The sequence below is a fragment of the Phragmites australis genome, chromosome 24, assembly GCF_958298935.1.
Source record: "Phragmites australis chromosome 24, lpPhrAust1.1, whole genome shotgun sequence".
Taxonomy (NCBI): Eukaryota; Viridiplantae; Streptophyta; class Magnoliopsida; order Poales; family Poaceae; genus Phragmites; species Phragmites australis.
In genome coordinates this window covers 5,912,466-6,055,766 of record NC_084944.1, presented here as the reverse complement: position 1 = coordinate 6,055,766, position 143,301 = coordinate 5,912,466, and the positions used below count along the sequence as shown (strand labels likewise).

Genomic DNA, 143,301 nt, shown 5'->3' with positions numbered 1-143,301 from the left:
TTTCAATGTAAATAATAATCTTGATAGCTCATTCGTTCACAAGGACCAGTGGATTTTTTCCTTCATTGAAAACAGGTTACTTGTTAGTTACTCTCAAAAAGAGGGTGAAAGACACTATGTAAAAAACAAAAAAGGAGATATATTATTAGTGATGGTTGATCAGCACGCGTCACTAACGTACTATTAATAGCGGGTTCAGTGACAACCCGTTACTAATGTGTAGTCTGAGCTAGGACTCGACTAAGATACTCACTAATGATATTAGTGACACATCACTTCAAACCCCGTCACTAATGATAGAGTTATTAGTAATGGGTAGAAAAGGCATACGCCAATAGATGTAGCTTCGGACGGTTCACTGACGGGGCCACTCATTAGTGATGGGTTGTGATGAGACTTATCACTAATTGCTCACTCATTTGTGGCGGGTGTCCTTATCACCCGTCACTAATAAGTGATATTTACTGTTATTTTCTATGATAAGCAGCTTGATTAGACAATGTCTATCCGTCGGCTGCTCAGCACAGGGATGATTTTTTGGCGATTATGTTCAAGACCAACCAATTTTTGGTGATTTGAAGTTGGGATTATCCCTTAGCCTTTGAAGGTTTGTCTCCCTCTTCCCTCCTCCTATTGTTTATATGTGGTGGATTCTAGGGTTTGAGTTGTAATCAATAATTTTGCTTATTCTCCCAAATCTTGATATATGTGGATTATCCACCTTGGCCTTTGAAGATTTGCATCCCACCTTTTCTCCTCCTCTTGGTCCTATTTGATAGATTCTAGGGTTTGAGTTGGACTTCACAATTTCATCTTCTCCAAAATCTTGATATTTATATAGCGTAATTTTGTTAATTATATTCGTAAAAGTGAATTTAGTTTGTGTAACATATGTCTCCCATTCAAGAGTGTTTGATTATAAATATAATTTACCAACTCATCATATTTATAAGAATACGCTTCTAAATTGTCCATGAACTGTGGACAGTTCTAGGATATTTAGCCCAAGTACTAGGTGTGTTGTTTTATGATTCTAGAGAGAATTTCGGTAGCATCTCTATGTTGTTCTCCAGATACACACTCTCTTGGCTCGTTGTGAGACATGTATTTGGAGAATAGTGAAGTGGTGCTACCGAAATTTTCTCTAGAACCGTACAAGAACATAGAAATCCACTCGAGTCATATATCCTTGAATGTGATTATGACCCATCTTTGCTTGTAGAAATTAGCTAGGATCCTTTGCCTTAGATAAGAAATTGGCCAAATGATGCATGCATCAATGTAACCTCAAATTTGTAATATTTATAATATTCAATTTAGTTTGAATTTCATACGGATTGAAACCCTAAGTTTGAATCTATGACACATGTTAGTATCTTGGTATCATATTGTGATGAATTTAGATTACTTGTGATGAATTTTCATGAATTCTTATGATTTTTCATGAATTTTTATGATTTTTGAGGAATTTTTATGAATTTTCACAAATTAAATAGTGCATAATTGTAATTTTGCAATTGTAAATAAATTCACAAAGAAAATAATTAAATCAAAAGGAAAAAAGAAACTTCATTTTTAAAGAAAAATATATGAAAACCCTTCTGAAAGTCATTAGTGACGGGTTATAGCTATGACCCGTCACTAATGACTTTTAGACCACACGTCCCAACCACACATTTCGACTAGTTATCCCAGTGCTTGAGATTCCGACAAGTTATCCTCATATAAGTGCTCGAGATCTGACCAGTCATTAGTGACGGATGATATACTCATTAGAGACGTGTGAACTATTTTCTCCATCACTAATGTAAAGGTCATTAGTGACGGGTTAAAGCTACGACCCGTCACTAATGACCTGCTGTACAAAATGGGGTCGGAACCCTAGCCCCAGTATTTGTCTAAGTCCCAACGTAACCTCCAACCTTCTCGCTATCGTGCCCCCTCCTCCTTCTCGCCGCCCCCGCCCCTCCTCCTCAACACCTCCACGCCGAGGCCCTGCGCCCTCGTTCCCAAGCCACCCCCTCCTTCTCCCAACTATCCACCATCCCCATCCCCCTCCCCCTCCTGACGTTGTCATCCCCTGCGCTCTTGTCCACCATGACACCCCGACGGTAAGGAGCCTACAACCTCTTCCCCGACGCTAAGGAACCCACATCACCGTCATCGAGGATAACTACCCCGATGCTGAGGAGCCCATGCCGCCATCACCGATGACCACCACCCTGACACCGAGGAGCTCGCGCCGCCATCATATGCCTCCCGGCTCCTCCTCCCTGATGTTTTCTGCATGTACTGAATTTCTGTAGATTGTGCTAATCTGTTTGTCGCGCATTTAGGGCTTCTTATCTGCCTTAAAAAATATATTAGACATTTATATGAGTTGTAGAGGGTTTGCAGAGCTTTCTAGAGCTGCAAATAATACCTCAAATGGATTTCAGGCTCGTAATTCTGTGCAGTATCTGTTCATCAGAGTTTTTGACAATCTTAACAACAGAATTAGACTTTTGGATCTCCTAAAATGTTGTAGACAATTTCTTAAGTGTTCCATTTTGGTAAAGTGTGTCTTCATGTGCAAACTAGGGCTCCATTTATAGCGGTTTTAGTAAGAATATTCAGCAGAGTCTGTCAGATTGTTAGATTAAGGTTCCTCTCTAGTTCAGTGCATCTTAATGATTTTTCCTCTAGTTCGAGATCACTGGTGTCGGACTATTGAGTAAGGGGGCATCCTAGTAAATGGTCACCATGAGGGATATGACGACCGATGGGGGATATTTCTTGAACCCTGGCCCATCAAACGACCAACCTCCTTGCGATATAATATGGGTCATGTGACTAGTCCTTGCTGGTCACGCGACGCCTCATACCTAACCCGTCTAATCGTGTTTATTGATATCTACCACCGAAGCACCTCCTCTAGTGAATAAAGTCGTGACCAGCGTAGATGGGCAATGCCCCATCCCGTAGCATTAATTTCTATGAAGTGGGGTGTTGTGGATCAACTTTCGCCACACGATAGATGAGACATGATCTGTTGAACAAACAAGCAAGTTGATGATTTTGCAGGTAGACTCGGAGCGCAGGGACGAGACAGCTTGGCAGACGAACTTGCAGTGCACGATGATGGGATAGGGCGGGCGACCGGGGGAGGCAGGTGCGGTGATGTTCCATGGATGGGATGAGCATGTAGAGCTCTCAAAGTAAGTTGGGTTCGCCCAGTTCTCTATGATGATCCAAGAGTAGAATATCTGGCCAGGCATGGGTCTGCTAAGCAGGATCCACTTGTAAGTTCTCATTCTCTCTAGTATATAAAGAGAGGGGAATCTGGTTTGTAAGGATAGAGAAGGAGTCGTGAAAACTCATTTGTAACCATTTCACAAACTCTAATAACAAAATACATAGGACGTAGAGTTGTTATCCTTAAGGAGACCTGAATCTGGATAATCCCTATGTTCTTGAGTTCATTACAAACACACGCACACCGCAAGCATTGTTTACGTGTCCATCGACCGGTACACTCCAGAATCATTGTTAAGAACTAACTCTCGACAACTGAAAAGTTGTAGGTTTTGAAGTTTTCTTTAACATGGCACAAGATGGAAATTTTTAGCCATCATGATTAAGAGTTATTGTTATTTCGATGCATCTCCATCAGATTAGTGCAGTTTGTCTTCATCAATAGATTAGGCCATCTTAATGACATGATAACCTTGTAGGTTCTTCACGTAAGTTATAGATATTTTTCTCTAATTTCCAGAAAGGTATATTTTTGCTACTATTGCTATTGGAAGCAAAAAAGATATGAAAAAAAGTTGTAGACAGTTTCTTAAGTATTCCATTATTCTTGTTTATTTGTTGTTATATATTCTTGTTTATATGTATGCATATTTCACAATAAGTTCATGATGGCTAAAATTAAATTTGTAAGAATATCTTAAAAGTGAACCCAATTTCACCTTAGCCTCGAGATGAGCCCGCTGTATCGCCTTTGCCCACTCCGTCATCTCCAGCTAGGAAACCTAAGGGAAGCCTAGAGAAGAATAAGAAGTCCAAGTTAGGATATAAGAAGCAGTTGTCGAAAAAGTTCAAGTCATCTGGTAAGGACTCAAGCACCGAGAAGCGCAAGATAGGAGCAACTTGGAGTAAGGCTAACTGAAAATTCCAGCTTGAGAAGCCCTTTCTACCGGTAGATCCACTTCGGAGGGCGGAACAACATTGTGTCAAGTTGCATAATTACTACCTGCAAGGTTGTAGAGCAAATAAAACTTCCATTGTTGTCCAGTACCAATATCGTCACTTCTTAAATAGGGATGACTACTTCATTGTGAGATTCAACGACTTATACATTCATTAATTAGTACCATTAATTCGCTAATCTAACTAATTTCTTATCTGTATACCCTTAATGAAATAACGAGGAAGAAGGAACCCTTCTGACTCCTTGACCCTCAAATTATGGCGATTTATGTGATGTAACAAGAAAGAGAATTTGTTGTGGGATATGTGGCTAGGGCAACGAGTCCCTTTTAGAAGAATGACTAACTGATAGCCGCCCACAACACAAGTGGTCATTGGATCTTACTGGTTATTACCCTAAGTGGAACTTGGTGTGTTACCTCAATTCATCAAGACCAATAGTAGGACGTAACGACAAACAGGAAGAACATGACTATACTTTGGTCTAACAAATACTCGACGAGTAAGTTCTTCATGACTTAAGTTACATATTGAATTTTTCAAACTTTTTCTAAATGTTGACTAATGGATCCCTCTTTGCATGTAGAGCTTTTGACATGTATATGCACTATGATCCAAAGTACGATCCGAATGAGCCCCACACATTGACACATAAGACAGTCTTCACGGTAAGTGCCAGCAGACATATTTGCAAATACTCTACAACTACTTTTTTTCTTTCGAATTGATGATTTTTTTTCCCTCTCCAGTGTCACCAACAACCACCGAGCAACGCATTTGACTTCTACATTGCGCGTCACATGGTGCTAACCATGGCAGCAAAGGATATGAAATTCCTGTAAGATAATTGCATAGTCTTTTCATACTTACTTTCATTCATTACTAATATCTAATGATAAAATGATTTTGTTCATGCCAATTGCATGATTTTTTCATAACTACTTTCATTCAGTAGGAATTCAACTTACCAGACCGCAACGACGAGGAGTCTATAGTCTTCGACATTCAAGGATGTATCATCTCGTTCATATTGACTGAAGTCGTCTCTTCAAAAGACGAGTTCTATTGTTGGAAGATAGCATACTAACTTATGTAATTTGTGGTTGTATTTTTTACTTATGTAATTTGTAGTTCTATTCTTGATGTGGATTTATGTCGTGGTACGTTTTGATTATGTATATGTGGATATTTTATTACTTTGGTCCCTACAATGTGGATATATTGAAATTAGTGGTGATTATGGCATGAATGTTATGAGTGATCTCGATGTGTATATATGAATGTGTACTACTTTGTTTGCAGGAGAAGACGGCTGCCAAATCTTGATATTGCTTCAGGATGCAGCCAGAAAATAGGTAAAGCCATTCGGGAGATGAGCATATTAGTGACGGATAAAAACATCACATGTCACTAAAGAGTGTCATCAGTGATGGGATGTAACTTCACAGGTCACTGATGACTCGATTATTATTGACTGGTGCATTTAACATCCATCACTAATGATCGAGTCCCAGTGACGAGGTGCGGTTATCACCGTCACTAAGGACTGGGTGAAAGCTACCCATCACTAATGATCAAGTTATTAATGACGGGAGGAAAGCTACCTGTTATTAAGACTCAGTCATTAGTGATGGGTGGTAAATCTACTCATCACTAATGATGGTCACCAATGACAGATAATAGACCTTTATAGGTCATAGGAGACACACGTTAGTGACACGTTAGTGACACATCTTAACTATGATATGTCACTAATGACTATCATTAGTGACAGATCGGCATCTGTTACTAAGATGTCATTGTTAATAATTCGTTCAGAGTGATAGATACGAGACTCGTCACTAATATATTGTTACGTCGTAGTGAGGAGCAAGGAGCTTAGCTAGGCACTGCTTCAATTTGTCGGGCTGGGTTTGCTGGCTAATCACCCTGCTGGTCCTCACTGTCCTCTCGTCAATCCCGTGAAATGCTTTGTTACAGTTTTCCGTCAATATAAATATATGATTTTTAAAATTTACTTGTATTATTTTATAGTTCCTATATTACAAGCATGGACAAGCTAGGGCTGGCTTGAATCTTTTGTACTTGCGTATGTTTGGATCTCTGGCCTAGCCTTGTATGGTCTTGCTGGACAAGTATATGGCCTAGCCTTGTATGGTCTTGCTGGACAAGTACGTGTTTGATAGTAGCACTAAAAACTTACTTTGTTAGGCAAGCTTGCTCTCTGGGCTTGCTCACTGGGTAAAAGAACCAAACGGTAAGCTTGATCTATAGACAAAATAATCAAACAACATCATCTCTCCTTCCAAGCTGTGTAAGGTTAGGTAATCCTTGTCTAGCTAGCATATGGAGACAAAGGAACCAAATAACCCCTTAGTTTTCCACATCTTTTCTCGTGTGGTCAAACGAACCAACCGTAGCAAAAACTGCAGTAGAAGTAACTGACGTCTGAATAAATGTAAAGAGAAAGCTTGACGTGTCAAACATGTGACAGCAGCCAAACACTTGGCAAGGCCAGTCAAACCTACGATAAAAATTGTGGGCATACACAAAACGGACCTGAATTTTTTAGGTAGCTTTTTGTTTTGACGCTATTTGATAAACGAAAATGTTTGACGTACAACCATTTGAGAAGAACTAATCCTCAATATATTATTAGACCATACGTATCAGTGACTAAAATAAACATATATATCATAGTCACACAATAACATATTATAAATTTATGAGTTTTAACGATAATAATATATAAAGGATTGCTCCTAGGACTAAAAGTCCGCTCATTGGCACCAGCCAGCAAATCCAGCATGCACCATGTGTCCTGTAGTTTCATACCACTGATTCCAGCGCAACCATATTTTGCCAATTTAAAATTCCAAGTCAAAGCAGTTGTACAGTGTACACTCCTACCATCACACAGTGGTCCGAGCACAGGGGGTGGGATTCGGATCCGGCTTCTCTACGTGCTGAAGATAGGCGAAGGATGGAAAGTGACTATAAACAGTATTCTATATAAACAGTAATTTTGTAGTGGACTACTAGTGTACATGGGACGACTGTTTTTGGCTGCTTATGCACTGCACACCGAACTGTTCATATACTGTAGCAGAGGGGAGTTATGTTACTGTTTATCACGCCTTTAGACCCTGTTCACTCAAAATCGAAAATATTAAACTAACCGAAAAATGTTATATTAAAAATTAAAAAAATATTAAACTAGTTATAAAACTAAAAAATATTATATAACTAATTAGAAAATATTAAATTTTAATAAAATTGAAATTCAATCTTAAATGATAACTATAGATGGAATGTCTCGTAAATGCATTTCAAGAAATTTCTTTCATGAACGAGAATTCTTTCGTGAAACGATTTTCGTTCTCATTAGTGATCCAACAGCTTTTTTCACGGTTCTTATTACGAAGGGATTTATAAAGTCATTTGCTCTAGAATGAGATTATCTTATTTTACTTCATGAATTCTTTCGAAGAAAAGTTATTAAAGGTAAGAGAAAATAAAATAAATAAAACTGATAGCAGAATATAAAGGAAATAAAATGAAGGATATATGAATGGAACGGTCTAAAGTGAAATCACGCCGTGACTGCGTCGAGGTGAAGTGAGATGATCATCATCCCACCGCTGCCCCTTCCCCGTTCATTCCGCTCCCCAACCAGCCCCACCACATGTGCTGCTAGTCAACCCAATCCATTGGCCGCCGCGCCGCAAGCCACTGCGACTCTGCGCCAGCCGCGCGCTGAACAGACCACCTCGCGCGCTCCCCACCGCCAGCGCACGCACTCTGCCGCCCGCCAATGCCGACGCCACGCGCCCCCGCCGACGCCCTCCTCCGACTCTTCCTCCTCCCTCTACTCGCCTTCGTCGCCAATGCGGCGACGACGCCGTCGCAGGCCGACGCGCTGCTCGCGTGGAAGTCCAGCCTGGGCGACCCGGCGGCGCTGTCTACCTGGACGAACGCCACCGTGGTGTGCGCCACCTGGCGCGGGGTGGCCTGCGACGCGTCCGGCCGCGTCGCGTCGCTCCGGCTCCGTGGCCTCGGCCTCACCGGCGGGCTCGGCGCGCTGGACCCGGCCGCATTCCCGGGCCTGGCAGACCTCGACCTCAACGGTAACAACCTGTTCGGCGCCATCCCGGCGTCCATCTCGCGGCTCCGGTCCCTCGCCACGCTCGACCTGGGCAGCAACGGGTTCAACGGCAGCATCCCGCCGCAGCTCGGGGACCTCTCGGGCCTCATCGAGCTGCGGCTCTACAATAACAACCTCGCCGGCGCCATCCCGCACCAGCTGAGCCGGCTCCCCAGGATCGTCCACTTCGACCTGGGGTCCAACTACCTGACCAACCCGGACTACGCCAGGTTCTCGCCGATGCCCACCGTCGCGTTCCTCTCGCTCTATCTCAACTACCTCAACGGCAGCTTCCCGGAGTTCGTGCTCAGGAGTGGCAACGTCACCTACCTCGACCTGTCGCAGAACGCGATCTCCGGACCGATACCGGACACCCTGCCGGAGAAGCTGCCCAACCTGAGGTACCTCAACCTGTCCATCAACGCGTTCTCCGGCCGGATCCCGGCGTCCCTCGCGAGGGTGACGAAGCTCCAGGACCTGCGCATCGGCACCAACAACCTCACCGGCGGCGTCCCGGAGTTCCTCGGGTCCATGTCTCAGCTCAGAGTTCTTGAGCTTGGCGGCTGCCCACTCGGCGGACCGCTCCCGCCGGTTCTTGGCCGGCTCAGGTTGCTGCAGCGGCTCGACGTAAAGAACGCCAAGCTGGTGTCCACTCTACCGTCGGAGCTCGGCAGCCTTAGCAGCCTCGATTTCGTGGACCTTTCCGGCAACCATCTCTCCGGGAGCTTGCCGGCGTCGTTTGCCGGGATGCGGAGGATGCGGGAGTTCGGCATGTCATCGAACAACCTCACCGGAGATATCCCGGGGAGGCTGTTCGCGAGCTGGCCGGAGCTCATATCGTTCCAAGTGCAGATCAACTCGTTTACAGGCAAGATTCCGCCGGAGCTCGGCAAGGCTACGAAGCTGAAAATCTTGTACCTCTTCAGCAACAACCTCACCGGCTCCATCCCGCCGGAGCTCGGCGGGTTGGCGAACCTGCAGGAGCTTGATTTGTCGGTGAACTCGCTCACCGGACCGATCCCCAGCTCGTTCGGCAACCTCAAGCAGCTCACTAGGCTGGCGCTCTTCTTCAACAGGCTCACCGGCGCGATCCCGCCGGAGATCGGCAACATGACGGCGTTGCAAACCTTTGACGTCAACACCAACCACTTGGAAGGCGAGCTGCCCGCCACCATCTCATCACTGCGGAACCTCCAGTACCTCGCCTTGTTCGACAACAACTTGAGCGGCACCGTCCCGCAAGACCTCGGCGAGGGGCTGGCCTTTGCCGACGTGAGCTTCGCGAACAACAGCTTCTCCGGCGAGCTGCCGCGGAGCCTCTGCGATGGCTTCGCGCTGCAGAACTTCACGGCGAACCACAACAACTTCAGCGGCAAGCTGCCGCCGTGCCTGAAGAATTGCACTGAGCTGCACCGGGTGCGGCTGGAGTGGAACCACTTCACCGGCGACATCTCGGAGGCGTTCGGGGCCCACCCCAGCTTGTACTACCTGGACCTCTCCTGGAACAAGCTGACCGGCCGGCTGTCGGATGATTGGGGGCAATGCACCAAGATCACGCGCCTGCACATGGACGGCAACCGCATATCGGGCGGCATTCCGGTGGCGTTCGGGAGTATGACAAACTTGCAGGACCTCAGCTTGGCTGAGAACAACTTGACAGGAGTTATCCCGCCTGAGCTGGGTGATCTCAGCATCTTGTTCAACCTCAATCTGAGCCATAACTCCTTTTCGGGGCCAATTCCGGTAAATTTGGGCAACAATTCCAACCTGCAGAAAGTTGATTTGTCGGGGAACATGCTTACCGGGACAATACCAGTGAGCATTGGCACACTTGGTTCACTAACCTTTCTTGATTTGAGCAAGAACAAGTTGTCGGGGCAGATACCAAGTGAACTCGGTAACCTGATTCAGCTGCAGATCCTGCTTGATCTGAGCAGCAACTCACTATCTGGTGCTATCCCCTCAAATCTGGTGAAGCTGATGAATCTGGAAAAACTGAATTTGTCACGCAATGAGCTCAGCGGTTCAATCCCAGCAGGTTTCTCCCGCATGTCGAGCCTGGAGACGGTTGATTTCTCTTACAATCAGCTCACCGGTGAGATACCGTTAGGCAATGCTTTCCAGAACACTTCAGCTGAGGCTTACATCGGGAACCTGGGGCTGTGTGGTAATGTGCAAGGCATACCGCCTTGCGACGGCCGTGCCTCTTCAGGGCATCACAAGAGAACCGTCATTGAAATAGTTTTCTCAGTAATTGGAGCAGTGTTGCTTGCAGCCATTGTTGCTTGCCTCATCCTAGCATGCAGAAGGAGACCCAGAGAGCAGAAAGTGCTGGAGGCTAACACAAATGATCCTTACGAGTCTATGATCTGGGAAAAGGAGGGCAAGTTCACGTTCCTTGACATCGTGAACGCCACGGACAGCTTCAATGAATCCTTCTGCATTGGGAAAGGCGGGTTCGGGAGCGTGTACAAGGCCGAGCTCCCCAGTGGACAGGTCGTGGCTGTGAAGCGCTTCCATGCTGCTGAGACAGGAGACATATCGGAAGCGAGCAAGAAGAGCTTCGAGAACGAGATCAAGGCACTGACAGAGGTCCGCCACCGGAACATCGTCAAGCTCCATGGCTTCTGCACGAGTGGAGACTACATGTACCTGGTGTATGAGTACTTGGAGAGGGGCAGCTTGGGGAAGACGTTGTACGGCGAGGAAGGCAAGAAGAAGCTGGACTGGGGCATGAGGGTCAAGGTGGTCCAAGGGGTAGCCCATGCCCTGGCATACCTTCACCATGACTGCAACCCAGCCATTGTTCACCGCGACATCACCGTGAACAACATCCTGCTTGGGGCGGAAGTCGAGCCGCGGTTGTCTGATTTTGGCACGGCGAAGCTGCTCGGCTCTGCTTCCACAAACTGGACTTCTGTAGCAGGATCATATGGCTACATGGCTCCAGGTTAAACTTGCATCTCTTTATTATTCATGAAGCATACAATTTTGCAGATATCAAACCTGATTTGGACTATTAAGCACTTCAGTAGTAATAAGATCCTTGAAGTGCTGAAGATATTGAGTGGGGGGCACCGCCTTCAGGAGTTGCAAAAACTCTTAAGATTTTTTAGTGTAAAATACAAAAGTTTAGATAATATGCCCCCACTCACCAAAACATAGGTCAGCCCCTGGAAAAAATTAGTGTCATACTATGAAAAGCAATATTTTTGGTATCTTCATTCTCATTCAGACACTTTGCTTGATAATGTTTTGTGACACAGTATACTAACTTGTGGCAGATCCGATTGTACTCTTGCAGAGTTGGCATACACAATGAGGGTCACGGAGAAATGCGATGTCTACAGCTTTGGAGTTGTTGCTCTGGAGGTGATGATGGGGAAGCATCCTGGTGACCTCTTAACCTCCCTGCCGGCTATCTCCTCTTCAAAAGAAGATGATCTGTTACTCAAGGACATACTAGACCAGCGATTGGATCCTCCAACGGGTGATCTTGCAGAAGAAGTTGTGTTCGTCGTGAGAATTGCGCTTGCTTGCACCCGTGCAAATCCTGAGTCGCGGCCATCCATGCGATCAGTGGCTCAAGAGATCTCAGCGCATACTCAGGCATACCTTTCTGAATCATTCCGACTAATCACAGTGAGCAAGCTAACAGACTACCAGAAGTGATGTTTGCCTGTACAATGGTGTGAAGCTCAACAAGTGAAATTAGTAGTTTCCAATTTTGTACAATGCAGTTTGAGAGGAATAATTTTCTCTCAGTTTTCATGCCAAAGACAAAAATTAGAAAAGCATGTTGGTATAGCTGGTTGGTAGACAATGAACTGTTCTGAAGATGGTCAGAAATCTGTCTGTAATCAAACTTAGCCCTTCTTAATTCATTGTACTGTTGGTCTTGTTCCCCCCCCCCCCCCCACCCCCCTGAAGGGCTAAACATGTAACTATAAGATAGATAGATAGTAGAAAAACAACAAATTGTAAGAGAAGTGTCCTTAAGCCACTTCTTTCTTTTTTCTTTCTCTAGATTGGATGAGAAGAGTTTTCTCTGAATGTAAAACGGATATATCTGTGTCCCTACTTGAATAATTTCATGTACATGTTGCAACAACAATTCCATTGAAGTTAGCAGAAGTGCTGCTGGCTGCAGCAACCAGACAACTGCAAACAAATAGTAGCAGGAATAGATCATGAAGAATTGAAGATTATAGTAAGTACAATCATGTTCGTTTCAGCTAAAAAGGTATCGCAAAGGTGCATAAATAACGGCCTATTCTTTTATTCGCATTGTACAGTCTGAATTTTTTTAGAGCTTCATGATCCAGAGGCCCATCAGGCCCAGCTTAATTTTTCGTGGTGCCAACTCGGCCCAGGCTTTCCAGAGGGGCTAAGGGCAGGCCCATTATGCTTCTGGCGCCTTCAAGGTCATCTTGGTAAATACTATTGGTAGCAGCGTACACTACTGCTGACTACAGAGCGCAGTGAATGGCTTCAATGTAGATGTGCAAAGAGAGCTGGGGGCAAAGGACATGTACGTACCAAGAGGTAGACGGCGGAGCCGGCGACGAATGTCCAGTAGCGGCCGAGGTAGGCACCGGCGACGAAGGCCCCGAGGAAGACGGCGTCGGATCAGTTGGCGACGTTGTTGGCGGCCTCGACGGTGCCTGGCGGAGCCACTCCGTCAGGTACATCACCAGGTTTGACGCCACATCATAGCATGCCATCCGCTTCAGACTGGCTAAGAACTTCAGGCGCTTCAAAAAGGAAATTAGCAGTTCCTTTGATATGGAGATCATTACTCTTATGTGGTGGAGCATTTGGTCGCTTCAATGATGCCATCCTTCCATTCATGCAATATGGAGCTTCTTTAAAAAGGAATTTTTCTTGGTTATCCATCGTGTAAAATCTTCTCATGTGTTATCCATCGTGTAAAATCTTCTCATGTGGACTCAATATATCAATGGCTTATGGCTTGCCTCTTTAAATAACTTGTTTAGATTTTTTTTATTTTCGTTATTTGTTTGTAATTCTTCCCTTGTATTTCTTTTTTATTTCTATTAATATATAATTAGTAGAAGACGATCCTATTATTTCGTAAACAATCTGTCATAATTAAATGGGAGGCAACCCTAAGATTTTTGCACCACTAAGGAGGCAACCCTAAGATTTTTGCACTGTACCATGGGACAAGAGGCTCAACAATTTAGAACAGGGTTTTATTTCACATAGTACCACGCCATCTGAACTGTGTTTCCAAGTATGCTAAGTCGTTTAGGGTACTTGTGGTGAAATATGCTCACCCGATTTCAAGTCCCAAACTCGACAAGGGTGCTCCAATTTATAAAATGGCTATATATATCCTTTGTTTTGACGTCTTGTTAGTATAGCGGACAGAAGTAGTACTTTCTCCATTTAGAAAAAGAGAACTAAAAGTTCCAAAACTAGGCAAAGGCAAGTGCAATGCTAGCTTGGAAAATGAGCACGATATAGACATGTTAAAATAGGTTGTTTAACATTTGATATGATGGATTCCAAAAAACTGACATCAGTTGGCCCATTGTGATTGGGAGCACCCCAGCTTTAGCCCAGTTCTGACTTGACCCAACCTAAGCTCACACGACCCGTATAGGATAAACAGCTCGTTCCTCTCATCAACAAGACATCTGGGATGAGACGCGATCGCGATCTATATTAGCGGCCCATCCGCGGAAACGCAACGTGGATTCAGTTTTTGCGCCTGAATTGCCGAAACAAACGCAGGGGATGCTCCTGCTGACGCTGGCGGTCACCATGCCGGCGCTGAAACCGACCAGTTCGACGACTCCCACCCGGCGGAGCGGCTGCGGAAGCTCTCCTTCTTCAGCTGGTGGATGTTCAACGTCTTGCTCGGCATCCTCTTCTGCACCACCGTGCTCGTTACCTCAAGGGCAGCGTCAGCTGGTCCGTAGGGTACGGCGTGCATGCCCACGCTCGCGAATCGCCGGCACGCCACTGTACCGCCACAGGCGGCCGCAGGGCAGCCCGCTGTACAGGATGGGGAAGGTGGTTGCCGCGGCCGTGTGGAGTGGAAGTGGGAGCTACACGAGCTGGAGCCAGAGTATTACACTTAGTCTGTTCAGTAAGTTTTTAGTGTAGCTTTCTGATTGAAATTAGGAGAACTCTGTTATAGTAGTTTTTAGTTTTTAATTTTCTGAGTGAAATTCGTGAGGATGATTCTTTGAAATGAACTAGAACCTAACAAGTTGAAAAAATAGTTTCACTTAATTCACTTTCTACACAAAATTATTTTCTATATGTATTTTATTTTAGAGAATCACTTTCATCTATAAAATCACTTTATCAAAAAAATCACTTTCTACAAAGAATTTAAATAAATAAGCTCTAACAAATAGTCTCTTACACCAGCAAAAGGATATTCCGCTGCTTTATTCGGTCGCCTAGTTCATTTTTCAGCTTCTCAGCTTTTAGTTCAAAATAACTTCCCCTGATTCATTTATCACACAAAATCACTTGCTCTATATATATTTTAAAGAATCACTAGATAATCACTTTCAACTATAGGATCGTTTTCTTCAGAGAATCACTCCTCACAAAAAAAATTAAATTAAGTAGAGCTCTAATAAACAGTCCCTTATACCAAGAGGATGTTCCGTTGCCTTATTTGGCCGCCTAGTTCATTTTTCAAACCAACCAAGGCTGAATCCTTGGTCCGCCAAATTGGTGGCTCTGATTTTGGCATACCACATTTTTTACCTCGCTTTGAGCACAATCCAAACCGGTCAATGCTGTGACGATGCCCGGCAAAATCGGCCAGCTACTACAGTACATTGGGATTGCTTTCTCGTGCAGATGCCACTGCCTTAGCGGCACATATACTGTATTGCGACCCTTGTTGTCGCATCCGGCCAGGCCCATGCGTTTGCTGCGTGCTTATTTTCAAACAAGTTGGGCGTTGCATTTCGTTGTAGTGTTGGGAGTGTCGTGTCGTCTTCCTTGGGGATGATGAGGACTACATCTTTGACCCAAACAGCTGACCACTGAAGTGCAGGTGTCGATCACCTATCATTTCTCATCAAAGCAGCTACAAGTAAGGGTATATATTAAGTAGAGCTCTTTTTAATCTAAATTTTATAGTGGGAGTGATTCTTTGAAAGTGATTTTTAAAAATAAATTTTATAGAGAAAGTGATTTTATGAGGAAATGAATTAATAAAAATTACTTCTTTCAACTCTCAATATCTAATTCATTTAAAAAAAATTACTCTAAAAAATAAAAATTACTATTTATCAAAGCTCCTCTAATTCTACTAAAAATGGCTCTAAGAGCTAAAGCGGACCTTAGACGTCGTGGTACCGTACAAAAAGATGCACTCCAGCTCTCAAGTGCAGCAGCTAGCCAAAACGATTGAAGCAGCGGCCAACGCCTACAAGACAATATTCATTACACAGTCAAAGTTTCCCGTTTCTCTCTTCTCGCCAGAAACGCTGTCTGTCACGCTGACGTACGTACACGGCCATGCCCATGCAGGCTGCAGGCATATCTGAATATCTGATCCAGCGTTAGTGCCTACCGTACAAAAAAGCACGGTAGATCGCCCGGGTTGTACTTGTACATGCAGTGTACGTACGTACGTACGTGCGTGCGTGCGTGATCTACAGTAGGCTACACGTACGTTGTGCGCAGCAAATGTGGTCAGGGGCGGATGGATCCACCTTTTCGCATGATGCGGTTAAATTTTCATTTTTGAGAGATTCATCCTAACATCTTTTAACCATCAAACTAGCAGGTCAACCTCTGATATCGATCATTTTTATTCTAAATTCATAGACCCCTTAAGTCGCCACTAATAAAGCGATCCTGTGGTAGCCCAAGACTTAATAGGGCACCGGTGCATGGAAGCAAATTCTATAATAACCTTTTCAGAAATACTTTCAGAGACTTTATCTATGTTATATATTCTATAATCTAATAATTAGATTAAAAAGAAGAGAAAGAAAAAATAAACACATGTTATCGTAAAAAAAAAGTTTCGTAAGATCGAATTTTATAAAATTTGTTCTTCCGGTGCATCCAGCGCTCCGTGGTCAGATGCTCAGATGGCGCATCGGCGCCACCGATCATCGATTCATCCATCTAGAAACGGCATCTCTTTTGTGTGCCTCTCGACGGAGAGGCGGGTATGGATGCGCGGTGTTGGCTTCCGGCCAGCGATGACGTGCGGCGGCCACGAGCCTTCTGTGAAGTGCACCGGCGACTCCCGAGCCCAATGGTTAATCGTCAAGTGCACATACGCATCTATCAGTTGGAACGAGCTGTCTTGTCCTAGCTTACTATTCTCTTCTCTTGATTGCTGCCGTTGTCATTGTCATTGACTCATCGCTCCGTGATCCCATGGCGGGGAAAACTGTCTTCGATCGTTCCTTCAACAATCGGCACTGCCGGCCGTTTCAAGTAACCTTACACGGAGGCTAGTGCAAGATCTTAGACCACTTTTAATGACTTCTCTCTCTTTAGGAATAAAATTCTCACTGTGAAGGGATTTTCGTTTCTTTCAACGTTTTAACGGTTTCTCTTTGCGGTTTCCGTCATAAAGAGATTTCCAAAGTTATTACCTTAGGACGGGATTCTTTTTCCTTTTTCTTTACGATTTCTTTCGAAGGGTAACTGTTAGAGATAAGAGAAAATAAAAAGAATAAAAATGAGAATGAAAATCGAAAAGAAACGAAATAAAAAAAATATAGTCTAAGATAGTCTTAGTCAGGTAAGAGATTCGACGGCGCGGGATTGAGTGAGCCAGTGAATATTGGAACGAACGTTGAGCCCAGATATATGCAAGTAGTAACGATCAACTGAACTCAGCATGTAGCGCATGTACATTCCGTGCCTGCATGAACAACTACGCCGGATGAACTGACGGAGACACTCAGCTAGCTAAGCATTAATTCTAGAACCGATCGAGCAAAAGCGTGAGAATCTCTGCTCGGACAGGAACAGCTCGTGCGAAGAAGAAGACCGATGAAGCTTTGCACGCGCGTTGCCAAACGTGCGTGCCAATTGTCAAAAAGTTTTTGAGTTTACACGCGCCCTTTGGGACCTGAGATCTGAAGCAACCATCAGGACTTTGTACATCGGACATCGGGCGAAAATGTCGTTGCCTTGCGTCGTACTATCACATCCAATTATTGATGAGTTCCTTATCGGCGTCACATCCAGGCCCATGAATCTGATTATTTTTCAAACAAGTTGCGCGTGGATCTACGCCGTCGGCGTCCTGATCTACAGGTCTGGCCGCGGGGATCGTGATGCCGCGCTGCTGCTTGGCTCTGCGCGGTGGGTCGTGGTGGGGGAGGTGCCCCTGCATCATCAACGGCGCTGGCGTGACCCAGTGCCTGGCCTTGTAGGGCTGGCCTGGGCCCTGAGGTGGTGCCTTCTTCGTTGTGGCTTGTCTCTTAGTGACCATTTAAGTTTGATGATGCAGATCTAGGCGTCGTGCAGATTTTGGATGTTGTTGCCCGTGCAGCGAAAGCGCTGTGCCCGATAGATCCGGATCCTATGTACGGAAGGAGTCACTGTAGATGATCTACAACGATAAGAAACATCAGCCGTCCGATCCGTGGTGAACACTCCGGATTAACTGCTACAGTAAAATGCTGCAGAATGAAAGTCCTTGTACAGTAAGTTGAACCACTATGGGTACAGTAAAAATAATTAATTAATGTATAGTACTATAGCATAAGACACATTTCACTGTGTAAACAGTGTTCTCTGCCTTAAACCTGGCTTAATGCAGAGGATTTGGATCCGTGCCCGATGCGCGGGGAGGTGTCCACCTACACACAGTCCGATGAGGCTTCGTGGGTCATATGACATGACGTGGGCCTAACAGTAGGAGTATGAAGTGGACTATGATGCGGAAGTCGTGTAACAAAAGTATTGCGCTCGATGTGCGAGGTGTTTAAATTCCACATGGCATTACAAAGGTCTTCGTCGACCTCATATTGGTAAAATCATGGTGCGGTTTGGTGAGGTTCCGTGTGGCTTCTGGATTGTTGGGGCTCTTTTGTAGTGAAGCTTTTGGAGTAAATATTCTCAACTGATGCTCATGGGTTGGCGGATTGAGTCACCTTGCTATCGAAGCTTGCACTTTGTGTTTGCGAGCATTGAGGTCACCATTCGGCGGTGACAGCCAACTCCACAGAGAGGCCATCACACTGTTGTGGTTGGCACGAATGTTGTCCTAGTCGCGTCAAGTGGTCCGTTCGGTGGTGGCAATCGGTCAGGTGTGGCTTTGCGAAGAGGGTTATGAATAGCTTTAGTTACCTATGCTTGCACTTTGTGTTTGCGGGCATCGAGGTCACCATTCGGCGGTGACAGCCAACTCCACGGAGAGGCCATCACACTGTTGTGGTTGGCACGGATGCTGTCCTAGTCACGTCAAGTGGTTCGTTCGGTGGTGGCAATTGGTCAGGTGTGTCTTTGCGAAGAGAGTTATGAATAGCTTTAGCTACCTATGTTCTTCACCTTCTATTTGCAGACGGACATCAAAATCTAGGTTGCCTTCGAGATCCTCTTAATACGTGGTGAGAAAGCAATGGATAGTGTGCCAAGTAGATATTTTATGGTCTTGTTTGGAGATTTAGATTTGCTTTTGTGCATCCCAAGTCTCAATATTTTCTCCTTTATTTTTTTCATTATTTTTTTATTGGTTACGTGTACCCGTTTGGTGTAGATGACGAAACATTATTTTATATACTGAAATAAAACTTCCTCGGTCTAAAAAACAAGTTGCGCGTCTCATTGCACGTTATAGTATTGTACCATCGATCGATCCGTGTGGGACCGGGTGTGGATTGATCTCCCGTTCCCATGCATGCGCGCAAAAGTATGGGCTTCCCTGCTGACGCCTACATCTTTGACTCGATCCATGACTTAGCTACGATCAGCACCACTTGCTGCGTTTGACTTGCAGCATCTTTGACTCCATGTCTATACTTTTTAAGAGAAACATATTTGATTATTTATATATATTATTTTACTCTAATCTATTGTTGTATGTAAAGATATATTTGATTACCTGTTTAGATTTTTATAGAGCTACAGCGTATATTCTGGATGAGTAGACGTAGCTGAGCGGATACAATGATTTCAAAAATAAGAATGTTTAGTTGTCTGTATGAGTGTATATAATGCTCATGCACCTTCGGATGCAATGACCAAGTGAAAGTGTTTCAATATAGGCACATATTCGTTTGATTTTAGAAATTATAAAAGGATGTAGAGTGACATGCAAGGAAGCAGTGCTATTGTAATACTCCCTCTGTTATTTATGTTTGTACTAGTTTAGACTCGGGCACAATATTAGGAAGGGGCACAATATTAAGAAGAGAAAGTTATGTCTTTTCCTACCTCGTTCAATTGGTTTATTTTCTCAACGACATATTTTGGATCATGCATTAAATGAGATAGGGGCATGTAGCCAGGTCTCTTCTTGAAGTCTTGTAACTGCAAACAGAAAAATAAATAAATTTGAAGAGTTAAAACTGGAAACATAAAAGAACGGAGGGAGTACCTAGTTGTGCAAATAATGGATGCCCCCAGAATCATGCATCCAAATACATGTATCAAAAATCCCATCAACCAATTGAAAAAAAGGTACGTACGGATTGTTAACTAATTAATCGGTGACGAGCATGAGCAGATAGGTATGAATCGACGGCCTATAATGTGATACTAACTATCAACTTATAAAATGCTCTGCAGAACTTGAGCAATACAATCGGTCTACTGATAATTGCATTGCCTGATACTCCAGCTTGCAGAGCTACATATTCGATTATCCATCACTACCGTGGTTGAAAGTTCACTGGCTTGGTCAAAAGGTCATTGTCACGGATCATGTCACAAGAACCCGTCTTTGACTTGTAAGAAAATAATTTTGATAATGTGGATGTTTGCAGCACTATATGATTCAACTAATATGAGAATTTCTTCATAAAGTCTCAAAACCCACCTTGCTTCATGTTAGAACCTTACATGATGTCTTTCTTCTTCTCTTTGCATCGCCTTACAGAGAAATGAGTGATTCCAAAAAAAGAGAGAGTGGGTGTGCGCTGATGGAGTCGATACTTTCGTATGAACAATGGCATTTCATTTGATGGTCAACATAGATGGTAGACAACGTACGCACTTTATCACTTCGTACCTAGCTTAATTGAGATCGACTCGAGATGTGATGTACTAAACGAGGACTGACGAGAGGGTCAATGCATGCATCCCAATCAGCCCCCACACATCACACAAGTGGCAGATGCATGCGCCACCTGGACAATGATTCCGTTTCAAACACACAAGTATTTTAGCGGCAGCTTTGGACTCCCGCAGCTTTGAGTTGTTGAAGTCCGATTGGTTTTGTTAGCCCATCAGCCAGTTGATCTTGAGTAAGATAAACCGAATTTCCAATGCCTTATGTGCTACTCTCTCTTGAACGAAATGAAAATCTACCTTAATATTTTTCATCCTTGCATGAACACTGGTGGGTTTGCCGATAAGTATATATCACTAGATTATCATACCATAAGCATTGTGCTATCCCTTGAAAAATCCCTAGCTCATTCAACAATGATTGAACCCATATTATCTCAGTCATGGCATTAGCAAGCCCCTTGTACTCTGACTCGGTACTCGACCTTGAGACTGCGGCCTACTTCCTTGAACTCCATGAGATCAAATTTGATCCGAAGAACACAACAAAACCACTAGTTAATCTTCTGTCGTCAGACAATCCTATCCAATCAGCATATGAGAATGCGCTTGTCAAATTACAGTAGTTTGGCTTGCGTATCCTCAAGCCACATCTTGATGTGTGCTTAAGATATCACCAAACTCATTTTACTATTGTCCAATGTTGATCTATGGGTGTCTGAAGAAACTGGCAAACTTTACTCAGCACATAGGAAATATCTGGTTGGATCAATGTTAACTATTGTAGTGCTCCGACTATACTCCAATACTTAGTTGCTTCAGCTGCTGTGAGTTCTTTACCCTATGTTCTCGACAAATTTTTTGAAGTTGACATTAGCGTGCTAACTGGTTTGCACTTCTGCATCCCTGCACGTGCTAAGATATCATAAATATACTTTTCTATATAACTTCTCTTGTGACATTACAAGTCCTTCTCCATCTCTCGTGACTTCAATTCCTAGAAATTAATGAAGATTTCCAAGGTATTTCAATGCAAATTATGCTTGGAGTTTCTGAATAAGCTTACTCATGGCTTGACTTGAGGAGCCTGTCACAATGATATTATCGACATAGATTAGCGTATATATAATCCCTCCTATTATATACGAACAAGGACATGTCAGCTCGAGATGGAATAAACCCCAGCTCCTGCAACTTTGTACTTAAGCGAGAATACCATGGCCTGAGTGATTGTTTTAATCCATAAAGTGTTTTGCTCAGCTTACACAAATATCCTGGGAAACATGGATTCTCATAACCAGGAGGTTGCTTCATGAACACGTCCTCTTCCAGAACACCGTGAAGAAATGCGTTCAGTACATCCAACTGCTTTAATCCTCATCCTCGCGTGACTGCTAGAGACTATATGAGTCTGACAATGGTTGATTTCACCACAGGACTAAAAGTGCCCTCATAATATATCACATATCTCTGCTTAAACCATTTTGCAATGAGCCAAGCTTTATATCTATCAATTGAGCCATTTATCTTTTTCTTCAACTTGTATACCCACTTACAATCTATAATATCGATACTACGTTGTGGTGGCACCAAATGCCAAGTTTCATTCTTCATCAATGCCATATACTCTTGATCTAGTGTTGCTTTCCGATTCTTATTCTGTATAGCTTCAAGATGATTGGCCGGCTAGGTTATGGCAAGCAAAGCATGTTGTCGTTGGATTAATCATATCTTACAGTATCATCTGTGTATTATTTAGGCTTGACAATGTTGTCATGTAGACATGTTTGCATGTTGTGTCATCGAACCACAATTGGCTGATCACCAGCCACAATTGTTGGATTGATTTATGCCGACACCATAGTAGCATCTTGTGCATATGTTGCAATATTGATGTTGTCGACACCATCAATATAGGAGTAGAAATCTCTAAAATGGCAACAAGATCAGGAATATTAGTAGAAATATGTTCGTTGCTCATACGATCTCCCCTATCATCCACACAATCCATGCTCCTAGAGGGTTGCGATCGACATGGTCAAAGGTGGAAGAAGAATTTGATGAAGTAGAGATTGGTTAGCTCGTGACCTGTGCATCTCGACAAATGGAAACACAGTCTCATCAAACACTACATAGCTTGTTTCAGGATATAAACATCTATAGCCTTTGTGTACGCTGCCGTAGTGCAGAAACACACATCTCTTTGAACAAAATTGAAGTTTTCGATCATTATGTGGACAGAGGTTTGTCCAGAAAACACAACTAAATATTCTGAGAAAGGAATAGCCAGGTTTAGCATGAAACAATCATTCCAAAGGAGTGAAAGAATCGATGACTTTACTAGGTAGCCTATTAATTAGGAAACAAGCAGTTTGAAAATGTTCATCCCAAAAGGTGATCGGCATGGATGCTTGTGAGAGGAAAGAGAGACCAACTTTAATTATATGTCGATGCTTGCGCTCTGCCGAGCCATTGTTGGTGAGTGTGTGGACAAGAGACAAGATGAGAACTACCCGCATGATCAAAGAAAGAGTGTGATTTATGATATTCTCCTCCCAATCGAACTGAAATCAAATGATCTTTTTGTTTAATAATCATTCAACATGGGTTTGAAACCGAATTAAAAAAAATTCAACATCGACTTTATTCTTAAGAAAATAGATCTAAGTGAGCTTTCTAAAATCATCTATAAAACTAACATAATACTTGTTTCCACCAACTGAAGTGCATGCAATTCCCCAAACATCGGAGAACAAAAGTTCTAAGGGAGAGATGGGCACACTTTTCAGAACGTGAATACGGAAGCCGGTGACTCTCGCCCTACTGACATGCATTGCAGACAACAGCTTTATTTGACTGAGGAAGAAGGATGCCCTAGCCGATGATGGCACAACACTTGGCTTGACAATTGTCGGTGAATCAGGAACCAGGGGTCCCCGAGTCCCGAGGCCAGGCCAGCAGTTTGCCACGTGGCGCCCCTCGGCGGGGATCATCTCCGCCGGGTACGAAAAGACTAAGTCCCGGGAGGGGTGCTCAGGGCCATGAACAGTGGCCCCCGAGTGCCCGAGTTCCTCGATGATCTGCGAAGACCAAGTACCGGGAAGGGAGCAGGGTTAAAAAAACCATCGGTAACCGCCTAAAAATCGCGGTTACCGACCTTCTCGGTCCGGTCCGGTTTCAGAAACCGAACGGCAACCGAAATTTGAAGTCAAAAAATTCGAAAAAATAAAATAAAATTAAAACAAATTCAACAAAAATCTTAAAAATAACTAGACACAATTCTAAGACCTTCTGTGAAAACAAATTTCAAAAATAATGTCGTTTGCACCATATTCTATAGGGATAAAGTTTGAAAAAAATGAAAAAAATTAAAGCGTGCGGCTCAGTTATTAACTCACGTTAAGGAAAAGTGTAACATGCAAACAAATATTTTTATTCTATAAAAAGTATTTTAAGAGAATCTTTAAAATTGATTTCACTTTATTTAGAGTTTTATTAAATTCTCTATGATTTTTACAAAGTTCACAAGCATAAAGTGAATATGTTAAGAAACAGCACTGTAATTAACTTTTTCATGTCTACTATTATTTTTTTCTACATAAATCATAGTATAAATAAGCTAATGAAAGTGGTTTCACTAATTTTTGAGGTGTGATGGGTCAGTTATGAATTAATCTAGTCGCAACACATTTACACAATCATGCATGTTACAATAACTAATTCATGAGTTCATGTATTTTTAAAAAATATAGGATCATGTAAGAATACTAAAAAAATTAGTTTCATGATTTTTGGATTAGCAAATAGTAAACTATGCATTTAACTTGGTTTAACAAATAAAATTTCTCACAGAAAATTTTGAAATTTTTTATGAGTATAAATACTTTTATCATGTAGATCATGTTACAAGGAAGCCAACAAAATTTGTTTCACTTGATTTGAAACTCAGATGAATTAGTTATTGATTTTACAAGATTGAGCTCTTTTTTAATTTTTTGTTAAACTGCGCTGAAATTCGATAAAACCGCTCAATAAATCGAGAAAACTGAGCGGTTACCGACCCAAACCGATCGGTAACCGACCAAATCAAAAATGCGAGAAAATCACTCGGTAACTGACCCAAACCGCTCGGTAACCGACCAAAACCGAGCGGTTACCGAGAGGGCAAAAACACGATTTTTTCGCAAAAATTCAAATTTTGCCGAATGAATTTTCTCCGAATTTTTTTGAATTTTTGACCGGTAACCGCGGTTACCGCGAGATTTCGGTTACCGCCGGAGCTCGGTAACCGAGCTCCGGTCGGTAACGTGAACCCTGGAAGGGAGTGCTCGGGGCCGTGAACAAGTGGCCCCCGAGCACTCGAGTCCCCCGACGACCAGAAAAGCCGAGTACCGGGAAGGGGGTGCTCGGGGCTGCGAACAGCGGCCCCCGAGCGCCCGAGTACCCCCGAGTATCCAATGGAGTTAGTTCCGGAAGAGAGTGCTCGGGATCGTGAACAGCGGCCCCCGAGCACTCAGTTCCCCGAGGATCTGAACAGTCAGTCCGGGAGAGAGTGCTCGGGGCCGCGAACAGTGGCCCCCGAGCACTCGGTTCCCTGAGGACCAAGAAGGGGCATATCCGGGGGAAAGTGCTCGGGGATGCGAACAGTGACCCCCGAGCACTCGGTTCCCTGACGGCCTAAGAAGTCCTTCGCCGGTGGCCCCCACAGGGGTCCAACGGTGAGGTGTCAGCCAGTGAAAGGTCCGATGCCGCATTTAAGAGGGCGCGTGGCCTGTCACTTCCAACTGCTCCTGCCACGCTCGGTGCCAGTCCCTGCCACGTTCTGGCAGGAGGGCGTGGGGACATTTAATGCACGGGTCCCATCCCGCGTCATCCGGTGCGCCTCGGGATAGCATCGCAAGGCCCAAGCCGCCCCGCCTGCCGCCCTGCTGTGTCAGGCGTACAAGACCGGGCGGGCACGCCAGGCTGCTCTGTGGCTGCCCGGTGGGCCCTCTCCGCGGCGCCCATTGCAGAGCGCATCATGACGACCGAGACCGGGCGGGGGGCGCGTTTTCAACCCCCCCCCCCCCCCCCCCGTCACTTCGCGCAGCAGCCCATGATGGCTGCTTTTCCATTTATGACGTCTTGGAACTCGTGCCCTCCCTTTCGGGGCACGCTACCGCCGGCGAGTATTTAAGAGAGCCGGTGGGCACGAACAAGAACAGACTCTCAGACTCTCTCTCGCTCTCGGACGAAGATCCAAGAAAAAGGTTCAGTACAAGCACGGAAGCTGAGATCACCGAAGAACAAGGAGCCCGAAGCTGTAGGATAGACAAACATTCTTGTAACCAGCAACATTCCTGAGAGACATTCTCAGTGCATTTATAGCATCCACACAGGGGTAGGGTATTACGCTCAGTGCGGACCGAACCTGTCTGAAAACCTCCAAAGCATTTACTGCATTCTGCATCCGATCATTCCATTCCACCTGCCATCGAACTTACGCCCATTTATTTCTCCCGCAAACAGATTCAGAATCATCCCCCTGACCGAATCTCGAAGGGGTCCCTCCGGATCCCTGCTTTAGGAGTTCACCCTCCGACAACAATAGATAACACCCTTCTTGACACGGCCAATGTATCGGATGGTAGAATATAGAGACCATCCACATTAGGCGTGCGGAGTAGAGATCCTTAATGAAGAAATTGGATGAAATTCAAGAAAAACATCATTGCCAGAAGTAAGCCGATGTACTAAGAAAAGGTTTGTATGTTTTTAGAGCATGCAAAACATTTTTAAGGAGCAAAGATTGACGTGGAGTGTGCAATTTGGATTGACTGACATGAGTACTGACCATACCGACACCATTAGCTACATGTACTTATTCCTTGACGGTGTACTTCTCATGAACAAAGAGCTTATCCAACTCTCCTGTTATGCGGTCAGTGGCTCATATATCTGTGTATCAATGGAGTAGCCAGTAGAAGCAGCAAGTGCTCGGTTCCTCTCACCTTGAAAAGCATGGTCAAACCGATGCTAGAAATCTATGGCTTTGTGGTCAAAAACTAATTGGCACACCAGCTTGTTGTGAGTGCTCCTTTAGGTTTGCTGATCAAAAGGTTGTTGACGGCCACCATGGTCACCGTGGCCACGACTGCATCCATCGTGGCTGTCGTGACCTCCACGGTTTCCACGGCCATCATGCGAATCCACGTTTGTAGACGAACCACCAATTTGGTAGGCCGAGTTGTTCTGGTCTTGGCGTAACTAAAAGCTCAACAAGTGTGTGTATAGATCGGTGAGTCCAATCGGATCCATCCTTGTCATTACAACGGTGACAAGCGGATCATAGTTGGACTTTAGGTGTGTCAGCATGTAGATGATGATTCTGTCTTCCTTCAAGGGGTGTCTCGCGGCTGCCAACACATCCGCCAAGGACTTAACTTTGTTGAAGTAGTCCGCCATGTAGTGCTCCTTCTTTTGGATGGTGTCGAGCTTCTTCCATAGTTGCATGACCCTAGCACGAGACTAGGACGCAAACATATTCTCCAATGTCGTCCATACTTTAGTAGCAGACTTCATGAACAGAACTTGAGAAAGAACTTCAGTAGAGAGAGAGAGATGCAAGCAGAGTACTGAGAACCATATGGTCTTATTGTAGCCTGAAGTTGTACTCTGGATCGGAAACTTCAGTTTTGATGGAGTTGATGGTCTTCTTCACCATCTCGTTGGGTGCAATGCATGTGCCCTCAACAAAACCAAGTAATTGCTAGCCTCGAAGAAAAGGGATCTGAGCCTAGCTTAGAAGGTAATTGTCATGAGTCAACTTGACATTGAATAGGTGACCATAAGATGATACTAGTAGGAGTCCCTCTGATATCGAGGAGCTGGTGGCAGAGAAGGATGATGCCATGGTTGAGGATGTCGAGGATCGGATCATCATGGATGTGGGAAGAAGTAAAGCCCTGATACCATGTTAATTCAAATATTATGGAATTGGTCGCACATTCCTTAGTGTTGGCTTCACGTATATATAGCTGGCAGTAATTGTCCCAGACAGTTATTAGCAACCGATACTACTATAGAAAAGGGCTTCACTGCCGGCTCCGAAACCCCTTCATTGCTGGTTTTAGAACTGGTAGCGGGTAACAGGCAGTGATAGTTGGGGACTATCACTACCAGCCCTGAAACTAGTAGTGAAGGGTCATCATTACCGGCTGGTGGCTTCAACTAGCAGTGATTCTAGAGGCATCACTATCGGCCGGTGGCTTCAACCGGTAGTGTTGTCACTTTCTAGTCAGCCGAAAATCCACCTAAAATGATATTAAGAAATATATCTTTTTCACCTGAGGAAGTCCCGCAATTTTTCACGCGACTAGACACCCGACCAGGCACAAGTCAAACCATTTTTCACGCGTGTATGGTTCCAAAACTCGAACTCACGACCTCAGACTCGTGCGCGTGTGGTTCCCTCTAAGCATCTCAACTCTCATTCATTCTAGAGTATAATAGCAAAATCGATCATTTTAATCTCTTCTAATTAAACATTTGAATGGCTATTTGGACATCTAAATAATCTTAAATGAAAAGGTTTTCAACTACAAAATTGTAGATCTCATCAAGAGCTACAATGTTTATATAAATTTTGTCTCCATCCGACTCTGTATGAAAAAGTTTATGTCCAATCCGTGAAATGTTTAGTAAAACGGTCATAACTTTTACATACAGAGTTCAATTTCGACGTTCGACCTCTACTTTTGAAGTTAACGGAGAGCACATCACATGAGAAGAGTATTAGTGATTTTTTCATGATTTTTGGGAATTTATTTGAGATATTAAAAATTGCTAGAAGTTGTAAGAGTAGGTTTTTTTAGAATTTTAATTAAATATTGACTTAGACTTTTTGGATCAAACCAATTAAAATAGATTGATAGTGAGCTCTAATTTGCACATAAAATATTTAGAATTTTTAAGCCACTTTTATACTCTAGATAAAATTTCTCGTGCTCGTGTCGTGGTTAACCATGGTCAATCAGCCGATAATGATACTTGACGAATTATTATTGTCGATTCATGGTTAGAACTGGCAGTGATAGGTCGGAATATCACTATCGGTCGGTACCCTCCCCTAGCAGTGATACCCTAAAAGGGCATCACTTCCGATTCAAGCTATCAGTCAGCAGTGATATTCTTTATCACTGTCAGTTCATAAGTCACATGAGCTAATTCTTCTCACGTGATTTATGAACCGACAATGATGCTCTATCATTATCAACTCATTAGGTACAGACAGTGATGAACCATTATATATGACTAGTTTAGTAGTAGTGCGAGTTGGTTATAACATATAGGCTGTTATAATAGGGGTGAATTTAATGGAGGGGGGTATAAAAGAAAAAAAAAAGAGAATAGGAGGAGGAGAAAGAAGAAAAAAAAAAGAAGACGAAGAAGAAGAAGTTAAGCCTCTTGAAATTTAACTCTGGATTTGCCATTGGTTGTAGTGCGATTCAATATGAACTCGATCTATCTGCTAGCCTGCTATCGTATCTACAACAGATCGTATTAACAACAAACTCAAACATACTACTATTTGTTAACACCACTCCCTTGGAAATATCATTGGACACGATGCATATCGAACTCCAAACAGAGTAAAGTAGTAACTGGTAAAATTATGCCCGAGATGCCGACGCCCGTCCGTTACTACTGACAGCAGCACGCACAGAGCACGGGGAAATTCTCGTCGAAGCTGATTAGCTGAATATCATATGGTTCCTTGCCGGCTGGGTCAGATTCTTCGTCTCGATCCCGGAGAATCATCCCGGTCAAGCTCGTGCGTCGCGAAGTCCTCATCCTCCGGCCAACCCCAGTCGGAGGCTTGGCTGCAAGTGTGGGTAACTGAGCCTGCTTCTTACTTTGGACCTGTTTACTGTACTTGTTTACTCAAGCAAGGCGCAGCTGACTGCAACTGAAAAACATATCCGGCTAGTGGATAAAGGCCATGGCCCCAAAGGGTCAGCCGAGGCTAGGAGCCTTGCCGGACCTTGTCCCTTGTGCGCGGACGGCAAATCTACCGTCGTTGCGCTCCACAACTCGCTGGTCGCCGTGTCGTCGTCTCCCAGGCTGGCGCCGCGTTACGAAGGGATGAATCCACCGCACGCGCGGCGTCGGCGTGTGTGTGGTGGGGGCGGGGGGGGATGAACCCACCGCACGCGCGCGCGTCGGCGTGTGTGTGGTGGGGGGGGGGGGCGAGCGAGCATGCAGCCGCCGTCGCGCAGCCGCCTTGATGGAATGAGATCGTCTGGCTTCCTTTTCCGGTAAAGTCAGTGACTATAATGAGCTACGAACCGTTAATTTGAGATGAACGGATTAGATCTGATAGTACAGTACTGTAAATAGTAAAAATTGATACGGTAACGGATACATTTGCTACAATTCTGTTGCTACAGTACCACTATTGCGTTTTCACCGGAGCTACTGTTCATTAGAGGAACCGGATCCGCTTGTGACCGATTGTAATCGTGACTATATATTGGCACGTGGAATAAAAGGCCCTGCTAACATGTGTTTTTGCGCATGACAAGAAAGTCATATGTGTCTTCGTCTCACCCTCATATCTCATATGTGATAAAAGTTTACACGAGAAAAATTTAGTTTAAAAGTTTTTAAAAAAATTACTGAGAAAAATTTAGCTCAATTTTTTTTAAAAAAATTTGTCGAAAAAATTAGATAAGATTATCTTTACATGAGCCCACGCAACCCGAGCGCACGCGCAGAAAAAGAAATTTCGCGGAATAACCCGATTGTAGAAGCAGGGCTGTGCATGCATGTATGACAGTGCGTGCTGGCCTTTTGACAGGTCCACCTGTCATCGAAGACAGTTTTCTTCACTCCAAGCTGAGAGTGAGACGGACGCACCTATATAAATCTACTACTTCGTTTTCTTTTACTTGTTACTAGTTTTTTTTATTATAATAATTTTAACTTTATATTTTTTATGAAAATTTATAAATATTTAAAAGTATATAATATTAACGAAGTATGTTTCACGACGAATCTAATGATACGAAAGTTTTAGATATTTATAAATATTTCGTAGAAAAGAACATAAAGTTAAAATTACTACAATGAAAAACTGGTGACAAGTAAATAAAAACCGACGTAGTATTAGGACATTGACACGGTATTTAATACGACATTTTATATAAATTCATTAAGATTTCGATAGTCTCCAATATAATATTTTAGTAAATAATATCTATAAAAATATTATATATATATATATATATATATAATGATAATATTTTTCATGATAAATTTAGTAACATCAATATTATGCTGTCAACCTATATACTTTTTTTTTGCGTGGCAGTTGATAGGATCTCGTTGAGCCTTAACGGAGACTAATAAGACTGCGAATGACCATTTGGGCCTTAACGGAGACCTCAGCTCACCTGGACCAGCCACGTTGATGTAACGTCACGTGTGAGCGTGCGAGCCCTTTCGCTGTGTCCAAATCCTAACTACACAGCCTAATGATTTGGTCCCAAAGTAGCTGGTGAGAATCGGACTCTAACCTACGAAGTTAGTCACGAAAGAATTTTTCACGATTACTCTAGCTTCTCAAAACTCCTATGAAACTGATACAGTCCAAACAAGACTAGAATACATACAGCCAAATACAGCCGGATGCAACGTGTTAAATAATCCAATAAAGGGTTATTCTTCTCTTTCTCCTCGGGCACCTTATTTCCTTTTTCTTGATATAAAAAAAAATAAAAGCAGAGCTTAAGGGACTTACAGTGTGTCGTAAGACTATCCCTAATCATATTTTTTTTCGTTTCGTTTTTTTTATTCTTCTCTTCTCTTCGTTTTTGTTTTTTTATTTTATTTTTCTCTCATCTCCGACAGTTTTTCTTCAAAAAGATTTGTGAAGAAAAAAGAAAGATAATCTTATCATAGAATGAATGACTTTAAAAATACCTTCGTGACAATAAAAAACTATTGAAGTCCTAAAAGAAACGAAAATCTCTTTACAAAAATATTCTCATACGCGAAAGGACTCCTTTATAAATAGTCTAAAGGTGGGAGACCTGAGTCCCTCGTGCCCTACGGTAGATCCGCCCCTGATATTTACTGGGAAATCTTTGTTTCCGGTTCTGTGGTGTGCCCAGAAAAGCCCGGGTCCAAACGATTTGGCTCCCGAGTCCACTTGTTTGACACGGTGGAGGACCGGGCTTATAAATCTACAAGCAGCCAGAGCTCGCACAGCGGCCTGGAGCTGGAGCCGCAGTGCTTGTCACACCCATACCTCAGAAACAGAGAGCTCGGAGAGGCCTCGTGCCCATGGCGGAGGAGAGGCTGGAGGCCGCCGGCGACGAGTACACGCAGGACGGCACGGTGGACCTCCACGGCAACCCGGTGCTCCGGTCCAAGCGAGGAGGGTGGAAAGCCTGCTCCTTCGTTGTAGGTAAGGAAGCAGCTATCTTCAACTTACAATCTTCACGCGCGGTTTGCGTGTGCTGGCTAAATCCTCTGCTTCTCTTTTGTTTGATTAATTGGTGCTCAGAATTAGCGTGCTCAACTTTCTAACATTAATTCGGTTATCAATATACTTGGAAGTATACGTCGACTCGTCGAGATTAGATATATGAAAATCATATCATTAGATTTGTCGCAAAAAATACTTTCAGAACCAAGGGTAATGGCTGGATAAACAGGCTCATGTTTACTGATTAAGTAACAGCATAAGCTTGTAGTTTTCCCCTGATGGCCAGGCCACATTCATGCCTCTGACAGGGAAAAGAAATCAGGGAATAGTCTAGGATCGCATCGATGCTGGTGGCTGAACCAACCGTGAGGGACTCGTGGTCTAACGGCTTGGGAATCCGCCCGGCTTTGGATCATCTTCGCCGGAGCAACCTGGGCTCCATTCCAAGCTGTCTGCCGCTGAAACACCCATGCGATCAGCACATGCTTGATTGCCGTATCTTCTGTCCGAGCCAAATGCGTTCCTGCCACCGCCTCAACCACCTCCGATTTCAAGCGGCGCTGTCCTACGCAGTGCTTCGCTGAGACACCATGCGTCATAATTGGAGGGCACCTTGCTTGCACCGTTCACTGAAAGTCTGAAAGAAATAAAACCATAGTATTGTAGCAGTAGTTCTTGCAGCATGCATGGCTTTATGCATCAAATGGATTGATAGGTGTAGTACACTGTTTCTCTCTTGTCAGCGCTGACAAGCAGCAAGGCATGAGATTTTCTCAATCTTGGATGACAGTACAGTACAGCAGATCAAATCTACTGCTCAGCGAGGACGGTGTCTAGAACAGCAAAAGGTCACAAATTTCAGGATTCAGGACCACTGAATATATAGTGGAGTAGATGCATGATACACTCACTAGATCGTTGGTTGTTGTATATTGAAGGAGCTCAATAGAAGTGCAGGCTAGCTGCATAGATAATTAGATACTAGTGATGCCATACAAGGAGTTTTTCAGGCTTTTCCTAAAAAACAAAGAAGTGAAAAAGAGAGTGCTGTTTGAGTTCTTGTTTAGGACGGAAAAAAGAGATTCCTAGAGTATTTGAACGGCTTGTCCTTAGTAACGCCGTAACTCGTGTCTTCACATGTCCTATAGGCCGATTCTAAAATTCGCTGAGGAAAAGCACAAGCAATAGCAACAGGGATGGCTGTCTTGTCTTCTAGCAGTTGGGATAACCTGGTGTTAATCGAGGCTTAGGGACCCGCTGCCGACTATTCATTTGGAACGAGGCGTGCTTCCATCTGTACATTTGGACTTGGCCTTGTACTCCTCACTGTCTTCATGACAACGGAGGCACGTTCTGGTCTGTCTGTCCATTTCCTATTACTGTTTCAGACAGAGTTGACACATGTGTATGTATGCTTGTGTGTTCTCTGCCTGAAGCCGATGTTTAGGACCAACAAGATGTTGTTTTCAGAGCCAAAAACCAAGCGGCCTCTCTTCTTCTTCTTACTCCTCTACTTTTTCTCTCTTCTTTTTTTATAGATTCTTTCTCTTACATATAAAAAAATTGAAGGGGAAACTTGGGCTCTTAAGTACGCCCCGGGGATTGGGGCTTGAGCAGCAGCCCTCAAGTGGATCCGTCGCTGGTTAGAGATCTTGTCCTCGAACTTTTTTACAAGGACTTGTTCAGAGGTTCCTTTCTGATGGAGTACGAAAAGATTGCCCTGCTGGTTGTGTGATGGTTATGGTTTGGTAGGAAATGCTGAGCTCATGAGTCATGGACTCATGGGTGCTGGAAGAGATTTGCAAGGCTGAACACCAGATAATGGAAGAGAGAGCATCTTTTGCGTCATGGAAGCCGTCTCTTTTGGATGTGACATGCATGCACTTTTCCTAGCTGAGTAGATGGTCCCTTCTGATTCTCTCAAAATTAGGACACGTTTAGCATTATTTTTTCCCCGATTCCTGCGCGAACTGAGCTACTGCATGCAAATATTCTTATATTCATGCAATCCAACTGGAACTCAGATAAATTGCTAAATATCATGTGCAATCATCATCCAAGCTCGCTGATTGATAAGTCAACTCACACTGCATGATTTGGCAGTGTACGAGGTGTTTGAGAGGATGGCGTACTACGGCATCTCGTCGAACCTGGTGCTGTACCTGACGACGAAGCTGCACCAGGGCACGGTGCCGTCGGCGAACAACGTCACCAACTGGGTCGGCACCATCTGGATGACGCCCATCGTCGGCGCCTACATCGCAGACGCGCACCTTGGCCGCTACCGCACCTTCATAGTTGCCTCCGTCGTCTATCTCCTCGTAAGTCACACTCCCTTGCTCCGCGGTACCTATGTTGCTAGCATCAGATTTGCCTCAATCTCGGTGTCATTTTCTCTATGATACTACCTCCTTATTTTTTATTTGATTTTTTAAAACTAACAGGCAGCAAATCGAGGCAAATCTTATTATATTAAATAAGAAGGAAATATCGAGACCAATCATTATACAAACAAAAAATAAATATAGCAGCTACATCGGCTCAATGTGAGCGAGATGTTTTGCTCCCCTACTTGCCCAGATTCTAAACTCATTTTTTATACCGGCAATCGTCGCAGCCGCAATAGAAGCATTGTGGTTGAAAATTCACGTGTTTAGCTCATTCCATAGGATCCAGGTCACAAGCATCAAGATGGATTTCATAGCTTTTTTGGGTGCCAATGTACTCCGCGATGGCGGACCACCAAGTGTGAACCTACTCCGTCGGCGTCCAAGAGGTTGGGGCGATCCCCAGCATTGAAAGCCACTGAGCGATAGAGTCTCATACCCATCTGTTAAATCTGTATTCAGCGAAGATATGAAGCGTTCACGAGGTGCCAGTATAAGGGGCAGTAGGCGTTATTGGTCCATTATCGTCTGACGTCCGTAGGCGATTCTGAAGGGTAAGCCAGGTGGAGAACTTGCATGGGGGCAAGCTGACTAGACTAGCGTGTGGAAGTTGGTTTCTATCGATCCGATGAACTGCGCAATTATAGGTAGAGCTTGCCCCTTTGTCAGAGAGCTTTCAAACAATGGTATCTTGACAGTCCAGTTGCATTTGGACAACGTTCACCTACACCTATAGTTGCACCAGCTGCTGGAGGGCCTGAAGGCTAAGACGATGTGTCGGAATGTCACGTAGCCAGGATTCCTGATCCAGGGCATCCTTTACATATTTTTTTCCTATTCTTTGTGATGCTATAGACGTTGGGTGTAATGTCCTTTGGCATGCGGCCATGAAGCCAAGCTATGTGCCAAAAGTTAGTCTTGATCTCGTCCTTAAGGGTGATGGTGGTTGCCGTAGCAAAAAGGCGTCTATCGGTTTGGTCGCACAGGATGTTCATGCCCACCCATGGTTTGTTGTTGTCTTTCCATTCCTGCCACAGCCATCTAAGCTCGGCGCCAAGAGCCAGGCTCAGACTTCTCCATGGTCGAAGGCACAGCTCGATGTCGTGCCACTTGATCCGCCCTTGATTGAGTGCCGGCACACAGTGGGCACGGTGCGTGAACTTGATGAGGAAAGGTTTCGGCTAGTGCTGCATGATGGTGACGTCGTCACGGTAGAGATGTTGGTCGGCGACGATGGCATCTTCAACATCCCGTGCGGTGGTGCTTATAGGGGCGCTGATAGCCCATGGCACCAACGTGGTGCCTTCTCACTCGCGGAGCTCGCGGTCGAGGTCGAAGGACATGGGCACAAGGAAAATTTCCTCATTTGGTCTTGTTTCTGGGTCGCTAATGGCCATCTTCTTTGGAGCGTCGTGCAAGGCCCGTGCCTATGGAGCAGTGCTAGACCAGAGCATCGCGTGGATCTTGCAATTGCATTTCCTATAGCCTGACCTACGGCACCTGAGAAACTTGATTGGGTCACGACACGAGGAGGCACGGCGGTCTCTTGCCAAGCACCGGAAGCAGTGGCCAGACGTCTCCTTTTGAAAGCAGGCGAGGGAGTGGTAGCGTGGAGCGTTAGGTGCCGAAATTGAAAGTTTGCTTTAATGTTCGTCTTATAGTCTTGAAAGGAAGCGTCGCTGGTGAGAAGAAGGAGGCGTGCATCATCGTCCACACCGCGAATGAACCGGTGTCTAACCCGGCTCAGCAGTTGGCCCCAAAATGGGCAGTGTCAGGGCGCGCGGTGGATGCTCTGCCGAAGCAGCGGCAGAGGCTTCGAAGGTGCCGTAGGTAGACCTGGCAGATGAGTAAATGCCTTTTCCCATGTGAGGGGCGATGATGATGGATTGTAGCCTCATCGGTTGGTGAAGCATAGTAAAGGCGGGGGCACGGATGGCATTCGCATAGGAGTGTGGTGGATCGGGCTCTTCTGGAGTCATCAAGACAAAGTCAACGGAATTCGCACGAGGGACGCTAGATCTTGGAGGTGGTGGTGGCAATTCGGTGAAGAAAAAATCAGCTAAATCTGGCCGTGGGGGTAGATCGTTGGCTAGAGCCTGGCAGTGGGCCTCTAGGTTGTTCGTCCGGCTCAGATCGATGTAGGAGACACGGTTTTGAGGTGGGATTGAGGGGCGGTAGCGGCGAAGGCGAAAAGGTCCATGGTGGGGCCCTGGTGGTGGCGATGGAAGGCCGAAGGCGCGGTTGCGGGAGGGCTGCGCTGGCGGTGAGTCACCATAGTAGCGCCGTGAGACCATGTCACAGTAGAGTTGTTTTAGAATCTATACAGTCATTTTTTTAAAAAGTTTGCTCACTAATATATTTGAAGCTATCAAGATTGACTATCAGGGCAAGATTAGCCCTCAATTCTGATTTTTCCCCTTTTTTGGGCTGTGTTTCCACCCTGCCCTTAGCTTTTGTATCATCTTTTGTTTGCGTCAGTCTGGACCTTTTTTTTCCTACCCATCAGGCTGGTAGCTCCCTTGCCGGTTCCGTTTCTAAAAAGATTGACTACATAAAATTATATGATTAGATTTTTCTTAAAAAACTACCATAAAAATATAATTTTATTAATATATATTGATAAATATTATGAAAATTAGTGGCCAAAAGACACCTTAATCAATAAAAACAAATAAAAAAGAACGGAGATAATATATAGTAGTAATGACGCGACATCTACATGGCTTTTTGTTCGGTTCCTTTTGTTTTGTTGCTCTTGGTAGCAATGTCGTCGTAGCTGTTGTTTTCAGTGTGTTTGTCGAAATTTCAAAGAGACAAAAATGTTTTTTTGCCGTAAAGCTGAAGGGATGACTGTGATGGAACATACTGAAATAAGTGAAATCTCATTTGAGATTTCCCAGGAAAAGATTTAGATGGACGACAGTTCAAAGCCCACGACAATGGTTTCCATATGGGCCATAAATCTTATGACGAACTGAATTGAAACCCAGGACAGTGTGCTTCGTCCCCTCCTGAAATTGTTGTTCTTTCACGTGTACTGACGTTGTCTTCGCGTGCTGATTGCGCAGGGCATGATCCTGCTGACGCTGGCGGTGTCGCTGCCGGCGCTGCGGCCGCCTGAGTGCGGGGCCGGCACGGCGGATCCGAACTGCAAGCAGAAGGCGACGAGCGTGCAGCTGGGCGTGTTCTTCCTGGCCCTGTACATCCTCGCCGTGGGCACGGGCGGCACCAAGCCCAACATCTCCACCATCGGCGCCGACCAGTTCGACGACTCCCACCCGCGGGAGCGGCGGCACAAGCTCTCCTTCTTCAACTGGTGGATGTTCAGCATCTTCTTCGGCACGCTCTTCGCCAACACCGTGCTCGTCTACATCCAGGACAACGTCGGTTGGACCGTCGGCTACGTGCTCCCCACGGCCGGTCTCGCCATCTCCATCGCCATCTTCACTGCCGGCACGCGGTTCTACCGCCACAAGCCCACCTCCGAGAGCCCCTTCGCCAAGATGGCGAGGGTCATCGTCGCCGCGGCCCGGAAATGCGCCGTCGCCGCGCCCGTGGACCCGCGCGACCTTCACGAGCTCGACGCCGAGCACTACGCCAAGAAGAACGCCTCCCCGCTCCCCAACACGCCGAACCTGAGCGCGCTGAGCAAGGCAGCGGTGAAGACCGGGGGCACGTCGCGGTGGTCGCTGAGCACGGTGACGCAGGTGGAGGAGACGAAACAGATGCTCAAGATGCTCCCCGTGCTGGCCATCACGTTCGTGCCCAGCGCGATGTTGGCGCAGATCAACACGCTGTTCGTGAAGCAGGGCACGACGCTCGACCGGCACGTCGGCCCGCACTTCGAGATCCCGCCGGCGAGCCTGCAGGGGTTCGTGACCATCTCCATGCTGGTCGCTGTCGTGCTCTACGACCGCGCCTTCATGCCCTTCGCGCGGCGGCTGACGGGGAACCCGCGCGGCATCTCGCTGCTCCAGCGCATGGGCGTCGGGCTCGTCATCCACATCGTCATCATGAGCATCGCGTCGGTGACGGAGCGGCACCGCCTGGCCGTGGCGCGCGAGCACGGCGTGTACGACAGCAAGGGCACGACGATCCCGCTGACCATCTTCGTGCTGCTCCCGCAGTTCGTGCTCATGGGCGTCGCCGACGCGTTCCTGGAGGTGGCCAAGATCGAGTTCTTCTATGACCAGGCACCCGAGGGCATGAAGAGCCTCGGCACGTCGTACTCCATGACCAGCCTCGGCGTCGGCAACTTCCTCAGCAGCGCACTGCTCTCGACGGTGTCGCACATCACGCAGCGGCACGGACGGCGCGGGTGGATCCTCAACAACCTCAACGCCTCGAGGCTAGACAAGTACTACGGCTTCTTCGCCCTGCTCAACTGCGCCAACCTCCTCGTCTTCTTCGTCGTGTGCCGGCTCTACGTGTACAACGCTGAGGTCTCCCGAGTTGTCGACGGCGGCAGCGGCGGCGTAGGCAGCGGGGAGCAGAAGCGGGAGGTGGCGATGCAGCCGGCGGCCGTGAGCGCAGTGGAGGCCACCCTATAGTGACTGTTCGACTACGAATTCAGTTGCCATACGTGAGATGAAGCTCTGCATGTACACTGCGTAATCTCTGCATGTGCCTGCAGTGGATGTGATGAACATGAACTCTGAAGTTGCTTGGGGTTCTACCTACAGTCCTACACTAGCAACTTGAGTCATTTCCAGCAAGGGATGATTTGGAAGACCTCAATGACAACAACTTATATCATCGTCGAGCAACATGTCGTATTAGCCACTCCAATAGTTCTTGTTCTAAAGATAAAATTAAAGAGTGATTACTACAGAAGATAGAAAGATAACGAAAAAAAGGTTCACCATTATTAGATGTGCTAACAAGAGCAGTGACCGAGGTTAGTGGGGGCCAAAGTGGGCCATGCCCCCCCCCCCCCCTCCATCTTGAAAAATCATGGAACAAGCACTTAATTTTACTATTAAGTGTTAACAAATTGCTAACCTGACCCCTCTAATCTGAGCTCATGCTAGATTGCCCACCCCCTCCCTCTCTTTTTTGTTCAAGTTCCGTCACTGAACAAGGGTAACTGATGTGCTCATATTTTGACACCATTCCACAGGGGACATAACCATTGAAACCATTACCACTAATGACAAGAGGAATGTTGAACCACTTCTGTCTCTTGCTTGCTCAACCCCTTCTCCATGCATGTGAGACACCTTCATATTCCTCCCCGCCTCTATTAGCACCCGTCGCGAACCTCCTCACTTGCATAAGCCCGACGACCATTGTGTGTTAAGAGTGGATGGGTGAAGGCGGCAGTTTGTTGGGGTGGAAGTTTGAGGTGCACTATAACATAAGAGACAAACTGAACAACAATCTGATAGACAAATTGAGCTACCAGCTAATTTTAGAGAGAGAACCAACACCTATAAGAAGGTAGAAGAAATGTTCCTAAGTGTTGGATCTCAATTGTACAATCAAAATTATCGACTGAATTCTTTTATTTCAATCGTCTGAACAGGAATTAGACCCCATAAAAATAGGACAATTAAACTCACTACATACACCTAATCTGCTATTGATTTTTCATTCACGCCCTCTCAAAACTTTGAGTAGTAATGTCGTACTTCCTTTATGACCCCACAGGATCAAAGCCGAACACATGAGATAGCCTTGTGTCTGACCCATGAGGATTTGACAAGGACTAATGGTCGAATTGGATGAATTTGAATTTTTTTTTGGGAAACAAGAATATAAACTACAACCAAAACTAGAGGTATAGTACTTCACACATCTTATTCCTTAGCTTTATTCTCATCCAAGTCTCACATATTACAGTGAGTAATCATGTTTTCATAGGAATTGTTACATGTCCGGCAAAAAGGACACTACTACCCTAGGGTTCGCTAGGGTTCTCGTCCTCCGAAAGGAGATCATTGTCTTCGGGAGTATCAAATCTCTCATTCTTGAGAATTTGGATCGCGTGACTATGCCTCACTCCCTTCTTCATTCGGGACGATCAAGGGGTAAATTTTACTTTACTGCTCGTCCTTGGCGAACTAGGGTTGTGGGTTAGTTACATGATCTGAGGGTGGTTTCCATCAAGTGCGTAGACCGGTTGCTGGATCCATATGGGCTCCGATGATCATAAGTAGGAAGGAAAGAGGAGGGGCATTCATGGCCCTCGTCAGATCGATGTGCTCCTTGAGCGCTTAGATATGAGGGATAAGGAGGTGAATATAATTGTTCTTGAAGAGGATGTGGATGAACGTCAGACGGAGTCAAAGTGAATGGTGGTGGGATTGGTCTTCACTACAAAGATGTTCAGTCATGTTGCATTGTTCTACCAGACGATGTATGCATGGAGTCTCGCCAAGGACATAATGTTCAAGGCGATTGGGGAGAATCTCTTTGCCATGCAGTTTTTCTGCAAGGGAGATTGGGCTAAAGTTATTCAATCCCTATTTTTCAGTTTTTTGTTTAGGGTGTTGTAATCTTCCTTTTGTGTTTCTCCTTCCGATTGTAAATATTTTACTATGTTTATTCAGTGCCATCTTAATGCATAGACATTTCTCCTTCCTTCTTTTTTTAAAAAAAAAAGAGATCGGACTAAGGTGGTCGAGGAAGGACCATGGTTTTTTGGGGTAATGTTGTCCTGATCGAGGAATACGATGGGATCATGAGGCCATCCACTATCTCTTTTACTTAAATGGCTGTGTGGATTAGCATATATGACATGCTGCCGTGTTCATGATGAAGAGTGTGGGACGCCAGATGGCAAATTGCATCAGTAAGGTGTTGCATGTTGAACTGGATGCAGAAAGTCGTGGTTGGGGAAGTTATCTACGAATCCAAGTGAACATGGATGTGATGAAACCCCTTTTATGGGTGCTACGTGTTACCGTGAGGAACATAACAAGAGAGGAAATCACACAAATATTCATGGTGGAATATGAAAAACTCCTTGGGTTTTGTGCCTTTTGTGGCCTCGTAGATCATGGAGATACAAAATGTGGGGATGGGGATCACAATAATGTGTTCCAATACATGGATTTCTTGTTGGCTTCCCTGGATAGAAGACAAAGAGGAAAGAGTGGTTCGACTGGAGGTAAACACTCAAGTAGCACAGAAGGGAAAAGTGGTGGTTCTTCAGGTAGATGTTCACATAATTACTAAACGCACCACTGGGATTCACAGCAACAAGTTGATGATGAACGTGAGTATAATAGCATTCCACTGAAAAAGGAAGAAGGGACATATGACCAAATTTGAGCCTAGAGCTCGGAAAAGACTTTAAGAGGTCTGGAGGAAGACAACCTTGATGATTACAAGATCGACAGCTGTTGTAGACCCATCTCGAGAACATGGGGTCATAATCACAGATGATCTGACACATCATACAGGGTTGCATGATAACATTTCTTCGAAAGGAAGTTCTTAATGTGGAAGCAAGCGATGGTTTGGGTGATTCTACAAAAGGAGGAGATGAAGAGGAGCGGTAAGGTGCATAAGATCCTGATGCATTGAATGTCATCGGATACATCAGTTTGTATTGGACATGAAAGAGGAAAATCCCCAATGGCACGGATGTCTGGGTGTGACTCGACCAAGCACTTGCTAATGCGGAGTGGTGAAACATGTTTCTGTGGGCAACTTTACGCCACTTGACAGTAGTTGAGTAGGACCACGACCCAATTTTTACTCCAAACACTACATCAAGAAAAAAATTAAAATAAATGCACTGGAGGTAAACTCTTTCGATATGAAATGGTGTGAGAGCAGCATGATAGCCTGCCTTTTGTGGTGAAGGTGTGGACACATGAGGCAGACTAAGATGGAAGTTCACCTTAAACTGAATAAGATGGTAACATAGCTAATACAGTGGAGCATGGAATCTTTTGGTAGTGTTCGGAAGAAATTAAGGAAACTTTGAAAGAAGCTTGAGGTACTCATAGTGGATCATGCCCGTGTAGAGCTTTCTCAAGAGGGAAAAAAGTGGTCGGTCACATTATCAAGATAAACTATAAAGAGATCATGTGGAGACAACGCTCGAGAATTGCTTGGCTCGACGAGGGTGATAAGAACACATCATTCTTCAAATAGAAAGTAAATAGAAGAAGGAAGAAAAATAATACAAGCCGGCTATAGAAGCTAGATGGCTCTATGACTGAGGACAATGATGATATGAAGAACATGATAAAGCAGTTCTTTGCAAACTTGTACTCCTCGGAAGGTGTTCATAATATGGAAGCAGTTTTGAACCATGTCCAAGTGAAAGTAACTTCAAATGTGAATTCGATTCTACTGACACTATTTAGCAAAAAAGAAAAAGGAAATGAAGGAAGCACTCTTTCATATGTTTCTGATGAGAGCTCTAGGGCCAGACGGTTTTCTGGCACATTTCTTCCAGCGCAATTGGGAGTTATGTGATCTGGATATTACCCGTACAATGTTGTCAGTTCTAAATGGTGGTGATATCCCTCTAGAGGTAAACGATACATTCATTGTACTTATTAATAAGGTGGATAACCCTAATAGGATTAAGGTGGTTCTGTGAGATATCATCTCCGCCCCGCCTCGCACCATGCATCTCCGACTTGGCCCCTTTCTCAAACCAGTACCCTCCATTGCCCCCTCTTACTAGCACTGTCCATCGCCTTCCTACCTAGCCAAGGGCTCCGATGGTGCCACTGCCGTCTCGCTCTACTGTCAATCACTGCCGGTTTGACCCTCCCTCTAAGCCTAACCCCTAACCAAACCTTGAACTCTAACCCCTCTTGAATCATGAATCTCATCGACAAGGTGGATGCGATGACGCTGACAAATAGCAACATGACTCATACTTTCGGCATTTTGAGACGATTGGTATGGATAATTTTTGCAGTCGTAATTATTTTTCATGTGAGCAGAGAGAGAAATTTAGGAATTTAATAATGCAAATTAAGGAGTAAGTTAATGCTATGATCTACTTGGCTTATCTCTATCAGGGATGAGATAATTTCTTATATTTTGAGTTTAAATAGGGACCTGTGCTTCAAAGTTGATCTCGTGGATATGGAATAATCATAACTAGTTCCGGGATCACATGCCTCTTTTTAAAATAATTCTTTCTTGAGATGGAAAATGATTCCTTTAACTTGAGGTTGACTCACTGTCTCTAGACCTAGGATGAAAACAATTGCTCAAATGGGAAACAAATTAGGAGATTCACAATTCTTATCAAGATTAATGAGTGTTAAGTCTTTATTTTAGACCTTGGGAAAGTTTAAAATGTAAAATGACACTCAAATTATATTGTGGGAATATAAGTGGCTGGGGGAATAAATGAGCAATATCATTCTTTATACAGTATTATACATAAGAGAAGCTCCACTGATGTGAATGTCACTAACTCTAACCCTCTAAATATATCCTTTCCAAGGTCTTTAGAAGGAAATAATTTAGATGCATGAAATGATCTAGTAGCTAGAGTTGCTAGAATACAACTAAATATGCAACCATACATTTTTATATGGTCATTACATCACAACAAAGATTTTACTGTTCAATCTATGTATAAGTGTTCAATCTATGTATAAGACTGTTATTTATAGTGATATTTTACGTCATAATCATTATCTGTGGAACCTTAAGTTACCCTTCAAGATTAAAATTTTCTTATGGTATGAGGTGTAATTCTCACAAAAGACAATTTTCTGGAAAGGAAATGGAAAGATACTGAAAAATATTGTTTCTACAGTAATAAATAAAACCATTCAACACTATTTCTTACTGTCATTATGCTAGATTCATCTGGAGAGCTGTACACATAACTTCTGGCTTAAGACCCCAACTAGTATATCCAACTTATTTGATTCATAGTTAAATTGGTTTAGATTTTAGAAAATAAATTCTGGTGGGAGCAAATGTCCTTTGTTGGACAACATGCCTAAAAATGGAATGGTGATGTTTTGACAAAACAAAAGTTAATTCTTTTTATATAGGTGACCTTTAGAGTAATATACCAGACAATATATAGGCTTTGCTATAGAAAGTAAAAAACAAGACAACATACGTATGACCTGTACTATTAGAGACTATAACAATGAATATTTTCATCAAACATATGCAGAAATTTAATAATAAAATATATGTTTGAAGACTTTAAACCTATATATTGTGGGTTTACTTTGACCAATTGTTAGACCTGCTATTGTTGCATCTTATTTAAAACTTTGTAATAACAACTACATACATATTAGGATTTTCAAATTGCAAAGGTCTAGTGTCCATGTTCATACCAAATTCCAGCCGATAAAAAAACCCCTGACTCCAGAAGCCCCCCCGAAAACGCTCCGTCCCCGGTCCCCACCACGCGCCCGCCCTAAAATATCCCTAACCCAAACCACCCCGCCGCTCCAAATCCCCAATTCTCCCCAATTCCCCTCTCCCCCCCCCCCCCTCCTCCCGCAGCAGGCGAGCGCGAAGCCGGGGACCGGAGGCGGAGAGATGGAGTCGGACCAGGGCAAGCTCTTTATCGGCGGGATCTCGTGGGAGACGTCGGAGGAGAAGCTGAGCGAGCACTTCTCCGCCTACGGCGAGGTCACCCAGGCCGCCGTCATGCGCGACAAGCTCACCGGCCGCCCCCGCGGCTTCGGCTTCGTCGTCTTCGCCGACCCCGCCGTCGTTGACCGCGCGCTGCAAGACCCCCACTCCCTCGACGGCCGCACGGTACCCTAGACCCTCCTCATCTCTCCCACCCGCGAAACCCTAGCCGAATATTCGCAATTCCAAGCGGAATATTCGCTTCGGTAGCGCTCTGATCTACCCCCACCGTGCAAGCTGGCTGCAGGGGCGCGCCGAGGATTGTTCTCATGCGTGGCCGCCTCTCTTGTGTTGCTGTTGTCTCAGGTCGATGTGAAGCGGGCGCTGTCGCGGGAGGAGCAGCAGGCTTCCAAGGTGTCGAACCCTAGCGTCGGGAGGAACTCAGGTGGAGGTGGCGGAAGTGGTGGCGGTGGGGATGCGGGTGGTGTTCGGACGAAGAAGATCTTCGTGGGCGGGCTGCCCTCCACTCTGACGGAGGACGGGTTCCGGCAGTACTTCCAGACTTACGGGATCGTCACCGATGTTGTCGTCATGTATGACCAGAACACACAGCGCCCGCGGGGGTTTGGGTTCATCACCTTTGACTCGGAGGACGCTGTTGACCGCGTGCTGCACAAGACCTTCCACGACCTGGGCGGGAAGATGGTGGAGGTAAAGCGCGCGCTGCCCAGGGAGGCAAACCCTGGCTCTGGCGGTGGGCGTTCCATGGGAGGTGGGGGTTATCAGAGCAACAATGGCCATAACTCCAACTCTGGTAGCTATGACGGCAGAGGTGATGCTAGCAGATATGGGCAGGCACAGCAGGGGAGCGGTGGTTATCCGGGCTATGGTGCGGGAGGTTATGGTGCTGGTGCAGCTGGTTACGGATATGGCGCTAACCCTGGAGCTGGATATGGAAATTACGGGGCTGGAGGATACGGAGGTGTTCCTGCTGGGTATGGTGGACCTTACGGAAATCCAAGTGCTGCTGGTTCTGGTTACCAAGGTGGTCTTCCAGGCTCAAATAGAGGACCCTGGGGCAGTCAAGCTCCATCTGCTTATGGCGCTGGAAGTTATGGTGGCAATACAGGCTATGGTGCTTGGAACAACTCTTCTGTTGGTGGCAATGCGCCCACTAGTCAGGCCCCTGGTGCAGCTGTGGGCTATGGAAGTCAGGGCTACGGGTATGGTGGATATGGAGGAGATGGATCATATGCAAGTCATGGAGGATATGGGGCGTATGGAGCGCGTAGTGATGGTTCTGGCAATCCTGCTACTGGTGGAGCATCTGGATACGGTGCTGGGTATGGCAGTGGGAGTGGCAACTCCGGTTATCCAAATGCTTGGAGTGATCCTTCACAAGGTGGTGGGTTTGGTGGTTCAGTCAATGGAGGTTCTGAAGGACAATCAAATTATGGCAGTGGCTATGGCGCTGTGCAACCTAGGGTTGCTCAGTAAGAGAGGCGATTAGAGTATTTTGAATTGAACCAGCACATCTGGGCAGTCTATGTATTGTTGTGTTACTCTGGCCTCTCTGATCGCTCTCAGCCTCCTCAAGATCGCCCATCCGCTGGTGAAATCAGTATTTCTCCGGGTTGGAATGCTTGAACCTTTAGTGGCTTACTACTAGAACTTCTAGTCAATAAGTAGCTATAATGTGGAGTAGCAGTATCTTGCAGAATGCTTTATTATTTTTAAGTTTAGCTTTATCCATCTGTGTGCTTTGCCATGAGTGGAGTTTCAGGTTGCTTCATCTCTAGTTTAAAAGCTAGAGTAGCTTGACTGCTTATGGACAAGTTATCTAGTTGTACCTCTATTCTACAGATCATATGTTTGTGTTTGACAGTAGTATTTATGCTGGACCTTGCTCTACAGCTCAATTCTGGAATGTTCTATATTTGATGGTTGTGTTGACTTGTGGTGCTGTGCTTATCCATCTGGTTTAGCTCACGTTGGAGTTATGGTGTTGTGCCATATTGTTAACATTCATGGTTGTAACAGATGCAAACCCTGAAACTTTTATGCAGTGACAGTTGTATTATGCTGTAGCTGCTTCTAACAGTATGTTCAACTGTAGTGCAATTGTTTTTATGTAGCTGGAATGGTACATCCTTCAAGTATATCACCAAGCTATGAATTCCAGCCTTTTGGCCCTAGGTTTCGATATTTTCCAAGCAGAAGTAAGATTATTAGCAGCAAGATTGTAGCGCCAAGTTTGTAAGGTAGTACAGATAATATAGTTACCTATGAAGCTACTTGAATGATGTATGGGTAGAAACTGTAGAGTAGAACAGTCAAGGCATTTGGCAAGTAAAATAATTGTCCTTCCTCCTACCTTTCCTTTCTGTACAGGTTGAATGGGATGGCCGTTCTTTTTAGAGATGTCCAAGCAAGGGCTATTAAATCACCATCTGAAAAAGGCAGGTGAAAAACACTGATTTTGCATGATGAGTTGGTGGAAAGTTTCTATCGAGGAGCTGACAGAGTGCAAGATACCAGCTTCTAAGTGCTTCATTTTTCTGAACGGTCTTGTGCTGTGCTACAGGATGGGGGTATGTGGAAACAAAGGTTCACTAACTTCACATTTCGTTTGGCAAAATCTTTTTGTCTATGATACTTGTCTTAGTGAAGCTCTAGATGATTTCTAGCCTTTTTACATGTAGATTTAGTAAATCGTATACTCTGGTGACAGAAAAATTGACCATGAAACATTGCCAGTTTTGACCAACTATGTTGTTCTAGATATTTAGATTGACCACATAAACAATGAATTGGTATATTTCTCATGGAAAACAAAAAAAATCTGCAGCGCTATGTTTCTTTAGCTATTACGAACTTAGTAAAAATATTAGGTGAGAGTTTCATCACAAAGACTTTGAAAATAAAAAAAACCACCCTTGCACAGGAGCAGCAGTAGTATGATTTTGCATGGTCAGCTTTACTGGCTTATATATGAAGTAACCGTACTCTGAATCTTGTGTAAGATCAGGCTTAAACAGAATGGCTCGATGTCATAACTATTCCCCCTTTCCTCTCTGTTATGCTTTCTAGGCTGATGACCAGTTGACCACTATTTTAAGTTGCCCATGTATGAGGTGCATACTGTATACATATGATCTTCTAGTGCTAAAGGCTTCCTTTTGTTGTCATGATGCCTTTTATCACTTACCTCGTGCAATGGCATCATATAGTCAATATGTAGTTATGTCCTTTGATATGGAGCTTTGCTGTATTTGTATGTAGCATTTCTGGTTGCAGATGTTCTTGACTTGGCCAGTATGTAGCATTTCTGGTTGCAGATGTTCTTGACTTGGCCAGAATAATGTCAGACCGAGTGGTTGAAATTGTTGAAACAGCTTGGATGGAAGAGGCATAGGCTAGCTCAACGATTCGCATGAACACTGGGTCTTCGATAACTAGTGCAATGTTAAATCATGTTTCAGAAATATTGATTAGTGATACAGTACTTGTAACCAGAAGTCAGAGACGCTGCATAGCAAAAAATTGAGACAAACATAAACCATGCTCGTTGCTACAATCTGAATCAATGTATTTGCCATCACATCCAAAACTGTATTGTCTTATATTTCTGACACTAAGATGTATCATGCAACTCTTTTCCATAGCAGTAGTGATACGTCAGTTGCATTCTTTCTGCATATATACTAGCATGGCATTAGTTTGCGAATTTGGAGATTCTGATCTGGGAAATGGTATATATACATGATTCCGTGGCAACTTGGTTCTTGATTTCAATAATCACTTGAAGATTAATTATTCGATTGAGTTTGCCTTCACGTTTTGGAAAAATAAACTAAGGGTCTTGAAACCAAAAAGGAAAAAAATGTGTTATTGCTTTACATGCATGTGGCACCTTGTCTGAAATGGCCAAGTTTAGATCAACCTGTGGAAAGTTAAAGTGAGTTTGAATTTTAAGTGCAAGCTGTTTTTCTATCCCCGAGACTCAGGTTTTTAATGCCGAAACTTTTGTCAACAGAGTGGGTGACAAGGTGAGACTGTGGCCACAGTGGCAGGGTCTGGGGAGCATGGGCAAGGGCATGTCTGTGTGGCGCTAGGGTTGGTATCTGCGCATAATGGATATGGTGGATGCTTGTGCTATGGCAACTCCCCGATATGTAGGTTATTTTTTATTGCGAGAGGCTTCCTTTTATTGTCATGTTGCCTATGCCACATGCATTGTCGTGTAATGCCACAGTATACTTAAATTTAGTTATATAACTTGATATGGAAGCATCGGTGCCATTTTTATTTAGCATGTATGCCATACAATTGTACACTGAATTGCCTGCTCTGTCATAGTTAATCTGCACCACATAGTTGTAATTGCTGAATTTGCTTGCCAGTTACAGTCATCCCAAATTTCAAGCCAATTAAAATCACATGATTAATAATTTCCTACCACTTCTGATGGCACCCTGTTAACTGCTATACTGTTCAATTGCCCATTAAAGGCTTAGTGAGGTATGAACTTCTATTAAAAATATTTATTTCACGTCCCATAGTACCTGTAACTAGGACTCCTTGTACATGGCAGACCTAAGAGCAGAAAACTGTTTAAGTTGGATGTAGAAATTGCTTTAGTTCATGGAACATGGGGTGAAATTAATATCCAAACTTCCATAAAGAAGTAACTGAAACATGACAACTCAGCTTGTCTGTTAAACAAATTATACCACTTCTCATGTCTTCTCAGCGGGTAGGCGAAAGAAGTAACAAGGTTATGTATTCCATTGTTCGGGGGCCATTTAGAGGCCAGTATTATGGAACAAAATTGTCTTTTAGTAAAGTTTACTAAAGAACGGAATAGCCAAGTCTCATGTTTGTTGGGATTTGCCAAGTTAGTTAAAGTAAAACAAGTTTATCTGTCAGGACCTGGAATTTGAAGCATTTTGATGCATGTGTGATGTATTACCTATTTTTAGTACCATTACAGTTTATGATAAACCTCAGCCTCCTCAGGGCAGGTAACACAAAGGTTGGAAAGAGTAAACTCCGCCTACTCATGTATAGGGATTTGGGAGAGGTATTGTGTTTTGGAGCTAGGGATATTTAGATTCGGGAGCACAGAGTAGCCGTAGTTTTTTTATAAAAAAAATGCATGAGACTTTACACAGGAATCTAGCTAGAAGCACTTAAATGCAAAGTTTGAATCTTGCTATTTGTAAATGGAAAGAAATGAAGTGCATATAAGTGTATCACTCGCTTACCATGTGTTGATTGGAACTTGTTGAAATCTGTGCTTTGATGCAATTTCATATGAAATAAATACTGAATGGATAATTGTTGTTTGAGTTGTTTCTTAGAATGTTGTTTGAGTTGTTTCTTAGAATGTCTGCAATGCTTTGATGACTCTCTGGCATCATAGTAATATAAGCAGATTACTTCACATAAGAACAGTATGACTTGGCTATGTGTCTGAGCAGATGAATCTTGTGCAAATCGCTTCTCTACTAGGTCCTTGTCTCTTGCTGTCTGTCCTAACTGATAGCTGCCTCTTTGTTTCCAGGGATCTTCGATTGCACCTGGTGAGGACAAGTCGATTTCATATGCATCTAATCAGCACGCTGGCCTCTCAATTAGTTCTACTGCTCAATAAAAACATGTACCTTTTGAGATAACGTCTGTAAACTCGAAGCTTCGTAGTACTCTAAAATCTCTTTTCAGTTGAAGCAGATGGTTTAGGCATCACCTATATGATTTTCTGTATCTAACTTCTTCATAAGTGCATATTTACCAGAAGATGTTGACTTCATGTTATCTGCACATTTGTATTGAGCTTGTTCCTTGATCTAGTATGTCTAGCATTCGATGATGAGATCATGTGTTCTATGAATAGATGGTTACATGAAGTAGTTTGGCGGTTCCATGATTTCCCTCGATAAATTCCTTGAAGTGAAGTGCCAAGATCGTTCAAGTTACGCATTGCAAGGTTGAGTTCTGTCTGGCTAGAAATCATTTTGAGTGCATTGCAAGGTTCTTGAAATTCCGGACGAACGATCTCATAGTTCAGGCGCTAAACGTACTTGGAACTTGAATGTACATGTTGCGGATTCCCATGTACATGTGCATTTTGCGAAGAAAATGAAATTGAAAAGTAGCAGCTGTCGCAGGCTCAGTTTTATCGCGTCACAAATTTTAAAATGATTTTTTGCAAAGCATGCAGCAAGCCAAGCCCCTGGTTGGCCGGTTCCCCTGCAACCGCGGAGCAGAAATAGTTGGAACTCCATTTGGGCGCGCCATGCACCGGCCGTCCCGGCCCTTCCAATTCCTGCCCACTTCGAGTCCCCGCGTCTCTCCCCCGGCTCTCCATTGTGCGCGCGCGGGGGCTGTCTATCTCGGTGGCTCGGCCGTGTCGGGAGGAGATGGGGCGCCACCAGCGCTCGCGCTCCGCCTCCGCGGGCTCCTCGGCAACGCGGACGGACATCGCCGAGCTCGATTTCGCCGCGGCCGACCTGGACTGCCCCTTCGGCCGTGTCGACGCGCTCGGTCCCGTGGAGCTCCGCGAGACCGCGTACGAGATATTCTTCATGTCCTGCCGCTTGTCCGGCGGCCCTGCCCCTGGTGGCGCCGGGGCGCGGGGCGGCGGCGCGCCCGAGGGCGAGGTTTCGTCGCCGATGGCTGGCGCAGGGCCGAGGGGAGGGGCTGGGGGCAGCGTCATGGGCAGCCGGGTCAAGAAGGCGCTGGGCCTCAGGGCGAGTTGGTTGTCATCGTCGGCACAACCGATGATGGCGCGCACGCTCAGCCAGACCTCGGGGCCTGCCTCGCCAGGGCGCGTTCGGCGGCCGATGACGTCGGCGGAGATCATGCGGCAGCAGATGCGGGTCACCGACCAGAGCGATGTGCGGCTGCGCCGCACGCTCATGCGCGCCGTCGTCGGCCAGGTCAGTGCATGCATGCATGCATGCGTGACCACTTCGTGTACAAATGCGTACGTGCATTGCTGCATCAATCCATGGCTGCACTGATTAATTTCGTGATCTGCACAGGTGGGCAGGAAGGCGGAGACAATCGTGCTCCCTCTGGAGCTCCTTCGGCAGCTGAAGCCAGCGGAGTTCGCCGATGCCGAGGAGTACCACCAGTGGCAGTTCCGGCAGATTAAGCTCCTGGAGGCCGGCCTCATCCTGCACCCCTCCCTTCCCCTCGACCGCCTCCACTCCACTGTGCTCCGCTTCCGTGAGGTCATGCGCGCCACCGAGATCCGCGCCATCGACACGGGCAAGAACTCCGACGCCATGCGCGCCCTCACCAACGCCGTGCACGCGCTCGCCTGGCGCTCCTTCGGTACTGGCGGAGCGGCTGCCGCCACGGACGCGTGCCACTGGGCCGACGGGTACCCGCTCAACGTGCTCCTCTACGTGTCCCTCCTCCAGACCATCTTCGACCTGAGGGAGTGTACCGTCGTGCTCGACGAAGTCGACGAGCTCCTGGAGCTAATCAAGAAGACGTGGCCGACGCTCGGCATCAACAGGATGGTGCACAACGTGTGCTTCGCTTGGGTCTTCTTCCACCAGTACGTGGTCACCGTGCAGGTCGAGCCGGACCTCGCCGCCGCGGCTCTCACCGTGCTCATCGACGTGGCGGCTGACGCCAAGCAGGGGAGCCGTGATCCGGTGTACACCAAGGTGCTCCTGAGCGTGCTCGGCGCGATGCAGGAGTGGTCGGAGAAGCGGCTAATGGACTACCACAGCAGCTACGAGAAGGGCGTCGGTGGCGCTGCCACGGAAGGCATGGAGATCCTGCTGTCCCTAGCGCTTGCGGCAAGCAAGATCGTCGCCGACCGGGAAGGCGCCGGTGAAGGGAACTTTGCTGGTGACCGTGTCGATTACTACATCAGATGTTCGACCAAGAGCGCCTTCACCAAAGTAAGTTCATTGGACTAGGAAATAGGACACAATCTGTTCATGCAGTCTTCTAAACTGATGTAGAGTATTGGTCTGTTCATAGTTTTTTCGCTCTGATCTGATTTCAGATACTCGAGAACGGACTCAGCGAGGCTGACAGCGTGATCATCGACCGCGACAACGACCCCGGCGTCGTCTTGATGCAGCTCGCTAGGGACACAGAGCAGCTGGCCATGTTCGAGCGCAGGAACTTCAGTCCGGTGCTGAGGCGGTGGCATCCCGCGCCGGTCGCGGTCGCGGCTATCACTCTACACGGCTGCTTCGGCGTCGTGCTGAGACAGTACCTCGCCAAGGTGACCATCCTCACCGAGGAGCTCATCTGCGTGCTCCACTTGGCCAGCAGGCTGGAGAAGGCCCTGGCGCAGATGACGGCCGAGGACGCGGCGGACTGCAACGACGACCGAGCCAAGGCCGTGGTGGGCGACATGGAGCCCTTCGAAGTGGAAGCCGTCGTCATGGGCTTGCTCAAGATTTGGATGGATGACAAGCTAATGCTTGGCAGGGACTGCCTCCTCAGAGCCAAAGACACTGAGGTACGTACTCATAAACCTCGACTGCGAGCAAGAAGCTCATCACATTTTTCTGCAATGAGCTTACAATTTCGTCGCGTGTTCTCTAGAGCTGGATACCGAAGTCCAAGGAGGAGCCCTTTGCCAGGTCCGCAATGGAGCTGATGAAGCTGGCCAGGGCGACCGTCGACGAGTTCTCTGAGATCCCGGCGAGCGCGAAAGACGAGGTGGTTCAAGACCTCGTTGATGGCCTTGAATTGACCTTCCAGGACTACATCTCCTTCGTGGCATCTTGTGGTACGCATGCATTTTCCTCCACACAGCATTTGTCTTTGTAGTATTCAGATGGAACTTGGTTCCTGCACAATGTGCTTGATCGAAACACAGGGTCGAAGCAGAGCTACCTTCCTCCGCTCCCGCCGCTGACAAGGTGCAACCAGGACTCGGGCTTCTTCAGGCTCTGGAAGAAGGCGGCGCTGCCATCGTGCCAGGCGCCGGAGGGCAGCCCGCGCGGCGGCTCGCACCGTATCCCGCGGCCGTCCATCAGCCGCGGCACGCAGCGCCTCTACGTTCGCCTCAACACGCTCCACTATGTGCTCACCCACGTCCAGGCCGTCGACAAGTCGCTCTCCTCCTATTCCTCCTCGGCGTCCGGCGCACACTTCGACTGCACCCTCGCCGCCGCACGGTTGGCTATCTCCCAGGTCGCGGAGGTCGCCGCGCACCGACTCATCTTCCTGGATTCGCGCCACTCCTTCTACCAGGGCCTCTACGCTGGGACCATCGCCGACGCCCGCATCCGTCCCGCGCTCCGCGCGCTGAAGCAGAACCTGTCGTTCCTCATCTCCGTCCTCGCGGACCGCGCGCAACCAGTGGCGGTGCGGGAGGTGATGAGGGCCTCCTTCGAGGCATTCCTGATGGTGCTCCTCGCCGGCGGCAACGACCGGAGCTTCACGCGGGCCGACCACGCCACCGTGGAGGAGGATTTCCGGAGCCTGAAGCGCGCGTTCTGCACGTGCGGCGAGGGGCTGGTCCTCGAGGAGGTGGTGGTGCGCGAGGCCGAGACGGTCGAGGGCGTCCTTGAGCTCATGGCGCAGTCCACGGACCACCTCATCGACGCGTTCGGCGTGGCGACGTGCGAGGCCATCAGGACCGGCACAGACGACGATGGTGGCAGCTTCGGTTGGGACACGCCGGTGCCGCCCACCACGCGGCAGTGGGACCCCGCCGACCCGAACACGATCCTCCGGGTGCTGTGCCACCGCGACGACGAGGTCGCCAACCAGTTCTTGAAGCGCACGTTCCAGCTCGCCAGGAGGCGGTGAGGCACGGCCATAGTTCGCATGAATAGCAAGTGATCAAGTCGAGGCTTGAAATCACTAAGGTTGCAGATATTGGACTATACTTACATTGTTACACTAAATTTTGGTATAAAAAGTAAATCAGTGTAAATATATAAACAACTACGATTAATCTCATCATTCCATCTATGAAGTCTATAACCATAAAATATCATAAAATAATCTCTCTACTCATCAAATGGTAGAATCAACTGTGACCTTCGTATGAGAATGGAAGACGGTATTTACTACTTTCACGTTTGCACTCATTTGCAGTTCAAACACGAGGGCTGAAACGTAATATGCAATAGCACGAGGGCCAGGGTGAAAATACAACCCACCTACCCCGTTCCCTAACTAAATCACGGCCGTTCGAATCGATCTGACGGTTCTGACAGCGATCCAAATTCTGGACGGGCTCAAATGGGAATACGACGTACTGCGAGGGTTCACCTGCAAAGACCACCCCTGTCGTCCAGTCCGCCTCGATCTGAGCCGCGCGATGTCGATCCGACGGATCACGTGGACGCAACGGATCGTCAAGTGTCCCTGAAAAAAATATGGAGAAACGGATCGTCACGTGCCATCCCCAAACCCGCCCGCCGCCGGCGGCGGCGGCGGAGGGTAAGGCGTCGACGTCGTGTTAAGGGTGTTGCTTCTCTGTCTTGAGAGTTCCTCCCTTGCACCGCCCACCTAGGAATGCCAGAACGCTGACCCTGAGTTAGCTGGCGTCGCGCGCTGGTATCCTTCGGCGCCGTCTGCGTGGCCTTGCCGGCCCCGTCCGACGCTGCCGCCAGCGGTGAGATTTTTCGCTTTGGGATTCCGTTTCGCTTCTTTCTATGCGATTTGGTTGGATATGTTCTTTTAATTTCACTTCGGATAGGAGTACCGCAAATCAATTGCAGCGAGAAGTTTGCTGTGGTAGGAAGAACGGTAAATGATATTTTGACAAAAAATGGCTGGTAGGAATGTGGAACCACTGATTAGTGATCACCTATGTAGTGCGGTGCAAACCTAAATTTCCCTAAAGTTTCATCGGTTCAAGTGGACGTACTAGCAGACAGTTTATCAAATAGTTAGCAACTTAGCATTACAGCATTGATATATAGTTTTGGAAGTAATCCATTTCAACAACCTTATTTCTATGATATGGTATCAGAATATACTTCATTGAATTATTAGTATTCAGCACTACTGCATTTTCCAGGTTTCAGAAAAGCTTATGCTACCGTAGTTTTCTGTCGGCAGAGCATAATTTGGTCACGATTTGCATTCGTCTAGAGCATTAGGGGATCACTAATATCTCTGTGCTAAAGTTGTTGCATGCCACCGCTACTTTCTATGGATTATGATCTAGTTGAACGGGATCTTAGATTTGCAACTCTACTTTTATGAGAGTGAACAACAATGCGCATGCTTACTTTGTTGAATTACATTATTGATGCATGGACAGACACTGATGCAGAATTAAGTCACCATTGGTTGTTGAGCATAGAATATGAATAACGTAGTAAACCGGTAGCCATCGCAAATCAAGCTACTCATAAGCAACGTGCCTGGTTAGCAATATATAAAACGTCTACTTTTCTACCATAGCATGATTTTAGACCAAATGAGTTCATCCCAACTCTGTAGAAAGCCTAAGCCTTAGAGATATAGAAAGGTGAAGAGGAGTAGAGACATCATCCCAACAAATATGGAGCATGGTTTTGTTGAGCACAATATTTTGAGAACTTATTGCATTGACTTGCAACAGGAGAATAAAAGTTGAGAGACCGGGCGGAAACCATGAAGAATTGCAGCAGACCATACTTTCTCCATGTCTAGCACGTTGTCCCCGCACTCGTGCTTGCTCCATCCCTCCAACGCATGAACCATTCCAGCAATGCGCCATGCACTCATGACCCTCCTTGGCAGCCAGTTCTGCAAAGTTTTCAAATTAGTAGACTTAATTAGATCATGTATTAAACTTCTTGTAAAGTTGCAGTTCACTGGGATCTTATTATTAGGAATATAGAATCTTTATCCTTTATGTATACATTATTAAAGTTATTTCTCTGTATTCTCTTATGTATTTTATATATTGCCCCATTAGGTCTATCATTGAATACAAGTTGTTATTCCTAATATGGTATCAAAACTAGGTTTTTCTCCTCCAGGGCACACAAACTCGCCCTAACCCCTATTTTTTTTCGTTGTTATTGATGCAACAATGTCATTTAGGTCTTTCTGTAGCTTTAGTGACAACTGATAACTTTATTTATTGTCGCTTTGTTGCGATTCTTGATCAAGGGTATTCTTTTGTTGTCATCATCGCGACTCTACTCCTGTGCTTCGCTTTGTATTTCTTCAGCTTGATTCGACAGGATTACCAAGACTCCACTCTACGATGGCTTTGAAGAGACATATTTTGGATGTGTTAGTTTTATTTTGTCTAGGTTTAGTACTTAGTGTCTACTTAGTGACAAGAGATACAATGTTAACATAGAGAAGAGGACATGCTCCTGCAGGTACTGGCAATTGTCTGGTACCTTGTCCACATGCTGTAACTACACTATATGTCAGTTCCAAGTCACCAGAAGAGTACATAGCAGATTGCTATTCAGTGTGGCAGTACAACAAGATATATGATCACTACATGCTACCCATGAATCGGATAGAGCAGTGGCAATCTACATATCACCCTAAACCACATCCTCTAGCTTATGTAAAGATGCCAAGCAGGTCTAGAAAGAAGAGAAGAAGGGAACCAAGTGAGGCAAGGAATGCCATAAAATTGTCCAAGATAGGCACCAAAGGGAGATGTAGCAAGTGCAAAAAGACTTCACACAACATTAGGACATGTCCAATGAACTGGCCCGAAGACAACTTGAGGAATATAATGGAGAAGGGAAAAGAGGCAAGCAAGCAATACATATGCATTTTGGTTACTTTCATTTGTTGGTTACATTCATGTGTTGTAAACTGATCACAACTAAACAATGCAGGTTATGGAATGCAGCAGGCCACTGAAGAAGCCAAGACAGTCTAGAAGGACTTCACAAATACCAGTTGATGTTGGCAACATGGCATCCTAAGGCATCTTAATCTCTACTGCAGCCAAGGGGAAGAAAATAACAACTAAGCTAAGACAGTCACCGAGGCTAAAAACTACTGTCACGGCAAAGAAAACTGCTACCAATAGCAAGTGATTGAAATTACCAATTCCACCAAGTTTTTATTCCAGTCCATGATACTATCATGTACTGAAGAAATGTATATAAAGTTGGGCTTATGTTAGTTAGTACGAACTTATGTTAATTATTTATGAACTTATGTCAGGTTATGTCAGATAGTTAAGCTACCTCCTATGTATGCACTTATGTCAGCTTATTTCAACTCTGGTTAATGTTAGGTTATATGCAACTTTATGTCAATACATGCTACTTCCGTTTAATATCACCTTATTTCCACTCAATTACAATGTCAGCTTAATTCTGTGCATATCAGCTTATTGTTCATTGAAATTTGCAATGTTAGCTTAATTCTATGCATACAACCATATTTCTACTCATTGAAAATGCTACAATTGATACATGTAACTGACATTTAGACTGAGAAGTGTTCACTGAAAATGATAATTCTTCGTTCATACTTCATTACTTTGCCACATAGAGTGCATTCAAGCACTTGAGTACATTGTAAATGGACTACACTAAACCTGCAACTATATCTACAACTACAATCCCGATCACAACAACCATTACATGTGATGTTGCCTTCAGCAATTTCCCCTTTCCCGTCTTGTTTATTTCAGCCTTCAGTGTTTCCATTTCAGCATCGTCCACACACAAAGTGTCCTGGTATGGCACCGGCAGCTGCCGCCACGTCCAGCCGCTCGTGGATGGACCTGGACCGGACCATGAACTCACCGAACTCACCTCCTCCATGGCCACCGCCAAACCCTAGTTCTCACCCATCGCTGTTGTTCTCACCCGCCACTACCGCCGAACCCTACTTCTCACCCGCCGCCATCACAGCCTACTTCTTAGCTAGAGTCAGGAGAAACGCTGGAGTCGCAGGGGGGTTTTGTAGACCGAACCATACATTTGCCATGTACGTGTGACGATGTGTCAATCCGAGTCAGCAAAATCGGACTACCAACAGTCCATGCCAGCAAAGTTGGTTTTACAGATAGGTTAAAGGTGAACTTTGATCTTGTTTAGCAATGACAGGGGTTAAGTAAATCTTTCTTTTCTTTAGGTGGTTTCCAGACTAAGCCAAACTTAAGGGTAGTAATTTGGAGTTTTTCCTATTTATAAACAGGAGCCTAATTTTACAATATTATTAAATAATAATTATATTTAAAACCAATTCCATCAAATAACTCAAATATATGATATAGAATAATTCGATGAATCATGACAACATATGTTGGTTCTAGATGAATACATTATAGTAAATAAGTCGTGCTAATCTTACAGGTCCTGGTACACTCACTAATTCCAGTCTGCTGGATCTTTATTTTACAGGGAAGTTCAAAGCATGGTGCTTCGACATCCGGAATCTGGATCCATCTTTTTTGGACTGGGCCTCTAGGTTCGTGTTCGTGGATAGCTCCGTGTGCACCGTTACTCTTTTTTTGAAAGATCCGAAAAAACGGCTTTTTTAATTAAGGAGGAGAGAGTTTATCCAGTATGTAAGAAACATACTGCAGAACATACAGGTCGAGAAGAACAGCTGGTTGCATCAGCCTGCAACTACACAAGCGCAGCTCAGGTCGGAAGAAGAGAGATTACACGTTCAGAGCACGGGCAAACTAGAGAAAAAAACAAAAGGAATTTGACATATTTGTTCAGCCCCCACCCCCCTCTCCCAGCCGACCGCTTGGAGCAAAGATCTTCCAATAAGACAGGCGAAGCTAGCGTTGGAGGGAGGGGGTGCATGACTCTTTACTGTTTATAGGAGCTACAGTAATTTACCAGAGCTAATTTTACTAATACTTTTGGATGAAAAGGCATACTCCATAACGTGGCTCCGCCACTGGACACAACCATCTCCAGTGTCGTCGGATGCAAGGAGGAGAGGGCCTGGCTTCGGCGGCAAGGAGCTCCCGGGCAGCAACTCTGGTGCTGGAGAGAGAGGAGAGGACGTCCTGTAGCAGATTGAGAGATGTAACTCCACATGTTTTTACGTACGTACTATTTATCTTAAGTATCTATCGATTGATTCTCTTATCTATCTTATAATTTTTCATCTATCTCTTTAACACAAATCTTAACTCAAATAAAACGCCTGATAAGCATGTGTTCGCATACACCAGTGGAATTTTGTGTTGCGGATTGAGGCGGCGGTGCCCGGGTTTCAGGGGACCTCTGTAGGGCGTCCGTGACTTGTAGCCCGGCTCATCAGCCCATTGGTTGTAGGCCGAACCAGTATCAGCCCACTAGCCAATTGAGTAAAGCCCGGGAGAAGAAAAAGGCCACAACTAGCCCAGGTTATTTTTTGGCAGCCAACGGACCAGTTTCATCAGTTATGCGGCCCGGAAAGACTTTTTCTTTATTTTTGAACCGTTTTTCAGTTTGAAACTGAGATTTTATTATGTACTATATCTATGATTTTGTGCTTTTCAAAATTTCTAAATCTAGTTCAATGCTTTTTACATACTATTTCAACATTTTTAAATTAAATATTGAATTATTTTAATAAAATTTCAAAAAATTAAGAATATATTTATACTGTATCTCATTTTGTTAAATTAGTTCTCAGCAACATCATGATTGATTAAAAAACGGAGTTACGATTTAAGAGAAAATTACGTTTTAAAATTGAAATTCAAATCCCATAGTACCCCTCCCCTCAGCTGACACGTGGCAGCGCGCCACTAACGCCCGCTCCGCATCCTAGCCGTCCGCTAGGGCCTCGCACGGATCTCAGACGCATATCTACCCCGAAGCTACAGCGACAGAAGCCGTGTCTCGGTTCGCTAGCCCCCTCCCGCGTGGCGGCCAATCACATCCACCCACCTGGCCACCACCGCGCCGCTTTGCACTCGCAAAGCACGCGCTGGCGCTGCGCCCCACGCTCACTCGTGCCTCGCCTCGCCTCCCCCACCTACCGCGCTCACTTCCCTCGAGCACCTCGTGCGCGGCGCGGGCGGAGGGCCATGGAGGAGAGCGGGGCGACGGTGCGGCGGCTGATGGCGGCGAAGGAGGAGTCCGAGAAGAGCTTCTCGGACGTCGCCGCCGAGACGGGGCTCACCAACGTCTACGTCGCGCAGCTGCTGCGGCGCCAGGCGCAGCTCAAGCCCGACACGGCGCCCGCGCTGAAGGCCGCGCTCCCGGCGCTCACCGACGAGCTCGTGGAACTCATGATGCAGCCACCGTTCCGGTCCTACCACCCCGACATCGTCCACGAGCCCGCCATCTACAGGTGCTCCGCTCCCCTCGTTCCTCTCAAGCGTTTCCCTAACGCTGCAATCGACGATAGATGCTGCCTAATCTTGATTGTTCCCGTAGAATTTGTTCCTGTCGATGTCAACTTTGTGTAACAGAGAAAGAAGAATTTGTTCCTGTCGATGTCAACTTTTTTTGACAATTAACCTTTCCAAGTGACACAATTACCTTCCCTAGCAGCTAATTAGTGTAATAAGCACTTTTTAAGCTCAGTTATTCGCCTACGTCAAACTTTGTGCGAAGTTCTCTTGTGGGGTTCCTTTCGGAAACAAGGAAGTTCTTTTGGGGGAAATCATAGAAGCAATTGTCGAATTCGTTGTGGATGCGAGCCGCCATGTAATCGGAGCGAAATCTTCTTTGTGTAGTCCGCAACTCCTAACTCTTACCTAGTGAGAAATGGATGGTCAACCAAGGAAGTTTTGGGAATTTAGTTTAAATTTGAACTAAATCTTAAGGATTAGGATAGAACTTCCCTCTGTCTAAACAGGCTCTAAAAATTTCAGAAGACTAAATGTTTACTTACATTAGTGTTGTCTGATCATAAATAGAGGAGAGAGGCCTGGAGGCAAGTTGCAAAGATGGCACTATGTTTGGAAAGAAAATCACTCTGCTTAAAACTTTTGCACTAGTAATCTGCTTCTCCATATAAGTTGTACACGAACGTCAACAGTCCACAATCCACACGCTAGGTATCTCCGAGTCTCAAGACCAATGCCTCCATCCTTGGTTTCGACTTTCTTAATTCTGCAAGTTTGCATGTTGAACTTGACAGTCTCCAATATTCTTGTCAACAGCGTGCTAAAGTGGTACCATGTAGCTTTTATCCAGAGCTTCGTTAGTTTATGACATATTATTTCTTTCTTCCAATTTATCAGGATTTACAAATATTAGAGTAGCGTTCTTATTAACAATGTTACTATATATTGCACACAGATTGAATGAAGCTGTTATGCATTTTGGAGAGAGCATCAAGGAAATCATCAATGAGGAGTTTGGTGATGGCATGTAAGAGATCCACCTATGCTTCATTTCTGCATAAATTCCTGTTCCTGGTAATTGGGCATGAACAACTGTGAGATATTGTTAGTAAATCCATTTGTTATGCTTAAGTGTGGATATAAAAATCCTTTTAAAAACCACCATCTGGTTTCATCTTCGAGTTTCTTTTGTGGTCGGTTCGATGTCTCTGTGTTTGCCTGTAGGAGAACATTTGTTAGGTCTTGGAATGCTTTGAATTCTGTTCTCTTCTATGCAGCACCGATATGGATACGGGTATCGGTATTGGCCTGATACAGATACGGGGATACACTATTTTTCTAGAAACTCAATACGCGGACGTTTTAGTATTTTTAATATGTTTTACAAATGTTTTAGCATTCACATTCCATGATTAAGAGAAGCCACCACTGCAATATATTGTGACTTGTGAAGTTACACAAGGGTGGAAAAACTGGACCTCGTGTAAAGGTGAAAATACAGAAAACAAGTAGTACATGCAGCCAGGCAGGATATAAACAAAATGCAAACAACCAGAGCCAGTTAGGTAATGTCTGATGATTGCAGATCAAACTTGTGTCGCTAAATGGTTGCATATCAATAAGGTAACCGAGATAGGCTGACTAAATTGCTCACTAAATTGCTCTACGAACATGAGATGAAATAGAAAGAATCACTACCTAAGCGTACAATGGTACAAGAGTGACTAACTAATGTTGTCCTACTGATTCGGTCGACTCGGCCAGACCTAGTTGCCTATGTGAGAACAAACCTTATGAGAACACAGAACAGACCACTCGGTCGACTCGGCGGAAGGAGTCAAGGAGAGCAGACCACGTGAGAAGTAATAGAGAAGCAGAGCAAAGAATGGGCTACTCACCAGATCTGGAGGGTGGCTGCCGGTTGGAGGGAGTGGAGGCGCAGACTGCCGGGGCTGCTGCTGGCTCGAAGCGTGGGTGGCAGCCGGTGTGGTCGAGACCAGCAATGGCGAGACGCCTGTGTGCTGGCGGCAGCTAGCGAGATGCGAGATCCGAGAGGCTGCTGCGTATCACTGAGAGGATAGCCACCTGATTAAGGATTTGAGTGGGCCGAACCGGACTGCTGTTGGGCTGGGCTGTATCCACGAAGTATCCATAAGGTATCCGATATTCTATGAATTATTTTTTCCAGATACTCCTCGGATATATATCCAAGCCGTATCCGAGTCGGATACCGTGTCGGACTCAGATATGCACCTTCGTAGGAGTATCCGTGTTTGGTAGGTGCTCTTTCATCTGTGGCTGACGAAACCTCAGTAAACACTTGAATGTGTGCAGTTAGCAATTATATGGGTGGAATCCTGTTCACGAAACTGAACGATCTATCAAATGTCAAAACTCTATTTGTGAAAATGACTTTCTATTATCATATTTCCATTGCTTCTTATTGCAGCATGTCGGCCATAGATTTCTACTGTTCAGTTGACAAGGTTCGAGGCGCTGATGGAAAAGATCGTGTGGTGGTCACCTTTGACGGGAAGTATCTGCCTTACACTGAACAGGTTTGTGTTTTCTTCCTGTGTTTCACCTGCCATGCTGTTTCTGGTAAGCTCATGGCGCTACCTGCTTGCTACCAATGTAATACCAATCAGACTTGTTCCATTCATACCGGTAATACCACCAGTTAAAATTTTAGCAGATAGATAATCCTTGAATGAGTCGCAGAGCTATTGATTTAATTTGAATAGTCGTTATACGTCTATGCAGTAAGATTATCATCTGACTGGCCCATCTAAGCACACACTTATGCATTTTCATATCTGCAGAAATCTGAACATATGATGTCAAGGCCGACCCGCAAGACATCTTGAAATGGCTGGTGTGGGAGAACTATGCTGTAGCTACATGGAGCCACCATGTAGCAATGTATTGCCTTGTCGTACTTTTTTGGGCTAGGAAAAGGATTGAGCATGCCTAATCCTTTTCCTAGACCAAATGATCCACAAAATAAAACGGACCTGTATTGATGCACACATGAACTGCTAAAAGCCATGTTACAGCTTGGTTCCACCCTTGCTAGCTTTACAGGGTCAACAACACATGAATTATTGCACTGCATTTGACAGTGCTGGAATAAATAAATAAAAAGTTTGTTTATTTTGTTGGATATGCATGAATTGTTTAAGTATTGGACTGAAACCTTCTAACCATGCTATTACTCTGTTTGATAGGGCACTAGCTTCGAGATCCATGAAGGATTGGAAGTTTATAGGATAAAATAAAGTAGTTTAAATATATATTTTTAGTCTAAAATAAGGATAAGATGTCTCAATAAAAAAACCCTCAATCTATCCATAGGTTTAGTTCCAAGAATTTTTTAAGCTAGAGATAACCAGCTTTAAAAATTCTTATACTTGGAACTTTGCCAAACAAACAATATATCTGACTGTTATTAGTCCCTGCTCTCAGATGGATTGAGTGTTCGGTCATCAGCCCTGACTTGCTCATAGCAGTGTTATTTGGATATCGTGTCTAATTTTTTTACCGAATCAGACACCTCAAATCTAAGTTGAATTTTGCGTGTCCAATTTTTTTTACCGAATCAGACACTGAATCTGAATCGGATTCTGACATCTCTGTATCCAAATAACACTGCTGGGTACTAGTTTGCATTGATGCATATATGGAAGCAGGAGCCTTCTACATGGCAGATAAGGTTTCGCAATAGAATGATATGCTCAATTGCTTGACTTGCTACAATTGTACTAGCAATTGATCTTAGCAGATAGATAATAGCCTTGAACGAGGCAACAGGATGAGTCTTTCTGTGTCTGTACAACAAGTTTATCATCGCACTGAACCATCTGAATTTGATTAGCAGTTCTAAGCACCCACTTCCGTTTCTCGCATTTGCAGAAATCTGAGCATATGATGTCAAGGTTGACCCGCAAGACATCTTGCGATTATAACGCCTGGTGAGGGAAAGAAGATGCTGCTGCGTGCAGTGAATATAGATAGTATAATATCAATTGGAAAACAATTGAGCGCACCCTTTCCTGTGGGAACGATCAACGAAATAAACAGACTCGAGCATAGTCTGTTAATAAAAGCCAAGCCACTTGCCGGCTCTACGAGTTGAAGAGTGGCAAACACAAGAATCAGGATCGCATTCGATTGTGTTGCAATAAAAGAATGGGAATAATTTGTCGTGTGTATGTGTTGTTCTGTACCAGAGATGATGCCTTCGGAGTGCGAACCAAATTGTTCCTGGCCTCGTCATCGGTGTTGTAAAGTTGTAATTGAGCAAGAAGAAAGTTCCAACATATTAGGTGTGCACTTGTATCATCATAGTAGTAGTACATAACCAATACGCATCATGTGGCAGAGTTAGCCAATGCGAGGTCGCGGAACATGATCGTCATCACGTTGGCGGAGCTAGAAAACAAGAAGCGGATGTGCGCAGGTATAACAATATAATTGATAACGTGCAATTAGACTAATACTAAATAAATTTATATCTAATATTAAACTACTCACTGGTGATATTGTGGGATTTTTAGAGTGTCCGGACATACTAAGACACGAAAGAAAATTCTATGAGATCCGGTCTCAATAGAAATACTCTATCTAGTGTATTTCACATGTTCCCCTCCTTTCTCTCAGTTACACGTGCCATCCGTTGAATGAGGGAAGGACAACATGGATCAGAATCTCGTAAAGATCTTTCGATCAATGATCTTATAGAATTTCCTTCCTAAAACACTCCAACTCCGCCATAGGCAGAACCGGGCGTGCGGTATCCCGTGAAAATCAGAGCCGCGTGTTTGTTTGATGTCTCTACTAGGCGGACACGTAGTTTTTAGGATATGTGGCTATTCGACTGAGACAAGGCTGGGAGGACATGAAGCTTGCACCCGAACCAAGCATCGGTTGCCAGGCAAACGTGCGATGAGGCGCCGACGCCGATCAACCTTGTTAAGCAGCCAATTCGATCGGCTTCGGCTATTCGCCCTAGAATTAATTGAGAGATTTGGAAAGAAAAAAAACACTTTCAACACTTCACGTGTGATTATTGGAACAGTATATTTGAATTATAGGACCTAAATCGATAAATTTTTCTCAAACACATATGAGAGCTGCGCGTCATTGCATTAAGAAAGAAAGTGACAGTTTATAAGAAAAACTAGGCCCAAAAACCTTAACAAGCATAGATTACAACCCGCAGAGCGCAACTCGCACGTAAGACACAGAAAGAAACCCCTAAGCCCCTAAGCAACCGAACGGCTAAGGTTCGCCAAAGCGTCATACAACACGGCACACATGTAGCAACAGTACACCACACAACCCGACCAAGCGGCACCCACACCAAGTGGCACCCTTACAAGCAACTGCGCCCATCTAGCACCTTGACCAGGACCCTAACAGGCGGAGCCCTGCTCCTACGCCTGACTACCAACACGGTCAGCGGCTCCCTTGCCAAACCCCAAGCACAACAGACAGGTTCCTGGGATGTCGGAACATAGTCACAGACGCACAAGCGTTGAGAGGAGGTGAGAAGACTGGCCGAATAGGAGAACAACCGCGCAGGATGAGCCCGGCAAGGAGTGGTGCTAGCTGTAGCATCAAAGAGAAGCAGGATTCTCCACAGCGACGCCTTCAGGAAGGAAGCAGCAATAGAACCGTTGTTGCTCGTTCGGGAAGCTGAATAGGGTTTTCATCTGGAGAGATCTCAAGGGGAAGCTTCGAGATGATGCCTCCAAGGAGGTAATGACGCCCACGGTGCCACCGTCGTTGGCAATGGTGCCCGATAAGGCTTTCGCCCGTAAATTCCCCTTACGACTGCACATTCCAATGAACACATAGCCTCACCAGATAGACCATAGCAACAACCTACAAAGGGATAAGTAGCAGTACTCAATATAGAAGCAAGAAGACCGTAGCATTGCACCCATCAACGAGCATATGGCGCACTAGGGCCACAAAGGGCCAGCAACCGACCAAAGTCACGGACAGCCACCACCAGTACGGAGCGACATGGCCAACCGAAATCCTAACTGGGAGTGTGAGGTCGAGGTGGCCAAGATAGCGATGGAGAAAGCCCACACACCCACTGGCCCGCTGGAGCTAGAGCCGAAGCCACAGGCAGGCATCGAGGCGAGCAAAACGTGCAGGCTAGCCACCGAACAGATCCGACTAGGGAGTGATTGAATCCGGTGAACTACCATACGGATCCAACCGAAGTAAACCACCTCGCCAGCGGATCCAGCCAGAGCAAGCTCACAACAAGAGCCGAGGGGAGGTGAGAGGGGAAGATGTGGGGAAACGGAGGGAGGAAAGAGGCTGTGACAATATGGCTTCAGAGCCATCGCCACCGGTGTCCACCCACTGACGTCGATGACCAAAGCAAGCTAGGGTTTGGAGGGAGGGCGTTGGACTGCAGGTTGAGTCACCCCCAAGCCGCTAGACTGGGCGAGGCAGGGGGCTGGGCTGGAATGGTTTTTTTCTCATTGAAAAATTCAAAACCAACAAATTGAAAAACGACTTCAACATTTTAAGTGTGAATTTCTGAAACAGTATATCTAAATTGATCAAAAGAGGAAGTGCTTGAAGATATCCACTCCAAAGATCAAACGAATGATTACATGATTTGGCTTCAGCAATAGCAGACAAATTGATCGAATTAACACCTTGATATCTAGCCTATTACATAATGGCAGGGTCCCAAAACTTTTAATCTACATGAACTCAAGGGGAGGCGCCGAGACTGTAGGAATTGCAAACATCCATGGGGAACAAAATTACTACAGATATTACAGAAGCACCCCACTGGTATGGTTTTCATTTAGTGCGGAAAGTGCCCTACGGAACGTGTCTACGTGGCATCTAGTGGTAAACATTTTGACTGTGCAACAGTTCTACAGCTGCTGCCACGACACCCTTCCCTTCTGAAAAGATGTCAAGTGCAGGTTCCTCAATCTTTCTCTGGAGGAGTTTATCCAACTCACCTCTTAATCTCTGTAAATGTAAATAAATCCCAAATTAGAACAAGGAATACATAGTTATAATCTTACGCTGAACTATTTTTCGTGCCCATAAATTGTCAACGCAGACCATAGTACAAATCAAGCATGTGCAGTGCTCATGTACGTAGAAGTCAGCTGAAATGAATGATAGCTTCTACATTCACTACAATAATTCGATATTGCTATAAAAAAAAGAATCCTGATCTCAGTAAATCCGACATAACAGCACAGCAAAATTACCTGTTGTAGGATTTTGGTTCCTACAGAATAAAGGAATGTCGACACATGTAGCAAGCACCAACAATTCCAAAAAAGAGAAAACAGTAAGGGTGTGTTTGGATGAAGGGGATTAACAATTCAAAAAAAGAGAAAACAGTAAGTGAGTGTTTGGATGAAGGGGATTATTTCGGGAATTTTTAGGATTCAGTTCAAAAGGATTTGAACCCAAATGCCTTGTAAAGCTTCAGTCCCTCATTCCACATTTATCATTTCTGAACTTCAAGGCATTATTGTGCAGAAACAGAAAACAACTTTTTTGAGCGAAACTAACAAAAATAATTGAAGATACTATATTTTTCAAAGTTGAAACAATCTATTGTAGGGAAGCTGGTTATACCTGAATCAACTCTATGATACGCTTTGGGGCCGAGAAATGAAGATAACCCCCGAGCATCTCGATGCCTTCTCCAGTTGTGCTCAGACTAAGGGAACCACCAAAAAGTAAAAGGGCGTAGTCTGATATATTTGTTGAGTCCCTAACATAAATGCTAGCCGTCTTCACCTTCTCACTATAAACCAAGTAAGGCAATGGGAATTGATTCACAAACGCATTGACTGATGATGGGTGAATGTCCACTTTTCCCACGTCTTTGGTATAGAAAGCTGTCCTCTTGCCTCGCCTTTTGCATTGTACGACATTTGGGTAAAGCCCAGCGCACAAGACAGCACAAACCATCTCCAGATCACTACCATAGTGGTTATATGCCTGAAGTCAAAGCATGGAAGTAAGAAGCCATTCTGGACTATTGTGTTTACAAAAAATAGACAATCATATGTCCGAGAATCCACACTAAAAGTATTTGACACATCTAGTTATTAGGTACGAATCAAATATAGTAATGTTCAGTATGTGTAAAAGAGAATGCACAGAACACACATAGCAAATGTAGTGCAGAGTGTATTTATTTTTCATAAAAAAGAATATTAAATATGGAAGCCCCTAGTTGCAACAGGGATTAAAATCCCAGAAAAGGTCTTGCCCTTAACAGAGATAAATATCCAAAAATATGGGAAAAGATGGTGAAATAAATTTGAATTATGCAAAAAAATTGACTTTTTTTGAAAAATGTATCAAGATTGGTGGGGATGAACTGGATATTGAAACATAGTGGATATTTCAAAACTAGGTTGGATGTGCACTGCAACTTAAAAAACTGCCGGCCCCCTGCTCTGGGTTGCAGGTGATTGGGAGAAACTTTAATCAATAATTGTCACATCACAGGCGTGGATATAGTACCACTGCATGAAGATAGATAGCAAAACAGTCTAGGGTAGTTATATAATTAGATAAACTGCATGTTTGAAATGAAAGAGAGATCATAACCTTCACCCCTCTTGTCTTGCTAACAAATCCAATATCAGATAGTAGATCAAAAAATTGATTTCGCATGTCGTCCATCATCTTCAGGGTCATGGGGGACAGAAAATTTTCCCAACAGAAAGAACGTTCTCTACCACTCTGCTTTGCTTCCTTCCATGCCACAAATGCCTTAAGAAGAGCAATGTGATCGCTGGCAAAAGAAGTTACAAGAAATTATTAGTGAGCCTCAAGCAACTTTTGCATAAAATTGCATGTAATGAATGCCATCACTGTCAAAGAATGATGTGTGGTCACGGCAGGTTATCAAGTGTAAACTAGAGCAGGTCCCAGTTTTCTACATCTGCAAGACTCCTCTAGCAGCCATTAATCTAGAAAGTAACCATCCCACAGGTGCTGTAAGTGAAGCAGTACTCGGCAGATGTGAACAAATTGCTTCATTCAGGTAGGCAGAGACAATCAAATCAGACATAATTTCTATTATCCATGGTTGTAGAAATACCAACTTATTTAAACAAACGAAAATACCAACTTGTTAGTACAGGTACCTCAAAAAGAACCTTTATATACTTATTTAATCCTCAATAGATATCAAATTAATGAAACTGTTCTAACAATTACCTGCAGGAGTCACCAGCAAATGATCTTTTGACAGCATCAGCTTCTTCTTTTCTATCTATTGGGAGCACAAATGGATTACGATATGCAAGGGCAGCAGCAATTGTTAATACTGGATCCAGGCACTGGAATACAGATCCCATAAGCAGCATTTTCCCAATGTTTGGGTCCAGTGGAAGCGTACAGAGATGTCGTCCTGCACAAGACCAAAGTAGGATGAGCAAAGTGTACATATAGCTGGAATAAAACCAAATAGGCAAGAAATCTTGTATGCAGGTTAGTAGCAAAATTTCATACCTAGAGAAGTGAGTTCCTCCTTATCATCCAGTGCTCCAATGGTTTTAAGCAGCTCAATTGCATTCGTGACAGAAAGTGGATCTGGTGGCTGCAGTGACTTGGCTAAAAAAGAGGATACTGCTCCAAGCTGTAAGCTTTTGATATTAAGGCATAGTTCTTGCAAAGGAGTCCTAAGAATTTCAGGCAACTGAAACTGTGGCATTGCATCATGAATGACTTTGGGGTAAAGCCTATAGCAACAACCTGGCTGAACGCGACCTGCACGACCTCGCCTCTGTTCAACATAGCAAAAATAGGTAACTTGATCTTAATGGATTTTCAAGTTTGCCAGAATGCCTAGTTATATTGACAGCAGTAACATACCTGGTGGGCAGAGGCTTTTGATATCCACGACGGTAGAAGGCACGCAAGTTTATTCAAGGCATCATAGCTTGTCTCCTTGGCCTTACCACAATCAATTACATAGACAACATCATCTATAGTAATACTACTCTCTGCAATATTGGTTGCCAGAACAATTTTCCTGAAATTACATATATAATCATCAATAAACAAAGAGGAATGCAACAGTAGCTCAAATTGCACAAGTAGTACGTCATTTTCTTAAATAACATATATATTTATCAATAAATAAAGAGGAATGCAAAAGTAGATCAAATTGCACAAATAGAATATCATTAGCATTACAGGAGCTAGCTCAAATGAATTATCGATCATTTAAAGAGCTAAACATGAGTGCATCACATAAAACAATTAGCATTAAGAAAACCATGAAAATGAAATAAAATGGTGATTAAATAATGAGAAAATAAAAGCAATACATTTATGCTCAAATATGGTTGAAAGAGACAAAATAATTTGAAGTGGCCCAAATAGCTCAAAAGGATACTGGAAGGGAAATGGCATAGGTCAATATCATTGCTAATTGTTACTCATGGCTTAGATGAAACAATCATCATAATTGTGTACCTTCATCAGTTCAATTCCTGACCATTGTTTTAACTATGTGCTACATTTGTGCCAGAACTAAATTTTACCATCAAAGGTACCAACAATGGTAATGAGAAAGGTCAGAAAACCAGAGAATTTCTACGAGTTCCTAAGCAGAGCATAGTAGTGTGAAAATGCCCAAGGGAAGGTAAACCAGTAAGAAAGGAAAAACTATGTCTGGAATACATTAAAAGGTGTGTACCGTAATCATGTCCATAACACACTGAAGATTCTATTTTCTCGATAAGTAGCTAAGTGGCTTACCTCTTATTAGCTGGTGGTCTGTCAAAAATTTCACGCTGATTGACAGTTGGCATAGAACCGTGCAAAGGAAGAACAAGGCATTTATCAGAAGTGCCAAGGAAATTATTCACTTTAATCTTGTCCAGAAGTTTTGAAATTTCATCCCAGCCAGTAAGGAACACAAGGATTGCACCTTCCGCTTCATGACGACAAATATACTCAATTGTACTTTCCACCTAAAATGTCAACATAAATGTGTCATATTAGCCGCACAGATATAATGTGACATTGGACAAAGTTCCTGGCATGCAAATTTTTTCTTGGATACGGATTGGCAGTGCATTAGGTTGAAATAATGCTGGTGTACAAAGGTGAAATGACTCTTTAAGCATTAGCAAAGGCCACCAATACTTGGATGGGAACTTATTGGCATGGTAGCACTATTCTATATGTGTCATGTCAGAGCAAGAATGAGTGAAATGACAAAATGGGAACTCAGAACTCTGTTCCTCATGATGAGGGGAAAAAAGGACTAGCAGCAGAGTCCAGCTTCTCTAATAGTCTAATGAATCATGTAAAGCAAATAAACAACAAATCAAGCATAGAGGGAATACACAAAGCTCCTTTCACCACTTACTCCAGTGTTTCTAGCAAACATCTCACGTCATGCAACTATGCAAGTGCATTAAAATTTGAAATACCTGGTTGATTTAAATACCAAAAAAAAAAGTTGATAGAAGAATTTGATGAATGCGCGATCTATTAACGATATGGTGGATGGCGCCATGTCTCTTTTGAACAATATCTATGATATATATCCACTTAATTGCTATTATACATGCATAAAACTTCCAACTACTTGTGGAATCAAATGTATGAATATGAAAGTATAAAAAAGTACATAGTACATACAAGGCTCAAATCTAGTTCAGCAGCAGACCAAGCTTCAAGGGACTGCCTTGTTGTAATGCTGTAATTTCCATATTCCTTATTAAAGTCAATGTCCTAGAAAAAAACAAAGTGAGCCAAAATATAATGTGCCTGGTGTTGAAGAAAAAACGAGAATTTCTTATTTCTGCAAATATTTGTTTATGACAGTTTAGACTTTAGAATTATATTTATCTGTATTAGCGAGAGAAGTGCTGAATCAGAGTGACATAACATAATACGCACATTAGTATAGAACTGGACTAATCCTTGCACATCAAGACTGAGTAAAGAAAATAAAGTTCAGACGATAAAAAAGTTAAAGTTTACCTCAAAGACATCAGATAATGGATCATTCTTAACTGATGAAAACCTCTTTCTCCTCGAACTACCAGCAAAATTATCACGTTCAGAATTGATCTTGTATCGAGTCTTTTCTAAAACGTCTTCCAGGAACAACTCAGCAACAGGAAAAGTGAACCCCTGCCCAAGACACCTCGCCATAAATATAACACATAGAAATATTGAATCGAGCATATCTTCTATTGATGTTGTTCATGAAAGATTACAGTACCGGGATGTGCATTATTGGAGCATCTCCGAAGTATTTGGAAAAAAGTTCAGCATTTATGGTTGCACTCATCAATACAAGGCGAAGGTCTGGACGTCTTGGTAGAAGGTCACGCAGTATTATGATGAGAAAATCTTCGTTCATGCCACGTTCATGAATTTCATCAACCAGTAAATGACTTACACCAACTAAATCTGGCTCTTGAACCTGCAGTTTATATTTTTTGCAGTAGATTTAAGTCTATTAACACCAAAATAGCTGCATATGAAAAATAAAACTATAAACTAGTCGGTGCATTAAATTGCCATTGTGAGTCTTAAGGTGGGTTGAAGTAAATGAAATAAACTACACCGGTACACATATTCAGTTCAGCGATGGTATTCCTATGTGTGGATGTCCTAAGTCAGGTAACTAAAATCCCATGTGTCCAAATCATAGAAGTAGCTACATGCATTGAGATGGATATGATTGACAGTGCCAGAGTGCACAGAATATTTTCACCGGTGTTAAGAGGCATCTTGAGTAAAGGAATTGTCGCATACAGGCAGTCAGGCACATGGGTGGTAAAATGAACTGCACAGTGCACAGTGAAACATTTCTCTTTCAGTTTCTCTGACAAAAGCGAAGGAATTTTTGTTTGCCTCGTCTAAAAAATTGGTACAACTTACTTATCAGTTGTATGCTTCAGCGTGTTAAATCAGAAACCAATTCTGAGCACTGAACAACACATCCAATGGCACCTTTAATTCAAGCAACAATAGCCGCATGTGCAGCTTTTTTCCTTTCTAGAAGAAGCAAATGTATGTAAAAGTGCATGTCACTGAAAGCAGCATGGCAGGCAAGAACAACCCCCCCCCCCCCCCCCCATGCATGGAAAGAAAGAAAGAAATACAACTCAATCCATAGACGTGCACAACCCCATTTCTAACTGAGATCACTTGACCAATCTCATCTGCATGAAAAGTTGAAAACAAACATGTGAAAGTTGAGTCATTCTACATTCAAACAGTCATGAGTTCTACAACTCTGGAGAGATTTTTTACTGTCAATTCTGGAGCTGCTTCAAAGTAGGCTATGATAGAACCGAACTACCAAATGTTCCAACATTTAACACAAAGTAACAATTACAAACAAATAGAGAACAAGGAAAAATGTACTTCCATTTTAATTCAGAAAGTAGATAAACGAAAACAAGCAATGCAAATATAAAGTGGCCTCGCCATCTTAAGACATGGATCTATTAAGTATCTATCAGTAAAGCCATACCAGTCTTCTAAGTAAAACTCCTGTAGTGCAGAACAGCAGTCGTGTTTGTGGTGACCGTTTTGATTCAAGGCGAATCTGGTATCCAACAGTCTCACCAAGATCTTCACCCCTCTCAGAAGCTACTCTTGCTGCAACTGATATGGCAGATATACGGCGGGGCTGAGTACAGATTATGCTGCAATCAGCACCACGGAGGCTATCTATCTCTTCTTCTAATATGAACTGTGGAAGCTGGGTTGTTTTGCCACAGCCTGTCTCACCAGAAATGACCAGAACCTGGTATTGGAAAAACCCAACAAATTAAAGAAAAAAGGAACCAAATGGCCATACCAATGAGAGCAATTACAGAACCCTACAATATAGACAACCTGAAACATATAATCAAATCACCATATAGCAAACATGAACAATGAAAATCACAAGCAGTATAACACTAACTCTGTTATCATTTGATATTATGAATGTCACCACTGATGGATGTCAGCATCTATATGTCGATAAATAATGAGAACTCATGTTCATTAAACCCATTAATTCACAGATTAGCTTTCTGAACAAAGTAAGAACAAACAATCACTAAGAAAAATAACAGGGCATACAACAGAAGATACAGGCTATAAATCTACTGTCCAGACAGAACATTCAGAAGTAGATCAAACTTTGGAGGCATACTACCTGATTGTCTGCTACTGCTCTCAGAAACCCCTCTCTCATGTTGAATGCAGGTAATTTCTCCCTGAAAGATTCCATTGATCTAGCACTTGCTGTCATCTGGAAAAAAACACAGATGGTGGGATCCATGAAGAATGCTCTCAGAAATTGGAAAAGGAAGGGGAGGGGGAGGGAGGTATGGTCGCTGACAATACCTTCCTTGAATTCTGCAAATCCCTAAGCTGAGAACTGAGCTTTTCTTTATCAATATTTAATGCTGGTTCAACTACTGACGAGGATGTGCTAGGCAAAGATTGTCTTAATGAGATTGTAGATGTGCTTGCAGAATCTTTAGTATTCGACTTTGACCTGGACAAAAGGTCTTCCACTCGCTTCTCTATCTGATTAGACATGATAATCTGCCCACAGTTCAAAATATAAACAACGATCAACAAAACGACACTGATAATCATATTAAGTATCAATCAGACATTCCATAGCACCTCTTTTTGTGTTGATCCATGCCTCTCATCAAGATCTGCCCGATAATCAGGTAATGGAACTTTGCTGAAAACAAGTGTCTTCCCTTTGTTGTATGCATTACTATCTTCCCCAGGTTAAAACACAAGACAGGTAAAGTAGAATTTGTCAGCTTTTAAGTGTTATTCATAGGCCAACATAGGAGGTATCAAATGATGCACTAGATACTGTCAAATAATCTACTGACAAATAACAAATAGATTCAGTTATCAATTACCAAACTATGATAACAGTGATCATAGCCAGGCGTTGCATCTATCTATGCTAGTTGAGCATAGCCGTAAAGATGTGAGGTGCAGAACAGGCATGTGATCTTACAAGTAAAACCCTTGTCTTTGAGCCATGTCTGCAAGTATGTTCTGCCCATCTCGTCCAAAATTCCGCTTGACTACTAGCTCCTGCTGAGGCCCTTCTCTTAATTGCCCGATCTTATTCCACCATTCATTCTCATTGACCTTTTCCACCTGAAGATTGGCGAGTGTGTAAGACCTTGTGAGAAACTACTACATGCAGGAGCTAAATATTATGCGGCGCATAGGATAAATGAAGCATATTTAGTCAAGTCATGCATCTCAGGCTAATTGCACAGGCCAACAACCTATGCTTACCAAACTAAGTGGACAAAGATTAAAGCAGATGAGGCTGTTCGACTGTTCCTAACAACAAATTAGAGCTAAACAGGTGTACCAGAGGAGATGCAACCTAGCTGCGCTTTATGATGGATCCTACTGGTGGTTCTACCATTGCGGCGAGCAGCATGAAGACTTTCACTGGGTTGACATCGCATGGCAAATAGGATTAAAAACTGATGATCAAACTACGTGACTACGTGCATGGATATAGCCTCTAATTGCGAGAACTTCAAAAACACTAGACAGCTACCGAATTACAAGTAAAGCTTTGGTTCGAAGCTCCAACCAATCTACGAAAATTGATCAGAACTACATCAGACCCGCTACTAATCGCCGGCACTGCCACAAACAGCAGTCTGGGGCACAAACTAAAATCTCCACAACATCAACGCATCACGATCCACGAATCCGCAGCTGCATCGTCCACACGAAACATCCAAACGCATCATCCGCCGTCGCGTCGCGGGCGGCTAAGTATAGGTCCTCACCTCCCCATGCATCTGCCGGAGCCGCTCGGCGCGCCACTGCGGGTCCCACCACCTCTGCTCCCCACGTCCCCCTCCCCCGCCCCCGCCGCGGCCTCCCCTGCCTCCGCCGCCGCCGCCGCCGCGCCCGCGCCCGCGGTGCGAGTTGGGCCCGCCGCCCCCGCGCCCGCCGCGGTAGGACATGGCGGCGAGGTTCCTGAGCGCCCCTTGGGTTTTGAGGGGGACGGCTACGAACGCGAAGGAAGGGAAGCGGCCGCTGCTGCGGGAGAGGAGGCTACCGCGGCAGGTGGACGAGTGGAGGAGCATCTGGGTCGCCTAGTCGGGAGAAAAATGTACCGGGCTTGGCATTGGCTCCGTGTTGAATTTTTTTTTAGATATTGTGGACTGATATTCAGCGAATTAAATAACTGAAGTGAGAAAAATTTTATCCGTTACTTTATTCTTATCCGTTAAACGAACGAAATCTTTATGTCACCCGTTTAACATGCAAGAAATTAATCTCACTCGCTAAATATACGATATATGCATATAATTTTTATTCTTTTAATTTAACTTTTTTATACGGTAATTTAAAAAATAGTGCATATTTATTCGGTGAGAAATATATTTTATGCAAATAGCTATCGACAGTGGTTATTGTTTTGTGAATTTTAGTTCATGCAAATTTGTCGATATTTGTTTATTTTTTTGATGTAAAATTGTATGAGTATTTTTTTTAAAGTTATATTAGGAGGATACAAAATATATTTTTTGAATAATTATAGTTGTGAAGCACTATTAATATATAATTCGGCATAGAGGTTATATACGTTGATAAATATTACATAGAACATGGGATTTTATCGTCACTGCGCGAAAAGATCATAACCATAAAGAGATGACGGCAACAAATATTGATATGTATGGTATATCTAAAGACTAAATTAATAGTGTGCCGCTGCTAATCCTAACATGTCTTAAGGAATGAAAAAAATATCAAGTTATAATAGATACTCTCTACTAAGTGCACCTAGAATATTTACCCTTTCATAGGGCTTCAGGTCCTGCGCCTTAGCGCGACAGACCATCTCCTGCTTCCTTTCCCTCTCTGATTCGTGTGCTTCAGTCATGGTGCACTCCTTCGCTGTCTTTCTCATGAGCTGCTCCTCGTGACGCTTTAGTTGTAGTTACTCCTGTTGTTGCTCGTACTCCCGGCGTTTGTACGCTTTCCTTCTCCACCGCATGATCATATGGACTTACCGCTTTTGGTGCTCATTTTGCTTCATATCGATCCATTATATGAAGTCACAGATAGGTTGAGGAGACTAGACAAATAAAAAAAGATGGAAGATTAGTAAGATAGTGTATGAAATCATATGGAAAGTGCTACATCTATGTCGCTATACTAGTGGGTATTTGTCGGAGGATGAACTCCTGTCGCAGGGATCCCGAGAGACCCCTTTTTAGAGATTCGGCCGGGGGGATGATCCTGAACGAGCTTGTCTGGGAAATAAACGGGAACGGAAATAAATGCAGCGGCCGGTGGGAGAAGATCGTCCTAGTGTGAGAAAGATGGGTGCACCGGGATTTAGACAGGTTCGGGCCGCACGGAGGCGTAACACCCTACTCCTGTGTGAGTGCTATATCTATCCTTGAAGGGAATTCTTCAAGGATATATCTGGTTACAGGGGAGAGCTGTTTTACAGAGAGCTTGAGGCTCTCGTGTTCTAGCTTGGCTTGAGCTGGTTCGAGCGTGAGCGTTGCCGGGCTTTTTTCCTGTGGGCGTCTCAGTCTGTCTTTTTTTTCCTCTCTCTTTTATGTGTTCTCCATCCTTTCCTTTTATAGGCGCGCCGACCTCGACTTATCCTGAATGGGAAAGAAGGGGTGCGAGTGCCAAGGTGCCACGGAGAAAGGCGTCATCATTCCGCTTCGGCGAAGTGAAAGGGGCGGTGGAAGATTGCGGCGTGTATCCGACCACCCGCCACTGTGGAGGTCCTCCGGCGCCATTCAGGGGGCCCACCGGGCAGCCGCAGAGGTGTCTGGTGCGCCCACCCTGTCTTGTTCTTCTGCCGGGGCAGGGTGGCAGGCGGAGCGCTTCGATTCTGGCAACGTTATCCCGAGGCACCCGGGTGAAACGGGACGGGACCCGTGCATTAAATGGACCCACGCCCCCCGGTCAGAGCATGGCAGGGTCTGACACTGGGGCGTGGGCAGCTGAGAATGTCAGGATGTCAGGATGTCAGGCCGCGCGTGCCTATTAAATGCGGCATTCGCGTCTTTGACTGGCTGACACCCCGGCGAGGGGACCCTTTGGGTCGTCGAACGATCTTGCTCGAACCTTCGGGGAACCGAGTCCTCGGGGGCTGCCACGCGCAGCCCCGAGCACTCTCTCCCGAGCACTCCGGCGAGACCTTCGGGGAACCGAGTCCTCGGGGGCTGCCACGTGCAGCCCCGAGCACTCTCTCCCGAGCACTCTGGCGAGACCTTCGGGGAACCGAGTCCTCAGGGGCTGCCACGTGCAGCCCCGAGCACTCTCTCCCGAGCACTCCGGTGAGACCTTCGGGGAACCGAGTCCTCGGGGGCTGCCACATGCAGCCCCGAGCACTCCGGCTGCTTGGATCATCGGGGGACTACAGTACTCGGGGGTAAGTGAGAATCTTTCCGAGCACTTCCTTCCTGGTACTTGGACTTTGCGGATCATCGGGGAACTGGGGTGTTCGGGAACCTAGAGGCTGCGGCCCCGAGCACCTTCTCCCGGGACTTAGTTTCTTCTCATCCTGTAGGGTGGACCTCGCGGGATGGGGACACGTGGCGGATGGCCGGCCCGGTCTCGGGACTCAGGGACCCCTGGTTCCTAATACACCGACAGTACTCGTACGGTCTATGTTAAGGCTTGTCGTATTGATAATTGGCATATATGAAGAAGCGTAGGTCATATATGTAGGAGATGTCATGAGACTCGTAAAGCTTATAAGGGTCACCACAGAAGCATATCGACGGTTCGACCCCCTGGGGGATAAAAATCCTCTAATGTTTCTTAGGTGGGCTTAGTGGAGCTGAGGAAGACATTGTAGTTGAGAGAGTTGAGAAAAAGTGATATATCAATGAATGAGGGTGGGGTTATTTATAGTGGTTAGGGGCTGGTGCATATACTGAGTGTATGGGCTTGCATGGGGGTTGAAGCATAGGATTCATTGTGAAAACTAGAAAAGTTATGGCATTGATGCTCGACAAAGATTCTCTATGAAAGTTATTGCTTGGTGTGGTTATTTCATTCTACAAAAGTTCAGCAACAAATTATTGTTGCCTTCATATGGAAGACAGAAAATCCTATGAAAACATTGAGCTTAAAAAAATGTATTGGTACAATGATAAAATCTGGTCATTTCATTGAAAAAAGTAAAGTACATAACAAATAAGGGTCATCGTAAGCATTTATTATCTTTCTGTGGGTACATTATATAAGGCAATATGTACCGACTCATACACATTATACGACATGTTACAATGACATGTAGTACTCCATTGCTAAACGAAGCATGCCTTACGGAAAGACAAATTGCCAGGTGTAAGAAAACATCTACAGAAACCACAATGCTCTTCATTGCTTGTTTTGTCCGCCATGTCGACATAGAAATGACGTTGTAGTCCAAGTTTATGAGCATTTCGGTGATGCAGGACGTCTATTCTTTCGTTATTCACATTTCAGAGTACGAAAAAATAGTACTCACCTTCTTTCCTATTTTCTCAACACCATTTACTTGTATCATCTATAATTTTTTCCAGACAGATGATTATGGGTTCTAGTACTGGATTGACCCACGTATAGAACCACACATTCAAAAATATATCCGTCACCTTCACCTCTTCATTGAGAAACTACATGAACAATTATGCCAAGAGAGAGCTAGAAACATCAGAAGAAGCTATATCCCACCTCGCATGGCTGGTCGGAGGAACAACCGGAAGTAATATCGATGTGATCTTGTAGTAGGCAGAGGATTTAATTTTGTATTTGATGTGTACTATTTTTCAATCACTAAGACATGTAAGGTGAAGCGCTGGTACACCACAAGGGGTATCGTATATGCCATAGTACATTCGTTCGACATGTTTTTCATGCCACTATTGTGAAATGGTCGTTGTACGAGTAGTTTGAAGAAAGATATTATGATAGTAACAATAATCGGAGCTGCTTGAAGAAAGATAATTACATAACACCATGAAAGTAGCAATGACATAGCTGCGTACAAGTTACGTCCCCTCTTAAGGACGAGGCCCCTGGTCGCATCCATCCTCAGGACCCTACACATCCTCACTCTCACCTAGTTAGCTGAGTACGTGAGGTGGTTTGGTGGAACGATCGGCTGCGTAGGATGTCCAGCCGACAGTGGAGTGGCATACTCGTCCTGAGAGGGTTGTGTCCCCGGGAGTGGCGCACTAGGTAGCTGCGACACACTGAGCTCATCGCCTTATCCGAAGATGAGTCATACCCAGAGACCTGAGTAACGTCCCTGCTAAACAGCTCCATGTAACTACCATATGCCTCTACGTCCCAAAGATCTTCGATCTCTGCACATGAAACAACTAAGAAAACATGTTAACATCAATAAACTGTTACATACGTAACAATTTGTTATGCATGAAGCAAGTATCGTACCTGAGCGGGGACGCAAAAACTCGAACGACCTAGGTTTGTGGAGTAAGGGTGTGTCACCGCGGTGGTGTAGAAGGAGTGACCAGCCTCGGTGAAGGATTGCCTCGCCATAGTAGGGGTTAAATAGGAAGCCGGGATCAAAGACATCCTGAACGTGTCAACATCAAAGCTCGAAAGTCGTGGTCGGTGCAACAACTTGGTGAAGGTGGTGGATGGGCGTGACAGGATATGAGCTGACACTCGTGGTCCCGTCGTAACTTCCGAGTATGAATTGGACCTTGACCACGTTTTGGATAATGCGGCCAAATGCCGCGCTCATCTTCGCCCTTGGGACCTAGCCGCCACTGTTGCTTCGACGCATGTGCCTTGGCATCAATCTGGTATAGTATGTCCCTCTGCAAAGAAAACGTTCAATTAAATAAACAAATTTTTTACCATCTATTGTAGTAAATACGTACTCACGTAGTGTTATTCGTACCTCAAAAAAATGTTTCTGGTCCTTGTGCTCCGGGTACGTGTCGCACACGTCCGCATGGTGTGGAAGTTCAGCCGCTGTTTACGTGACCTGGATCCACGTCTAAGGCATGAACCACGAGAGGTACACCGCGCACGCCTCCTCAGAGAGTGGTCGATCCTCGTCGATGACGTGCTCGATAGCTTGGTCCCATTCGTCAACCCACCGCTGCACACGCAACACAAACCCGCTCGTGGAATAAGCTCCCCTCTATGTCAACCTGCAAAAATAAATATACGTGAAAATAGGTGTGGAAGAGTGTCGTATGAAAAATATAATTACAACGTTACACATCTAGGTATGTTGATAGGCACCGACCTAGCTACCTGTAACGGGAATGCCTAGAACTTCCTGAACTGCCACATCACGCGATGAGGTGAGAACTCATCAACGTAGATGTTGAAGACGAGAGCGCAAGTCGTGAACCAGTACTCCCGATTACATAAGCAGAGCACCAAAAGTCCAAGCAGAGTGCGTCGATGTACCTCGGCCTCCGTGTACGTAGTCTAGCGGACACATTCCACCGTCAGCTTATCGAATCGGTGAATAAAGTTTGGGTACGCGCGATGTGTCTAGACGCTGGACCAACTCGGTTGTGCAACCATATCTAAACTCTTGCTGGTTTAAGGGAGAGGACTAGCACTTCATATCTAAACTCTTGAGTACTTGACATACTCCTCTCCCTCTCTTGACTTAGTGGTTGCATATTTGAGAGTGTGAGAGTATCTAGTGCATTACTTTGTAGTGTTTGAGCTTTGTGTCACTAGTGATATTTTAAGCAAGCGTCGTTGACTTGTTATTCATTGAGGTTGTCATCTCCTAGATGGCTTAGAGGTGGTTATACCATTGATCCCTTCAAAGAAGTTTGTGAAGGAGCCTCAGTGATGATTGTGTGAGATTTTGAGCATGCCCCACTAGAGCAGTTAAGTGCTACTCTAGTGGAATTGAGGTATTGAGTAGTTTATTATTCTATTCTAGTTTAAGATCAAGTTGCTCGATGTGAGCCTCTTCTCGTGGTGAGAAATACATACTCGATAGAGGAGCAATTAGAAGCTTAAACTCAACTTAACATGGATTAGGGGTGATCGGTAAATCACTGATACCACGAGATAAAATTCGTATGTCATCTCTTGTGCTATTTACATTTATGCAATTTATCTTCCTAGAATATAAATTATTGCATATCACCCTAGGATTGCAAACTTTGGTATAGTTCTATTTGCTTTATATTGCTCTAGTGATCTCTAGTTTAATTATCACAAGTTTATTTAATCGCTTAGCATTAGTTTTGAAACCGTTTATTCACCCCACTCTAATCAGTATCTTGAATCCTACAGTGATCAGGTGGAGCGAAAACACACTCGACCTAAAATCCGAGACATCAAACTCGAGCAGGTTACCAGGTGCAAATCCACCTCCGCCTCCGGCCTCGATGGGGACCTAGGATCCGACCAGATGCCCAGACCCGACACCGCCCCTGTTGCCGTCCGCAAGCGCGACGCGGTCCTTGCCGTCGTCGTACCAGAACACGATCCACTAGTTGGGGTTTCAGGACACCACCCTGCCCCGACTGGCCCTCAACGATGGCGTCCACAGAGGACACTGCAGAGGAGTTGTCGAGGCTAAGGCGCACGAGGGAGAGTGGCTGGCCGGTGGGCTGTAGAAGAGGTACGCGAGGCAGAGCGCGAGCAGGGTGAGCCCCGCGCGGTGAGGCAGCACACACGGTGGTAGGAGCACTCACCTCCGACGCAACACTAAAGACGAGCGCCGCTATGTATTTGACGCCGGCCAGATCCAATGCTGCGCCCAGTGGTGGAGCTAGGTTATGCAGTGTGGGGGCACATGCACCCCCTCATATCCAAAAATACTACTAAAATTAGCTCTGATGAACAGTAAACTATTGTAGCTCCGATGAACAGTAAAGAGCCATGCACTCTCTCTCCGATGCTGGCTTCGCCCCTGGCCGCGCCAGATCCCCGTGGCGGTGACCGGCGCGTGGAGGGGATGGCAGCGTCTACATCGCCACGGAGGAGGCGCAAGGAGAGTAAGGCGGCGACACACTCGAGCGCGGTGCGGGATCGACCACCTTGGGGGAGGCCTGGACCCTAGTCAAGCGCGAGGAGCAATGCAGAGAGGGCAACACGGGGATGCCAGAGAGGCCAGTCCAGATCCTACGACTTCGATTTTGGCGAGCGCAAAGCTGGGCTGATGAGATGGTCTCCAAGGTTCCTGAAGAGATTTTGCATTGAGAATTTAGATTTTTTTTGTCTATTGAAAATTGAGGAACCTGAACTGGTAAATGTCCCTTAATTTAAATTTGGTTTTGCGCTTGTGGTAGTTTTGAATTTTGAACCTGCGTTCCTATTTACCGTTTCCTATGTTTATTGTTGAGAACCTTTTGAGCACTACTGCCACCTCCGCTTTCAGTTCGGTGCGAAATAAAACGATGCCGTAGTTTGATAAGTATTATACATAAAAGATTTATATTTGTCGCTTAAATATGATATTAGTAAAACTAACATCAATAGTACGTGTGCATATTCTTCATGATTGTTTATACCAAAAAATTAGAAAAGGAAACGATTCAAAACTAGATCAATTTCCTAAACAACAAGAGACCGGATAGAGTAGTTGAGAATTATGTCAATACAATATAGTGTTTATACCTTATATTGAAATAATTTTATACTGTCCCAATGACACATAGGACCAAACAAACCTACAATGTCGGCCCCACAAGTCACAGAAGAATTATTCTCTCTTGAACATGTAAGGTATTTTCACCATGCATCTGCACAGCATGAAAACACTGAATTGCCAGAGACAACGTTCATAACTAGTACAGGCTGCCTCAAGGCTAGCTTCAAGCACTGCCATCAAGTGGAATTATGACAATATACTACAAAACCTGAGTTTCATAGATCATTACATCCTGGACTTATGGGGTCATGTCTCATAACCCAAAATTTAGCAAAGCTGAAAGGGCAAGTCCCATGCTACCAGCCTACCACCACCAGGGCAGGCACCAACAATCTGACTGATTGGATCGAATGCCACAGCTACGAATTTCACTGATGCGGCGACGCGCAGTATCAGAATTTGATACAAATATTGATACACAGCACACGTTTCATATTCGCATCACTAAAAACCAATTGAAAGACTTAACAGCTAATGGAATGGCAAAAATGTTACGCAATGGAATAGGGAGCTCAAGCATAGAGCTGCTATTTGGGAGGATATTACTAGCTCTCATCCAACCAACAAAACGGGGTGTCAAATCCGGAATGGTTGGTGTCAGAATAACTCTAGAATGGTTTACTCATGAGGATTTCCAGGATATTTTATGCACAAAATTACAGTGCCTTTATAAAAAAAAAAATCAAGGAACAAGGTTGGGCCATTTGCCTTCCAGTTTGCAAAGAGGATTGGAAAAGCTCTTAAATATTGCATCCAGATCACTGAATTAGCATCCTACCTACCGATGCTTGTTTGATAGTAGCAACTCAAGATTTCCATTGTGGAGCTCAACACATGCTGTTACCTGGATGCCAAAGAACTCGTCAATTACAGTGCAGATAAGAAAAGATAAGGAAAAAACTCCCATAATACTATGGGGGTGATAATAAACAGACAATAATGAGATTCGATGGTTTAAGAGGCCAGTGATTCATGGGTGGTTTATGGATTTTCCCGAAAAATAAAAGACATGTACATGTTGTAATGTTGCAACACAGTAAACTGCAAACACCAAAAAATGCCTGCATCAAGTCATTTGATGGGTCTGAGCTAAAATTAATTGGAAGATAATTTTTTTCAGATATTGTGGTTAAACTAATTAATTGAAAGTAAAGTAGGGAAAGTTTTTCAGACCTGTGTTATATGAGCAATTAACACATCTTTTGAGACGAGTAGTTAACACTTAACTGCATAGTTAAACCTCTGCACAACAGCCCTCAAAATTCAGTACAATGACCTATTATGAGAAAGACAGAGGATAAAAGAGCATGGGTTTCTTACCAGACGGACAAACATGAGTGGAAATCCTTGAATTCATCATTGCAAGATCGATTGAAAAGAAAAACATGTCCACCAGACTTGGGCAAAACCAGACCAAATGATCGTGACATAATTGAATTTCAGTTGTTAGCATAACATCTCATCAGTGCATCAACAGGGACCAATATCTGCTGCATTAATTGATGCTACTAGCTAAGCTGCAACATGACAACAGTAAAGGGCCTTCCATGGAAGAAAGCCTCGGGAGAAGCCTATACAATACTGTCACATTTGAAGATTACTAACTTCAATAATATGTGCAATGTGGACTGTGGACTCAGAATAACTGCCATAACCCAAGTATTTGGCACGATCTTGTCCAGAACAAGGTTAAGTAGGGTTGCTTTGTTACAGCAAATACCAGGACATAGATTCTCATCTATAATTGACATGCAAGGAACGTTACAGTTGATAGCAAATATTGAATTAAATTCTGAAGGACCCAAGAACATATTTTATCTGTTATAATTTCTCCATAAACAAACAGTATAGTCTGATACCTCATATGTGAAAGCATTTTGCTCAAGATATACTAACATTATACTGGTCGTCTAACTTTCTGTAAATCAGAGTAACCAAAGTTTCTACACTAGGTAGAAGAGCATCATCTTTCTGGTTGCTTCATAGAAAACAAATTTGAACTATAGATTGAACTATTAACCAAAAAAATCCAACTGTTTCTGATGCTATAATCTCTCGAAGAAGGTCATTTCTGGAATTCTGTAATTTACTATTTCAGCAGTATAAGTGAAATATATCAAAAGACATACAGTAGCTTACAATTTCTATAGCCCCTGTACATATAGATGTCATCTGAAAGGCTCTACAGGTGCTGTTTCTTCAAGAAGAGCAGCAGCTTGAAAACATTCAGCAGCTTCAGCTGCTGACCTGCCACCTTCCTCTTTGTAAAGTAGGCCAAGATTAAACCATGCCACATGATTAGTTCTATCCAGTTGCAATGCATCAGTCAGGAAGCACCGAACAGAAGGCAATGGCCTGTCACCAAGTTGTTGAAGAACAATAGCAGTTGATATCAAACTTGGGACATGTTTTGGATCAAGGTCTAATGCTCTGAAAAAAGCTCCCAAAGCTTCTTTTGTATGACCTTTCACTTCATATATTTTTCCTGGAAATGAATAACTTTGTGAATAATATGAAAGATAGTAACCAGGGTTAAAAGGTGCCTTTTGTCAAAGATTTAATTTAAAAAGTTGTAATGAAATGCACTGTGAGTGTGTGAGCAGGGTAAAAATATTGGTTGTAACCAGCTGATACCAGATTACCAATGGGCTATACCGACCTGGAAATATCAACCCAAAAAGTTATCTATGCTTTGAACTTTAAATGTAAAATCCTAAGCAAATGATTGTTACTATTTGCCTGTGTACAAAGCTGCAAGCTAATGGAAGTATTATTGTTAATCTAATGATTTTTAATATAAATCATATTGAAGTAGGCAGTGAGAATATATCTTTCTTATCAGTCCACTGCTTCGTCCTCATCTTTGCATATTGAATGTCTTGTCTAAGCAATATACATATCAAAAATATTTTACATCAAATAAACTTGTTTTCAACCTATTCAGTGGTAACAGGTTATAGGTTTCGGATGGAGCTGTTTGGTCAGTATAAAACCTGTAGCTGGGCAGTAAACGTTATTTTCTAACAGCTGATATTTTCCCCGTATATGGTTCTGAAATCCTAGGTTTTTACTTATAAATTAGAAAAGTTCACATAGATTATATTCAATCAAAAACTGAATGTTGTATGCACGCAATGTAATTACTATCTACTAATTTGAGGAAAATATGATCTCAAAATTTATCAGGTTTGCAATACTAGATAGAAAGACCACATAGGTGTATATGGTTGGAATATTGATATTTCATAATTGATTAGACATGCCATTTTTTTAATTACCAATTCCCCAATGAAAACAAAATGAAATTGCAGTGGACAAGATTTTGGTAATACTTAAAAGAAATGAACAAAAATCACCTGTAACATGCCAAGTCAAGGCAGAATAAGGGCTGATGGCTCTTATCTTTGATACACAAACCTCTGCATCCCTCCACTGTGACATACCTAGGTACAAGAGAGCTAAATCATACCAGGTCTCTATTTCCAGGCTTCTTTCATCCTTATTGCCCTGTGGAAAATGATACAAGAATGTCAGATTCATAGTGACCAAATGACCACTATTTGCTACTATGCTATGGGCATAACAACCAATGAAAAGCTAAAGAGGTCAGCAGTTAGGAGCTCTTTACTACACTCTTCAGCAAAAGTGCTCACTAGTTCCATGTATAGCATAAATGCAATTAAATTCATGATATAGATAACTTGCAACTAAAAGGGTAGAGGCCACAACAATAATCCTATGCCTGTTGTTGGTTAAAGTAAAACTAATGTATTCAGAACTTTTCCTTTTTCCCGAAAAGGGTATTCGAATCTTCATGCCTCCAAATCACCACACATCGTATATTGCTTCAGCTATAAGAAGATGCTACCAAATATTTGATCTAACAGCAACTGTGAGATTCCACCTTTGTGCTATAATCTAAGTATAGTTTTTCCTACTAGCAAGAGTATGTGATTCCTGAAGCCATGTTTCAAAATAGAAGTTCAAAAATACCTTCACCAAGTAGAACCCAGCACTAAAACTTTTTGTTCTAAGTTGAATGATAGCAAGAAGTTGGGTGTATGTCACAACTGCATCCCTGAATTGTCCTTGTGCAGCCTGAGTTCTGGCTTTGGTTCGCAATAGATATCCTTGGCTCCATTTCCCAGTCTGATCTAGAGCAGCATTGACAATTGTTTCAGCATCAGCAAACTGCTTTTGAGCACTCAGTATTCGAGCTAAAAGAAGCCAACTTCTCAACTCCGATCCAGCCTCTAGTTTCACCAGTTTCTTGGCATAAAAAGATGCAGCATCTAATTTCCTCTGCTCAGCATTTTCAAGGCTGAGACTGTACATTACCCTAGAATCTTTTCCATGCATCTTCTTTTCAGCATTCCCAAGCATTTCCAGTGCTTCGCACTGCCAAGATGCTCGATCTGTATCAGATATGGCACTTCTAGCTTGATTAGAAAGGCTAACACCAAGCAATAGGTCTGCAACTCCTGCCATTTGTTCGCATCCTGCCTGCATATTGGCGATGGCTCTCCGTGCATAGGAAGCACCCTCGGTATGAGCACTCATCTCAACGCAAGCCTTTGAAGCTAGGAGAAGTTCTTTGAGATGATCAGAATCCTCTCCAGACTTCAGTATTCTTTTGAGTAGATTCAGAGCGCTCAGATCATCTTCTTCTGCTAGGTAACACAATGCAACATTGTATAACCATTCATTTTTGTCTAGTACACCAGGTAAAGAAATTTCAAATTGTTCAGCCAGTGGATTTAGCTGCCCTGACATGGACAGTGCAAAAGTAAGGTGATGCATCACAGAGGGGTCACTCTCAATCCTCTTGAGATTGAACTTCCTCAGTAGAATCATTAAAAGAAGAATAGCCTCTTCCATATTGTTGCGAGGTACAAATGAACCATCCAACTGAGAGTGCAGATTTGGAGGGCGTGCTTCACAGCCACTGTATAGGAGAAAAACAGCAAATTTCTTTTGTATTCTAACTATGGTCTCTCCATCGAGATTCCAATTATTCAGAAGACACCTCCTGTATGAAGCAAGGGCTTCAAGTGAAAACCCCCCAAGTTTCCATAGCTCAGGGAGCAACTCGACAGCCTTGCATATTATTTCATTCAATTTACAACCTTTTCCGAAGCCTGATGGCAAGCCCTCTGGTACTGCTGCTTCCACAATATCCAATATCATTCTGCATTCTCGTGTAGCTTCTACAAAATCAAATTGACAGAAGTTATTGTTGAAGTAACCACACACATAACATTGTTAAGTGGAAATGCCAAAAAAGAACTATGTTCCTGTTTTTCTAATATGAAAAGAACAACAATGCCAAGAATTGGAAAACACATACACATGTGAGTGTGCAATTCTGAGCGTGATAGGAAGCTGGGTCACCTTTGAACTTTCCAAGATCATGAAGTGCCCTTGCTTTGAGATATATGGCCTCCATGAGTAGGCTGACAGCATGCAAGGGCATTGGTGGAGAGTCCCATTGCAAATGAGTCCTTCGACGATCTGCTTTTCTAGCAATCGAGATCTTCATCTTAGGGACTAATGCAGATATGTCTATCCCATCAAACACACGAAGTGCTGCTTCTACATGGCCCCGTTGATATTCTAGCCTTCCTAGCAATGCCCTTGCTTCCTGGAAAATATGAGAATATATTAATCTATGATCTTTCATGAGTTAATCAAGCTTGACAGCTAGGTCCAAAAATGTTGAAATTCTGAAAATGTATAGCAGTGAAAAATGATATTGTAGTATATGACCAAATCAAACAAACAGACACAGTGGTAATTAAATAATCAGTGTTTTTTTAATTTTAAAAGTAAATTGCTGTTTGAAAAATATCATCTACAAAAGGAGTTTTTTGTATATAAAATAGAAAAAGGATAATGCTGATAATTTGTTAAACAGAAGGAGCTAGTGAACCAATTCTACTGGAAGAAAGATATACATTTCCTTAATTAATTGCACATTTTGCACACAAACAAGTTCAAGACACAGGTAGATTTTTATGTAAATGCATCAATCTTTGCAAGGAAGCATAAAATGAGAATATATACTCAGGATTCTCTTAACTAGGAAGCACACTAGCTATCAGAATTTGCTTCACAGAGAAGCACAAGACAGATACCTAAAGAAAAGGAGGTTCAGATACTTAAAATTGCAATGTTTTCTAGTCACATCCAGCCAGAGTTTCAGCTGTAATCAGTGCCAGAACAAAATTAGTTTTACAAAAGGAAACCCCTACCTCATAATTTAGGCATACGCCCTCCCGGAGCGACAACTCGGCTTCCTCTATGTTACCATTATCAAGGTACTGCTCAATCTCTCCATTCCGGGAAGAGTACCCGCTTGCCGAATAATCTTTTGTAATTGTAGAGTCTGATGACCGGATGGTCTCATCCGCCCGCTTCAGCTGCTCACCAGAGCACAAGCACTCCATCGCCATTCGCCCAACAAGCTTCCTGAATTTTGCGCTACCCTTCCTACCCTCCATCCTGCTCTATCATATCCGGCTCCATCTCGCCGCCAAATTACCTAGCAATCATAAAGTATACAAGGTTACTAGCCATTTTCTGATAGATAACCACAACAATCACATCAAAGATCAGTCTTTTCATGCTACAACAAAGCTATGGCAAACTATAAACAGCAAAATCGCACCCAATTTAGCAAACAAAACACATCTCCATGCCGCCACGACATGGACTCAGTGGTTTAACAAGAAACAAGAGAACATTACCGAGCTCAAACATCTCAAAACATCGCACCAAGAGCCAGGTTGAACAAAGCTATGGCAAACTATAGACAGCAAAATCGCACCCAATTTAGCAAACAAAACACATCTCCATGCCGCCACGACATGGACCCAGTGGTTTAACAAGAAACAAGAGAACATTACCGAGCTCAAACATCTCAAAACTTCGCACCAATAGCCAGGTTGAAAAGAAGAATACAAAGAGGGAATTTTTCAACTTACCCATGAAGAAGAATTGAGAGAAGACTCAGATTCCAACAAAATTCTGAGCGAAATTCCCCAGAATTAGCCCCAAACGAGCATCCCAACTCCCAAGGATCGCAGCTCTCATTTATTCCAAGAAACTCAAGCGAATTATCCCTGGCAAAAGGCCCACCGACGGCGACAAAGCCTATCCACCCCATACCTATCCAATTCCCTAACCGAAAGCAAGATTTGGACTTTGCAACCTCTCCAGGTCTTTAAAATCCGTACAGAAAAAAAGAAAGCAAAAGGACGAATCAAATATTGCAGAGAATAAAGCGAAAGGGGAGAAAAGAGTAAAAGAGCTAACCAAACAAGGCTAAAATAAAGCACCAAATGAGTTAAAGAACTCCTCAACTCGCTCACCTCTCACCCAGACAGAGCCCAGCTCGCCAAACTCCGTCAAGGGCTCAAACAACCGCCAAAAAACGAATCTTGCATCCCGACGGCCTGCCCTCTCCCGGCGCCAATTCGATCCGGGTTTTCTCACCGATTGGGACGAACCGGGGGGTCGAACAGATCGCCGGAGCCGCAAGGACAAGGACAAAGCTACGGCTTTGGACGGCGGGATCGGGAGGGGTGAGGTCTCAGGACAAGGGGGAAGAGGGATTTGAAGGCAGTTCGAAATCCTGAGACCTGAGCCGGATGCGAGAAACGGCGGAGGACGGGGCAGAAATCTTCGGTTTGAACCGTGTCAGGTGGTGGTCCATGTATTTAGAAGAAGTTGGTGGGGTAGTTAGAAAGAATGGGTCGTAGTCATATAGTCGCACTGTTTGTTTCATCATTTATAAGCTACTAAGTTAGATTATGATATAGTCGCATTATGATGAATTATAATAAGTTAGATTATGATAAGTTAGAGGAAATAAGTTTTAAGTTGTTTGTCAATTTAGATTATTGGAGTCTGAATTATTGACAAAAATCTGCAATGTCCTCAATAGGAGACAAGAGATTCGGGTGTAGGGTGGTGGAGTGGCATTGATACGTAATTTTTTTTAAATTTGATGAGTAGTATAGTAAAAGATCAAAATAAGTTAAAATAAATTTTTTTCACAGCTTATGAGATTATTATAATCTAAACTTCAGCTTATAATAATCTAGATAAATAAGCTAGCTGAGCTGAAACGAATAGAATTTCAGTCATACGACGACTCCTGTGCGATGGGTAATAAATGGGGTGGTCCTAGTATTTTGAGCAATTTAACTTGCGCTTTCCCTTTTCCTGATGAAGGGGATATTCCAGTTCAGTTTTAATCATTTCCATTGCGTTGTAACAAAAATATAAGTATTAGAGATAGTAATATTAAGTATAAAATTAAGGTATGAAGATATTAATATGTTATAGGAATATCGTCAAACGAATATATCGAAAGCGATGTTATAATTTGATTTCAGATTGAATTCAAAAGGAGTAGAAGATTATTCGCTAATTTTCCTTCTAAATTATTTATTTATTTTAATTAGATAGCCAGTTCCATATCGGTAGCCAGTAACGAGGCGGAACGAGAGTGGATAACAAAAGTTATTAAAATTTCATATGATTTTATTAGATAGAGTAAGAGTAGAGGAAGATATAACAACTAAATAAATTTATATTTTATATAGTAGAGATTTATAAAATATTTACCAAACAATGTAATCAGATAACAGAACTTCATGAGGATTTCACATATACCGTTCGGTCCCTGCAAGAACTGGAGAATCTATCTAGAGCATTTCCCGGTGTTTCAAATTGGTCCCGTATGACAGCAAAGTCTTTTGTTGTATGTACTTTGTTCGAGTACGGACATACGGGCAACTTGGAACTTGGAACAAACAAGGATTAACTTGAAATAGTTTGTATATGGATTTGATAAAAATAGTTCAATGGCCATACGAATCTAGAAAAGTTCATGTGCTCCAAATGGGTCCTTAACTTTGTATGGTTTACATTCGACAGATTTAACGGAACCTAATATGCTACGTTAGGTTGAGATTTCAAGAAGCCTCACAATAGATAAGAAGGTTTCCTCCTTTGTACGGAGACGAGACGTCTTGCATCCGAATTATGATGTATGATGCAATAATCTTACAAACAATCTGACGAATCAAATATCCTATATGACCAGTCTTCATGAAATCCCTTCGGTGGTTTCAGATGATGGTGTGCTTCTGGCTTCTGCTCCCCTTCACACTGTCGTCCATAACCATAAGGCCACAATGCGCTCTGATCCGAGGACAGATTAGGTGCCACCTACAAAAGCAGCCATGAACAGCTGCTCCCTGTTCATTTTTCCACATGTTCTTATCTATGTGACAGGACCCACTCATGAAGTTTAGCTCACAGTTTAGTTGCTTTGTTGTTTGGTAGAGCTTCTATGATTCGAATTATATGGAAAATTGATTTTTTGTGAAAAGTAAATTAGAAGAAGTTGATTTTTTTTAACTCTCAGTATCTAATTTATTTAAGTAGATCACTTCTATGAAATCACTCTGAGAGCTAAAAACTATAAACTACCATTTGACAGAGTTTCAACTGATTTCACTATAGAAGCTGGTCTAAAAGCTCTGCCAAACATACCCCTAATCATCTAGTTGTTAGGTTGTTTATCTAATCTAGAAGGCCATATGCCGATGTGTCGTAAGAGGGAAAAGAGTAAAGGAAACTGATGTCTTAGGGAAGGGTGAAATGACATTTTGGAATACGAATTTTTCAAAGAATTTCACGCAAAGTTACTAATATACATCCCCAATGCGCGTACAGGGGCGAACACATGATAAAAAATGAGTAGGGTCCCGTGTACGGTCCCTCGCCGCCTCTGCTTGCGCTGAGCACGATGCTTTTCGGTCCCACAGCACCGTCGAGTATGACCAGCTCAACATTACTGTCTCCTATCTCTAGCAGCCTCACGTCACTACATGAGTTGAGTCAGAGGAGGATTCGAGCCGTGATGAAGGAGGCGAGCACGAACTCGTACCAACAACTGTGGAGGGGCAGTTGGGGTCGATAGAGATATGAGAGGAGTGCGACTATGTGACAGCAGCGAGCGAGGAGAGAAGTGCCCGATGTCAACGTGTAGGGCGGTCCTAAGATTTCTTGGCCTAGGACAAGACTAAAAGCTAGGATCCCATTGAATTGAAACATCAAAAACGTGGAGGCGAGTCGAGTCCACATCTGTTGTCGTCCGATCATAAGAACCCAACCCCACAAAAAGAATGAATTCTCCATGTCTGACACCAGCATTGTGTGACAGAAAAGAAAATCCGCCTATGCGTGGCTTGTAGGGTCGGACAGCCCGCACCGATCGGCGAGGATGTGGTCCTCCACGAGGCACCTGAGGCCCAAAGGAGGTGAGGGCCGCGACCGAGGACTCATCGAGGAAGTCAAACAACTGCTCCAGGGAGGTGGCATAGGAGGGCGGATCAGGGCTATATAAGAGGAAGCGATCTCATTGACTTCTTTGCGTACGGAAGGATTGCTAATTTGGGCTACTGTTAACCTGCTGCGAAGGAACCAAAGCAGCAGAGTTGTTTCTTTTTGGGTTGGCCAAAGGCCAAAGTCCATGCACCATCATGTTATTGTGGCCGACAATATATTAAAAATTGGACTATTGTGCTTTGTTAGATCACAAGTAGTATACATTTATACTTATATGAGGGGCTCGAGGTGGCTGCCTCGCTTGCCCTCCTCCAAGGCTAACCTTGTCAACGCAGAGACGAGTGGGGGCATCTGCATTATGTGACTGGGGCACAACTGTCACTCAATACAATATGTTAGCTAAAAAAGTTGACTAGGGCCTTGGCTCCAACTGCTCATGGACAGGGTTCCTCTAACATACTTGAAAGTGCATCTAGCTCTTATGTGTGATTTTGATAATTAATAACAATATGTATAGACTAATAATTGTGCTGAGAATTGTTAGTAGGTTGTTCCATATGTGATACATAGAGAAGAGATATGCATCAAGATGAGTGGGCTCTAAGTGATGCTCAGGTAAGTCAATGACAATACCTATGGATTAAGAATTGTGTTGAGAATTGTTAATAGGTTGTTCCATAGGTGATGCATGGAGAAGAGATATGAATCAAGATGAATGAGTTCTAAGTGATACTCGGATAAGTCAATGACAATATATATAGACTAACAATTATATTAAAAATTGTTATTATATTATTCCATAGGAGATGCATAAATAATGAAGAATAAATTAGTTGAGAAATGTCATGAGTTCAAAGAATTGTATCAAAGTTGTTGAAATCTTAGGGATGCTCATAAAAAGAAGAAGAAGCTTAAAGAATGAATGCTAAGTTACTTGTAGAGATCAAGTAACTAAATGTATGTCATTGTCAATAGAGTTTTATGGACTAACTCGTGTGCTATGTGCTTAAAAATGAGTTGAGTTAGGTTCCATATGAAGAATGACAATAAGCATAAAGGCTAAGTTACTTGTGGAGATCAAGTAACTTAAGGTATAAAATTGTCAATTATGTTTTATGTATTAACCTATGAGTTTTATACTTGAGAGTGAGTTGGGGGTTAGGATCCATAAGAAGACATAAATTAAATTTAAATCCAATATACCAAGAGTGAAGAACAAAGATTGGACTCCATATATTATAAAGTGAATTCATTGAAGATGTCGGATACAAAGTTATTTTCTATGATAAGACATTGAAGGGCAAGCAAGACTCGGATGCGATGGACCATCCGATGGGAAAGGGCAAGCAAATAGCTTGGCGCCAAATGATCAAGGAGGTGGTGAAGAGCGAGTGAAACCTTTGCGTCAATACCGTGTGAGGTCATAGAAAGCTATGAGTGATTCACATCAATCACATGAAGAATCAAGAAGAGATAGAGTGAAGATGATATAAAAGTTAGCAACCCTCCAAGTTTGAAGAAAAGAAGCGGTACTTGAAGGTATTCAAATGCTCAAATTGGTTCAAACGAGGTTTACATTTCAAATTAAGTATAGATATGTCGCACTATTAAGAGGAATATAACGTAGAGCTAATTGTCATGCTATAGTGCTCAAGAGTATATATCCAATCTAAAGTGAACACCCACGAACACCGGGTAGTGCTAACTTGAGAGTTCGCTTTAGGAGTCTCATGCGGAAAGTGTAGAAGTGTCCGAATCGAGTTTCGGAGTGTTCCTAGTTTTGATCCAATGTGTTTGTGTCACGTCCCAAAATGCTAATCACGTGATTAAGCATTCATAATCATCATGGCATTATGTTTATGAGTATCCGTTTGATAACTTGAGTTTAAACATATTTCAAAAGTACTTGGAGATAGTTTAGAGCCCTTTAGGAAAACCTTAAATTCCTTGAAGATGAAGAAGAATAGAAAAGGGGAATAGAATAAAGTTTTCAGGACAAGACTGCCCTCGCGGTCTGACCGAGATTCCCCACGGTCTGACCACCAGGGGGCAGCCACGTAGACTTGTCATGTGGGCTTTCTGCGCTCTGACCGATACTTCCCGCGGTCTAACCGCCATATCGTAGAGGCTCCACTTAAGGAAATCGGCAAACTCTCTCACACTCACACACACACACACACACTCTCTCTCTCACTCACTCTTTCACCCACACCAAGAGAGAGGGAGAGACTACCTCGACATCCACAACGACCAAAGATAGACGAAGAGAACTTACTCGAGCTCCTCGAAGGCTCCCTCAAGCTCATCCTCTTTGTCGGGAGAGTTCCTATACGTGTTTCTTCCACCTCAAGCTCATACACCACCCTAGAGCCCGATCTCCAAATCGAAGCTTCCCTGGAGTGATCCCCTCCAATAGAAGGTTTCCCTATACTAAGGCGAGCCATCCCCTACCCTTTTTCATCATTCCCAAGATCGAGTCGATCCCCTTATCGTTTAGACCCAAGTTCACCCTAACATAAGGCTTATCCATGGGGTATTTTGAGTTTAGCTCGGTGAATATTATCCAAATCACTTTAGAAGCACTCAACTAGTCCCATAGAGCATTTTGGTACCCTTCATAGTCGAAGGCATCACTGGAGCCTTCGCCGACGACCTCACAAAGGTGCTACTAGCAAGGTCTTGTGGTCTAACCACGACTAGGCCGGTCTAACCGTCGGTTAAGAAAATAAAAACCCTAGTCGAACCCATAGTCAGGAGTCTGATCGTTGTTGGCTGGTCTAACCGTAGAATCTCACGGTCTGACCGCTGGCAAGTTCGATCTGATCGCCAGATGCCAAAACTCTCTACAGGCCAACAGTCAGACCACCACCTCCATATCGGTCTGACCACCAGCCCTTCAATGTTGAATGTACTTAGGTTACCTTGTCCGGGGTTTGAAACTTCGGAACCCTAATCATTTAGTGGTCTTCTGCAAATGTTTTCGAAACACGGTGCTCTATGAATTATCAAGTATGCATCATATACACACTTTTCCATCATTTGACTATTTTTGCAACGTATTCTTGATTCGTTTAGAGAGTGCTACACCGATGTTCCAAGCGAGTGAAAGCATCGCCGAGCTACCTAAGTTCTGTGAGTGTTGCACCGGGAGTATCAGAAAACCGTCAGAGCAGCAAGGCAAGCATCTAAGCATACTCAACCTACTACTTTGGATCTTGTATTGTATAACTTGATAAATTACACTTTATGTATGTTTGTATGAGTAGTGAGTCCATTGTCGGGTTTAGATGTGTAGAACATATGTTGATGAATTGTATTACCTCTACCTTGAGTTATTGATTATCCATATCCTTGTAGACTTGATAACATTGTTAATATCTAACTTACAAGTTTGTTGATAGGCTTTGTAATACTTAGGTCATCGGTAGAAGTCGAGCAATAGTTCAACCGTTGTTCGTGAGCTTAGGGCTTACTTACTGTTTACAAACACAATGGCAATGATGTGGGTTGTATGAGATGTGATGATGATGGAGATGTGGGCGGTGCTAGGGGTAGGTCGGGATAGGAGCTCGAATGCTATAGAACGCTTGCATCATTTAAGCACCATCCGTCGGTGACGTTTACTTTAGCACTTTCCGTACAACCACACATTCGAATAATAGACGAATGAGCTGAGTATCATACCTCGTGCCGACGCTTGCCTTGTGACCCCATGACGCTTAAGAAAAATAAAGGAGAAGTAAGGTGGCTGGGAGCTGGAGGTGTCCGGGACACGCTCGTGGTAACCGGTGCCATAGGGACATGTGTAAATGGGTAGTTCCGGGTATGATAAAGGAGGTCTCGAGGGTCAAGAGGATGGACTCGGGTCGTGTGGGTAAAGTTATACCCCCTACAGGGTGTAAGAACAATTTAAATTGCCGCGCCCTCGGTCATGAGCATGCTTCTGTCCATCCGCATCGATCATAGAGTCACGAATGTGGGATGTTGTGGTATGACATGTTGGGTTTTGGGCGATCTGGTTCTATTTATAGATATGCTTATTATGGTTCCAGTTACATATGTTCTTGTAGTAAATATGGGATAGAATATTACCTGTGGTTAAGTATAGAAGCTCACATACGTATGTTAAGTTGCATTTCGCTTATGAAATTTATTTAATCATGTTGTCGATTCTTTGCTAATACCTTAATGCATTCTCCTTGGACTCATGTTATTTATATGTACCCATTACGGATTAAATCTTACGAGTACCTTCGTACTCCGCTGCACTTTTAGGTTCTACTGGTGAGAAGGAGCTCGTATTTGGCTACTTATATGGCAAGATTTTTGGGTGAAGCCTAAAGGAATATGGATTTACCTCGCTTTTGTTGGTTCATAGATGTTAATCTTCCGTTGCATAGTTTTTAGTTTTAGTTAGGAGGTGATCTGTTTTTTATCCTCCTAACTTCCTTTTGATGTAAATTATTGTAAGTAGTTGAATGCTTAAGAATTTATAATATAATTTAATTACTCACTCTTTCTTAAGCTTTGTGGTAATGCTATATGTTGAAAAGGCATGCGTTCTGATCTTAGGCATAAAACACGTGCCGAAACTACTGGGATAGTATTCCAATTAATTATCGTGGTCATGATTAAGCAAATGATAGTCCTGATAATTAATTAGAATACTATTTAGATGGTTCCTCATAGTTTGAGATCATGAATTCAATTGGTATGTGTAGCCCTCTGAATAAGCTTTCCGTAGAGTCTAAAATCACCGAAATCGGACATCAAGATCAAAAGTTATCGCTTTTTTCAGAGGGCATGCTATGCTGAACTCGGAAGTTCTGTGTTAAATCTGAGTTGGGGTTCTCGGTTTTGGTTTAAAGTTTCAATCTGGAAGTTCCGGTTTAAACTCAGAAGTTTTGGATTCTGTGGTCAGTTCGAAGGTTCCGGACTTGATCTAGATGGGGTCTTGGGTGGGTCTAACTTGAGCAACCCAGAAGTTCCGGATTGAGCCAGAAAACTCTCTAACGGCTAGTTTTTGGGGTTGGCTATAAACACTCTTCAACCCTCTCTTCATTTGCTATTTGGACACGAAAGAAAAACCTTCTAGAGCCAAAAGAAACTCTCCTCACTCCAATCTAGTGTGGGATTTGAGAAGAAAAGTAAGTTAGGTTGAGAGATCGAAAGTTTAAGTGCAAGTGAGCGAAACACTATTCTTAAGCACTTGAGTTCATCGACAAGAAGTTCGTCGTCGCGTTTGTTATTGTTGGAGCTTGAAGCTCCTAGACGTCGCCAGCGAGAGTCTATGAAGGTTTCGATTTTGCCTCTAGAAAGAAAGAAATTAAGAGTGGAAACTTAAGCTCAAGTGCGACCGAGCTTGTCGAGGAAAAAGAGAGAGAGACCTAGCTCAAGTGTGACTGAACCCTTCAACAGAGACGTAGGAACCTCTATAGTAGGTGTTCAAACTTTAGAAAATAAATTTTGTATCTTCTCTCTTGTTTTTTCCTTAAGTTCTTACTTTCCATCTATACATATTTGCTCGATCTAATTATTCATATGAAATTGTTTATAGGTTCTCCATGAATTTATTTAAAATCGTCATTTGGAATATACAACTCTATTTTGCTTGAGCTAGAACTCATTAGACGTACTTTAATTTTAGTTTTGAGCTCTTTCTCTATCTGAACTCGAAAGTTCAGATTGAATCTGAAAGTTTCGGATTGAACTTGGAACTTTGAGTGAACAATAATTCTGAAACTTCCAGATTGAATCTGGAACTTTTGGTAAACAGTAATTCCAGAACTTCCAGATTGAATCCGGAACTTTCGGTGAACAATATTTTCAATTAGAGTTTTTTTTCACATCTTTTGTTAGATTTGAATAATCTTTGTCACTCTAGAATTGTAACTTTCACACCTATTTACGATGATTGTACACTAGTTAAGTCTAACATATTTAGGATTTTCACTTATAAAAAATATATTTATTTATTTTTCACTACAAATTTAAACTAACGGTAAATAAAATGATTTTTTTAAAAACATATATTCACCATCCTCTAAACAACATCATTATCTTTCAGTACTACACGGCTACTGCATGCCCACCGACGTATGAGTCTGAGCCTCACGTGTTAGTAGCCATGTAATACGTCAGCTGATCCTCATCTACCGTGCAGCCGCCCCGGCGCTTAAACCATTTGCTAAACTCTTGTGGAACGTTTTTTCTTCCAGGATCGTTTGTTACATGGGAATCGAAGGGAAACATAAGAATACGAAGGTACTGAAACTAATTGGTACATACTTCTCTATCTACGTTTTTTTTCTGAAAAGGGAGCTTTATCTCCTCTGTCCAATTAAAATGGAATCTGAGCAGAATACGTGTACTTTTCAATTCAACAATATAATAGGCAGACACGTGTTTGTTCGTTTTTAAAAAAAAAGTGAGTGAAAGAAGATCAGGCAAGATTTATTCTAACCAATTGATGAGCCAAAAGAAAAGGGGGAGAAAATTCAAATTTCACAGGTACTTATCGTTTCAATTCACGCAACACGATTTGAGTTTGAACTGGAAATCACTCGTACGTGACGTGGAAGATACCGTCGACTGTCGCACTTGTGACTTGCCACGCGTATCGTCCTCACTTCTGCTCCTTCTTGGGGTTGGAGATCAGGACACGCGGCCGGCGCTCACGGCGAAGCAGCAGCAGCCCCTGACGCGCTCACTGCGCCGGCGGCCTGCCTGCCGCGGTCAGCGGCGATCTTGGGCCGTGTCGGCGCCGGTTTTGCTGGAGCCCACCGAGAGAATGAACAGTAGTGGTCCATGGGCCTCCACCGCCGGAGACTAATGGCCCGAACACCGAAGCCGACAGGCACGGCTGCGGCTTGTCCGGTGCTCCTGCCAGTTCAGCTTTTTTAAGGGTACATATCTTATTTTATATATGATGAAAGATTAATAAAGTTTTTAATTTGGTTTATCGAATTTTAGATTGTTTGGGTTTTGTTTGAGCATTTTGATTATAAACTAATTGAAGTTAGAGTTGAAAAAATATATTTACTTGTCTTATGGTGTGTAGGTGACGGATATAATTTGACGGTCGACGGTAAGTGATAAGGGCTAAGCGGGTGCTTCATGCTGGGTGATCAAGGAGACCGAGTAGAGTTAAGGATGATCCTAGCTGTACATGTGGAGGTCAAACAAAGTATGAAACGGATGATGAAGACGACGTGTTGACAAAGTCAAGCAAAAGAGATGTTGTTGCAAGTGATAAGACGGCTCGAGGAATCGGGAGTGGAAGGTACTTGTCAGCGGTTAGGATTGTAAGATGAAGTACACGTATCGACATCAGAGCGCTTGCTTAAGGTGTAAGTGGCGAGTCACGCTTTGAGAAGCGTGCAAAGAGTTTCATGGTTGGATCTTAAAATCGTGGGAGGACTAGACGAGTATGCGGCACCATCGCGAAGCTTGCATCGAGGTGAAGCTAAGTCATAAATGAGTTGTAGCCATTCGATGGACGGAGCAAGACATGGACCAAAATACCCCCGATGGTAGGTAGAAATATACTACAAGAGAGGGGTATTTTGATAACAAGTTAGAAAATTTAGGGGTCAAGTTTCCTATGCCTATAAATAGAAGGTTAGAGCTATGAGAGAGTTTAAACCAGCCACTTGAGTCCTTTATGCCACCTATCTGAGATGCTAGTGCTAGTATTTTAGAGTAGAGGAAGAATGAGTGCTTAGCCTATGTAATATGTTTGAGTTTTGACAAGAAAATCTTTGTAATTTGCTTAAAATAGGGTTGACCTATTTGAGTAATAAAGTTTATGTTTTTGCATATACTTGATTAATCGAAACTTCCAGGTTGAGCTTGAATTTCTACTGTGTTGCTCTTTGTGGTGATTCCCTCTTGAAGTTCGTTGGGTGAAAAGGAGTAGGTCATCTATTTCGTAAGAAATTTGTAAGACGCCTATTCATCCTCATCTAGTCGCCTATCTCAGTCCTACTATTGGTATCAGAGTCGGTTTGATCACTTATTGACCTTAACTGACTTTGTGATATTTATGTGATAATGGAGAGAAGCGAAAAAATTATGTTCTTCGATGGTCGATATTTTTCATACTAGAAGGTGCACATGGAGGCTTATTTTCTAAGCCAAGGAAGTGCAATATGGGAAATAGTTGATTCTAACTACGAGATCTCTGTTGTTCGCATGATTCAGGTTCCAATTGAACAATATGAGGCCAACAATAAGGCCATAAATATTTTGTTCACTAGCCTGAGTCGAAATGAGTTTGACAGGGTTCAGCACCTCCGTACTGCCCGGAAGATCTAGATTGCTTTGAGTTTCTTCCATAAAGGCACTAATCAGATTAAGGCCAGACGTCAAAGCACTTACAACCAAGAATACTAAATGTTTGTGCAAAGGCACGATGAATCATTGAATGCCATGTTTGCTCAATTTGATAGAATTGTGAGAAACCTTAGATCCACAGGTGTTTTTCCCTATTGTGATCATGAGAGGGCGATCAAGCTTCTCTATGCTCTTGGCCATAGCATATGGGAAGTAAAGATCTCGAGCATTAAAGAGTCACCGAGTTATGACCCGCTAACTTGTGATAAACTCTTCAGTAAGCTTAAGCCCACCGAGATAGCCAAGGTGGCTCAGATTGGCATCGGAAACTCCTTGTCTCAGAACATGGTGTTGATTTTTGGACCGAATGGTGCCAATTGACTGGAGCTAGCTTTTCTTATGCTAATACCTCACTGAGTGGTTTTACTTTGTCTTCCTTGGTTTCTATCACAGAGGAGCAGGTGGATGCATTGGATGATGATGACCTTACTCTCATCATGAAAAAGTTCACTTGTTTTTACAACAATAGGAGAGACTGAAGGAGAGGGGGCTCTCGTGCTTGTTTTGAGTGTGGTGATACTACTCACTTCAAGGGAGACTGCTCCAAACTCAAGAAAGAGGGAGGACAATGACCACGACTACAACCAGAATAAGAAGAAGAATCAGAAGCCCTACTTCAAGAAGAACAGCGATAAAGATGTCCAAAAAGGCAGCCAATGCGACTTCTAGGGCGTTCATGGCAGCTCTCAGCGACATCGACACCTCATCAAGCGAGGAGGAGAGCTCAGAGGAGGAGGAATCATAAGTGAAGAACAAGAAAAAGGCCAAGGATTTCACCAGCCTTTGCTTCATGGTGGACGACAACAACGACATCGACCCCGAGCTTGATCCCTCCGAGGTATTACCTTCCCACGACCAGATTTCCATCCAAATCGATACCTTGAATGATGCTCTCATTAGCCAGGATATGTTACTTAAGAAAGCTGTGTGTGAGTTGAAGGAGCTTATGCCTAAGTATGAATCTGTTTTGTCTGAGCTTAAGTTGCTTAGGTCTATAGTCAAGGTTGAAGATGAGGATTGTAAGAGTTGTTTGGTTGTCATGAGTGAGCTTGCTGAGCTTCAAACTGTACATGCTCAAGTTACTAGTCGGTTTGAGACTGCCGAGAAGAAGCTCCTTGAGGAGGAGTCTAGACCTACTATCTTAGGCACTTACAAGAATTGCCATTTGCTTTCAAAGGATGCTAAAGTGAAAGACAAGCGCATAAAGGAGCTAGAGTATAGATTGGAGAGTACTAAGAATTCTACGAATGTGCAACCTAAGTGTCCCACTTGCATGATCCTTAAGGATAAACTTAGCTGGGTTAGAGGGCAAGTTAGAAAGCTCATGGCTGAGAATGAGTACCTCCTTTCTCTTGTGCAGAAGTGCTCAGGCAAAATGTATTTGATTTTGGCCAAGACCAAGATATGTGTTGATAAGGCTAGGTTAGATTTGGGTTTGTACTTTGAGAGAGTTGTTTACACCAGTTCTAACAAGATTATATTCACCACCCACTACCCTAGAGTCATAGAAAGTTAAGATCAATGCCTCACAATCCATGGCAGGAAAGAACAAGCCTACACCGTAACCTACAAAGAAGAAACCCGCACCCAAAAAAGCTCCACAACCTAAGATGAGGGCACCTGTGAGAGAGCGTAGAGTGATTGGTAGTCGAGTTCTCGAGAGACTTTACCATTGCACCTACTATCAAAAAAAGGGTCACTTGGTTGGGTTTTGCTTTCGCCATAGGAGAGATAAGTAGCGTGAGTGAGAGTGGAGTACTTGGGACATGTACCACTGCTCTATTGGTGTACACGAGTCTTTTCCCTGCTCATACTAATGAGTCTCTAGCGTTTATTAGTCTTTTCCTAGAGGCGATGCCTGGTGTAGATTTTACCATGACTCATATGGTTTTGGTCCATATGTAAGAGGCTTTGAGTCCCAATGCTTTGGTGGACCTTGTGTTCCCCACCGTGGTACTCGTCCCTAGCATATTGGTGTTAAGTTGAATGCTGCCATTGTTGAATGCTGCTACTGTTTCAGCTTCAAGGTGGATGACCCAGTACTGGATTCCCAGGAGGTTTTTGACTAACCCCACTACTGAGCCATCCATCTTCTATTCTTCTTCTATGTAAGTGACAGGTAGAGGCCTGGAGAACAAGTGATTCATTGACTCTAGTTGTTTACACCATATGACCATAGATTCATCATGGTTCTCTAGCCTCACCCCGACATAGCATCACGAGTACATCACTTTCGAGGATGATCGGAAAGATAGAGTGAAGGCCAAAAGAATGGTAAAGGTAACTGAGAGTTTTATTCTTAAAGATGTGGTTTTTGTTGAGCATTTGGGATACAATTTGCTTTCTGTTTCTCAGTTGCTAGATGAGGATTTGGAAGTGCAGTTCAAGTGCGATACTTCTCGAGTTCTTGATTCTTCTGACATTTTGATTTGCAAGATTTCTCAAGTTGGGAGAGTTTTTATAGCTATTTTTTCTGAGATTTTTGGTTCTTCTTGGTGTTTACTTGCTCAACCTTCTTCTGAGCTTTGGATGTGGCATAGGAGAGTAGGGCATATGAACTTTGATTTGCTTACTTGTTTGAGTGTCCTAGGCTTGATCCTAGGATTGCCCATGCTCAAATTTGAGAAGAACATTATTTGTGTTCCTTGTTGATATGGCAAGATGGTTGCCTATTCTCACCTACCAGTCAATCTGGTGATGACTGAATGACCGAGAGAACTTTTCCATATGGACACTGTTGATCCTTTTCAGGTTTGTTTGGCGAGTGGTAAGTGATATGTACTTGTTATTGTTGATGATTACTTTTGCTACTTTTGGATCTTCTTTCTTGTAAGTAAAGATGAAGTGTTTTCACACTTTTGAAGCTTAGCTTTGAGATTGTTCAAAAAAACTCCTAGGTGCATTGAAAGCAATTCGAAGTGATAATGGTGCCAAGTTCAAGAACTATCTTTTTGATGCTTTCTGCCTTAACATGGCATTGAGTATTAATTTTCTGCCCCATGCTTTCTCAGCAGAATGGCATGGTTGAAATAAAGAATGAGACTTTAGTGGAGATGGCTAGGACGATGCTCAATGAGCATAAGACTCCTAAGAAGTTTTGGGCTGAGGCCATTAGCACAGCGTGCTACATCTCAAATCGTATTTTCTTGCGCTCAATCTTGAATTTGACTTCATATGAGTTGCACTTTGAGAGGAAACCGTAAGTTTCACATTTGAGAGTTTTTGGTTGCCGGTGCTTCATCCTAAAGCGTGGCAATCTTGATAAGTTCGAGTTGCATTCTTCTGACGGTATTTTCTTGAGGTATTCTCTTCATAGTCATTCTTACAGGGTTTACAATCTTGACACTAACACCATTATAGAATCATGTGATGTGACTTTTGATGAGTCAATCCCTTGTGCTAGTTCTATCTTTAAGTATGCAGGTGATCAGGAGATGAGCGAGAGCATCTTTCTAGATGGTGACCTTCCAACTCTTGGTGATGACGAGGATGATCCACTACTTCCCTCGACCACACCTACTCTAGAGATGGCTCCTGCTTCTTCTACTCCAGCAGAGGATCCTACAACCTCTACTTCTACTTTAGCTGCTCTCGAGCCTGCATTAGCTGTGTTTGAGGGGAGGTTCTCTTAAGGGGTGAGGCCCCTTAACATTTAACATATTCAGCGGCAACACCCTCCACAGACAATGATCGGTGATATCAATGAGAGGGTAACGAGGTCCAAATATGCTTCTCATGCTCATTTTACTGATTCTGCATTCATTGCTTCCTTTGAGCCCCATGATATTAAACATGTTTTATCTGATTCAGATTGAGTCAATGCCATGCATGAAGAGCATGAAAAATTTGAGAGAAACCAAGTTCGGGTCCTTGTAGAGCCACCCTCTAATGTTCACACCATAGACACAAAATGAGTTTTCAAAAACAAACAGGGGGAGGATGGGTCTGTAGTGAGAAACAAGGCTAGACTAGTGGCTCAGGGTTTCACTCAAATTGAGAAGATAGATTTTAGAGGGACCTTTGCATCGGTAGCTAGGCTAGAAGCCATTAGGATCCTCCTAGCATTTGCGGCACCCCAGGGTTTCAAGCTGTATCAAATGGATGTCAAGAGTGCTTTTCTGAATGGTTTCATACAGGAAGATGTCTATGTCAAGCAACCCTAGGCTTCGAGCACCCCAAGTACCCTAACAGATTATACAAGCTTCAGAAAATTTTGTATGGGCTTAAGTAAGCACTTAGAGCTTTGAGTGATAGGCTTAGGTCTTTCTTGTTAGAGCATGTGTATGTATGGGGTCGGTTGATAAAATTTTATTCACTCTCATGAATGTCAAAGATTTCCTACTTGTTCAGATTTTGTGGATGATATTATTTTTAGTGGCTCTTCTTTTGCACTTGTGGCCAAGTTTGCAGAAACTATGAGCAGCGAGTTTGAGATGTTGATGATGGGTGAACTCAACTTCTTCCTTGGACTTCAAATAGAGTAATGCAAGCAGGATAGATTCATCCACCAGATGAAGTACACCAATGTAAGACCCCGTTCCCGAGTTCTCCTATGCCTCCAGTATCAGTTGGTCCAGCCCATCCCCTCTCCTCCTCTCGGTTGGCCCAGCCCAAGACAAGCTCAAGCCAGCCCCTCTCCTCCTCCTCCCACCTGGGCCTGGCCACTCAAGCCCATCCACCCGCACCCCATCTCCTTAGGCTGCGCACGCGCGCCTCGACCCAGTTGCTGACTTTTCCGCCATAGACCGAAGACGCCCCCGCTCCTTGCTGCTTTCGCCGCACATTGCCGCCACGTGGGTCCACACCATTCGTCGTCCTCATGGACTCCACTCAAGTCCAGCTCGAACCTGACCGCGCCGCCGCCTTCTTTCTTGGCGTGCGTGCCACCAACTCGTAGAGTTGTTGCCTATATATAGCACCCTCGCACCCTTGTCTCTTTCCGACAGAAGCCGTCGCCTCTCCCATGCCCTATTTCATCGAGATACAAAACCCTAGCATGCCACTGCCTACCATTGCCATGCCACCTAAGCTTGGTAGTCCGCTGCACCTGTGCTCCGTTGCCCTCGTCGAGAAGCTTCACGCACCCTTGTGGAACCCTCTGCACTACGTGTCAACGAGTTTCCGCCGCTGGAGCACCGGTTCCGTCGAGTTCTGAGAGCCGCCACTGCCTCCTCTCCCCGTCATCTCGTCTTGCCACCTCCCCGAGCCATCTTGTGCCCCAGGTAAGTTCACCATGCCTCCCTAATGCTCCCCCTCTGCTCGCCATTGATCACTATGCATCGGAGCACCGTTCTATCTATCCTCCGGTGAGTCCGCTGCTGTGCCTGAGCTTCCACCATCGTGCCTGCCATCTCCTCTGGCGCCATCACACCCTAGCTGTCTGACCCAAAGCCAAGGGCCTAGATTAGATCCAAATCATACCTCTTCGCTAGCAAGTCAGAAACTGCCATGTGTCCACACAATTCCAGTCCGCTCAGCCTGCCACCTCAACAAAATTGATGACGTGTGTGCCAAATCAGCCAAAGTAATCTAGTCAACTTTCCAGTCAACAATTCCTCTTTTCCAATATAAAAATAATTCCATAAGATGGCTCTTTTGCATAAAAGCCCCTACAACTTCAAAACTCAATAACTTCTTCGTTTTAACTTCGATTTGAGTGATTCTTGCGCTCAAATTTTTCTTAAATCATGATCTATCCAACCGTGACAATTTCAAGTATCAGTTCTCACATATTTAGAGTAGTTTTTCCTCATTAATACCTAGATCCCTACAACATGAGGATATTATTTTGATTAGTTTATATTTGTGACAAAGGCACATAATTCCTAATCAACTTTACATGTAATTACATTACAAATATGAATTGATAATTAAAATAATATACTAATTTGTAGGTCATCCATGTTAATGTTTCAATCAATCTTTTCTATCATTTCATGCGAAGCTTTAGTTCCTATCGCCTAATCTTTCATCGAAAGAACTCCATCATTCTATTCCTAATCTTTGCTTAGTCCAACAAGATCTCATTCCATCATTCTATTCCTTTTATTTGCAATTTGGAGTTTATTTAGTGTTTATTCGATGTTGTTTTGTTTGTTGATAGAATCCGCGATTAGTCGACAACGCTTCAGATCTATTTATCCCTTCCAATCATTTATCTCGGTCCTATAGTACCCTACTCATTACAAAGGTACATACATATGTACGCGTCTCTTACACAATAAGTACACATTTTTTTACACATTAAAGAAAGATTGGATAACTATATACTCTTAATACTTTGAAAACATATAGTAACATTGAACATGCACACACGTATATTATGCGCCTAGAAATAAATGCCAGACGGAGGTGAGCAATTGCGTGAGCAGGCGGGCTCGGTAGCACGCGAGGACCTTGCCAATGAGCTATCTCTCGATCTCTCCTGCCAGTTTAGCTGATCATTACTCACTTGTTGGCTTCCACTTTTCATGCACCGATAACACGATTTTACCATATACTCAAACTTTTTAACAACTCATTATCACAAGGGTCTGTCTGGAACGGATCGGGATCCTCTGTAGTGGAGTAGCTACTGCAGAGGATCAACAGTGATATGTATTAGGGGATGTCTACGATCGTCGAATCAAAATCGGTGACCCAGATGAAAATGCTACAGTACCTATGAACAGTAGAATCGCCGCTACAGTGAACGGAAATACTGTTGCTCCAATATTTTACTACAGTAACTACAATTAATTACTGTAAGGTACTGTAGCAACAGACACATTACACTGTTTTAACAGTAACTCTCTGCAATAATCGCGATTATGGCAGAGGATCTAGGTCCGTCTGGAACACAGAACTTAAACTGTTTTCGAGTGAAAGACTCTCACAAGGTTCGTATGAATTCCTCGCATTCCAAACAGTGCAACACTGCCCATCGTTCTGATCCTCTCCCATTCTCGGTCGTCTAGGAAGAAGAGGAGCTCACATGTTCAAAGCGCCCAGCCGCCCACTGTCCAGTGTGTGAAGTGTGATGAATGATGATTGATCTACTACTGAGTAGTAGTATATCTGCACACTTAAACTTTCAGGACAAGCAGTCAGTGCAGCAAATGAAGCAATGAATGGATGTGTAGTGGCATTACACCGCGCTGCTGTCATTCACTCAAGTACTGAACCCCACTAGAGTTCTTCCTTCACTAAAAGATGAAAAGAATACATGCATGCAAATGTAGTACAAGTATACCAAATGAAGTCAGCCATTTATTGCACTTGCACTGTTGCAACAGGCCATCCTAGACCTGGAGCTATGCTGCTTTCTTTGCGCCGGCCAGCGGCCTGTTATCTCATCTTCCTAAACAGCTTCACTGGTCTCATAGACTCATACACAATTGATGATGTGCATTATCTACTGAAGGAAACAGTTCATGAGATGATGCTAGTTCAGTCTTTCACTTCAGAAACTTTGTGAAATGAGAGCACACCTATAGGCTAATCTTCTTGATGATTCTTCAGGTAACAAAGAGCAGCTCTGCTTACTTCATTTTTCATTTCATGGATGTAAAACTTGCTTAAAGATTGTTAGTTAAGGTAACAGTACCAGGTTTCTTAAAGCAAGACTTCAGATTTCAAAGGTTCCCACAGCTCTTCTGCTGCTACAGTCGCAAAAGAGTTCTTCTGCAGTTCTTGAATGCAGGAAGGCTCAAGAGGATCCTGTAATTCATATAGATGTCATGGATTTTTTTTCTTCAAAAGGACGGTACTAGAGATGCTGTCGTCATTATAGAAGAAAAGAGTTTATCTAGTTTATAAAGAAAATTAGATCCGAAAATCTTAACAGCTGCACGGTTGATTTAGGACCAATCGACGGAAGACCCAACTACTTGAGCGCCCTAACAACAAAAGCCTAACACCATACCACAGGTAAAACAACACACGCGGAGTCCGCCAACGAGTCATCGTTGCCAATCTTGTTACACGTTGCGCCCAAGCAGCTCTGACTTCCCGAAGCATATCACAGCCACTGCGTAGATGATCCCAAGCCCCCATCAACGACAACCTCATACCATCGTTGCCAAGCTTATCGGACGCTCCGATACAATAGCTTCAACTCCACCAAAGGTCGCCCGTGGGCTCGCTGAAGTAGGCTCCCGCCACAACTAAGCCGTCAGTCACTAGAACATGGCGTGAGATCCTCTATAGCGACGCCTCTAGGGAGGTCACGACGTACCAGGCGTCGTCATCATTGTAGCGAACATGATCCTCTTAAGACATATATGTGATTTTAGTGATTAATGATAACATAGTCAATATGACTAATATATTTGTCAATTATATACTTTAATAGATCTTATGGATACAACAAAAGAGAAGTCACCGAAGTTGGGACAAAGAGATGAATGAATTAAATTTGTTTCATGATTTTTGATGTGATTAAATGGGACTTATTTCTGTGTAATCATGTAGAGCTCTTCACAAGCTTTATATAGAGTCCAAGATCATCAAAATCAAAGTTCGGAGTGAAAAGTTATGCCCAAAATACATATTATTGTTTTGCCAAAATGTTACCCGCCGGATAATCCGGTGCTCACAAATAAAAAGCTCCGGTGTTCACAAAAATGCTCTGGTTTTCATAAAGAAAAATATTCAGGTGTTCACAAAAAGTTTACTGCGGAGTCTAATGCACACAAGATGTTCCGGTGTTCATAAAACTGTTCCGGTGTTCAAAAAGAAAAATACTTTAGTGTTCACAAAAAATTTGCAACGGGGTCTAATGCATGCTAGATGGTCTGGTGTTCACAAAATGAATACGTCGGACTATTTTTCAGAGGGGCTCCAAATGGCTCGGTTGGCGGCATATGCACGCCGAATATTCGGTGTTCATAAAAATAAACTCGAATGACCATCCGGTGTTCACAAAAATGAAAGTGGAGTTCCAACAGCTAGTTTTAGAGAGTACACGCCAAATAGTCTGGTGCTTGTAATGTTGCACATGCCAGATAGTCTGGTGCTTTTAATGTTCCAACGACTAGTTTTTAAAGAGTACACGTCAGATTGTCTAGTGCTTGTAATGTTGTACACACCGGGACCATCCGGTGAGTATAACAAAATATGACCGTTGGAGCAACGGTTAGTTCACGGGGTTGATGCTATTTATACCCCCACTCGGTCATTTAACTGTGCTGGAGTCCAGGGACGCTCATAGACACTTGATAAGATATCCAAGCTACTAAAATGCTAAAAGTGATCATCTAAGGTAATTAAGCATAATATTAGGGAGTGATTAGTGCTAATAGGCTTAGAGAGAGTTATTGCTAGGTGTTGCTGCATAGAGAAGGGATCAAGGAGTGATCCTACTTATACCAAGTGGTACGCGGGTATCTTAGAGTCTTGGTGACTCGCCGGCACCATGAGGCTTGGTGCCTCATACTTGTTGACACTCTGACTTGGTATGGAGCGGCAGCAAGATGTTTGTACGGGGACACATAGACCATTGCCTTGATGACTCAAGCTCCGAAGTGAAGACGACGTCAAGTGACTGGAAGAGAGGTTTGTGGTGAGGTTTTATCTTGGTGGCTTTGTGGCTCTACCTACTTGAAACCTAGGTGGCTCAAAAGTCATAACCAAGTGTCATCTCGGAGCTATAACCTAGGTGGCTGCTCCAATATGGACTAGGGGTGGTTTTTATGCTATCAATACCACAGGATAAAAATCTCTTGTGATGAGTTTGCTCTCTCTACCTTTTTTACGTTTCCGCACTTACATACTTGTAATCTACATTTGCTTGTTTACCTTCCTATAGTAGTTTGCTAGGGTTGGCTATAGCTTGCAAATCTTTTGAACGGTAGAGTAGACACACTAGATGAACCTAGAACACAATTAGATAGAAATCGATATATGTTTATCTTGTGAAGTTTTTGGAGCCGAATAGTTTTAAATATCATAATTCACCCCCTTTTAGGAGGTCATCGATCCTTTCAGTCGCATGTCCCAACACAGACAAGATTTTCACTCGGGGGATCTCCGACAAGGGGAGGGGGTGGAGCACCTTCGACAAACGCCTCCAAGGAGGAATGCGACACCCGATGTCACCACCGTCGTCGGCCCAAGCCAAAGGCTAGGCAAGGCTTTCACCCGAGACACCCCCCCACTTGAAGACCTAGCCACCGTGAGCACGAGTTGCCCCAAAGTCCCTTCACACCACGATGCTACCCGCAGGACGAACTGGAAGGAATGAAGAGAATCCAGCAAGGGGAGGTGGCGCCCTGACGTTAAGGGGCTAAGGACAACCGAAGACGCTGCCAACGACGGCTATTGTAGACGGCCTTCAACTAGAGCACCCAACAGCAACCCGACGGCAACAGAGGCAACATGAGAACACCACCAGCAGAACATCGATGTTGGCCTCTGCAGGACACCAACATGGCACACCACCAGCAACCTTCAACATCAGCGGACATCACCTTCCCGCAGCAAGCACACCAGCACACCACCAGCATACCATCAACACACCAGCGACACCACATCACACCACCAATAACCACCATCGATGGTAACAACACACCACCAGCAATAGGTCGATGACGGCGATACGACAACAGGCGACCAGGCCCTTGAGCAGCCCCTCCACCTCGATCATGCCCGTGAACACGAAGGCATCAGGTGCGGCAGCAACGCCAGGGGCCACTAGCACCTCCGCGCAGCCCGGGCCGGCCTAGCACTTGAAGTAGATGGCGCACGCACAACCACCCACCTGCTGCCTCGAGCCCCGCGAGGGAGAGTGGCACATCAAGTAGCACGCGGAGGCCAAGGACCTCGGTGATGGGGAAGAGCACGCACCAGTTGGACCCGTGGCCTAGCGCTACCATGAGGCCGGCCGGGGTGGGGACATCCAGGACGAGCACGGCAAACCTTCCGACGTTGCGGCAGAGCTTCGAAAGGAAGGCGCCATCGAGGAGGTCCGCGTTGCTACCTAGGGTGGCGATGGTGAAGGGGAGCGTGGAGACGACATCGGAGAGGGCTGAGGACTCCATGAACCAACACAGCGACAACCTCCACATGTGGGGATCCAGCCCACAGTCGTGTTGATCTAGGCCGCCCGAGCAGATTCCGGCCGCACCGGCCGGATCCACGGCCGCTGTGCCAACAAAATACACCGGAAACACCTGAAAAAGGAAGCGGAGGGGAGAGAAGAGGGGAAGGAAAGGGAGGGAGGGGAGGCCGCCGCCGCCGGTGTTTTCACCCCTCACGTCGCCCCGCAAGGAGGCGCCGAGGGGAGTCCGAATGAATAACTCCATAGATGTCATGGATCAAGACCAAGTATTGAACATCTAGGGATTTCTACTCACTGAAAAGATTTTAGGAAAAAAACTAAGCGAAAGTTAAAAGAAAAAAACGTTACATTCGTCACAAAGAGTAGAAAATTCTCTGATTAGTCACTGAACAGATGCATGCCCAAAAAAATTAGCAAAATCGTTTGTGCTTTCTGTACCTTTTCTTAGCATTAATAGGATCCAGAAAATGCAAAAAAATAAAATAAAGAAAGAAGAACAGCTTGGAGAGTGGTTCAGAGCCAGATGCTTCACTTTCTGACTAAGAACTATGGATCTTTGTGATCTCAACTAAGTTACCTGCAATGCACACTGTACAAGTGGACAGCACCAATCAGTTCCAGGATTGAACACCAAAGAAAAACATGCATTCCTGAGGATTCACCCAAACCTTCAAAATTTCTATAAACTATTCGACATCTGACTGACTAAATGGTCAGACGAAATCAACCTCTAATTAAGTGCAAAAGCGACAGTGGGGGGGGGGGGGGGACCTCTGTGCATGTTTGTTCTAAATGCTGCTCAGTCGTCTGCTGCTTCTGAAGATTGCCCAGGCTAATGTTAAATTCGCCCTTCCAAACTTCTGGGTGACTGGCAAGTACCAACAAGTTATTACCGCGGTTTGTACAGAATCAAAGACCCGATTATGGACATGTTAAACACTTAAACCATTTAGGATAAATATATCTCAATATTGTCTGTTTTACACAATCAGAGAACGTTTTATAAACTTTTCGAGAGCGAGCAATTAGATAACTTGTACTGCTTGTACAGATGAAACAAACAATGGTGCTGGAATGCGAATGTGCATATAGCACGGTGATAAGACTTTTATGTGTGATGCTACTAACCAACGCTCGAATTCTGGTTCTTGCAAAAAAAATGTTTCTCACTGTGTGTTCCCCGTGGTTATGACACGGTCGCTCAACAATTGCGTATGGGTTATAGCCGACTTTCGAAACCTTTTCTCGACCTTAATGCAATATTTTTATGATGTCTCTCCCTTGGTTCGATTTTTTTTTAATGGTGCTGGAGCAATTCTTACACATCTTACTGCAAGAGATGTTTGGGAATCTATCTTTCTAGCGCTAGAAAATAGAAAGTTTGAGGAGTAGGGTAATCATATGTTTGAGGAGTAGGGTAATCATATGACCAACTGGATATTGCAACTTAGTTCCATTTTTTTTAATGGTGCTGGAACAATTCTTACACATCTTACTGCAAGAGATGTTCGGGAATCTATCTTTCGTAGCGCTAGAAAATAGATAGTTTGAGTAGGGTAATCATATGACCAACTGGATATTGCAAAAGAACAAAGTACACATTGATGCTTTTAAGATGTACGCACACATGAGCATGCATGATAGACAAGTTCCAACACTTGCCTACACTTTTTGTAGCTACCCTTGTCTTTTGCAGCTCTTGAACCTTGAAGCACTGAAAGGATGCCTCCAAACTTGTCATGGCAGCAAGAATCCAGCAACTGCTGCTTCTTTCCCCTAATGTTTTTAGTAGAGTTTGGATACTGATCAACATTGGAAGAGCTGCATGAGCTAGCAATCATGTTGCAACTTGAAGTTTCATTTGATTTTCAGAAGGGCTCTCCTCTACTTCACCCATTAAAAAGAAAATGAGTTTCATTGGATAATGCAACTCCCTCTGGTCTGCACAAACTTTTCAAAATGTTAAAAAAATTGATTTTTCTAATATATGTAACAATATTTTAATGGTAAAATTTGTAGCTGACTGTAAGGATCAATGATGTTATAAGAGAAGATGAATTAGGATATTTAAAAACTAAATTAATTGGTTCTAAAAACTTTACAAGATAAATCTACGTCAATTTCTATCGAAATGTGCTCTAGGTTTATCTAGTGTATATTCTACTATTCAAAAGGTTTGTAACCTATAGCCAATCCTAACAAACAACTCTAGTAAAGTAAATGCACTAAGGTAGATTGTAACAATGTAAATACGAAAACATAAATAAGATAGAGAGAGCAAACTCGGCACAAGAGATTTTATCCCGTGATATCGATAGTATGAATGCCACCCCTACTCTATATTGGAGCTCCACCAAGGATATACTTCCGGTCGGCACCCGATCACGGCTCTTGAGCCACCAAACCACCAAGGCAAGACCTCAAGCCGAATGATCCGCCAAGTCACCAAGGTAAGGCCTCACCACTAGCCTCTCTTCCGGTCACTTATCGCTGTGATCACTTCAGAGCTTGGGCCACCAAGGCAAGGGTCTTCGCGTCCTCGTACACGTGTCATACTGCCGCTCCACGCCAAGTCGGAGGGTCGATAAGCTTGAGCAACTCTAGCTCAATTTACCGGTGAGTCACCAAGACTCTAAAGTGCCGGCATATCTTTTGGTACAAGCTAGGATCACTCTTTGATCCCTTCTTCAAGCTGCAACAACTAGCTACATCTCACTCTAGGTCTATAAGCACTAAACACTCCTAGTCTTATGTTTAATCACTTTAGATAATCACTTTATGCACTTTGGTGGCTTAGATGTCTTCTCAAGTGTATATAAGTTTCTCTGGACAGCCACACATTCAAATGACTGAGTGAAGGGGTATTTATAACCTCAAACTCGCGCACTAGTCACTAACCCAACGATTCAGAAAAGTTGTTAACAACGGATGATTCAGTGAAAACATCAGTACTAACACTGGATCATCCGGTGAGTACATCTTCAGAAACTAGCCGTTGGAACCCACTCAAAGTCATCTTGAATACCAGACACTCTGGTGTATACATCATCTCCATCACTGGACTATCCAATGAGTTATCCTAAGCCCGACTATGCCACTTGTTCTCTATGCAAAACACTCTGGTGTAAACCTTCGATGCATTTTCTATTGACACCGGACCATCCGGTCAGTTAATTTTTGTTCTTTGACACTTGGAATCGCCTCTGCAAGAAATGCTCCAGTGAAACCTCCGGTGCACTCACTTTTCATCATCGGACCTTCCGGTCCTTTGTTCTCTGATCTTCAACACTTGCAACCCTTTCTGCAAGAATTGCTCTGGTGTATATCTTCTGATGATCACCGGACCTTCTGCTGAGCTCAACTTCTTCTATTTCGAGCCAAAATACTCTGGTGTGCACCTTCTTCATCAACATCGGACTATCCAGCGACTTCTTCAGTTCTGCTCTTCTCTCCAAATAAAGCTCCGGTGCTACGCCTTATTGAGCACCGAACTATCCAGTGAAGTCTTCAGCCTTCTCTCCCCCATTGTCAATGATGCTCTAGTTAGTTCAACTTTTTTTGCACTCAACTATTCGGTGAGTATATTTTTCCTGGGACTTCTCTAATTCAACTAAGTTTTATCCTGGGTATAGTGGCTTCTTAATGTATTGTATCCATGAAACCTACTAACATATGTTAATCCCAATAACTATATTATCATTAATCACTAAAATTACAATCATGGCTTAATAAGGACATTTTCGCTACAATCTCTCCATTTTTTGTGTTTAATAATAACACAACCAAAAAAAGTGGTAAATAATAAATGATACTAATTGTAAAGAGCATAAAGATTTAACCATATTGCTTGGATACATATTCTTACCACTTAGTCCCCCTTTTGTTGTGGCTCCTTCTTTCTCTATTGTCACTATCTCCCTTGATCGACCCATGCAAGAGCTTCTTCATTGCATGTTTTTGATACCAAATGTAGATAAGTTCCCCTTTGTCAAACTTGTCATCTTGCTTGTTCTACAATAGTCATGTCTCTTGTTTTGGTCGTCAAACTTCTCCCCCTTTGTCAATAATCTCAAAAAAGGCTAAAAACACATCTTGAACTTAACAAAGAGCGTTAGAGTATATGAGAGATAGTTTCATAAATTATAATCTAATGAAATGATACTAATTGAAAAGATATACCAATTATAAAGGTAGGAGGCTTGATATCATTTGAAACAAACAAATAAGGATCATAATTTATGAATCTCATATGATATAATCTAAACCCTCATATATGTGTGTATACATATAATGAGACCCACTTGTGAATACCATTTGTAGTAATGTAGCAATATATGCACATCTAGACAAAGTAGAGGTAGGAAGTTTAAGTCATATCTTGCATGAAGGCAGCTTAAATGTAGAAATAAATTGACAATGATATCAATTGAAGCCTTTAAGCATTACATGCCTTCATGTACGTATTCATTGTTCCATGAGACTACAAAAGATATATCTAGCAACATATGTTAATCTCAAAATCACAACCTATAGGATATGCTCCCCCTAAATATGTGCATACAAATGTTAAATACTTGTGAGACATATGAACTTGTTATTAATAACAATAGGGAGGGTACCCTATAGATTAGTTCATGACATATAAAAGATACCAATTGTGAAACTTGTGCCATAAAAGAAACTTACAACTAATAAAACATGTAGGTTGCTCATAAGAAAGAGAGAAACACAAACAACATACCATATGAAAGTCTACACTAAACATTGCAATAAATTAAAATATGCATATGCAATCCTAGATAAGGCAAATGAGCTATAACAATTGAAAGATTTTGCATCCAGCTCTATTATCTCTTTTATCTTTGGATAGGGATTTGGATATATGATGATTATGATCTTCATTGAAGTGCGCAATCTTGTATACATGATTTCTTTGCTTTAACTTTCACTTCATCTTGTGAGCCAAATCTCTAAATCTCCATAGCTGTCTCGGGATTTAAGTCTTCTTTGAAATCCAAACCGATTGGAGTCCATTCATGTTGGTGATGATTTCCTTATACATTAAAATGGGTTGGTTCCAACATCGGTCCTTTTTAGTAACCATATGTGCAACCACCTTACCATTGTCTTTCTTCTTGAGTCTATAGTGGTTATTTTTTGTCTTAATCTTGTAGTTGGGCTTGATTTAGATGTTGAAGGTCTTGTTGGAGATGTTTATCATCTTCTTCTTCTCCTTAGTCTCCTTCTTGACTTGCTTACATTGGAAGGACTTGTGACCTTCTTGATGACACTTGAAGTATGTCATGGTGGACACCTCCGCCAGCTTGTTCACAATGGTTGTATGGTTATCTTAAGAAGGTTAGACATGATTCTTACCCTTTAACCTTGCCAAGTCTTCCTTGAGCTTCTACACTTCTTGTTTGAACTCATCATTCTCTTGTGCAATGAGATTATTAGGTGATTCTATAACATTCTTAATACAAATCTCATTGCAAAGGGGTAAGCTAGATAAATCAATCAAACCCTCATAAGAAGTGGAAGTATCTACCTTAGGCTTGAATATAAAGAGAGAGAGAGAGATTGCTACAAAGGGACCTTAGTTTGAGATTCAATGCACTTAAATTTTACCTTAAACTCTTCATGCTTCTTGTTTAGCAAATTGAATTTTCTCAATAATTACTCATAATTAGAAACAAAGGTAGCATGAATATCATTGAAGGTATTGAATTTATTAAGTTCTTTAGATTGTTTCTTAAAGATCATTTGTTGCTTATTAATCAAATGAAAAAGTTCTAGTTGAGAGGGGGAATCCTCATCAGATTTATCATCATTTACATCGTTTTTCATACATTTGACCATAAAGCACTTATATGATGACAACTTGCATGATGACGACCTTGAGAAAGAGCTTCTCTTGGAGGAGTGGGTAGCGAAACTCTCGTCACTTGAGCTTGAATTTTTATCTTCACTTACTCATCTTCTTATGCTTGTAAATGCTTTGGCTCTTCTCCTTATCTCCCTCTTGCAAATGCTTTGGCTCTTCTTTCCCTTCTTGATGTGATCAATTTTTTTTATCAAATCTTTCATGGAGATTCGGTGATCAATCTTGTTATTGATCTTCTTAATGTTCATCTCCACTTGAGAAATGAGTTTGATGACTTCGGGATCATCTCTTCATCACTTGAGGTGCTTTGCTCATCTTTATCGTCTTCGCTTGAGCTTAACACTTGCTCTTGCCTCCTCATCTTCGCCTTCATGTGTTGGCAGGATGCTTGTTTACTTGTGAGAGCAAAGTTCTTAGCGTCAGATGAGGAATAGACTTCCACTCCCATATTCATAGTCATCTCATGAGCGGTGATCTTACCGAGCACTTGACTTGGAGTCATCCTCTTGATATCGTTGTTGTCGTAAATAATAGAGACTATCAACTTGTACTTTGAAAGAAGAGCTTAAAGTATTCTTCTCACCACTTGATCATCGTCAATTGGCGTCAAACTAGCACATTAATTTCATTGACAAGAATATTCAAACATGAGTACATATCATTAGCATTTTTATGGGGTAGTTGTTTAATGTCATTGAGCTTAGTAACTAGCACATGATATTTCTCATTGCGTATATCATTTGTACCTTTATGAATTTCAATGAGACTAGTCAAAATATCATGTACATTAAGATTCCAACTCACACCACGCACGAAGATTTCCGGTAGATTTCCCGCGCGAAAGAAAAGAAAGCAACATGTACATACGGGGATTTCTAGATATAGTACTCAAAAGAATCACCATAATACACCCGGACAATTAGAATTAAGAAAATTTTGCCGGATTTCACCTTGTTTTTCCTATTTTCCAATCTAGTAATTTTTATTTTGCCAAAAGGATGTTTGGTACACGTTGTAACATGCCAATCCCATGATGGGATAAGCGATGTTTTAAGGGCGGTCTCAGGGCAAAGCTAGTTTTAATGCCTGAGCCAATGCTAGCCCGTACTAGCATCGTGATATGCGTTTTAGGGAACCGAAACTTTTAAGTAGTGGCTCACCTGGCTTTGCTTGGTGGGCTAGGAATGCCAGACTTATCAATTTGTCCGGTAAACTACTTGGAGCTCACGTAGCCCATGCCGGATTAATCGTATTCTGGGCCAGAGCAATGAACCTATTTGAGAGAATAAGCACGATTAAATATATCAACATTTAAATATGATAAAAGGATACTCTTCGCTAATGCATGTAATTGCCTCTCCTTGTTGGTGATGCGTTATCTCATCCCTTCCTCGGTAACTCTCCAGATATCTAGACCCTTGGCTTGCAAATAAAAAGACATTAGAATTTTTCAAAGGGGGAAAGTTATGCCATCGAAAAGTGGAGCACTATGGGTATCTATCATAACCTCGAACATCACAACTCACTAGGAAGTGAAGCCTAATCGATAAAAATGAGACAGGGTCTCAAATGCTACTTGAATCACGTGTTCTTGTGAAACATATGAGCCATGGTTTTGATATACTTAAAAACTAAACTAATTGACTCTAAAAACTTCACAAGATAAATATATATCTAGTGTGTCTATTCTACCATTCAAAATATTTGCAACCTATAGCCAATCATAGCAAACTACTTTAGGAAAGTAAATGCATAAAGATAGATTGCAAGAATGTAAATACGAAAATATAAATAAGGTAGAGAGAGAGAAAACTCGACACAAAAGATTTTTATCTTATAGTATTGATGGCATGCATGTCACCCTTAGTCCATGTTGGAGGTCCATCAAGGATATGCTCCCGGTCACGGCTCTTAAGCCACCAAGGCAAGGCCTTAAGCCGCATGAGCCGTCAAGCCACCAAGCAAGGCCTCATCACTAGCCTCTTTCCAGGTCATTTGCCATCGTGATCACTTTAGAGCTTAAACCACCAAGACAAGGGTTTCCGCATCCCCGTACACGTATGTTGCCGTCGCTCCACACCAAGTCGGATGGTCAACAAGCTTGAGCAGCTCCAGCTCAAGTTGCCAACGTGTCACCAAGACTCCAAAGCGTCGACGTACCTCTTGGTATAAGCTAGGATCACTCCTTAATCCCTTCTTCAAGCTGCAGTACCTAGCTACATCTCACTCTAGGCCTACAAGCACTAAACACTCTCTAATCTTATACTTAATCGTCTTGGATAATCACTTTATGCACTTTTGTGGCTTGGATGTCTTTTCAAGTGTATATGAGTTTCTCTGGATAGCCACACCTTCAAATGACTGAGTAGAGGGATATTTATAGCTTCAAACTCGCGCACTAATCGTTAACCCAACGACTAAAAAAACTGTTAACACTGGATGATCTGGTGAGAACAGTAGTACTAACACCAGATCATCCGATGACATATTCAAAAATTAGCCGTTGGAACTCACTCAAAGTCATATTGAACACAGGACACTCTGGTGTATACATCATCTATATCACCGGACTATCTGGTGAGTTATCTTAAGTCATATCACGCCACTTCTTCTTTGTGCAAAACACTTCGATCTAAGCCTTCGGTGCATTTTCTCTTGACACCGAACCATCCGGTCAGTTCATGTTTGTTCTTCAACACTTGGAATCGTCTCAGCAAAAAATGCTCCAGTGAAGCCTCTGATGCACCCACTTTCCATCACCGAACCTTCCGATCTGTTGTTCTCCGATCTTTAACACTTGCAACCCTCTCTGCAAGAATTGCTCTGGTGTATATGTTCTGCTGATCACCAGATATTCCGGTGAGTTCAACTTCTTCTGTCCCGATCCAGAATACTCCGGTGTGCACCTTTTTCATCAACACCGGACTATCCGGTGACTTCTTCAATTCTACTCTTCTCTGCATAAAATTTTTTGGTGTTACACCTTGCTGAGCACCGACTATCCGGTGAAGTCTTCAGTATTCTCTCCCCTTTGTCAGAGATGCTCGGATTAGTTCAACTTTTCAGCACCGGACTATCCGGTTAGTACATTTTTATTAGGACTTCTTCAATTCAATCAAGCTTTGTCCCGGGTACGATGACTTCTTGATATACTACATTTATGAGATCTACTAACATATGTTGGTACAAATAACTATATTATCATTAATCATCAAAATTATAATTATAATATAATATAATCATTTGTCGTTACACTGACAACACCAGCTGAAAAATGGTATTGTTCTTTGACCGGAGAGAGAACTATTTTTACCTGATAAGCTAGCACTGTGAAAGAATTGCTGGCCTTCGTATTAACTATTAGTTCCACAGACCTTGTATAGAGTTTCGTCATTCCTTGAGTAAACAGTATCATGGTGTGAGCCGTCTGATCGCCAGATTTAATAAAACCAGCAGTAATGAATTTGGCGTAACATTTCAAGAGAGAAACTGTTTCAGATAAGATAATGTCAGGACATGGATTGTACTCATCAGGATTTGTACTCTTGTCGGCAGATACATGATAAATATATACTAGTTAAATAAGCAATGCATTGCCATGACCATCTAAAGAACAAGGAATCAGATGCAAATATGTGCGTGATATGGTAAAATCATGTCCTGAAAGTGAAACTACAACAGAGCTAGTTCTGCGGTAGCTTCAGATTTCAGAAGTAAATTGTGCAGATGAAATATGTGACTGAATACCGAAAGTCAGATAGATGGACACCGCACCTGAGCTTTGGATACTGCCTTACAACCATCGTCACAGATATTGTTATTCAAGTCCTGAGTCCTCAAAAAACATATACAAGTCCTGAACTGAAAAGAGTGCAAACAAGCAACACATTTAAGCTTGCAGTCCAGCACAACAAACTTTACACCATTTATTTACTCCTTGTACAAAAAGAGATGATCCAAATCAAAAGTATTGTCATTCAACTCAAAAAGAAAGCTCAGGAAGGTGAGTGAAAAGGCAGAAAGGCACCTGGATGCCAGGCATCAGAAAGGGAGTGAATGGATAAACTGTGAAAAAGGTCCTCTTTTACCGCTACCAGTCACCAGCAATTTGGTAAAAAAGAAAGAGAGGAGATTCTGACTTGCCAGTGCAACAACATGCCCAAATGACCTATCATAGCCATGGGCATTGGCAGCTTGCACAGTAGCCAAGGGCATTGGCAGCTTGCACAGTGAAAGGATCACCCACTAAGTACAGTGGAGAGCAGCCCACAATGCACAGAAGTCGGCAAGCATGCACCAGATGGAGAACTCCAAGTAGGATAGGATCCAAACTCTCATGAGCATTGCAGCAACCGAGAGAATGCAGGAGCAATTGAACATAGCAAATGCAAAGCTTGGAAAGCAATAATGGCACAGGCAGCAGTATCCTGGGTCTGTGAGAGATGCCACTGTGTACCATGGAAGAGCACAGGACAATGCCCAAAGTTTCAACCATGGCAGCCAGCTTTCCAGATAGCAAGAGCAGAAGTATACACGAAAATTACAGCATCTTCAGGTGCTAGCACAGAGGACAACTTAACTGTGATTGATACATTGTCATCCAGCTCTACTTGATTAATCCAGCAACTGGTAACAGGTGATAAAGCTAGAACCCCCCTAGAGGAGGTGGTTCGTTACAGAATGAGCTGTTAACGGTTACATTACATTGGAGTTTGGGATCAGATCAGGGTGTAACTCAGCATCAGTTCTGTATTGTTACACAGAATCATTGAGGCTACAGGCTAACCCTAAGTTTTTACAACAGGGACAAAGCTAACGCGACGGTATGCGCCTCTGCCACGGTACTGCGGTGGAGGGAGCGGAGGTCCAGGTCCATGGTGCTCTCTTGTCCTGGAAATCTGTCAGTATAGCTTCACCCACTCGTACCGGCCAGGGAGAGGGCAGTCGTTCACAGGATCAAAGTTGTACCTGAAGGTTAAGCCACAAATGTTTGTGGTTAGTGTAATGCATCATCAAGAAAATTCTGATGTATCAAGAATGTGTGTTCTTCCAGGGAACAAGAAGCAACTGAACAGATTATGTAGCTCGTTAACTGAATATGCAAGAGAGCCCATACTTGTCAATGAAAGCCTGCTGTTGTCGTCGCTCTTCAGCAGCGAAGAACTCATCCATCTGAGCTGAACTTGGGATGGTGCGGCGCACCGGAGCTTGCACCCTGTGATGGGAATTCGAGTGGCTGGGTCTTGTAGTAGATCCAGGGGTGCTTATGGTTTCCGAGTCCCGTATCAAGCTGCAAGGCGTTGTCTCCCTGGTACTCCTGCTACCAACAAGGTCATATACATTAACATCTGAAGACAATCCATACAAAGGAAGCATATTACTCTACTTCCAATGTCATACAAATAGAAATAGTGTTCTCAACAAACAAGAAAAAGTCCAAAAAATAATCCAAAAAACATTAATACGCATACCAACAACATTCGTGGTCCTGCAAAATACACCATTTTTCCTCCGAATATACAACTCCCATGCCATAAAAAGGCTAGTAGACAACCCAAACACACAGCCGAAGGAAACAAAATGCTTAGGACCAGAGAACTCCAACTCGCAGTCACATGAGTAGGTAAGGCTCTCTCGTCCAGCCTTAACTCTGGACCAGGCGAAGCCCCGGCACCCGAAGCTGCACCAAGGTAGGCCGGCTACCAAACAGTGGCCCAACAACAAGACACACCGACTCTGCACCTGGTTTGGCTATGGATGCATGATCTAGCACACACTGTTCAGATCATAGCATCGCACAACACGCCCACTCAACGCACTGTTTAGGCCATGGAGGGGCCTAAAGGATTAGAGTGGAGGACTGGAGGCTCACTACTGTTCGAGATCATGGTCCTTGAAGTGGTACCATCGGGCCATCGCTAGAGCTGCAAACGGCACCGGGTTGGCAAATAAATGCGCTCTTGGATCATATTGGGACACCTGCAGCCTTGATGGTGCACCAAGCATGACAAAAGAAATGGCACAGCCTCTCCTGCCCTGTTCATCATCTCTCTTATACGAACAAGTGCCCCCACATTGGAACGGGATCACCGGGGTACTTAGCCCCTGATGGTGCAATGCATGTAGCTTCCAGCACTCACATAAACCATATATGGGGATTATCCTAGCAGAGGCACGCCAGCTAAACAAGGATTCTGACCTATTTAGGCAGGGGAAGAGGACCACTCGTGCAAGATAATAGAACCAAACCAGTTGCAAGCTCGTGATACTTGCTACAACGTTTATCCCAAGAACAGCAGAAGCTATGACGTAGCCTCCTTGTCCTAAAATGTTCTTCCATACCCTAGCTTGAGCTAGAAGATCACAAATCTCCAGTACTGGGGAGGGGAGGACCCCCTCTTTTCACTTCAAACATTTAATGGTGGTGACAGTTTGGGGGGCATGGCCCAGGAAGAGACCTTACCAAGACATGCCATTTCTCACCCCTTCCAGAAGTGACAGGCTAGTGGTGAGGGAAACCCAAGCAAGAAATGAGGCCTTGAGGGTGAAAGCAGTGGGTGCATTTTTGGGGGGTGGGAGAGAGAAATTTCTTGCGAAAAGCGAGGGCTTTTGATTGTTAAAGATTGAGGGGTCCCTACTACAAACCAAGCCCCTCCTCCCAAGCAAAAGAAACAAGAGGAGCCTAGTCCATGGGGAAGGGGAAAGAGCAAGAGGAAAGGAAGCTGCTTTCCCCTTCCACTAAGAAAAAGGAGGCCATGGCCGCTGGAAGAAACCACACTAAGTACACTAGTGGTTTAATTGGGCTTTGGTACAAGAATGAGCACTACTACTCAGCGTTACAAGTTTCTTCAGAGAATCGAAACAAGCAAGATAAAAATTGGGGCTTTATGGGTGAAATTGGACAGCGGCAAGTGACTCTTGCAAGAATTTGGGCTCTGTTTGGCACTAATTTATTGGACACGAGCCAGCGGAAATGGTTATGGGATTGAAGATAGCAAAAAAGAGGCGGCTTTGACACTTCAGGAGCAGCGAGGAGACACCATCGAAATTTCAGCGAAAAGAGAACACGGCGAGAAATTAGCAAAAGGGGTGATCCTAGAACAGCAAAAATCTCAAGAAAGGATAGGAGCTTTACAAGCGTGTTGGGAAAAAAATTGCATTCGCTCCCAATTCGAAGCCGCACGCCCCACGCAAACTAAAAAAAGTAAGTACACCAGGAAAAAATTCAAACGGGAGCGCAGAATAGCGCTGCAAAAAAAAAATAAACTTTTTGTTACAAAAATCTCGGCAGGACATAAACCCCAATCCGTCAAACCCCCAAAAATCCAAGAAACGCACCAAGAAAAGAAGAGGGAAACCTCACCTATCCATGGCCTCCAACTCGAGCACGTTCTCCCCGAAGGACGCCTCCGTCTCCTCCTGCGCGGCCGCCACCGCGGTTGCCGCCTTCCTCCCGCCGCACCTCCTCACGGCCGCCGGCGGCGGCGGCAGCTTCTCGAGCCTCCGGCTCCTCAGCTCCAGGTACTCCCCCCCGGCGCCCCCCTTCTCCTCCCCCTGCGGCTGCTGCTTCTGCAGCCGCTGCAACGCGAGCGCGCGCGCGCGGGTACGGACCCCGAGTGGAGCGGCGGCGACCTCCATGACGGCTACCTCGCCAGAGACCTTGGCCTTGCGCATGTACTTGCCCATGGCCCGGCCGGCGGGGCAAGCTAGGGTTTTGGCCCGGGTGCGCGTAGCGATTCTGGGCGGGCGGGCGGCAGCGGCCAGGGGAGGCGGGATTAAATGGTGGGCGGGGCGGGGCGGGGGCGGTGTACACAGGAGGAAGCCCGGGAATAATGGGGAGAAGAGCGGACGAGAGGAGAGGGGAGGGGGGGGGGTTCTATATGAGGCTTGTATATAGAGGGGGACGGGAGGGTTAGGTGTTTGCCATTTAGAGATGGAGGCTTAGGTAAGAGAGAGAAGGGGATGAGACAAGGAGGGGAGAAAGAGAGATTTTGATTTATTATTTTGGTTTTCTGGAGGGAGGAACTAGGGATTTTTTTTTTGTTAATTTTTAGATAGTTTTTCTAGTGGAAGGTTTTTGCGTTATTTGTGGATATTTGAGGATAATTAGATCAAACGAAATGGCACCCTATGTACATCGAAAATATGCATGCTAGTTATTACGCAAGATATTTATCTCATTAAATAAAAATCATCGCTAGGGCTGGCATTGCAAAAGAAATAATCCCCATGTTGATTGATTAGGATCCATTATGATAATGCGTCAGCACACTCTGAATAATCAAAATGAATCAATGCCACATATATGATGTACCGGCGGTTTGAGAAAAAAAAAACCAGTAAGATACAATCATGCTAGATCATTTATTTGAAACATGGTTGGATTTATTATTTTGGTTGTCTAGAGGGACCAACTAGGGATATTATCTTGTTCTTGTTCTTGTTCTTGTTCTATGAATTTTTAGATTGTTTTTTGAGTGGAGAGTTTTTGCATTATATGTGTATATTTGGGGATCTATATATCAAAAGAAATGGTACACTATGTAAAACGGAAATATGCGCGTGAGTTATTATTCAAGATATTCATTTCATTGAATACAAATTTATTGATAGGACTAGCATTGTGAAAGAAATAATCCCCATATTGCTATATAACGGTAAGTGATTGTGATCCATTATGATAGTGCATCACCACACCCTGAATAATCAAAATGAATCAATGCCACATGTATGAAGTACCACGCTCCGAGCAAGAAAAACCAGTAAGATACAATAAGGCTAGATCATTTATTTGAAAGATGGCTGGATTTACTGTTTTGGTTTTAGAGGAAGGAACTAGGGATTTTTTTCCTTTTCTTGTTCTAGGAATTTTTAGATTGTTTTTTTAGTAGAGGCCTTTTGCATTATATGTGTGTATTTGAGGATCCATATATCAAAAGAAATGTACACTATGTGCATCAGAATATGCATGCGAGTTATTACGCAAGATATCCATTTCATTAAATAAAAAATTATTGCTAGGGCTAGCATTGCGAAAGAAATAATGCCCATATCGCTATATAGCGGTAAGTGATTGGGATCTATTATGATAGTGCGTCAGATATGATGAATCAATGCCACATATATGATGTATTGACTCTCTGAGAAGAAAAACTAGTAGGATACAGTCATGCTAGATCATTTATTTGAAATATGATTGGATTTAGTATTTTGGTTTTCTAGAGGGAGGAAGTATGGATTTTTTTCTTTTTGTTGTTCTAGGAATTCTTAGATAGTTTGTCAAGTAGTGGGTTTTATCATTATATGTGTATATTTGAGGATCTATATATCAAACAAAATGGTACATTATGCACATCGAAAATTTGCGTTCGGGTTATTATGCAAGATATTCATTTCATTGAATACAAATTTATTGCTAGGGCTGGTATTGTAAAAGAAATAATCCCCATATTACTTTATAGCGGCAAGTGATTGGGATCCATTACGATAGTGCGTTAGCACACCCTAAACAATCGAAATGAATCAATGCCATATATGATGTAGTGACGCTCCGAGGAAGAAAAACCAGTAAGATACAGTCATGCTAGATTATTTATGAAACATGATTGAATTTATTATTTTGGTTTTCTAGAGGGAGGAACTAGGGGTTTTTTTTTCCTTTTCTTGTTCTAGGAATTCTTAGATAGTTATTCGACTAGAGGGTTTTTGCATTATATGTGTATATTTGATGATCTATGTATCAAACGAAATGGTACATTATGTACATCGTAAATAAGCGCGCGAGTTATTACACTAGATATTCATTTCATTGAATATAAATTTATTGCTAAGGGTGGCATTGTGAAAGATATCCCCATATTGCTTTATAGCGGCAAGTGATTGGGATCCATATATAGTACGTCAGCACACCCTGAACAACCAAAATGAATCAATGCCACATATATGATGTACCGATGCTCCGAGCAAGAAAAACCATTAAGATACAATCACGCTAGATCATTTATTTGAAACATGATCGGATTCATAGGCAGTAGATTTATGACATGCTGAAGTAGTATCTTGATGAATGGATTCCGAAATCAATATCATGGTTTTTAGATACATGAATTGAATACATTTTCTTCTTTGGAGGTATTTTTGAATATATTTATATGTGTTAGACAAGTTTGTAAAAATGCTACACTATGTGCCTTGTATATATGTATGTATGTATGTGCGCGCGCGCACGGGTTGGACTTATAATGTGAGATATTCATTTCAATCAATAAAATTAATATTCCTCGCACTATAAAAAAGGCTTATCAGTGTCGGTGGAAATACAGTTTCACTGTCGATTTTTCAACTGGCACTCTTTACTAAGTTAGTATCAGTGTCGGTTGCGCATCCGGTACAGTTGTCATTTCTAGGGAATAAAAAAAGAAAATTGGCCAGCGCGAGCGGTATCCGAGCAGCTTGATTCCGAGCCTACTCAGATGTCGCTCCCGCCGCCACTCCCCCACCACCGCTCCACCGTCACAACTGCCGCCATCGTCGTGCCCGTGCCCGTCGGCGTTGCAACGGCAAGTCAATGTCAATCCAATATCTGATTATGTCAATCCAATCCAAACAACAGCCGCTGCAAATCATAACACCTCAATCATACAAACAAATTACTACACCTCCAACAACAGCCACTGCAAATCACAACACCTTAATCATACAAACAAATCACTACACCTCAAATAAATCACTACCATCTGCACCCAATCTGGACTAGAGATGGGTGAATATGCGGTTTTAAAACTAATTGCTAAGCGATCAATCAAATTTATGGAAACAAACTAAAGATCACTAGAGTAATATGAAAACAACTGAGAGCTATGTCAAGGTTTGCAATCCTAGAGTGACATGCAACAATTTATATTGTAGGAAGATAAATTGCATAAAGTAAATTGTATGAAAGTAAATATCTCAAAGGATGACACACGAAATTTATCCTGTGGTATCGGTGATTTACCGATCGCCCATAATCCACGTTGAGATGAATTCAAGCTTCTAACCGCTTCTCTATCAACTATCCAATTCTCACACAAGAAAAGGCTCATACCAAACAAATCTTAAACTGGAATAGAACAAGAACTACTCAATACTTCGATTTCACTATAATAGCACTTTGCCTTTTCTGCAAGGTGTGCTCGAAGCCTCTCACAATCACCGTTGTGGCTCCTTCATAGTCTTCTTTAAAGGGCTCAATAGCGCAACAACCTCCAAGCCATCTAGGAGGTGACAACCTCCAAGAGTAACAAGTTAATGATGCTTACTTAAAAGATCACTAGTGCCCCAATGCTCAAACTCTTCAAAATTATGCACTAGATGCTCTCACACTCTCAAAAATGCAACCACTAAGCCAAGAAAGGGAGAGAATGAAGGCAAGAGCTCAAATAAGTTGTAGTGATGTGCTAGCTCCCTCCCTTGAACCAGCCAAGCGACTATATATAGGCCACACTCTAAAATGTAACTGTTTCTATTGATTTGACACTTCTCCGACACTGACGGTTAGGCCGCATGTTAACTGGCAGTCAGACCGCCAACCATTCAACGGCTATAAAGTTATGATGATTACTTTTGACATAGGCTGACGGTCGGACCGCCAACCCTCTCAGTCAGACCACGAGCAGGGAGCAAAGTACCAAAACTCTTTGTTCCTGAGCGGTTAGATCGTCCATGCCTGGTGGTCAGACCGCCAGCCAGAGCAGAGGGTCTGAACCCCTCTGTTGCTTGGTGGTCAGATCGGGCCGCACCACGGTCAGACCGGGACTGAGGTCCGAACACATCTCAAACATGTTTATACATCGGTCAAACCGGCAAGTCCCTTCGGTCAGACTGTGACACTTAAAACTTGAACATAACAGCCTTTTCTATACAGCGGTCATACTGGCTGTTCAAGTGGTCAGACCGCCACAACTCAGAAACACTAAAATGCCGTCTTTCTTTGATTTCTCTCAAACTAAATTTCCCACTCTATATGAAATGCAAGTTTGAGCAATTGTGGCACTTTAGATGTCTCAAGTAAATGCATATTAACCCTTCTTAATAGTATGATACTTATCCTATCAAATCGGTCAATTTTCTTCTCTTATCTCTTTTAACCGGCAAAAGGAAATGCCATACAATTATACCTTTACCTTGAGCTAGCTATTTTCATATTTTCCACATATGCTTCTTCTAGTTTCGCAACACATTTGTGATTAACCTTTTCATAACTCAAATAAACATGTTAGTCCACAAATATCTTATTGTCATTCATTACCAAAATATGAAATAGAGGTCTAGATGCTTCAAGAAGCCATTGACAAGGTACCTGAAGAAGCTCGCTTGCAGAGCCACCTCACAGCTGCCTCGCCCTCGCTCCGTGGCAGACCCGGACACCCAGGCAGAAAATCCCGAGGCTCTGTGCGGTGGCATCTGCACCCTGCCAGTCAAACACGCGATCGCTCATATCGTTGGCCCGATGTATCACAAGAACTGATAGTGCACCGTTCTGCAGAGCACAAAGGAGAGATGAGAGAGAGAGAGAGAGATCAAAAAGAGAGGAGAAATGAGAGGAAGAGAGAGTGGGAGAGAGATGGTGGAAGAGATAAGGTTGAGTTTTTTTTTGACGCTAGATAAGGTTGAGCTGTGTGAGGTTGTAAGCGTTGTTGTTTGAGCTTGTGACCGAGTGACGGACGCTAGCTAAAATGCCATTTAATAGAAATTTTAGGTCTGTCCGCATCAGTACCGGTTGGTGGCACAAACCGGCACTCAAAAGGACCATCAATACCGGTTCCAGCTGAACCGGTACTGATGGTCCTTTTGAGTGCCGATTTTTAGCAATTCACTCATTTTTTGCACACGGAAGATTAAGAATCGATATTGATACATATTCCGTCATAATTTTACAACCAACACTGATAGAACGCTACTTATAGCATGTTCTATAGTAGTGTAGTGACAATTGCAACAAAAATTAGTTCTATTTGGACAATTGTTACTATATGAGAGCAAGAGGTTGAGATTTGAAATAGTGTGTCAGAGTTACCCCGATTAACCAAAACAATTCATTGTTATACATATGATGCATTAATTCTTAGGGCAAGAAGAATAAGGAGGATAGGGTTGTATTAGAACCATCAATTGATTCGTAGGCAGACGATTCAGATATGCTATATTCAACTCTATATATTGCCAAGAACGGTAAAATAGGACATGTGCAAATTCAAGGTATGCATGTGCTCACAACATTGTACAATAATATTCCCATCAGATGCATCCCTTCTAGTATAAACGAAAACCACTTGTTCATCATATATGTTACACTGGCTCAGTTGTTTTTTTATCCAGAATCCCTTACCAATTCGTTGTGTTTCACTTAAAAACTAGTGTATAATTTAGGTGGCAAGAAATGGTGAATTTGTATTTTAGGCCCCCTTCGTAACATAAGGAAAAAAGAGGAATTTTGGAGGATTTGAATCATATAGGAAACTTTCCTATGAAGCCCTTTGGAACAAAAGAATAGTTTGTTCCATATGAATTTTAGAGGAATTCTAGCAAGAGGTTAAACCTTCTAGAAAGTTTCCTTTGTGTCAATCTCCCTCTTCAAATTCCTATTTTTTCTTCTTGCGCTACATCTAAACGCTCTGTTAGAAACTTTTCCGTGTTCTGAATTCCTGTAGGATTGCAATTGCCAAACAATTTCAAACCTACGTTTTTTCTATTCCTGCGTTTTGAGAATTCTGAGTTTCAAAGAGGGCCTTAGATGCTTATGATTGATCTATTGTTACTTTCAATTGGAGATCTGACTGACATCTTTTTCATCCTTCACATGAAGTGGATCGGATTAACGAGTGATCACTAGCACGGGGTAAGTACTTTTGTTCCATAGCCCTATGTATTCCCTTTTTATTTTTCGAAAGCAACTATGTGTTTTCTTTAGAATAAGTTAAATGGCAAAATAAGTAACTCAACTGTTCTATCGGTTTACATTTACCATTGACGATATCTCAATAAACTTTTTCGCTTGTTTGTCCATGTCCCTGATTCCTTGTGTCTCCATTTGGCTTGACATGACGTTCAAAATCACATTTTCTATTGTTGGCTGTATTAGTATGTTGGAAGCATATTCTTGAAGCCATAACAATAAATATTCTTATAACTAACTTAGATGCTAGGCTAAGAAGAACTAATTATATGATATACATCATATGTTTAAAAATAGCCTTGAATCAAAATTGGATGGCCAGCAACCTTTCTTCTATCTCCTGACTGCTAAAATCATCTTCCTTCTAACGCTGACACAACTCGCTCCCCCACCAATGGTAACCCCTTACCTAAAATTTCAAGTTTTCAGCCTAAACTCTAGAAAGCATAGAACAACAACAAACTAACCCTAGGGAAGAACCAAAGGAGAGGACGAGTGGGGAAGAAAATCCTATGAGACTAGATCTATTTTCTCATTTTCTCACCAACTTAGACCCTATTTAGATCTCGCCATGTGGCAGCACTAATCTTAAAGCATCCATCCCATTAACTTCCCCGTTTTATTGCCTTGCCATCTTCGTCTTCTCTTCCCAGCAACACAATACTACTCGGGAACACGAATCAATCGCCATGACTCAACTCTGATTGTCGCTAGTGCAGAATACATCCAGGGGCTTAGGAACCTTAAAAAACCCCAATCAAGAGTGCAATTAGGAAATTAGGAACCGGCTGCTCTACCATATATTGGAGATTTTCTCAGGGAATCGAGTTGGACGAGGCTTTAAGATAATTGTTGCCGCATGGCAAGGTCTAAGACGGGTCTACGTTGATGGGGAAATAGGCCTTTTTTTTTGGATTTTCTTCCGGTTAGTGGCCAAGAGAGTACGTAGTCACCAGTCAAGTTGTCTCCACTGTCCACCTTGTTGGTAACGCAGAAAAGATCCACTCGAGTGTTGGACAACGATTTGGTGGCTTTCAACAACGGTTTGGTAGCTTTCAAAAAAAGCAGACAACTATTTGGTGGATGTTTAAAGTTGAAAATCTCTCCTTCTCTGCTGTGTTTGTTACTCTTTTTTAGAAAAAGGAAAGCTGTTCCGGCCTTTTACATAGTTGCGGCGCATACAGCCCTGTGTTTGTTATTAATTAACATGGCAATCTATTCATATTAATCTTTTGTTTAGTAGTTGTAATGTGTAATGCTTTTGTCCACGGATTTACTGTGTGCATGTATCATTGCTCCGTACGTGCTGGATTTATGTGAAAGTCACTTTGGTCTTGAATGAGCCTGCTGCCAACATTATGGAAGGCTGTACGGGGAGTTTTCCCTTAACTGAAGTCCACTCTTGTAGTACTTGCTACACTATGGCAATGTTAATAAGATTTAATCATTTAAACCGAGGTGAAGGGCTTTGCCTTAATGAGAATACGTATGATAAGTGCATATATTGCTGGAGATTAGTGCTTTCTTTGAATCTTTAGTTTTTTGCCACCCTTGTCTAGTCTTCGCCTTTCGTCGATAGAATGCAAGAAATTAGTAACTCACCGATTCCATTTGAGAAATTAGATACGACCATTCACAGGGGTCGCTTAACTAACAATGAAATTTATAAAAGAGTTAAAAAAATCATGGGTGAGAAAATAAAAAATCCCACAGGTAAGGAACAGGACATGCTACGAATGGCGTTGAAGCCTCACATGTACTTAGACCATCTCCAACAGCTACCTCAAATCTTCATCCTCAAAATACTATTACAGCATCCCCTATCACTATTACAGCATCCTCTATCCCTAACACTGTAGCAGTACTGTATCACTGGATAGAGGATCTGTTGGAGATAAATTTCTAGTGCTACAGTATACCGTAAAATACTGTAGCACTAGAATCCTCAAATTTGGAGACTTCGTTGGAGATGGCCTTAGATCAGGTAAGTGATGGAGGCACGATTAAATTTGAGGTATGGTGGAGTTGGTGTAGTGGCGTGCACGGGCACACCGCACACAGCACGGCGACATTTCCTACGTTGAGGAGAAAATCTACGATTCGTCGTTGAATAACTACTGATTCTATAATTCACCATCAAATAAATTCTGTTTACTTCTATACCATCGAATAAATGTTTCAGTTCCTTATATGCCATCGGCTTCCGATACTGCCCTCCGTTATACTGTTCATGAACAGTACCCGAGAATAAAAAAAGTCAAAAAAAAATATGTCGATTTTTGTGCACGTTCTATAATTCATAATCAACCTATTTTAACTGTATTCACCTAAAAATACTGTGTAAAATTCAAACTAAAATTTCTCAAAATGAGCTACTTTTGTAATACTATGTATTACAAAGAACTAATTTTTTCACCGCGGGAGATAATTTTAGAAATTATTACATCACATTAGAGGAATATTAGTAAATTTTCTCAGATTTTTTGTAAATTTTTATGAGGCTTAAAAATTGCAAGAAGTCACAAAAGTAGTACATTTTGAAGAATTTTAGTTTGAATTCTATACAGTATTTTTAGTGAATACAGTTAAAACGGGTTGATTATGAATTATAGAGCGTGTACAAAAATCGATATATTTTTTGTGACTTTTTTTATGCACGAGTACTGTTCATACTGTTCATGAACAGTGCAGCGGAGGGTAGTATCGGAAGTAGATGGCATATAAGTAACTGAAACATTTATTCGATGGTATAGAAGTAAACAGAATTTATTCGATGGCGGATTATAGAATCAGTAGTTATTCGATGGCAAATCGTAGATTTCCTCTACGTTGAGTCGTCAAACACTCGAACGAGCTTGCGGGCACTGGCTGTGGATATAAAGGATAAGGGGTCCTCTGGTAGAAGGGTTCGGGTTGGTTTATGTCAGTTCGTAGTTGATATTTTTTAAATTATGATATTCTCTTATGATCAGTTATTTTTTTATCGTAGATGAAAATTTTAACTAGTTATTATTGGTCGTGGAATATGTACTTAAGTAACTAATCTAATCGTATTGAATGCTTTTTACTCATGCGTTTTTCTTCTCCAATCACCCTTTCGACGAGTGAAGTTGTTGGCTAACATAAAGATAGTGTGACCCATCCTATAGCATTTAATACTATGGGACAACCTGATAGCATGCGTGACGACCTGGTAGACGGATGTGATAAGCGCGTAACAAGCATAACGGTGGTTGATGGATGGGACAAGACATGCAGGACGACCAGGTCAGGCTGGGTGTGCCCGCCCTCCGTAATGATGATCTAGAAATAGCTGTCTTTATCAGGTATAGGACAACCATCATCTTTTAACACAATCTGCTTGTAGGTACACTTTGCATCCTACTATATAAAGGGGAGGATTGGGTTTGTTACGAGGACCCTAGAGAGGTTCATTATCCAATTCATAAGAAAATACACAGGATGTAAAACTATTATCTTGAGGGATGTCTAAACCTAGATAAATTTTGGTATTTTTAAGTTCCTTTGAGGCATACATACTCACCAATAGCCACTAAAAACACTGATCACGTACTTATCGTCTAGCATACCTCGGATATATTATCAGGGGCTAACCCACGACACTGGCCTTAGGGCCTCATGGCTGTGCCAATGCCAAACAACCAATGAAAAGCTACGGCCTACGAGGGCATCAATGTCGGTCTGTCGCCGAATCACCCTTAGGAAAAGGCTAAGCTAAGCCGAGCCGTGCTAGGTGCTGCCAACCTAGCCCAACATGTCTATTGGCTACATCGAACGACTCGTTCGTGGCCTAACGCACTACCTCAGAAATTCACATTAGTGATGGGTAATAATTCTCATTAGTGACGAGTAAAATTCACATTACTCCGAACACATCACTAATGTGGATTTATTAGTGATGGGTGTGAATATAGATCTATCACTAATGACACTCATCAGTGACAGATCTAAATACAGACCCATCACTATTAACAGTCATTAGTGATGACCTATCACTAATAAGTAATTAATATATATATATATATATATATATATATATATATATATAATGTTTTAGCATCGAGAATTGCTCTCATGCATACTTTCATACATAGCATCAAGAATTACTCTCATACACCATACAGTAGCTATAAATTATACCACAATACATATATCCATGCATCCATACATATACAAAAGAAAGACAGATGTTGAACCATATCTTGAAGGCATTGAAGCAGGCGCACATGTTTCTCACCGCACCAACAACATCAAGTAGCCATACCTAAAGACATAATAACACTACACCATAGTCATTCAAATGCAAAATAGATGCATTAGCACACTATATTACTGCTAGACTCCATTGACATAATCCAGTTTAGCATATATGATTAAAACAAAGGGCATGGTATGCTTCACCTTGTAAAAAAATTATAGACAAATTAAGCTAATTAAACTAACGGGATGTTAAGAAATCACTAGATAATTAAGTAGCTCCTTAATATCAAACAAAAGAATACGATTCCAATTACCATACTATTTGCACTCTTCATCGCAAGTAGATGATACCTCGTAAGTAGATAGTTAAAACCATAATGAGATAGATATTACCTGAGCCCTTGAAGACGGCTGGACAACCTTCTTTGACCCCTTAGCTCCTGCTGCTTAACTTGACAATTCAGACATGATGTTATTTATATACCACATAACAAAATCTCCTAGGGCATCAAGAGATCTCTAACAGATCCAATCGCTCGCCGTCCTGATAACTGGCTTAGAAACATGGCACAATGGAATCTGCATGATACACTGATTAGTTAGACCATCTCCAACAGCTAACTCAAATTTTCATCCTCAAAAATACTATTACAGCATCCCCTATCACTATTACAGCATCCCCTATCACTATTACAACATCCCTTATTTTTTTTTATCTCCAGCAGATACCCTATTTTCTACCTTCTACTACTCTTTTCTCCCTCCGGTCCCGCTACCAGCCTCTATAAACAGTAATGCTACAGTACTGGTATGTGTTTCCCCTCCGGATCCACTGGCAACCACTACGAACAGTATCACTACAGTGATGCGTGTTGCTACAGTACCTGGCAAAAGTACGGCTCCATATTCTTCGTAACACTGTAGCAGTACTGTGCGTCACTGTATCACCGTATGGGGGTACTGCTGGGGCCCGATTTCCAGTGGCACGGTACTTTTGTGGAGTACTGTAGCACTGGATACTACTGGAGACCGATTTCCAGTGCTACGTTACTTTTTGTGAGTACTGTAGCACTGGATACTAGTTGTATTAGGAAATATAGTGATACAATTGATTACGCATCTCCAACAAGCAAAATTAGCATAATCAAGCTAATATTCTTGATCTGAAACCCCGTAGAACCTAATATAGAATGAAAATATGACATTAGTAAGAGTAGTCTTGCTATAACATTTCAAAATAGGTGAAACTCCGTTATTCCATAAATGGTGCCACTCCAACAGTTCAAACAAAATTACAATTTTGTAAATGAATCACTTAGCACTACAAATCTCAATATAGAGACATTGAAGCACTACAAATCTCAATATTCTTACAGGCAAAACACTGTCAATTCTTACAAATCAAAGTATCAAGTATCCTTCCACTACAACCTAATTCTTCGGATACTATTCAACCACACTAATATGGTCAATCCACCACGCATGATGACAATTAACCAACAAAATCACTAGAGTCGGTGATAAATTCTCATAAACATATAGAAAACAGGCTATTCCTCAGCAACACTTGGCTTTACTAATTAAATGGTTTATACACCCATTCTAGGTTTAATTTGTGGAATGTGTAATGAAATATCACTATAGCATCCAAACTAATTATTGCAATTACAAGATATGTTTCTCTGCTCCACCCAGCCTTCACCATTCATCTATTACGCAATTCAAGACTAATATAAAATCATTAAACTAAATGGCAAGTGAAAAAACATGTCCATATAAAAGATACTTAAGATCCATGATCTATAAATGCATAGAATAAATCAACCCAAAGGATAATAGACATGAGCTAATGAATGAGGTGCATGAACTACACATGATGCGTGCCTCGTTCTCCTCCTCCAGTAGCAGCCACAGCGTGGCCTCCGCATCCTCCTTCGAGAAGTTGATCCTGTCGATCAACGCCTCCAGCACCTGGTGTCACCACCACCACAGCAAACGAAACTATCACCAAATGAAAGAGAGTGAGAGATTGTGGAGGCAGGAGGGCTCGCAAGCGCGCGCACCTTGTCGGGCGGTGGCAACGGCGAGGAAAAAACCCAGAAGAAGGCAGCATCATCACCCCTTTCATGGATTCGCCCACCACTATCGTAGAACTGACCACCTCCGCCATGGATCTGCCCTCACCTGCTATGGATCTAGCCGCCACCGCCATGGATTTAGTCGTGGTTGCCATGGAGGATTTCACTATCGGCGACGGGGTCTAGGTGATGGTGGCCGAATATTGGCGATGGGGGCAAGATCAAGGCTGTGGCCGGACCTTGCACAACTTGCTGCCTATGAGCTCCTTGAGCTCCACATCATGTTGCGCTCCTCGATCTCCAAACGCCGCCGTCACAAAGAGAGAGAAGGCGGTGAGGGCACTGGCCATGAGGAGGGCGGTGAGGGTGATGGTCGTGAGCTCGGGAGGAGGGATGGGAGTTGGGCAACGCAACACTCTCGAGAGAAGGGGAGGAGAGAACGAGAGAGGAGAGAGAGAGAGAGCAGGGGGCATCCGTGACAAAAGTGAGCGGATGTGAGCGACGTGAGAAAAAAGTGGAGTGAATGAAATTTCGGGTCCTTGGTCCCATATTCACATTAGTGACATATATTTATAGAGCCCGTCATCAATGACTTTGATATTAGTGATGAGTGTTGTTATCACCCTCACTAATGAGTAGTCTATTAATAATCTGTCACTACTGTCTTTAGTGACGGATGATTTTGTCATTTGTGATGATCTTATCCACCACTAATGAGCTATCATCCGTTACTAAGGTTTAGATACACCTTAGCATGCTTGCTCGCGACGCATGCATGTACCGTTGAAACTGCACCTGACTTTCAACAAACCCCATCACCCCTATCCTTTGATATGTGATCATGCATGCATGGTGCTGGCACCACAATGCATGCATCGCATGCCCGTAGCGGTCGGAATCAACCACGACGACATGTCCTTTATGCAAAAAGATGAATATATTTTGATAATTATAGATTGTATTATTGAGTTTTCTAAGCATGTTTATATAAAGTATATAACTGTTTATATAAAGTATATGACTTAAACCCCAACACAATACTAGAGAGAAAATCGAATCTTATCCGATAGATTATAATCCAATCAAATCTATCCTATCAGAATAACAGGACTTTATTGCATCGCACCACAGTCCCTGGCCTCCGATACCATAGGATGCTCTCGCGCGCCGGCCTTTGTTGACAAAACCCCGTCTAGAGTTCCGCTTTCGATCGGCGTCAAACCAAGTGGATGCTACGCTCCACGCTGTGCTGAGCCAACGCATGCACGTACGTACGACTAGCCTTAGTAGGCACAGCAGCCTCACCAAAAAATATTAAGCCACATCTAGCAGATGCTTTGACCCGTGACGGTGCCCAAAGCTTGCGTAAATTCCATGTGGGGCCAGCCAAACAATGGGAATTTGTACTACTACTGTGTTTGGAGTAGTTTGTATTTCAGCTAGTATTTCTGTTTTGGTACTTGGAAAACCACATGTTTTGTACACGAATTTCAGAAGAATCAGTTCGATTGTGGTCGTGGAAACCTCGGGAATTTGTTTGATCAACCAGTTAACACTGTTCACCACGTGGTAAGATCAAGGCCGCCCGTGCGTACCTCTCGACAGAGGCGGACCCACCATGATGCATGGGTATTCAATTGAATACCTAACTTTTTTGAAAAAAATTGAGTATATAGCAGCTATACTACGTATATATATATCTCTAGTTAGGTCAACTTACTTGTTTGCTGCTTCAATCTATCATACCATCCAGCAAATCATGAGCGAAGCTACTATCCATCCTCCACTCAGCCTATTAACTGAAAATAACTCATATTCTCATACCATATCAACAAGCATCAAGAGCTCATGATATCTATGTTGTGACTACCCAGTTCGGCAGTCAGCAGTTGAGCGTGAATTTTTTGTGCAAGTTAAAGATAATGACATCATTAAACGCTTCCAAGCCATAAAAGGAACACAAAGTTAAATTGTAATTTTCTTTAAGTACTTTATAATTTCTCTTAATTAGTTGAAACTTCTCTACTATGAACAATTTATACTTTAAAATTTACGCTACTACAAATTTCTCGTATTTTAGATTAAATATTTTTTTTAATACTGAATACCCAATCGCTAAATCCTGAGTCCGTCACTGCCTCTCGATCGACGTCCACGTGCGCGCTCATCTCCATCACCTATCCACATCCGAGTCAGAAATGACATGGAGAATCTGCAGCGCATCCAGCTACCGATTGAAAGTAGCTCTACGCCTTGGAAATCGAAAGCTACTGAGTACGTGTATACACCACGCAAATACACCCGTGCGTACGTACTGCATGCGTACATGTGTGAGCTACACATGTACATGCATGCATGTCAGTATGTCACGGCTGATGGATGGAGCGGATAAAAAAATACAGTTCGGTTGTATACTCTCTTTAGAAACAAGTGTCATTTTCACTAAAAAAACAGATAAAGAAAACCCTACAAGTGACGGGACGTAATATAATATATCATTTATTATAAAAATAATAAGTCGTAATTGTGACCGGTCACTAATGATAGCTTATTAGTG

At 43.3% G+C, this 143,301-nt stretch overlaps 8 protein-coding genes across 19 annotated transcripts; 5 read left to right on the top strand and 3 right to left on the bottom strand.

The window, feature by feature from the left end:
* The first annotated feature begins 7,842 nt into the window (after window positions 1–7,842).
* LOC133907883 (MDIS1-interacting receptor like kinase 2-like) lies at window positions 7,843–12,427 on the top strand. Its single transcript, XM_062349984.1, has 2 exons — window positions 7,843–11,288; window positions 11,643–12,427. The coding sequence occupies exons 1-2, from the start codon at window positions 8,009–8,011 to the stop codon at window positions 12,008–12,010; spliced, it is 3,648 nt and encodes a 1,215-aa protein (XP_062205968.1). The 5' UTR covers window positions 7,843–8,008; the 3' UTR covers window positions 12,011–12,427.
* Window positions 12,428–31,777: 19,350 nt separating this feature from the next.
* LOC133906996 (protein NRT1/ PTR FAMILY 5.2-like) lies at window positions 31,778–39,151 on the top strand. Of its 2 annotated transcripts, XM_062348966.1 has the most exons (3): window positions 31,778–31,988; window positions 34,113–34,330; window positions 37,465–39,151. In XM_062348966.1, exons 1-3 carry the CDS (start codon window positions 31,865–31,867, stop codon window positions 38,944–38,946), a joined length of 1,824 nt encoding a protein of 607 aa, XP_062204950.1. In that variant the 5' UTR covers window positions 31,778–31,864; the 3' UTR covers window positions 38,947–39,151. The 2 variants fall into 2 exon arrangements, with proteins under 2 accessions (XP_062204950.1, XP_062204951.1); XM_062348967.1 differs by lacking the exon at window positions 34,113–34,330 and having other exon boundaries at window positions 31,844–31,988.
* A 5,651-nt stretch (window positions 39,152–44,802) lies between these two features.
* On the top strand, window positions 44,803–50,798 carry LOC133906890 (heterogeneous nuclear ribonucleoprotein 1-like). Of its 2 annotated transcripts, XR_009907867.1 has the most exons (5): window positions 44,803–45,109; window positions 45,290–46,556; window positions 47,315–47,514; window positions 48,960–49,098; window positions 50,490–50,798. XR_009907867.1 is itself a non-coding variant. In XM_062348850.1 (2 exons), exons 1-2 carry the CDS (start codon window positions 44,888–44,890, stop codon window positions 46,418–46,420), a joined length of 1,353 nt encoding a protein of 450 aa, XP_062204834.1. In that variant the 5' UTR covers window positions 44,803–44,887; the 3' UTR covers window positions 46,421–46,813. The 2 variants fall into 2 exon arrangements, 1 of the variants encoding a protein (XP_062204834.1); XM_062348850.1 differs by lacking the exons at window positions 47,315–47,514; window positions 48,960–49,098; window positions 50,490–50,798 and having other exon boundaries at window positions 45,290–46,813.
* Window positions 50,799–51,345: 547 nt separating this feature from the next.
* Window positions 51,346–54,718, top strand: LOC133908058 (protein unc-13 homolog). The gene is made up of 5 exons (XM_062350183.1): window positions 51,346–51,864; window positions 51,970–52,845; window positions 52,953–53,417; window positions 53,504–53,690; window positions 53,781–54,718. Exons 1-5 carry the CDS (start codon window positions 51,346–51,348, stop codon window positions 54,716–54,718), a joined length of 2,985 nt encoding a protein of 994 aa, XP_062206167.1.
* A 6,063-nt stretch (window positions 54,719–60,781) lies between these two features.
* On the top strand, window positions 60,782–64,306 carry LOC133907398 (cyanate hydratase). Its single transcript, XM_062349431.1, has 4 exons — window positions 60,782–61,144; window positions 62,101–62,172; window positions 63,595–63,703; window positions 63,968–64,306. Exons 1-4 carry the CDS (start codon window positions 60,879–60,881, stop codon window positions 64,010–64,012), a joined length of 492 nt encoding a protein of 163 aa, XP_062205415.1. The 5' UTR covers window positions 60,782–60,878; the 3' UTR covers window positions 64,013–64,306.
* A 3,419-nt stretch (window positions 64,307–67,725) lies between these two features.
* On the bottom strand, window positions 67,726–77,309 carry LOC133907126 (DExH-box ATP-dependent RNA helicase DExH1). 2 transcript variants are annotated; one of them, XM_062349156.1, is made up of 16 exons: window positions 76,985–77,309; window positions 76,183–76,328; window positions 75,828–75,927; window positions 75,540–75,743; window positions 75,349–75,444; window positions 74,674–74,949; window positions 73,411–73,614; window positions 73,167–73,319; window positions 72,822–72,914; window positions 71,931–72,145; window positions 71,040–71,199; window positions 70,677–70,950; window positions 70,383–70,575; window positions 69,768–69,954; window positions 68,781–69,149; window positions 67,726–68,156 (listed from the first exon to the last, which is right to left on the bottom strand). In XM_062349156.1, the coding sequence occupies exons 1-16, from the start codon at window positions 77,285–77,287 to the stop codon at window positions 68,025–68,027; spliced, it is 3,105 nt and encodes a 1,034-aa protein (XP_062205140.1). In that variant the 5' UTR covers window positions 77,288–77,309; the 3' UTR covers window positions 67,726–68,024. The 2 variants fall into 2 exon arrangements, with proteins under 2 accessions (XP_062205140.1, XP_062205141.1); XM_062349157.1 differs by having other exon boundaries at window positions 75,828–75,931; window positions 76,985–77,126.
* An 8,028-nt stretch (window positions 77,310–85,337) lies between these two features.
* On the bottom strand, window positions 85,338–92,574 carry LOC133907127 (protein NPGR2-like). Of its 9 annotated transcripts, XR_009907936.1 has the most exons (8): window positions 92,202–92,574; window positions 91,083–91,372; window positions 90,223–90,472; window positions 88,825–90,038; window positions 88,188–88,338; window positions 86,152–87,316; window positions 86,005–86,073; window positions 85,338–85,675 (listed from the first exon to the last, which is right to left on the bottom strand). XR_009907936.1 is itself a non-coding variant. In XM_062349163.1 (7 exons), exons 3-7 carry the CDS (start codon window positions 91,329–91,331, stop codon window positions 87,000–87,002), a joined length of 2,181 nt encoding a protein of 726 aa, XP_062205147.1. In that variant the 5' UTR covers window positions 91,332–91,410; window positions 91,815–92,051; window positions 92,202–92,574; the 3' UTR covers window positions 85,338–86,999. The 9 variants fall into 9 exon arrangements, 5 of the variants coding, with proteins under 5 accessions (XP_062205147.1, XP_062205143.1, XP_062205146.1 ...); XR_009907938.1 differs by having other exon boundaries at window positions 86,005–87,316; XR_009907937.1 differs by having other exon boundaries at window positions 85,338–86,073.
* Window positions 92,575–124,938: 32,364 nt separating this feature from the next.
* LOC133908098 (cyclin-dependent kinase inhibitor 4-like) lies at window positions 124,939–128,360 on the bottom strand. The gene is made up of 3 exons (XM_062350225.1): window positions 127,873–128,360; window positions 125,626–125,826; window positions 124,939–125,477 (listed from the first exon to the last, which is right to left on the bottom strand). The coding sequence occupies exons 1-3, from the start codon at window positions 128,193–128,195 to the stop codon at window positions 125,411–125,413; spliced, it is 591 nt and encodes a 196-aa protein (XP_062206209.1). The 5' UTR covers window positions 128,196–128,360; the 3' UTR covers window positions 124,939–125,410.
* Window positions 128,361–143,301: the final 14,941 nt, after the last annotated feature.

Bases quoted from the DNA above. Each gene is read 5' to 3' on its own strand.
- LOC133908098 (XM_062350225.1), bottom strand. From the start codon at position 128,195: ATGGGCAAGTACATGCGCAAGGCCAAGGTCTCTGGCGAGGTAGCCGTC. The intron at 125,827-127,872 runs GTGAGGTTTCCC...TGTTGGTAGCAG, and splicing joins GAGTTGGAGGCCATGGATAG to GAGTACCAGGGAGACAACGC. The intron at 125,478-125,625 runs GTATGGGCTCTC...CTTAACCTTCAG, and splicing joins CAGCAGGCTTTCATTGACAA to GTACAACTTTGATCCTGTGA.
- LOC133907398 (XM_062349431.1), top strand. From the start codon at position 60,879: ATGGAGGAGAGCGGGGCGACGGTGCGGCGGCTGATGGCGGCGAAGGAG. The intron at 61,145-62,100 runs GTGCTCCGCTCC...TATTGCACACAG, and splicing joins CACGAGCCCGCCATCTACAG to ATTGAATGAAGCTGTTATGC. The intron at 63,704-63,967 runs GTTTGTGTTTTC...TCATATCTGCAG, and splicing joins ATCTGCCTTACACTGAACAG to AAATCTGAACATATGATGTC.
- LOC133907883 (XM_062349984.1), top strand. From the start codon at position 8,009: ATGCCGACGCCACGCGCCCCCGCCGACGCCCTCCTCCGACTCTTCCTC. The intron at 11,289-11,642 runs GTTAAACTTGCA...GTACTCTTGCAG, and splicing joins ATATGGCTACATGGCTCCAG to AGTTGGCATACACAATGAGG.
- LOC133908058 (XM_062350183.1), top strand. From the start codon at position 51,346: ATGGGGCGCCACCAGCGCTCGCGCTCCGCCTCCGCGGGCTCCTCGGCA. The intron at 52,846-52,952 runs GTAAGTTCATTG...ATCTGATTTCAG, and splicing joins CCAAGAGCGCCTTCACCAAA to ATACTCGAGAACGGACTCAG. The intron at 53,418-53,503 runs GTACGTACTCAT...CGTGTTCTCTAG, and splicing joins TCAGAGCCAAAGACACTGAG to AGCTGGATACCGAAGTCCAA.
- LOC133906996 (XM_062348966.1), top strand. From the start codon at position 31,865: ATGGCGGAGGAGAGGCTGGAGGCCGCCGGCGACGAGTACACGCAGGAC. The intron at 31,989-34,112 runs GTAAGGAAGCAG...ATGATTTGGCAG, and splicing joins AGCCTGCTCCTTCGTTGTAG to TGTACGAGGTGTTTGAGAGG. The intron at 34,331-37,464 runs GTAAGTCACACT...CTGATTGCGCAG, and splicing joins CCTCCGTCGTCTATCTCCTC to GGCATGATCCTGCTGACGCT.
- LOC133907126 (XM_062349156.1), bottom strand. From the start codon at position 77,287: ATGCTCCTCCACTCGTCCACCTGCCGCGGTAGCCTCCTCTCCCGCAGC. The intron at 72,146-72,821 runs GTATGTACTATG...TTGACATTTTAG, and splicing joins CTGAACTAGATTTGAGCCTT to GTGGAAAGTACAATTGAGTA. The intron at 69,150-69,767 runs GTTATGATCTCT...CTTTGACTTCAG, and splicing joins GCAAGACAAGAGGGGTGAAG to GCATATAACCACTATGGTAG.
- LOC133907127 (XM_062349162.1), bottom strand. From the start codon at position 91,331: ATGGAGGGTAGGAAGGGTAGCGCAAAATTCAGGAAGCTTGTTGGGCGA. The intron at 90,473-91,082 runs GTAGGGGTTTCC...CATATTTTCCAG, and splicing joins GCGTATGCCTAAATTATGAG to GAAGCAAGGGCATTGCTAGG. The intron at 88,339-88,824 runs GTATTTTTGAAC...CATTTTCCACAG, and splicing joins CTGGGTTCTACTTGGTGAAG to GGCAATAAGGATGAAAGAAG.
- LOC133906890 (XM_062348850.1), top strand. From the start codon at position 44,888: ATGGAGTCGGACCAGGGCAAGCTCTTTATCGGCGGGATCTCGTGGGAG. The intron at 45,110-45,289 runs GTACCCTAGACC...CTGTTGTCTCAG, and splicing joins ACTCCCTCGACGGCCGCACG to GTCGATGTGAAGCGGGCGCT.